This window comes from Ischnura elegans, chromosome 9 (assembly GCF_921293095.1).
Source record: "Ischnura elegans chromosome 9, ioIscEleg1.1, whole genome shotgun sequence".
Taxonomy (NCBI): domain Eukaryota; kingdom Metazoa; phylum Arthropoda; class Insecta; order Odonata; family Coenagrionidae; genus Ischnura; species Ischnura elegans.
In genome coordinates this window covers 9,188,450-9,332,628 of record NC_060254.1, presented here as the reverse complement: position 1 = coordinate 9,332,628, position 144,179 = coordinate 9,188,450, and the positions used below count along the sequence as shown (strand labels likewise).

Below are 144,179 nucleotides of genomic sequence, written 5' to 3'. Positions count from 1 at the left end.
GCCATCAATCAAAGGGCGATGGGAGGGAGACCCATATCTTACCCGTTTTGTCGGTGCGAAGAGTCGGGAACTAATTACGTCGTTAATTGGGAAAATGAAATATTGTCCGCCTATGAGCGGACGGTTCTCTACGCCCTTATCTTTTGAGTTATTGTTTTGTTTCCAACCTCGACACCCATCTACTCGAGAATGTATGGTTAAGTTCCTATTTATGCGTGCATAGTTTTAATTTTTTTCGCTACAAAACCAGTTCCACGTCTAATTTTATATTTGCATTTAACCCTTTACCATCACTCTAATTATCCACAGAGCTTTTCCATCTCACCTTTAGCAACCTCAAATTATTTATGCTTCTTCCCATTATCCAGATATTTTGAATCATAGCCGTCCTGTGCGTAATAATTTTCTCAAATGGTGACTTCAGAGGTCTTGTCGTTCCCTTCAACGGGCACGGCACTTATCCTGTAACTTTCCGTCTTACATGGTTGGCTGGTACAAATTCTGTTTGTCTTTTTAGTCTGTCTTCGGAATAGATGGTTATGTGGAGCTTCATTTTCTTCACAATTAACTTCAATGTTTCGTTACTGCGTAGGGTGTTTTGTTTGGCTGCTTCCCATCAACATGTGGGACGGGTTTCCCTGCCAAGAATACTTAACTATTCCTCCTTTGGTTTGCATGATATACAATATTTACGCATCCTGAGTCAGGTACGTAGCGTGAATTTAGGAACTTGGATGGTATTCGGGCTGCCCATAGTCATATTCAATATGTTAGCTCTATATTCATTTCTCATAATGCAGAAAGTTAAATTCATTGTTCTTATTGGTAGGAATAAAGAAATTGACCTGCATGCATCGAAAAACCGAGTGTCAGAGGATAAATTTTCCCCTGGGTTAATGGTCTCTTCAGCAGATGCATCAACGTTAGTCGCCTCAAGGGAAAAATATTCGGGGGGGGTCTGAAGCTCCAAAAGCCCAATTAAATACATTCCTGCCTAGGATATGAGGTGTGTTGGCTTTCACAACTAATAGCGGGACATTGCTACGTTACATTGATTCAACGCAATTGATGGTGAAACTCAGTATTTGAAATCCAGTATCAATTCTTTCTTTTCATTTTATTTTTCACAATATACCGGTGTGAAAGAGGGAGAATATTAGTCAGCCAACAGGGGCGTAATCAGCGAGCTCTCCTATCTCTCTTAAATCCCTCACGTTATTTCATGCATTTATATCTTCCTTTTTTCCGGAGATATGACATCTAATGCGAAGAGTGGAGGAAGAGTTCTCGGGTTTCCAGCCGGGTCCAAGGGTTTTTCAGCACCGACGTTTCCAGGGCGAAGTCTGCCGTCGTCTTCAGGTCGAAACGTCGGTGCTGAAAAACCCTTGGACCCGGCTGAAAACCCGAGAACTCTTCCTACAGTCTATTCGCCGGAAAACCTTAGATCCTTCATTAATGCTAAGAAGTTTTCGGTAAATTGCAGTTTTACAACTTTGTAATATCTAGTAAACCGTTGCATGAATGGCAAAAAGACTTTTCGTTTTGTAATCAAGTGAAGATGATGTGACAAATGCGGTCGTTATCGGTGTCCCAAGGGCCAAACACCTGGTCGAATTTGGGTGGAATGACTCTTATATATTCTCACTCCTCTAAGCACCGCCTCTGTCGCCAGCAGTCAAGGCCCAAGTGGCACTCCACGCCAATGGCCTTCACGTAAGTGTCTCCGAAATTAATGGCTGTCCCGCGATCATTATGTGGACTCCCTCGCTTTCTCTTTTATGTTTTATTTATGTGCGCGTATATATATGTGGACGCAATGAGGAGGTAGCCCTCTCTTGGACACCTGTAGCCTCGGCTCCCGTATCACGCACTCCCGATAGCAGGCATTTATTTGTCTCTCTCTCGAAATAAAAAAAGGTGACAAGGCTCTTATATACGCTCCGATCCCGCTCTTTTGTTTTTTATCGTGTTTTTTTTGTTCTCCTCTCCTATACACACATTTCCGCACTCGGCTTATCACGTTTGACTCCTTCTCTTCCCCTCCACCCTCTGTCCGTCATGAGAGGTCGTTTGTGACCACTCGTCCCAGCAAAACTCCTTGCTCCTATCGAGAACACTTGAAGGCGGTCGGTGGGTCGAATTAATTCCCGAACTCCTCCACGTCCGCCCTTATCTCCCCGGAGTAAATGGCTACGCTTGTTCCCCCACCCCTCTCTCCATACTCCCCCTCCCCTCCTTGGGGATCCCCTTTTACTCCCCCACCCCTCTCTGCCTTCCCATATCAATCCCTCCCCTCTCCTCCCTCCGATATCGAACGATACCCGACCCACTCTCGAGGAAGCATATTGCCTCGTTCACATTACGATGGCCCGAGCGATCGTCCTAACGATAGTTGGCCGAACTAGCCGTGTGAATGCATGTCCTGACAATAGTTGACGTAGTTCCGAACGTTGCCACTTTACGATGGTGGTAGAATTTATAACGTTCTGTAATATTCCACGAGGATTCATTTTAATCGACAAATGGGAGGATGTAGGTATCCTTGAAAATAGTATGCGTTGAAACCACTCGGAGGAACAAATCGTTGTGAAATATCACTTACATCATTCTTTTAGATTCTCCCACCATATTTCATTCCACCAAGTAGAGCAACAGTTGAAATCAACAGTCGGCAGGAGTTTTTGTGGGGAATGAATTCATTTAAATGCGTTGGTTATTAAAATCAATCGTCAACAGTTTAAATAGAGTCATGGTAAATTTAGATTTTTTTTCTTATGTAGGAGAAAGGTCATAGAATTAGAATTCCGAAACGTCGTAACAACCCAGGTCACTGAACCTCGGGAACAATCTTTGTTATACCTAATGGTAAAACTTCTACAATTCCTGAAAACGTAGTAGTATTTGAATTTTGAAATATTGTAACAACCTTGGTCACTGAACATACAGAAAAACCTTTGGCATACCTTGTGGAAAAACCTTCTATAAATCGTGCAATACGCGCGCGAGGGCCTGCCGTTCATATGTTACGCCTAGAGAAGAGCCGTCTTCTTTGTCGGGGTGGGTGTCATGCCTCGTTCACATTACGATTGTCCTAGCGATCGTCCTATCGATAGTCGGCCGAACTAGCAACTGTGAATGCAAGTTCTGTAAATAATTACCGTAGTTCCGAACGTTGCCACTTTCCGATGGTTAGGCGTGGGGAGACCGGATGAGGAAGCTATAAGAGAAAGACGGAAAGTTCGTGAAGCTTTCTTCGCACTATTTTTTCATAAATTTGTCCAAGGAAGGAAGAATATGGGGGAAGAGAAATTATTCGTTAAATATGCGATGAACAAAGTAATATCTTGACCCTGCATACGTTAACAGCTTTGCTAACCGTCAATTTCTCGTTCACTTCAGATGTCTGCACTAGAGGGCAGCACAGGTTTTAACCATCGTCGTGTGAAGTCACGATAGTTCCAACGATTACTGGAACTATCGTAATCTGAACGAGGCACTAGAGTTGAGTGAAACGATTACTTTCCGATATCGAATGCACCTGATCCTGGTAACCTTTTAATTTCTAGTAACAAGTAGCAATTACTTTTTCTCACGATCCCGAGCTGACTTTTATTGGCGGGCCCTTGTTCTTGCGATTCCCATCTGTATCCTCTTCCAGCTTGCGAGTACACTACTCACGATACTTTAGTTTTGAAAAATCTTGGTGCACTTGAACATTCGAGTACCGATTACTTTGTAACGACCAAAAATATTTCTCTACCCTCTCCCGCGTTGCATTGATTAATCGCTGCCTTCCTGAGTAAATTTCTCTCGGGTTATACACCGGATCAATAGCTCCATTTTGGCTGACGTTTAGTTTTAAATACTTATTTGTATAATAAGAATGAGGGCTCAGGGGAGCCCTGCTAGGATACAACACACCTGGGCCGGGACCCAGCAATCGTGCTGATACGCCCGATAACCCGGGGAGGGGGAGGAAAGGAAGGAAAAAGGAAAGAGGCGCCGACGCGATAGGAGCCCGACGACGCTTCTGGGGTGGGATAGGAAAGGAAGGGACGGGAAAAAATACACCTTATCGCTATAGAAGCGAGAAGGGCCCACTAGCTAGCGAAACCAGGCGAAGCCATTACTGTGCCAGCGATTTTAGAGGACTATCCTATGAGGAAGAATAATTGGACGATGAAATCGCTAGATACTTATTTGTATAGTATAAGTATTTCCACTTTTACGGACGAGTCCTTGTACTCGCGATTCCCAACTGACTCTTCCTAAAGCTGGCTAGTACTTTATACGCGATACTTTAGTTTTGAAGCACCTAGGTGCAATTGAGTGCCCCGTTCCCACTCCTCCCTTCGATATCGAACGATTATTAACCCACTCTCGAAGAAGATCCTTCATTCCTCAGCTGGAGGCGGGCTAAACGATCACTTTCCGGTACCGAGAACAACTGATCCAGGTAAAATTTTCATATCTAGTTATAAGTAGCGATTACTTTAAGTCACGATTCCTAGCTGTATAAACTTATAAACCCTGGTTACATGGTACAGTACCTACTGTAATACCCACATGACGTTGTACATATTATATCCAAATTTCAGATCCCTACCACGAATACATCAGTCACAACAACTGTTTAAACGTATTTTACAGTCTGAATACGGAATTCCAATGGAAATGATCAACTTTAACTCCTGAGTTATTCTTTTCACTGCACTGAAGTTCCTACTGTAATACACACATGGCGTTTTACATATTTTATCCAAATTTCAGACCCCTACGACTAATTCATCAATCACAACAACAGTTTAACCTTGTTTTACTTTCTGAAGACGGTATTCCAAGGGAAATGATCGACTATAACTCCTGAGTTATTTTTATACAGGTGCGTAGTACAGTAGGTACCCGTGCCAGTTAATGTCTGCTTGCGTGAACGATTTTTTTGGATCGGAACGGAAAATATAAGAATGAATGAGCCAAGTTAGAACAGGTTCTATTTTCTCTTCATGCATCCGCACAAGTTGCCTGATTTCACGGTGCATTTTCTTGTTCATTCGCGCGTTCATATATTGAGACATTAACGCGCACTTTTTAATGTACCATGTAACGAGACCTTTACTGACGGTTCCTTGTACTCGCGATTCCCGACTGTATCGACTTCCACCGACATTTCCTAGAACTTGCGAGTACTTTATACTCGATACTAGAGTTTTAAAGTAACTTGTTTATCTTGGAAAAGCGAGTACCGATTCCTTTGTAGCGAGTACTGATACTTCTCTACCCTCTCCCATGTTGCACTGCCTAATTACTGCCTTCCTGGGAAAATTCCTTTCTGGTTATACACCGGGTCAATCTCTCCTTCTTGGCAGACGCATAGTTTGGAATACTTAAATAATATTGCATTATCCACTTTTACTGACAATTCCTTGTGCTCGCGATTCCCGACTGAGGATTCCTAGAGCGTGCGATTATTGTGTCCTCGATACTTTAGTTTTGATGTATCTTGGTGAACTTGAAAATTCGAATACCGATACCATTGTACCGGACACAGCTACTTGGTTGCATCTCTACTCTTTCCCACTTCGCACTCATCGCAATTGTCTTCGTTGCCTCCGCTGGCTTCCTGGGTAAATTCCTCTCGGGTTATACACAGGGTCAATTTCTCCATTTCGGCTGATATTTAGTTAAAATACTCGTATAACATTGCAGTATCCACTTTTACAGACGACTCCTTGTACTTGTGATTCCCGGCTGTAACCATTTCCGCTGACGATTCGTGATGCTCGCGAGTTCTTGATACTTGAATTTTGAAGAATCGAGTTACACTCGTGAAAGCGAGTACCGATTCCTTTGTAGCGATTACAGATACGATAAATCCCTCCTTCCCCTAGTGGTGGGCTACTAGAACTAGTTCTAGGTCTAGAAATTATAGATTATCTCTCTAGTATCTATCGTTAGCGGCTACAGGTTTACTAAAGTAAATGTACTTTTTAAAAAATATTAAATATTCTTATATTGTTACAAAAACATACGATATAAACGTTCATGTACATAAGCGTTATGCATTGTTCTTATATTGCTATGGAAAAAACTCGTTTGGCGATAAAAATTCATATGCATGAGCATTATCATCTACCAGAGGCAGTCTCCCGCAGCTGAAAAGAAAGCGTTGGTGAACCCAAAAGAAAACCGCTGAATTGTTAACCTAAGTGTATAATTTAATACCTCACGTTTTTCGCAGAATATTTTATTGAATCAACATTGATATAGCTCATGTATAACCCCTGTTGCTCCCACTTGTTGCAGCGCTCCTCGACACAGTAAATTTTCTGTCTAAATTGGTGTTCTGCGTGGATGGATCGCCGCTCGTGAAAGATACCTACGGAGCGGCTGCGTTCACCCCTTGTCGACCGGGTCACACCAATTACACGGCAATGATTCGCCCTTCTAATCGGCCTGGGGAACCGTGGCGGACCGATTGGGATTGTTACGACTCATTAGCGGCTGAAACCCGTGGTGTTTGTTGGGGAGGAGGAGAGTGTGGGGGGGGGGGAGGCGTCTTTATTGGATTCTTTATTTTCGCGTCTTAATCCTCGCTGGAGGCTGGGGAGGGGAGGCGTGCATTGAAGTCGCCCGTTCGACTGAGGAGTGTGACTAATGGCTTTTATTCAAATGGCCGCCCGTCAAGTCGGCGGCGTTCGTCCATTCAGACGCATCGTGACCTGGGGATTTGCCAGAAACACACAATGGCCGGGGGCCATCGGAAGGAAAAGACGGGATTGAGATTTTTAAGGATGGGGGGGGGGGGGCGGGAATAGTGCGTTCAAAGGTGATGATGCCCCCTTCTTCCCCACCCATTCCCGTAGACCCCACCAGTATTGCGCCCAGGTGCGCATCATCGCCGACTCAACTGTGGCGCCAACGTGCGGTGGGCGGGCCATCTTGCTCGCTCGCGCCCCTCTGTGGTATCTCTCGCGTAACATGTATCATCTTCTAGAGTAAATAAAGGGCGGGAATTGCGTAGTAAAATTTTAACCCTTAATAGCTGATGCCGGTAGTAACCAAAAATACTGATGACTGCAGGAACAAGTGACTTTGTACGCAGTCACGAGCACGGGTGCAAAATTAAAAACACCAAAGGATGAAGTTCGCCATGAAAAAATATTTGACTTAGCCAGGATTCGAACCCGGATTTCCCGATTGCCGGTCAGGCGTGTTAACCAGTTCCACCACGCCATTTTCTCAGAGCGAACTTCGGGATGGGTTTTACCGAACAAGATGTTGACGTCACAATTCCACACTGTGGCACATGTGGCGAAGGTCGTGCTTACTGGTCGTTGCAGACCATCGACAAAATAAGGGTTTTTCACCCCGACAGTGTCTTAGACAGTGTCGTTTCTAATCATTTAACACTAAAAAATTCGTAACGAACAGCGGTTGCGTCGCTCTAGCTTCTTCTGCAATGACCTACCATCTATTTATGGAAGATATACTGTAGTATGCATAGTGTACATCTACACAATGCCCTGCGAGCCACCTCTAGGGTGTTTGGCAGGGGGTGATCAATCACCATCATGCAGCATGCAATTGGATTGGAGTGTAGTGTTTTCCTGAATAAAACACGCGTAACCGTTGCAAACAAAATAGAGTCGCATTAACCCGTCATTTTGACGTCTTTAAAAGTAGACAGGTGGAATAACTATTTCTATGTGAAAAAAATTGAATATTATTTTAAATGAATAACTACCATAAAAATAAACAAGAGTGAGATAAAATTAATGCGATAGAAAAGATTTTTCGAATTCTAACATTTAAATTGATGGGATAAAACAAATGTTTTTCATTTCATTATTAAAATGAACTTCCACCAAGTGTAGCCTAAGACAATGCAAGTGAGTGAGTAGAAGTGTACCGTCGAACTGACGGATCTGGTCCTTCCAGTGTTAATCGACGGAATGAAAGGGTATCAGCCTTTTTAGGAATTAAAGAGGTTAGTTCAATTTGTGAGGTGGAACAGGTTTCCACAAAAAATTACCTTCATAAAACCTTAGCCGGTGTGATACTGTTAGCAATTCGTATCTTTGACTTTTAAGATTAGTAATGTAGGTACTCGATTTTATTCAAACTTCATGATGGTTTGGATTTCTATTGGTAACGTTTCGTCTCGCTTTATGTGGTGAGTGGGATCAGAACGATCGGATGCTTGAGTTACAATAGAGCAGGGACCTTCCCTTCGCGGAGAGGGGGTTTCTTTTGGGTTCCTCACCCACACCTTTAAGCGGCCCTCTTAACGATGAAAGGTCGCCTTTCAGACGGAGAGATTTTGAAGGGAAGACTTGATGATACGGGGCTCGGAGTACTCAAGTGGGCGTCTCGTGTTAAAAGGCCTGCGCGGCTGTGTAAATAATTGGTGGTCCGCCGTGGAGGTGATTGAACGAAGCAGTGATGTCGCCCCTCGATGAAATCGGGGCACGCACAATCAGGGTCTCTCTTTTCTTTGTTTGGTCGGACGGGAATGGTTTTCGGTGGCACGGCCAACTGCGTCGTCGATGACGAGATACGGGTAACAGGGGTGCTGTTGGAATCGCATTTGGTCCAGGATGCTTCGTGACGGGCAGAAAGGACAGCTCTTGCTCGGGCGACGGAACAGTCCACTTCTCTTGTCCGCATGTAATCGGCCATCTTGCGTTCGGAATGCATTTCGACTGGCCCTGCTCGGAAATTGGACTCTGCTCGGATTTTCTGTGTCGCCCATGTTGGTAGGCCTTCGAGAGTGATTGCCACTACAAGTTTGGAGTTCCCTCTTTGTCCCATCGAGCCATCTGTGACGACCTAGTGAGTGTCATTTCAGCCGCCGCATGGCTGAGTGGTCAATGTCGGAATCATTCCACCCTTTCTGGTCGCTTCTAATGGAAGTTCGAAGAGATGCACTATCTTCTGTTGCTTTGAAATATGAGGCTACAAATATTACAATAGAGGGTTCCACAGTCGGCCAGTTGTTGTGCTGTTTCCCTCCGCGCATTTAAATGTATTTGCAAAAGTCGCCACTCTCGACTCTGATGTCAAAACGATTTTAATTCTACGATTGAGTTTTCTCACCTCGGAAGCCGAATTACCAACGATGGACGATGCAAGAAAGAAATAGTCAGTAGAATAGCGCAGGCGAAGACGGCTTTCTACAAAAAGAAGAATCTTCTTACAGCTGAGGATACAAGAATAGAAGTAAGTAAAAATTCTTCAGGTGCTAGATAATATCGAGCATATTTCTCTATGGAAGCGAGGCTTGGACGTTGACAGCAGCAGAGAAGTCAACGAGTGGAAGCATTCGAAATGTGGTGTTACCGAAGGATGAAGAAGATAAAATGGATCGACCGTGTAAGAAATGATGAAGTGTTAAGATGAGTGGTAGAAAAGAGAAGTCCTCTGAAAACCTTAAGCAGAAGACTTAGCCACATAATAAGACATGTAAGCTTGTCGAAAACAATCGCATAAGAACAGGTGAAAGGGTAGAGGGGCAAGTGACGGCCCCGAATGAGTTATGTAGGACAGTTTATGAAGGATGGAAAGGAGAAAAAAATACTTATCTATGAAAAGGTTTGCGGATCGGAGAAAGTAATGGAGAGTGCGTAATACCAATATTTGGATTGTTGACTCATAATGATGATCTTCCTATGACTCTTAGCCCAAATTAATATTCAATTTGGTATGCTCTACTTAATTCATGTCTATACAAAGCTATTCCTCGAAAGTGCTTAAACTCTATTCCAAATTAAGAACGAATGTTATTAAAATAAGACATTGCAATATTTCCACTGAGTTTTATTATTAAACAACGCGTTTCGTCGTTACAAACAACATTATCAAGTGAGATAAGTCTTAAAGAGCTGTTAAATGTTGGTGCACCCTTTAAGCACCAAGATATTTATAAGGAGGAACTCTTTAAGACTTGTCACACTTGATAATGTTGTTTGTAACGACGAAACGCGTTGTTTAATAATAAAACTCAGTGGAAATATTGCAATGTCTTATTTTAATTATATTAAGAACTTCCACCATAACGTGCCCAACATCATACAAGATAAGAACGAATGGCTCGCTCTCCACTCATGGCAGCTCTCCTGACATTCTTGAATTAATATTTGAATGCGCCCCAGTTGGCACAAAATCATAATTCTACAGGGTAGAATTGGATCGCAATATCCACTCGAGATTAGCTAATTGATAGATTTCCTATCTTCCTCGAGAGTGCAAATAGAATATTGCTGGCATTACGAATTAATAGATCGCTCTCTAATCATCACCGCGCTTTTGATATTTTTGAAAAAGGTATACAAAAATCAAGCGAAGTTGCTGAAGAAATACATTTATAATGTAATCTAATTTGTAACTTTATGTTATTTTATTATGAAAAAATTATGTCCAATGTTTACGGAGGGCATGCTGCGTAAAATAATCGACTGGCAATTTGGTCGGACGAAACTGAATGAGTTTGCAACCAGTAAACTCATATTCAGTTTCAGTAAATAGTTTTTCGTGAAACCGTTGAAACCACCTTCACTAGTGGATCTACCCGATTTTTGAGCCAAAACGCTAGCTTTTGCTACCGTAGGAGATCATCTTCACCAGTAGACCAAAAAAAATTCATAATTATATTTTCCTCCGCTGCCTAACGCGTCCTCCCTCGTGTTTGGAGTTTGTTTTCGTCTATGAGCTTGCAGCATGGAAACTGGTAGTTTTTCGCGCTACCGTTGTGTGCACCTTAACCACTTGATGAAACCAAGTCTAGAATGTTAGAAGGAAGGAAGCAGTTACTGTTGCTACTGAGGGAGCTCTTCTCCACCAGTGGACCAAAGCAAATAGTTATATTTCCCTCCGCTGTCTATCGCGACCTTCCTCGTTTTACGAGTTCTCAAGTCGTCGTTAATTCACACTTGTGCCAAAGGTTTTTTTTAAATTTTATTTTCACGAGAAATAAATTAGGCCGCCCCGTTTAAGGGATGGGCGTGTTTTCGAGTCTCATTGGTGGGTGTCCCCCTCTTGTATCCCCCCCTCCAATTTTCTCCCCCAACCACCTACTCACGCACCCCCCCCCACACTCGCTTTTCGTCCGCGTGTAGGGCGACACATATTTGTCTCGCAGGTGTTAACGTTTATTTTATCGAGAACATCTTCCGTAATTTATACGTCCGCGAGGGAGTCCGTGAACGGCGGGGAAAGTTATATTATTTATCTCTTCGGCATTAATTCATTTTCAACGGGTCGGCCCGCCTCGTTTCCGCTTTAATACAGCCGAGGCGAGATGATCAGGGCGCTAAGTGATGGCCGCCATAACTTACCGGATTTTATGGCGTGTTTATACCCCTCCGATTCTGATTAAGGTTCCGTTTGCGGGATTCGAACCTGCTGTGTATAAATTAACCATAACTCTGCTCCTGCAGACTAGGATCTTGGTGATTTTTGATTTGGTGTATAGATAACTTAGTTGAGCGGGTAAATAATGGGCGGCGCTGCGGAGCCGGAGGGCCCGGGAGTTAATGCGGGAACGCGATAAGTGATTTGCCGTGGAAAAAAAAAACTGTGCCTCCCGTCGTATTGCCTTTCGCGGGCCGTTGGCCGTTTGGAAACGTGATAAATTACCTCATTCCGCATGAGAGTATGAACTGTTGATCACCATAATATATAGGGTTTCATTTTTGAGGACGAATTTAAGCATTCGTTCTCATTATTTTCCGCGGTGTTTATCTTGGGCATTATCCCGAGTTAATCTTCCGAGAGCGTGTTGTGAAAAGTTTTTATTGGAGGTCGTTATGGAGATTCAACTTATGTGGCTCAGAAACGTGGAGTAATGTAGAGTAAGGTAGGCTACGTTCCCTGTGATTGTGAGGGTGGAGTAGAGAGGAGAAACTGATGCAGGGGTGGCATTGAAAGAGTTATCCGGAGTTAATCAACCGCGGCCTTGTTGTTAAAAGTTTTTCTTAGAGGTCATTATGGAGCTTAATATTATGTGGCTCAGAAACGTGGAGTGACGGAGAGTAAGGTGGCAGTAGGCCATTGTCACTCTCTGTCGGTCTTTCGATACCTCTCCACGATCTTCTCTTTTTCCAGCCTTTATATCAACTCACCAACCTGTCTGTTTGTCTGTTTGTTTGTCTGTTTGTCTGGTACAAATCTTGTAACTGAAATTTGACTCACTTCCTGTGAAGCAAAAACGCTGAAATTTTGCACACTTCTTCATTTCCGATGACAATACATGAAAATATAACTTTTTCTCTCCAACCCCCCTTTAACCACCCCCCAGTCAACCTATAGCCCCCTAAAACATGTTTTTGATCAAAGAAGTTCCAAATGGTCGATTTTCGTGTTTTGCGACCACAGTAAAAGTTATCCACCATAAAATTTCCCATCTTTTGACACCCATTGTAAGGTTTTGTAAATGTTTGAATATTGTTTTACCGTTACATAAAACGTACGGGGTGGCATTTTTAACATAGGGGGGTGGCATTTTTAACATAGGGGTAGGCATTTAAAAGCATAGGGGTGGCATTTTGAAACATAGGGGGCTTACCATTCACTGAAAATTTAATAAATATAGTGACTTTTTTAATACGTCACTTTTGGTTTTTCGGGGTCACTGAGTTTTTTTTGCTTTGTGTCATATATAAACGTTGCTCATCCCCTGTAATCTAAATATAAAGGCTGGTTTAAAAAAAAAAAATTTTTATAAGAGCTTATTCAATGAAAATTGGTGTACTTAAAACTTAAAAACCACCAGTCTTAGTATTGTCGTGTATACATATAGTATGTACAGACTGGCCCAAAGGTTGTGTGTCATTTTTGACCCCTAATTTTAGTAACTTCACATCGAGCAATATTCTTGAAAATTGGCTTACTTACTCATGGGGAAAAGTCCTAAGTTTTGTTGAGTGCCAGCAAACTTTTACGATTTTGACCTTTTGACCTCACAATGTGGGTCCAAACCAAAATTTTGAATTTGCCTTATGGAGTTTCAATGTTAAAAAAAAATCGACTTAGAAAAAAGTCTGAATTTCATTGACTAAGATTCGTTTTTCTGAAAGAAGGTTTTCTGACACGAGAAAACCGAAAATAACATTTTTATTTACGAAAATTCAACCGTTGATCCAGAAAGGTCACAGTCAAGGTCATCTGCAAAGTCGACATCTGTCATACTAACTTTCTCTGAATACTTCGTTTAATAGCCTTCGGGGTGGATTTAGCGTATAATCCAATTCTGTCCTCATCAATTGCCTAGAATTCAATTTCTATGGTTTTGTAAGACTTTGGACTGATATCATGAGCGTGGAATAAAATGGGAGCTCTATATTCGCCTTTCGCGACTTGTATGTCTATACGATGTATGTATTGTTGGTGTCTCGTAGGTTAACGTATGTCGAGTCATTTCGTGAGTAGGCGTTTCATATTTCCCCATATCTCCTCATCCGCTCCTTAATTTCACGGGATAATGTCCTCACATGCCACGGATATGAAATTTGACGCCGAACGAGGTTTCTGACCCTTTACTCCGTTGACCGTGGGCGATTGGAGATACCGTGCTTCCGGAACTGGCCACTGCTTACGGATGGCGCCCGTGGCCTGCGGAACTAATTCGCCCTTGTGCTACGTTATTTTTTGTCCCCCTCCCTCTTCACTCTCTTATGAATCTATACGCGTCATCCTCGCATTACATTTTCTGTCTGGATAAATGGCGCTTTTGAATCAGCATAACCCTCTCTTATCTGGACCTATAATGTCATCCTTCGTGCAGATTTTGGGGTTCGTTATCGAAGGATACATAGCTCAAGACCCAAACCGCTAACAACGAGTCATGCGTAATATTTTCGAAGTAGAAAAAAAATAGAAAAACGGTATCTACGGAGACCAAGGTTGCAGTTTTGTTAAGTATTTTGAGTTAGGAATGAGAGGCTCAATGGAAAAGTAAGTGGTCACTAACTTGAGGTGGTTGAAATATTAGAAATTTACTTCCATTGATTCTTAGTTAAGCTTGTGCAGCACGTTAGGGGAAAACGGACTAAGCAGTTAGTGACACCAGTTAGAGAATTGTGTTAGAAAAGGGTGCATTCATGAGTAGGAATGAGCTGTAAGAGGATAATTGTGTGTAATAATTAAAATGAAGACGATATTGAAGAGCTATTTGGAGTGTAGATTGAAAGAAGGTTTGATTGTCGCAATTCCTGAGGGGAAAAGGGATGTTTAAAACTTTTTTAAGGGAATAATATTAGATAAGCGAGGAAGTGGAGAGAAGCGCGAAGGTGAGCTTAGATTCGGGGCCTTGCAAACACCTGGAATTTTCAAACCTTGCATACATTCGTCCTATTCATGGACCTTTAGCCACTTGAACTTGCAGGAAAAAAGACTCTTGAATTAAGTCTCTTCAAGAAAAAACATACGACAACTTATCTATACAACCTCTAGCACCAGCCATTTTTACGTAAAAGAAAGCGATCTGAAAAGAGCACCAGAACTAGCGCATAATGCATCTCCTCGTTAGGTGAAATTATTAACGTCTAGTCGCCAGTTTTCCTTGTTGACAACACCGTCTCGCTTTTCTCCCCTCTCACGTATCCTGACCAGCTTCCTGTCCTTAATTATTTTTGGTGTGTAATTAACAACTGTGGTAAGGACATTAGGAAGAGAATTTCACTAGCAAAGGAGGCGTTCATGAACAAAATCACGAGAGGTTCGCTAAGTAAGAATTTAAAGAAAAGGTTAGTGAAGAGTCTGACTGGAGTGAAGTGCTTTACGGTGCAGAAACGCGGACAATTAGGAAGGAGGACGAGGGAATATTGGAGGCATTCGAGATGTGGGTGTGGCGAAGAATGGAGAAGGTGAAGTGGACGGAGAGGAGGAGGAACGACGAAGTGCTGGACATGGTGGGTGAGGAGAGGCAGCTTTTCGATGAGATACGGAGGAGACAGAAGGTATGGATGGAGCCAGTACTTGGAGGGGATGGGATGTTGAAAACAGTGTTAGAGGGAAGAATATTAGGTAGACGAGGGAGGGGAAGGAAAAGAATAGGATTTTTAGATAAAGGAAAGGTAGTAGGTCTTATTGTGCACTGAAGAGGGAAGTGCATGATGTAAGGGGGGGCCTCTCGGAATTCTTCTTAAGCACTCCATGGAAACCTACCTTAATCGGTAGAATACATGAATAATAATTATAATTAACAATTTTGTTACGTTAAGGAGACGATAAACCTCTGCTAAGTATTGCCGAAGACGATTACTTGCAATGTTGCTGTCCCGGATCCAGCCCGGAGCCCGCCGGTAGGCTGGCACACACTATGCGATGACGTCGCCAGTCTGCCATGGATCGCCCTCCGAAGTCCTCACCCCATGATCACAGACGGCGGATGGTGTGGCTGTTGCCCCTTGGGGCCGTTGCTTCCGCCGCCACCGCGAAATCATTTCGGAGGCGATGACATGGGTGCCCTCTTCTTCTGCCGCTACACTTCCTGCCGCCGCCGATGCATGGCCAACCATTTCTTCTTCCTGCTCCCCTCCCCATCCTTTTGCCCATAATTATTTTTTTTTCGAACGATGCACCTGCTCGACATTGTGGACGTGATAGGTTTTTCGTGTAGGTACAACGGCGTACTCGCCAAGCGGTAAACCTTTACAGAGTATGTTGAAATTCAAGGTATTTTCACTTTTCCACAATAGTTATTGTTCATTTTAATATTTCAAACATCAACTTCACAACGCAGTTGAATCAGTTGAACTTTACATATTCTCCCACAAGTATTTTTAATCGTTAACTTGTATTCCATACTACAAATTGTTTCAATTGTGTGTGCAACTGTCCAGCTAGTGATAGAGCGAATGTAATGAAATAATTTGTAGTAATTTTGCACAGTAATCTACGCTGGGGTAAACATTTACTTACTGTGAACAAATGCCTTAGAAGTGCCTTGTCCAAATTTTATTACTTACGAAACAAATATCCACTTCCGATTAAAAAAAACCATTTATCATCCTCTTGTTCATTCCATAATCACTTATGGTATAATCTGCTGGGGCAGTGCATACATGAGCACATTTAAGTGTGCACTCGTTTTGCAAAAAAATAAATAATTCGGGTAATCTTGTCCAAAAATTTTTATGAACACTCATTTCTGTTGTTTGTGGCCGTACAATTGTTGGCACTATGGCATTTGTATTTATTCAAAGACCTAAAATTGTTTTATGTCAGAAGTGGCAATATACTGAGTGGTTGTGATAATTACATATACAATTTAAGGAGTGAGTCATGTGTAGTAACATACAGACAAAGGTAAGCGTTATTTAAACGATGTTATTTTTACATGGGGCCAAAGTTATTTCATTTACTGCCCGCTAAAATAAAAAAAAATCAGTCACCAAATGAAATAATAGGACTAACCAAAGACTGGCTTTCCTCACAAGATATAATTGAACATTTAAAACACTTATTACTGCATTATTATTTTCTTTAATTGGCATACATTTTTGTTATTTGGTGGTTGCTCAATTCTGGTTCTATGACCTCTAAGACCACCTAAAGCTCCTTCTCTTTGTCATCTTGTTAATCAGCTGTAAAATCTAAATCTAGGATTAAATAAACTATTGTTATTATAAATGCAGTTGGGATGCGATTTGTGTGGAGGGTAAAATGCTATGTGGCAATCTCTCTTATGTTTGTCACATTTTGTGTATTTGCGGGTGACTTAATAGTGTAGGAATACCCTCTTAAATAGGGTAGTTTCCTTCATCAAAGAAAACGAAAGGCAGTGATTGCGATTCGTTACCCACTATTAGTGTTTAGAGTCTTTCAATTTGCTATGGATATTGGTCAAGTTGGGTTAGATATTAGTAGCGACTTCTTAGAGCCTCTTTTATAGCGTTTGTTAAATGCTAATCACAAGGTGATACAGCCTTACACTTTACATGGCGTGAAAATTCTGTTACCTTGAAGTCCATTCTTATACAGAAGTTAGCCAGAACTTTCAAACTCCTCAAATTTAAGTTAAAGGCTGTAGATATCGTATGTTTAGCGTCGACCAGACATAAAAACGTACCCCTTCTATTGTTATCATTATTATACAGGTTACTAGTTGGCTATTTGCCAGATGGTAACAGTTTATATTGAATTATAATGCACTAAATGAAAGTACATCACTTAAATGAAACTAGATTAGTGAAATTTTAAAATAGCAATACGAATTATTTTCCGAGATAAATTTTATACACCTCTTCTTGAAAATCTTTTTGTTTCCGGGATAGGGCTGAAACAGTTCAGCAGGGAGTCCATTCCATTCATTGATCGTCCTGTTGAGGTATGAGAACTTTTTTACTTTGGTCCTTTGATGTCGGCATTTCATCTTGTATTGGTGGTCTTTCCTGCCTATATAGCTGGGCTTTTCAATCTTATTTCTTAGTTCCTCCATGCCTTTTCCCTCGTAAGAGTGCGGAAGAGCGCACAGCCTATTTGCAAGTCCTAAGGCCGTTTTTACACGGAGCATGTAATTGCGCAGATTAGCGCTGAAAAAATTTTTGAAATTACGATAATGCGAGCTTGGAATTAGAGTTTTGACATTTCACATGCATGAATTCTTCTGGCATAGGTTCTAACGTCAGATTGCGCCATGGCGTGCCCCGTGTAAAACGGCCTTAACATATAATGCAGTTCTAACCTGCGCAATTACTTGTCCCTCATGAAGCGGCCTTTTAAGGCCGTTTTCACGGTACGCGGAATTTCGCAACCTGACGTACGTGCGAAGGCGCAGTCAAAATTGCGTCGTGTAAAGCGATGAATTGCTAGAACACATGCGAGAATGCGTGGATGCGAGACGGCAAAATAGCCCCCGTTCTAATTTCGTTAATGCATTCGCGGAATTCCACGCCATTTTAGAAATAAATGCAGCTCTAACCTGCGCAATTACTTGCCCCGTATTAAGCGGCCTTTTATAAAAGCGCAACGCAGCCCGACTCCATTTTGATCTTCCATATCAAGCGCCCCCCCTCTGCAGCCGTGCCTCACTTCCTGCATCGACTCATCCAGGCTTACTTTCTTCTTCGCATTTTTTAAATTAATTATGAGTGTCCCCTTCCTTTCCGTTCCCCCTTCACTTACACCCCCTCCAATTTTCCTCGTCCCCGCCCATCCGGTGGTGTCCAAAGTGGAATGACTGAAGCTCTCTCTCGCGTCACCTTGTGCGCGTGGGCAGTTTCGACCAATGCGGTGGCCGCTCGCAGTGCGCACCGCGGGAGCGCGGCCAAGGGGGGGCGCGGGACACCCCAACACCCCTGTCTCTCTTCTCATTGGTCCCCTTCCCTTCAGGGGGGGATTTTTTGGAAAGGGAGGGCGGAAATGGGGAGAAGTGGGGAGCGAGGTAAGAGTTTTAAATTGGCCCCCCTCAACCGTCGCTAATGGAAATGTCTGTTCGCCCACCGAGTGCAGATAAGGCAACACACACTTTCTCTACCCCGGTGGTGGTGGTTGCCGTGTTAATCCTCATGAGAAGTGATAGCTGCCGCTTTTTGTCGCTTTCAAGGGACGGCCGAATATCTGTGACAACGCTTTATGGGCACAAAACATTGTCTTTTCCCTCCATTTTATCCCAAGTGTTGTCATAAATGCCACTTCCACTCATTTATTATTTGTTTAATGTATTTTCTGCCTATATTTTGACATATGACAATGTAATGTAATGCAGCAAATGCTAGTGAGTGTGAAGCTTGTGTCGCGGCACATCTATTCCCATATGGAAAACCGTATCGTCTTGTAGGTAGATCACTATTATTAAATTGATATCTGTTATGTCCGTGTTTTATCGGAGCACTACAATTTGGTTCATTGGATCGAGCTATTAATATGTACATTTTACTTCCAATACTAAAGACGAAAAAATAACTTTCATTAATGACCAAAAACCCGGAAGATTATCCTCTTCAGCTCCCAAGCCTTACCGCGGGAGCCTCCGTACTTTATTTTTTATCCTTTCAGTTTCCACTTTTTCCATTGTGTGGTTGCTGTTGTTGTTTGAGAATTAGCTTTTTCTCTGCAAGGGGTACGGTTTGCAAATTATCGTCTGCCGTACCTAGAATGTAAACGGATAGGAGCAAGTTTTCTAGTTTTAATTAAGCAATGCCAAGAATAGTATGGCAATTTGAGGTTTAAACATTCAAAAATTCCAAAATTATATCATGATAGAAGTGTTCTACGTCTTAAAGAGGGATTACATGGAGCTTTTTCAGAAACACCCCTACTCCTCCGGACCCGAAATTGGACTCCTCTCTTCTACAATTCACCTATTATACGTCTATTCCTTTTCGTTCTATCTATAAATCGCGATCTATTCCTTCCCTTCCTTCCCTTACCCAACATCTTTCCCTCTAACACTGTTTTTATCATTCCCTCCCGGCTCAGTACTCGATCAATTGAAAATATCTGTCTCCACTGCATCACGTCTCTAATCTTCCTTACCTCACCCACCATGTCCAGTCCTTCTTCGTTCCTTCTCATCTCATACCAATTCACGTCCTCCATTGAAAATAACCGGCGAACTTAAAACACCCCTGCCTCCCGCGTGCGTATTAGATGGAAACTCTTAAGGCCGTTTTTCACGGGGCAAGTCATTGCGCAATCTGACTTACGAAGGCGCAGTCAAAATTGCGTCGTGTGAAGCAGTGAATTGCTAGAACACATGCGAGAATGCGTGGACGTGAGATGGCAAAATAGCCCCTGCTCTAATTCCAAGCTCGCATTCACGCAATTTCAAAATGTTTTTAGTCCTAACCCCATGTAAAAGGCCTTTAATTTTATTAATTTCCTCCGTTTACATATCTCTGAGTAATTCGACATTCCACGAAATATTTCAAACGATCCAGCCATTTGTACTTGTTGAATTGTACGCAGGAAATTTTGCATTTCTAAGTTAAGACAATTACTTATACCACTAATTTTTTATCAGAGCGCGACCCGGGTTTCAATGAATTATCATCATCTTCAGGCGCTAATTATGATTTATCTTATTATTGTTACCTAGTTACTTGAGTTACTGTCTGATATCCAGGGAAACTTATAATGCATTTTGCATTTCTTTCTTAAAGCATTTCTCGCTAACCATTCCGGGCATATATTATTCATTTTTGAGCAATCCTATGGCTCTACCTTGTACGGATGTGGTTACTACAATGCAAAGAATGTGTACAGAGATTTTCAGAATGTTGCGTGCAGAATATAAATTCGCGCAAATGAGCTGCGTTAACAATTTATCCCTATAGTGCCGTGAAAACATACTTTAAAACATGACTTGTACCGTTAATCAGTCTTAATACTATTATCCTATCCTAAATTCATACACAGAGTCAGGGATCAGATAAAGATCGTTTTTTGGGGTGGAGGGGCGCTTGATTACATTCCGGCGCACCTTAGTGTTATGCCAAACCTTTCAGCGATAATGTGTCTGGTGTTTGATTTACATAGATATTAATTAATTATTTATAAACGTTGTTTATTATTGTGGCGAAAGAAAAACTTTCATTATAGAGCCTTAAATGACTTATGTCTTAAAAATGACTATGTTTTCAATTTTCCAATCGGCCACTCTCAATAGGGTAGTTTCCTTCATCAAAGAAAACGAAAGGCATTGATTGCGATTCCTTACCCTCCATTAGTGTATTCATAATGTACAAATTATTTGGTTTTAGAAATCCCAGTTTAGACGAATGTTAATGATCAATTTTAACCTCATATGAAAAAGGCCATATTGGCGCCCATGCGATGCCACTACACGTGACGTCACAGGGACCTAGTTTCTATACGAGTAGATAGCAGTTTTACATTGTCTGAGATTACTAATGCATGTATGAGGCACAGAGCTCAGGGAAACATGTCTTAATAATCACCCATTAAAATGACCTAAGGTCGGAAAGTTTCCTTCGTTTGATAAGGTATTAATTTCCTTATTTAAGCCAAGCGCTACCTGCTAGCAGAGTACTCTGCTACCTGCTAGCATCCTGCTTCGTAGCAGCGCACACATCCTCACCCCAAGGTCATCTCACACGGCTACAGCGGGAATCAGAATGACGTCACACGGGGTTTTCCCAGCATTCATACTTAGCCGTCGCGTTTTCGCGCGCTTGAAATTTTTCACTTTTCATTTAATCGCGAAAAATAGATATCGTCATTTAAAAATCTAAAACCGCTAAATAAGTACTCCAGGAGTAATTATGATTCGATTTTGGTAATATAAAAATAATAGGAAACAGCCCTATTCGCCACTGTGCCGATCGATTTTGCGACAAAGGATGAGCATTTGCATTCTTGGGAGTGACGAACCCTTTTCTACTATCAAGAGCGACTCCTAAAAATTTCCTTGGCTTTGTATTTCAGTGCGCGTCTTTCAAGTGTCGACGTCATTTAGTTTTCTTGTTTTCACGCAAAGCACGAACCGAGTGATCTCCGCTGTAAACATGCCACCGATGAATTATTCAGTGTGTTCTTTCTTTTCCACGCTTAAATCGTCCCGAAAACTTACCGTTGAGGATGGCATTTGGAATGTAGCCGGTTGTAATTCCTTCAAAAACCAATTTTTATAGGCCTGGCGTGGTGCGATGTTCCAATAAGCGTTTGGATAGGCCTTGGGAAGAGTTTATGGCTGAGAAAGTGAATCCCAGGGCTGCTAACAGAATTAAGAATACGCAGAGAGAGAGCCTGGACTATGGGGATGACTAATGTGGCTGGACTATCAGAGGATGAACTGTTGTCGAGGAATGAAAACATAATGGCAGTCCTCATACTTAGTTGTCTTGGAGGTGAGGTATTGATAGTTGCTCGTGAAATTTATTAGGTCTGAAGGTGTTAGCGAGGTATTTCGTTGCATGGGATTTTTGTGACGTAAATTTTACGATTCCTGTACGATACTAGTTTCTTGCATATATTCGTCATCTCCTCTTAAAGAGAAGTACTTCATTTTGCCAGTAAATATTACCGTTTTGATAAGTTAATATTTTCCGTCGTGAGGAATGTTAGACTCAAGATAAAGGTGGGTGGTGAAAAACTTGAGCAGGTTGAGCAGTTCAAATATTTAGGCAGTACGTTAGAGGAAAACGGATACAGTAGTAAGAATAATCGGAAGAGAATTGCAATAAAAATAGTAGGCGTTCATGAACAGAAAGGCGCTTCTGGGAGGTTCGCTATGTAAGAATTTAAAGAAAAGATAAGTGAAGAGTCTGATCTGGAGTGTAGCACTTTACGGTGCAGAAACGTGGACACTTAGGAAGGAGGACGAGAGAAGACTGGATGTATTCGAGATGTGGTTGTGGCGAAGAATGGAGAAGGTGAAGTGGACGGAGAGGAGGAGGAACGACGAAGTGCTGGACATGGTGGGTGAGGAAAGGCAGCTTTTAGATGAGATACGGAGGGGACAGAAGGTATGGATGGAGCGAGTACTTAGCGGGGATGGGATGTTGAAAACAGTGTTAGAGGGAAGAATGTTAGGTAAACGAGGGAGGGGTAGGAAAAGAATAGGATTTTTAGATAGAATGAAATGTAATAGGTCTTATTGTGCACTGAAGAGGGAAGTGCATGATGTAAGGGGAAGCTCCCGTAATTATTCTTAAGCACTCCATGGAAACCTACCTTAATCGGTGGAATACTTTAATAATAATATATTTAGAATTCAGGTTATAAACCGTGTCAATCACTCTTTGATTCAACTCGGAGGTTAATTTGGATAGGTGAAGTTCTTTACTGAACCGCAGGCGTGTGAATCCCCGCATTCAGGGGACGGGGACCAGATGCTTTCCCTGGGCCCCCGCGTACTTCAAAGATTTTTGATCGGAGTTACCGAAGGTATTGCTGGGTTCTCTCACCCTTCGGTCAACACCCAAATGATTTACCCAATGTGCCAACATACTCCCAAACAAGTGTTGTGAGCAGGCGATTTTTCAATCCTTTTTTTCGCAAGTGCGAATAAAGAACCACACTTAGGCGAAGTCTTGTTACGAAATAGGTACAATTAATAGTAGCGGGCGTAACTTGGTTGAAATCCACAATCGCAGTAATAGAAGGATCAACAACTTTGCTATTTCCGCATGGTAATTTATTGAGACGGACCATGGTTTCGTCACAGAGTAACATTATCAAGTGAACACTTTTTCCTGCGAAATAGGTACAGTTTTTCATTGGATATAACTCGATTTGCATTGGAATTGCATGAGACATTAACGAATTGATATTAAAATTGCCCAAGTAATTGCATTCTTCACCTGACTTCGGGATCAAGTGCCTTCCCTTCACTTTGATGTCAAAAATATTTGCTTGAAACTACAGTTTTTACCGATTAGATGATAAAATTGGTCATGTGTCGTCATAAAATCGGCAATTCAATCCCAAAACTGCCAATTAATGTGTTGTCACCCTGGTAGGCAGAGCGAGCTAAATTTCGCGAGGCTACAGGCTATAATTAGGGCTGTTAACCAACATTAATATTCATGATGATTCGATCAATAAAAATTTACGAGGGCGGTGTTATTTTTTCAACCTTCGATCGCTCAGCAAAAACACCACACAAGTTACAGGCGGACACTGCGCGGATAGGACAACTTCACATCCTCCGCACCACACTCTTTACCAATCTCATTAGCTACACTGCCTCAATTGATTCTCCCGCCAAGTGTGCACCGCGGAGCGACAGCCAGAAAACTCGCTTCACGAGCATCTTGACATGTTTTGACCTTTATACCCAGTGACGGCGCTAGCAGGTGCGGGGCTGGGGGCGAACCTTCAGTGCGGGGCCCTTCACTTAAAATATTAAACTCTATACCCCATCTACAAACTCGAGCATTTTGAATCCCCACCACTCTCTGGCTAATTATGTGTTCTCCTCCCAAATTCAGACTTCGTAATTACGCCGTTATGATACCATCACGCCTTTGAGATCAAAATAGTATATTACAAATTAAATTTATAATTATATTTATTTATAAAATTATAACGTAAAATGAACATGAAAAGCGCGCTTTTTACTTTAAATTACTGCATTATTATTCCTTTTTCATTATATTATTTTTTGTCTTGCACGGAATTAACAATACAGTAATAGTTTAAATTGCGTTTTCAAACTATCGTATATTTTAATTTTTTTCACGAACGCGGGGACCCCCAAAGCGCGGGGCCCGGGGCAGTCGCCCCGGTCGCCCCGCCCTAAGGCCGGCTCTGTTTATACCGAAAGAGAATTTTTTTAATGCACTGTGACTAGTGTGTTAAACAGTGAGAAACACTATGCCCATTCCCATTCAAAACAAAAGAAGAGAGATGCTGACTTCTGGAAGTATTCTTTACCATGACAACGCCCGTCATCTCAGTGCTGATGCAGCCCAATCGCTCCTTGAGCAATTTCAATGGGACATTTTCGATCACCCGCCGTACAATGCCAACCTAGTGCCGTGTGACTTCCATCTTTACGCTGAATTGAAGTTGTGGCTAGGAGGGAAGCGTTTTCAAACGGACGATGAGCTTCTGGACAAAAGCGAAATTCATTGAAAGTCATTGGCGGCAATATCCTGTGAAGAAGGTATAATAAAGCTAGTCCACAGGCAGGACCAATTCCTCAATCTCCGAGGCGATTATGTCGAAAGGACATCACAATTGTGGTCAATATTTAGCAATGGAATAATTTTTAATTAATCACTTCGTCTTCTGATCATGACTAGAGATGCATAAAATCGCACTTTCATTTTTATTTTATCGTTTTTTCAATAACAGTTTATCGCCTTTTGTAGCGTCTATTTTTTTATTTCCATAATGAGGTAGATGACGATAAAATGTAGAGAAACACAGCTATGTGACAAAATACAGAATATTTTCAATAATCATGTTGTAGAACAATAATAAATTAAGGAATAAGACGTATAGTGGCGGAGGTGTAGCTTGCCCGCTCCCACTTGTATTTCGCGGCCACTTAGAGTACCAGCCAAATAGCAGCTGGCCAGTCGCTCACATGCTTTAAGCGGTGAGTGTCGGCGGAGCATTTAAACTGCGCTCGGCACAAAATGTGAGAATTTGGCCGTCGATAAGGCAAATTTGCGTAAAAATATCTTAAAAGTCCAGCCATCGCATCTATATAGCATTTATCGCATTTGCGATTTTCACGCATCTCTAATCGTGACCCATTGGAGATAGAAAAAAAAACCGCTCTCGTGTAACTTTTAAAAGCTATTCTTTACGATTCAAAATACTATATTGCAAAAATTGAAAATATGCGCTCTGAACTAATCAGTTAAAATGCGACCAAGGTGTTCACATCGTTCTACAAGCTTCTACGAGACAGACTGGGACCCCTTCCATAGTTTCTATGACTGGAGGCTACAATGGGAAGCTCGCGGGTTGCGTCGGCGACCCCCTTTACCCCGACGACAGATTTGACGTCTACACCTCCCTTGATGATTTCCGACGTCCGTGGTAGGATTAATATTCATTCGATCCGTGGAATGACCACCTGCGCCCCGCCCACGGATGCCAGCGGAGGCGGAATACGTCTCCGGAGGCTCACGATGTGTGAGCAGGGCCGTTCTGGCCAGGTCGGCTGATCGGCGATCGACGAGGGCCCCCACAACGATCGCGTCTATCGCACTGACAAATTGAGAGTGTATTAAATGTGAAGAAAAAAGATACTCAGATTACGTGAACCTAAGTTTTTTTTTAGTTTTAAAATTCTACTTTTTCATTAGTTGCTTTACTTACAACACAGTGTAAAAAGCTCATGTAAAAATAAATAAAGGTGCAAGAAGATGAAAGAGAACGTGATGATTTCTTGAAAGGGTTATTGGAAAACATCTACTTCCCTGAAGAAAAATCTTTTGCTGAACTCGGAAACATCTCTCATTACATATGATACGTACAGACAGTGTTACCCAGATGTTAAGCGAATTAGGCTGGGAGCCATTGGAGACTCGGAGGCTGCGTGATAGGCTTAGATTGCTTGAACAATTGAGAATGGATATCTTTAAGAGCGACACAGAGAACATAATATTAAAGCCACACTATATTTCCAGGTCCGATAGAAGCGACAAATTAAGAGAGATGTTTTCCCGGACGGATAGACATGGGAATTCGTTTTACCCCCGTACCATAAAGGACTTCTATAAACGCTTGTCCCAACCTCGTTAGAGCCCTTCATTTTTTTTAGCTGTAAACGGATGGTGTCCTAACCCCCCCTTCCCCACGCCTTTTAGGCGGCTTGCGGGGTATTATATAGTTGTAGATGTAGATAATTTTGCACTTTCCCGACGAACAGAATATTTAAACTTTTCTCGGGTTTCCGCGCGGATAAGATATCCGAAGATCGCCGACGCTCAGGGGGCTAGAATCGAAAAAAGCTGGCCAAAACCTCAAAAACGATGTTTTTGAGCTAGGAAGTTGAAACTTCGCATACATATTCTCAAATAAATTGTGCATAACTTTCCAGATTATTTCTTTCCTGTGTTTTCACGTTAACAATATATATAAGGCCAAAGTTGAACAAATTTAGCGAAAAACGACCACCCTCGATTTTCTCTGAAAGTTGCCAACTTTATCCTCGTGCAGTGGTTTCATGGATAGTTTTATCGACATAATCTTTATACCATCTTAATTGACACTTCCTTTTCTTCCATTTGAAGGGTTTTTAAAGATTTTGTTTCCTCAATAACTATAGATATATAACAAAATGGCGGAGCCTGTTATCAGCCCATTTTTTACATAAACGTAGAGAAACAGTAGATATTACCACGGACTTCCGCCAAGTGACTGATACCACGTCGTTCTATGAAGCTTCTATGTAAATTGTGAATCTAAAGTAAAACCTTGCTCCAACTCGCATCTCCGAATTTGAAATCGTTTTTTCGAGCGTGCGTACTCATTATGTATAGCTTTACTTCCTTAATAAAGAAAATGACAAACGTAATTTTAGGTCTACTAAAGTCTATTTTCTTGAAACTAAATTAGCTACTAAATGTGAAAATAATGTGATCTGTTAATTCTACATCTACGCTTTTGGAATCTTCTGCAAACTGTATAGTGAGAAGCATATCGCTACTTGTGCTCTTGGGTGACTTTGGGATATTACAAACGACATTGTGCAAATTATAAGAACTGATCTAATAGCAGCTTCTCATCTACATATGCTGAGGAGACCACGAGCCCAGGAGCACAAATCCTCTAACTCACCATTGTTTGATGTATGTAGCTACATATTATCTGCCAGTAAATAACATTAAACTTTCAGCACTAAGCAAACGAAGTATGAAGTGACTTAATGAAATTTATGGTTTTCCGAAGCTTCCCCCTTCTGATGATCACAAGTTTTTATAATAGGAACGTTTCAACTTTGGAAGCTCCATGTTGTACCAAGGTGGGCCGCCTTAAGCCTTCCAGCCGTATTTCGTCACCTCCGGTCCAGAACTAAACGCGGACTGTATAGACGGGAGTGCGAGGATGAGAGGGAGTTCCGTGCCGAATAAAGTTAAGTTGCTGTTAAGTGCCGAATAAAGACTTCGCAGAGCGATAAAAAGAGGAGGAATCGTTTGAACGGATAGTTAAAAGGAGGGCCGTGGATCTCATGCACGGCCCTTGCAGGGGTGCGTAAGAGGCGGCACCGTCCGGCTGCCAGCATCCCCCGCAACTCAGGGATTGTTCGTCACCGCCATAAAATCGGGAATGGAATCGCTGCGAAGTGTATAGGCCCCCACTCTCTCCCAATCCGAGCGAAGCCCGAAAGAGACGCTTCTCAACTCAACACGCTGAACGAGCACACGTGTCCGGAGATAGGGAGAGGCAGTGGGAGGGAGGGAGGGAGGTTCCTAAAACGCGTGCATCCCGTGGGAGGAAGGAAAGGGAAGGGAAAGGAGGAGGGAGTAGATTGACTGACGATTGATGCTCGCAATAAAGCGAGAGATCGCAGCCGGGATAAGCGTCGGTGGCGAGAAATTTGTGTGGCGCCCGATGAGCTGTTAGGCGCTACCCCACTTTTTTCCTCCCGTCTTGAACAACCATCCCCTTCCCGCCAATTTAATCCTTCCCCTTCTCGGAAAGGGTGAGAACGCCCCACGCACAGTGGCGGAATTCACGAAATTCCATCTCCCATCCCTCGCATAAATTAGCCTTTATATTTATACGATCCCCAATAAAGTAGGTATCGAGGAGATCCCGGCGGCGAGATATCGGACGGACGGAGAGGTGGACGAAAACGAGAGAAAGAGAGAGTCGAGATGGAGTCGATAATTCGCAACAGGTCGTAACCAGTCGCATCACGCTCGTCATCCACCTGTTCTTCTCCGAATCCGACGCCCTCATCTCGCGTGCAGCGCCACCAAGTGCGACGGCCAACCGGGGCGAATGACCCGATTTTGTGAAGGAAAAAAGGTTGAGGATATGAGTGTACTGCTATAATTAAAGTGCGGTCAATTGTGGAGGATGTTAGTTAATAATGAATTTTCTATGGCTGTGAGGCAGTTAAATATAATAATCCCCCAGGGCCGTATTCTTTAGCGTTTTTATTGGTCCCTGACGTAAGAAAAATGGTCGCAAACCTAAGTGCTTGAGTCCCTGAGTCCGTAGGGTAAACTCGATCCTCAGAGCATTTCCGCAAGGAGTGTGCATGAGCGTGAGTGTGAATTTTCTATTGTACATTTGAATTTTTTTCTGTCACTGGCGTTAGAGGAATCAACACATGCCTAAGTTCGTGCATGAAATATTCAGTGGCTCAAAGAAAAACACGGAAAATGTGTATGGCTTGTTAAGTGTGATCCTGTATAGCAGGGGCGTAGCCAGGAATTTCGTTCGGGAGGGTCCAAAACCAGGGGGGAAAATTATAGAAAAAACGGGGTACTAAGTATTAGGGTTTAAACTAATTTAAACACTTTTCATAATCGAAAAAAATTCATTTGCCAAAGAAATATTTTGTAAATTTATGACTTTTCAATATTTTGTTTTATTTTATGAAGAGAAATTATTGATTTTTTTATATTTCGGGCGAGGGGGGGGGGTCCGGACCCCCTGGACCTCCCCCTTGGCTACGCCACTGCTGTATAGATGTGAAATGTGTGTTTGTATGGTGTCTGGCAGTGGCGGATCTATGGAGGGGGGCCATTCCGACAGGGACCTATAAAAACGCTAAAGAATACGGCCCTGGGGGATGATTATATTTAACTGCACCACGGCCATTGAACATTCATTATTAACTGACATCCTCCACAATGGGGGTGGGGGGGCTTAAGGGGCTATAGCTCACTACTTCTGGGAGGTTACCCCCTACTTAGCCCCCCCTTTGTCCCTATCCTGGATCCGCCACTGGTGTCTGGTCAATTTTCAATAGCAGTACGGAAGAAAAGTCATATACATATATACTATTCATGTTTTGTCGACCAAGTCTATTTTATAATTACTTTATGTCTCGACAATACCAACCAACAACTCAAAAAACGAATCGTTTCAGGCTTGACGTGATGAAAATGCGATATAATATCCATGGTAAAATATAAACATAAATTGGTAATTTCCACTTCTCAGTGCCTATGCTACTACCCTCTGTTACTCCACTCCAATCTGTTATAAATGTATGAGAGTGTGTCTGTTTTATCACCTTAGAGTGTCGAAACCATGGTCGGTAGTGGAGTTATACTTATATCAAAGCGTGGAAATTACTAATTGAGGATCCTGGAAGCCAAGGGTTGCTCTAGGTACAATTTTTATAGCGTTGGAGTTAAGTGCACGTAATGGCTGGTGGGGTACATAATATTGATGCGACTAAAGGCTACAAGTGAATCACTGAGTCTATGTATTTTTTTGTCTTATAAGTGACTCACTGATACAGGTGAATCACTGAGCCTATATTGTTTCTTATCGGTGATTCACTAGTATTCCTTTGCCATATTAATATTGCGTCCCCCACTAACCATAATGTGCACTTTTCTCCAAAATTATAAAAATTGCACTTTAACCCCTTGGCTTCGAAGTTTATCAATTGTTGTTCATATTTTATCATAAAATCAACCAACCCGTTGCTAAGCGACTTAGGCTGGGAGCCGCTAGAAACTTGGAGCTCGCGAGGGTTAGATTGCTGGAACAATGTAGAATGTGTATCTTTAAGTGCGACGCGACGCGGTGGACATAATCTTAGAGCTCCACTACATATCTAGATCCGACAAAAACAAAAAATTAAGAGTAGGGATGGTTGGATCGGATACCTCGGATCCAAATATTCGCGGATATCGCCCCTCAACGGATACATCGGATCCAAAGTCGCGGAAGACAACGGATCTGGATCCGAAGTTACGTGGCAGAATTTCAGCCGTGGAAAATAAAAAAGGCAAAACACGACTGGCACATAGTATGACTCTTCTCAGGAGATTGAACAATCATCGGGGGAATCTCAGCGTCGTAGGATAATAACTACGTCAAAAGTAACTACGTCGCAGATTTCAGAAAACCACCCTTGGCCGTCCATCAGCCCGTGCCTCTGTTGTTTTTTCCGAAATCACACGGACCATAACTCATTGTCTTCGTTAGGGGGGGTCCTAAACCAGGGAGGCAATTTTTAAACAACAGAGTACAATATAGAGAGTTTCAAACTAATTAAAAACCCTTCATAATCGAAAAAAAACTTCATTTTCAAAGAAATCTATTGTAAATTCATAATTTTTCAATATTTTGTCTCCTTTTATGAAGGAAAGTACTTGAATAATTTCTTCGTTTAATAGCAGAAATATGAAAATGCATTTGAATCCGAAAATATCCGATCCGAAAGATCCGGCTCCGAAAATCAAGGTTCCGATCCGAATCCGGATCCGAAAAAATCCTGGATCCGTCCATTCCTAATTGAAGAGGGATATTTTGCTGAACGGATAGATATGGGAATTCGTTTTTCCCCCGAACCATGAAGGATTTTAACAAATGCTAGTCGTAATTTTATCTTATCATTTGCTTTTTATGTGTAAACGTCTGGTCCCCACACACACCCCCTCCCACACGCCTTTTAAGGCGGCTCGCGGAGTAGTATGTAGATGTTGAACCCCACGAAATTCAAAGAAATTATAATTAATATGAACCTAATGCAGATATTATTATTAAAGTATTCCACCGATTGAGGTAGGTTTCCATGGAGTGGTTAAGAAGAATTCCGGGAGCCTCCCTGACATCATTTCCCATGACATCAGCACTTCCCTCTTCAGTGCACAATAAGACCTACTACATTTCATTCTATCTAAAAATCCTATTCTTTTCCTTCCCCTCCCTCTTTTACCTTAAAATTCTTCCTCCTAACACTGTTTTCAACATCCCAATCCCGCTAAGTACTCCCTCCATCCATACAATATAGAAGGTGTAAATTAAGTTCGTGGGTTTCTCACTTCTGAATACGGCCATAATCTCTCCATTCCTTTTCGCAACTGAGGCTGCGTTCGCCCTTCTCCGCTGGACCGTTTTGTGTCCTCTCCCATCCATCCCTCCTCTCCTTTCTCCTCTCCCCCCGCGCCACCCCACCCCGCCCACTCCCCGTATAGTTCCTCCCTTGATGTACGATCCGTCGCGGTGTCGTTATTTCGCTTCCAAAGAAGGTCAAGACCATTGTGGCTCGCTCCTGTGTGAGTTGAGCGGGTGGAAGCGTGGGTTCGTTCAGTTGCCGTGGAGAGGGAGAATGATCACACGCGCATTCCTGCTCCGCTAGCGAGTGTGTAAGTAACCGCACATGCATGTGTGTTTTGTGGTTTCTTCTGCTCCCCACCCCGACCGTCCTGAGGAATGCTCATGTTCCCCAACGTGAACGCTCCTTTTGTAACGTATACAGGTACTCCACGACTTACGATCGTCCGACTTGCGACTATTCGAAGTTGCGACGGAAGATTTTTTCAATACAAGTTTTTTTTAAATCCCCAAAAATTCTTCTTGATAATCATGAATATCGTGGCAAAACATTTGTGTCTTTTGGTCTCGGATTTCGTTAAAAGTTCCTTTATTCTATTTATATATGAGGCATATTCATATGGTAAGGGCGGTTTGGACACAGTAAAAATATACTCATTTGAAACATTTTTTGGCATTTTTAGTTAGCTATAAACCCACTTCACTACCCTATATAATCGCCGTTCAATGATAAGCATTTTTCGTACCGCTGCACCAGCTTCTCTAACCCCTCTGCATAGAAGCTCGCCGCCTGAGAGTTGAACCACCAACGCCGTTTTTGAGTTCCTCTTTGGTTTCGAAACGTTGTCCACCGAGATTCTGCTTCAAGTGTAAGAATTGGAAGTACTCGCTAGGTGCAAGATCAGGACAGTACTTTTAGTTATTTATATCACACCAAAACAGCACTTAGGCCTTAACATTGGTTTTATAAACAAAAAAATTATGTAAACATAATTAATAAACATGTATAAAAATATCATAATTAACAACCATTTTCAACATATACCATACATAAAAAAGGTCGGTGTGAAAAAGATATTCTTTTCAATTAGTTATTAAAATTGGTGCGGGAGGCAAAGATGTCAAGAGAAGAATAAGCATTGGAGATTGAATTGAAAATAGAAGGTAAGCGGTAAAAGAGGGACCTATGGGATATTGCCATACGGAAATTGGGCTGGAGTAGAGCTTCCGTAATGCGGGTTTTGCGAGCCGGAATGCGTAGTGAAAAGAATGTTAGGAGATCTGAAGGATCACTGGGTCATTGGATCTGAAGGACCCATTCATGATGCGGTAAAGGAATTTGATGTCTAATGTCAATCGGCGGTGGTTGGAGTGTAATCATCCTAGTGAATGAAGTATTTCGGCACGTGAAGAGAATCTGAGGTGAGGTATGCGATGTCGAACTATTGCTAAGAAGAAATTGAGTGGACGGTTGATTAATTTTAGCGTGGTGGGAGAAGCAGTTGACCAAATGGGAGAGCAATATACAAGGATGGGTTGCACACATCCAACGAAGACTGATTAATCAAGGCACTCGGTTCGTATATATCGCTCAGACGATATAGGGTCCCAACGAAACGGTGGGTGGTCATACATTTCCCAGCGAAAATCCTTTTGCATTCAAGAATCGTATGACAGAACGCACTTCACAACTGGCGGGATCAACGATTGTCCCGGACATTGTTGCTTGCATGCAAGGCTGAAGCGCCAATATTTAAATATTAGCAATGGCCCTTAATTTATGAATATGGCCTCGTACCTCAACCTATGTGAATACATCGAGACCGCTTTGCCAAAAAAATAAGTTTTTGTGTTTTTTATGCTCATTTAAATTTTTTTCGCATATTTGACTAAAAAAGAGCCTGGAATCATGTTATTACTTCTATTTCACCATTAAATTGTCCCAGAGCCATGATTTATCGCTACTTATTTTAAATGTAAAAAATTGCACAGGACACTGAATGTGTAAAAAATACCCTAAATAAATATATGTTACGTATGGTATGTGGTTAATATTTGTTTGGGTGTAATTTTTAATTGTGTTATTCGTTGTGTATACTTTTTTTTTGGTATTATTAGATTACGTATTTTTGGTTTTACTTTATCTGTGATTGAGTTTTTTTGTCTTCTCAGAAATGAAAATACAAACTTGTGGAGCATTAGAAATGGAACATTTGAAAAATAATCCATGAGGACCCTTAGCACATAATAAAGCCCTGATGAGGGTTATAAATAGGGTAATTCGGGAAGAGACCCCGCATATGAGATATACTGTGCACCCCCCTTAGTATCGGCGTTTCCTGACGGATTGCGGGCAAATGACCAATGCAGAGACGGAGTAGATCCCAGAGAATAAGTGAGGATGTCCCGTTTGTTTTTCGTTGTTTTTACAGATTTTAAAGTGCAAATGCTGAAATAAGTCTGGTATTTTACCTTCAAAAATTTTCGAGCCTTGCACTAAATTCATATCGGACGTTATATTCGTACTGCTATAGTACGATTTTTTAAAGTTTGTTGCGACGGTAAGTTCTCTTCGGAATGTTTTTTGTCTAGTTACGAAATACTGGCCCCATAGGCCGTGTTGCCTCGAGGTGCTGCGTCTCATTAGTAGGGAAAGGGAGAGACGCCGCACTAAACTTTGGTACACATGAGGCATTTCTCTCATGCGGCATGTGTAAATTCTTCATGGCCCATACTCTAAGCCACCAAATCAAAATTTATCAATAAAATTGTTCTAGTAATACTTAGATTAAAGAATTGGCCGTAAAAAAGTACTTGTACTTCACAAAGAAAATCTCGTCAGCTGGCATTCATAGGTTTTTGTATAGATTTTGGCCTGTAGATGATATGATTGCAGTATATGTTATTTCCGACTGACGACCTATCCATAACCTCGAACCTCACGTGGAGAACACATATAAAGAATATTTGCGGCAAAGCCCTGAAGAAATTAGGATTCGTCAAGCGTATTGTGGGAATATTTTCGGATGAGAAAGTAAAAGAAAGGTGCTATTTCGCACTCGTCCGACCGCACCTTGAATATGCAGCGAGCGTATGGGAACCGGTGCAGAAAGACTTAATACGCGAACTGAATAAAATGCAAAGGAAGGCTGCGCGTTTCGTCAAAAACTGCTACGGGCGTACAGACAGTGTTACCCAGATGTTAAGCGAGTTAGGCTGGGAGCCGCTGGAGACTCGGAGGCTGCGCACTAGGCTTAGATTGCTTGAACAATTGAGAATGGATATCTTTAAGAGCGACACAGAGAACATAATATTAGAGCCACACTATATTTCCAGGTCCGATAGAAGCGATAAATTAAGAGAGATGTTTTGCCGAACGGATAGATATGGGAATTCGTTTTTTCCCCGAATCATAAAGGACTTTAATAAACGCTAGTCCCAACTTCGTTGGAGCACTTCATTTTTTTTAGCTGCAAACGGCTCGTGTCCTAGCACCCCCTGCCTCACGCTTTTACGCGGCTTGCGGGGTATTATGTAGATGAACTTACGACCAATCCAACTTACGACCAAGCCTTATGAACGTATCCTTTCGTAAGTCGAGAAGTACCTTTATATTTCTCCGTAGATCCGTTCTCCCTACGCCCGCCCTCCCCTCCGTCTCGCTTTCCGTATTCCAGAACGCTCCTCCGGGGCTCGACTCCCGTCCGCTCCGCTCCGAGGACGAGCACTCCCTCTTCATTTCCATTTCATGGGACGCGCGCGCTATTCATTCGATGTGGCCGAGATTATATTCCAGCGATGGGGTGAGGAGGACGGCCTCTAGGGTGGCGTCGACTCTCTAGGAAAGGCCTTTCCTCCCTACTACTATAATTTTCAAATTCACCGAGAACTTCTGCTAACAGCTGTGAGATCTTTAGTTGACCTTACCATGGTCGTTTTATTTCGTACTACTATAGAACTACTGATTGAAGTAAATCTTCCAGTGATCGTTAAAGTATCGTTTTTTAAATTTTCGTTCGTGCCGCGATAAAGTTGACTTTCAAAACCACTCTTATGGACATGCTTCACAGCGTCCGGCGATATCTGGTGGAAATGTTTTATATCCAGGAGAATAAACTAAAATGGTAAACTTCCACACAATTTTATTTACTAAAGTACCGACCCGGTTTCGACATGTAGTGTCATTATCAAGGTACCAATTTGGCTTTCCCAGTTCTATATGTACCGTCCAGCAAGAGAAGGGTGGGGTGGAAAGGATAGGAAAGGAGGGGGGAGACAGTTTGACTAAAAAGATGGGTAATAGGGAAGGTGTTTGAAGGAGAGTGGGGGGAAAGGGATTACGTAAAGGTAGTGAATGGGGGAGATAGGAAGAGAAGTCATAGCAACCAGGAGAGGAGCGGGTGTAGGTGAAGGTCAGAAATTAAAAACATCTATGTATTCACAGAGCGGGGAGGATAGTTCAGGGTTAAAAGAGGTGATTGGATAGAATACACTTCATCGTTTCAAAGATTATGCGGGCTGTTAACAATTTAAATTTCTCGTAAAAGTCCAGCTTTTGCCCTTTCTCTATGCAATGTAAAATATCAAAATCAAGTTACTAAGATGTTTACAATAGTTCAAATGTTTAGCAAAACATGATTTTTCATAATTATTGATAAAACTGTTCCTGTGTTCAACACTCGATCTTTAAATCTCCTCCCAGTCTGTCCTACATAATGAATATCACAGCTGACGCGTCGTAACAACCCTGGTCCCTGAACTTCGAGAACGACATTTGTTATACCTAATGGTAAAACAATTCCTGGAAACGTAGTAGAATTTAAATCCTGAAATATTGTAACAACCTTGGTCACTGAACATCCAGAAAAAACTTTCGGCATACCTTGTGGAAAAACATTCTATAAATCCTGCAATACGTGCGCGAGGGCCTGTCGTTCATAGGTTACGCCTAGAGAAGAGCCGTCTTCGTTGCCGGGGTGGTTGTCCTAACGATAGTTGGCCGTACTAACCGTGTGAATGCATGTCCTGACAATAGTTGACGTAGTTCTGAACTTTGCCACTTTACGATGGTTAGGCGCTGGGAGACCGGAAGAGGAAGCGACTAGAGAAAGACGAAAAGTTCGTGAAGCTCCCTTCGCACTATTTTTTTTCATAAATTTGTCCAAGGAAGGAAGAATATGGGCGGAAGAAAAATTATTCGTTTAACACACGTTGAACACAGTAATTTCTTGACCCTGCGTATCTCAAGAGCTTTGCTAACCGTCAATTTCCCGTTCACTTATGATGTAAAACCTAGAGGGCAGCACAGGTCATAACAATCGTTGTGTGAATGCACGATAGTTCCAACGATTGTTAGAACTCTCGTTATCTGAACGAGGCACTAGAGTTGAGCTAAATGATTACTTTCCGATAGCGAATGTAAATGACCCTGGTAACCCTTTTAATGTCTAGTTACAAGTAGCAATTACTTTTACTCACGATCTCCAGCTGACTTTAGCTGGCGGGTCCTTGTTCTTACGATTCCCAACTATATCCTCTTCCAGCTTGCGAGTCTTCGCACTTTTTTTTTCATGGATTTGTCCAAGGAAGGAAGAATATGGGCGTAAGAAAAATAATTCGGTAAATACACGTTGAGCAGAGTTATATATTGACCCTGCATATCTCAACAGCTTTGCTAACCGTCAATTTCTCGTTCACTTTAGATGTCAGCACTATAGGGCAGCACAGGTTTTAACCCTTTATAACCCAATGTTGCTTCTAAGCAACTTAAAAAATGTGTAAACTTTCAACTCTACTGAGGACGTATCTAAACTACCCATTATTTTGTAGAGTAAATTTTAATGACGAAATATTTAGCTGCCACGATTCTTGTAATTGAGTGTTAAATTTTCGAGTTTTCAAAATGAAAAATCGTCAAATTTGATTTCTCCCATAATCAGCTCTGGGTTAGAAAGGGTTAACCATCGTCGTGTGAATGCACGATAGTTCCGACAATCGCTGGAACAATCGTAGTGTGAATGAGGCACCAAGCCGCGCGGCGGAGACACGCCCACTGGGATGACGGCATCCGACGCGATGGCTTCATTGATCAAACATTTGAATAACGATCGCGCGGATGCGCGGTGTCACACATCCGCCCAATTACGATAAACGGGACGGGCACTCGATTAATCAGGAGGGGGAAGGCATTTGGAAGCGATCCTCCTCTCTCCGCGGGGTTCCTCCACCGGGGCCCACGCCCACTTCTCCGCCGGTACCGCACACCGGTCTCTCTCTTACCTTCAGATTAATTGGGCGCGCATTTCGTATGCCGACTGCATTCACGGCCCGTTCCCCCACCCCACCCACACTCCTGCCGAAATGAAAGAGTGTAGGATTGATGAAGGGCCCGCAAAGGACGGACGCCCTTGCGTCCTCGCCTCCGCTTGCCACCCATGGCGTCCCGGGCGACGCCTCTCCATAGCTGCCCCGATATCAGACGAGCCGCGTCATTACGTCATCAACCCAAAAACCCCCCAACCTTGCTAGAAATAATCGGGAACTTCACTCGGATTTTCAGTCGCGTCAAAGTGCCCGTTGCCTCCAGTGTTTCGGCTCAAGACGAGGGCATCGCGAAATGATGAATTGTTACGCGTCAACTGTTGAAATATGAGAAATATTTAGCGCATTCCCGACGTAAAAAAGTTCTCATATCTAGACAAGGCGATTGATGATTGGAATAGACTCCCTGCAGAAATGTTTCAGCCCTATCTTAGCGACGTAAATATTTTCAAGAACAGAGGAGAAAAAAATTATCTTTGACCTCTAATGTTTTGTTAATTTCAAATTTTCGATTTCACTGCGAAATAAATCCCTCATTAATATTCCAAAAAAAATTTATTGTTCAGACACTGGGTTTCAACTGCTAAATAGTCAATATCAATGTAGGTGACCTTGATGGAACAATAAAAGTTTTTTATTGAACACAGTAGTAAGGAAATAAGGAAGAGAATTTCATTAGCAAAGGATGCGTTCATGAACAGGAGGGAGCTTCTAAGAGGATCGTTAGGTAAGAGTTTAAAGAAAAGGTTAGTGAAGAGTTTGATCTGGAGTGTAGCTCTCTACGGTGCGGAAACGTGGTCATTGAAGAAAGAAGACGAGAGAAGGTTGGAGGCATTCGAGATGTGGGTATGGAGAAGAATGGAGAGGGTGAAATGGACGGAGAGGAAAAGGAACGACGAAGTGCTGGATATGGTTGGCGAGGAGAGGCAGCTTTTAGATGAGATACGGATGAGACAGAATGTATGGATGGGAGGAGTACTTAGCGGGGAGGGGATGTCGAAAATGGTGTTAGAGGGTAGAATGTTAGGGAAACGAGGGAAAGAAAGGAAAAGAATAGGATTTTTAGATAGAATGAAAGGTAGTAGGTCTTATAGTGCGTTGAAGAGGGAAGTGCATGATGTAAGGGGAGACTCCCAGATCACTTCTTTAATACTCCATGAAAACCTACCTTAATCGGTCGAATACTGTAATAATAATAATTATCACATTTTATTTCTTCCAGATTTATTTCGCATTATAGTTTTATTTTGGTCATGTATTTCCATTTATTCCATATTTATTACATATTTACTATTACCACCTGGCAAATAGCTAACCTGTAACGTATAATAATATTTCTTAATCCTTAGATGCATGGCCTATTGTGTAAGCAGCGTCCTTCGGTGGCATCTTATATCTAACCCCACCACCCTTCTTCCAGCGTCCGCAGTCATTCTTGGTCCCTCTGGGCCTTTTGTCGACCAATTAGCATCCCTCCCGACCCGCCGCGCGCGCCACGGATATTGGGGGTGGCTAACGACACTAACTCAAAGCGCACCACGCCCCTGAAATATCTCTCCTCTCCCTCCAATTTGTCTTCTCCTCGTCCCCACCCCCCCTCTCCACCTTCCCCGTTATCCTCACCCCCTCTCCCCCCCCCCCGGCCCCCCCGCTCCCTCCACGAATCCTCATTATCGCTCTTCGGCTGAGGCGAGGCCTCCACTTCTAAGGACGGCAGAGAGAGCACACATTCGCCTACCCACCAATGTCTTCTATTTAACCTTTCACCTCTTTCCCCCTCCTCTGGAGTGGGCACATCCTCCGTGGTCCATCGTAGCCCCCTCACCCCCTCCTCCTCCCACCCCGATTGCAATTATCCCGGCGAGTGCTTAAAGGGGGAAATGATGATGGCATTTGTTCCTGCCCACATCCACCGCCAGGGAAGAAGCGGCCATTGTTGTGCGGATGTTGGGCCCCGCGCGGTCCGGGATATTTACGAGCGATGCAAGCCGTGAACTTCCTCCGCCTCCGCGTTGATTAGTCCCCTTTCCTCGCCGATATACTCCTTTTTCCTCTCCGGCGCATTACGCGGTTGCGTGTGTGCACTTCCTAAGGTCAGATTATCTCGGTACACTGAACGTTGAGCGGCCCAAGCGTGTGGGTGGAGGGAAGACGAAGAAAAATCCGCCAGGCTGGTCCCTTGTTAACGGCAGTTATTTGTGTGCCCTAATTTTCTCACACCTTTCCTCTTGTCATTAACGCTTTATGCCCTTCTCACGGTTCTCGGCTGCGGCTAATGACAGCCCGAGAAATAGGAGTGTGCGCGCGCACCACCGCCGCTAGTGCCTTTCCAGACATCTCAAATGCCATCGCTCCTTCCTCATGCCTGAAATAAACGATGCTCGACTCGTTCTTGCACAAGTCCCGGGATAATAGCCTCGACTAGACTGGGTACTCGTGGATATAATCCCCGGACGTGTGTTATGTCGAGTACCGTGTGATATAGATCCTGAATGTTGGAAGCCCTGCGCAACATCCCTGGAATTCTATCTGCTTTATAACTGGTGTTGCGCTTGTTTAGTTCTGGCTGCCAGGTGAACTTTGTAGCCGCCTAGTGAACGTTTTTGTTCTTCGTGAACTTGCAGAGCGGTCGTCAGTTGATAGCCTGCGCGGGACGATATCCGCTCGAAGAAAAATTAATTTTCCCCATGGAAATATGAGCATTTTTCAAAGTTCAAGTATCTTGTGGTATTTCCTACGAAATTTTTAAGCTATTCTCATTCGGGATTTGTAATGGAAATCCGGCACTACCTGGAATCTTCGGAAATATAATGATCCGTATATCGAGCTAATATATACCAGTTTAAGGGTGTGCTCTTCTGCTACGTAATTAATGGTAGTTGGAAACTATCTAGTAAATATTTTTTCCCCATTAGATGCGAATTTTTCGCCGTAGTTATTTGCCTGTTTTTCACAGCTCAGAAGAATATCCATTAAATTCATATCCATTATTTGAGCACTTTCTTTTACGCCCGACTTTAAGACTGTCCTCGCCAATTAACTCCATCCAAAGTCGCATTCCGAGTTGAGGTCTTCTCATACGTTATTTTTGCTTCTTCATGGTTGGGGATTTTCTTTATTGCTTCTCTCTCGCAACTGCACACTAGCTCTACTAATGCCAATTACTTCATTATCTCCTCTTTTCACATTCCGGTTTCCTCGCACGTAGCGCGATTGTAATTAATATGGACTATCTGTGCTAATTTTAGTCCAAATCACATCGTTCACTTGCGCGGGAAGATATTTTCATTTATGTTGTGAACTTATATTCTGCCAACGATTTAAATCATTTTGGAACTTAACACATTGCGTGCCATGGGCGTAGTATTACGTCCTGTTAATCTTTCTGAAGATTTCCATGGACGTAACGTTACGTCTTTCTATTTTAATGACTATGTTTGCGTGAAGCTGTAATATTTCGCCCATGGTACTTTTCCAGTTTACTGCTTAGTGGTTCTGTTATTTCAAAAATCAACTGCTCGATGGAAAAAGTTCTTTTAATGTCTTGAGGACGAAAAGTCCTCTGTAGCTACCGGCACCCTTTTCTCAGCCTACATTATATGAAAATCTTTTGGAGGAAAGAACCGTTCGTTGAGGGTGCAGTGACCCTTTTTGTCATCCAGGATTTTGAATGATTTGCTTGGAACAATGCTTTTGTATCATTTCCATGGTTTAAATAGTTCAAATTGAGCGTAATAAAATATGCATTTTATGGCGGTACATCATTTGTTGCAATTTTTTTATTTTTCAAAATCAGTAGGTTTTCATTATTAAAATATATATTTAAAAGCTAGCCATAAATGTTATTCAACTCATTCATAAAGAAGAGCAACGTCCATTTTTATTGAAATACACATCGATACAAATATATTTTTGATGCTAATGTTTAAAAAAATGCGAATTTAGTAGAAAAGGCTGGATTTTTCATTAGGGCTTTAAAATTAGTGGCCGGCACTCAAAGTGTTAAACCAGAGACCAATGGGAAGCGTCGGTTCATGATTTACTTCGGTTGAGGCAGAGTGAGATAGGTAGCTCGAAATAGATTTGCTTTTTTGACATAATCTATATTTTTCACATTTTTAATCAAAACTTGTGTTCAAATGAAGCAATAGCACGTTTTAATTTTTTGTTTAATTTCTGTTGTAACAGAGAAAGCATTCGTCTCCGCAACGTATTGGAAACAAATGCCATGCGAAATATGTGATGATTATGGATGAAGTTCAAGGGGATTTTAATGTTCAGCCGCGAGTGAATTAGGCGATTAACTTAATTAATTTAGTAACCAATCTGAATTCTGCATTGTTCGAAATATTCTCATTGAATTGGTACAAACATCGCGGGATATTTATCAAATTTCTCTGCCACGCAGTTACATCGTTCTTTACTGTCATCGTTACACGGATTGGGGATCTAAAATTGTCGTCGGACATCGTTTTGCAGAACTTTCGTGTAAGCCTTTGTACAATTATACCTTTATATTGTTTTTTTATTCATTTTTGACCATTTTTACGTATTTTATTTCTGTAAACCCATCATCTGCGGTATTTTACCGCTGGCGATCAGTATGTTCAAATTTAAAAGGTAACGTGGGACGTATTTAATTTTTTATAGCAGTATATTTTTATGAGAAAACTACAAGCTAAGTAAATTTTATCAAACAACTCTTAGGTCTAAAACAAATATGGAGGCTGATAGTGACTGCGTGAATTTTGATCGATTGCCACAACTTGCTCGCTGGCTTCTGGCTTTTAACCCCTGCTGTGCAGTGCACACCATTTTAGTCTCTTTCTCTACACTCTGTCTCACTGCATCTTGTTCAATACTTTTCCCTTTCTTATTCCTTTCAATTGCTTCAGTCTTCATGAGCCATCTTATATTCTCCCCGTCTCCCTCTAATTCTATGATAATTTGTTTTCACACTATTTTTGCTGGTTTTTGGCGGGGTACGAGTTACACCAAGCACTCTCGTCTTTTTAGTCTGAGTTTAAAAGTTTCTGACTATTCGACGTGTATTTGAAAGTGCTGCTTTTTGTATGGTAAGGAACAAGTTTTTCGGTTATCCGAAATATTTTTGATGCCTTGATGCGTTGAGTGAGACACTACACCTGTGACAGAGATAATAATATGTGTGATGTGTAGGTACTTTCGTTGATTTCCATTATCTCTTAATTTCCTCCTTAAGTTCTTCATATGTTTCCATTTCAGTGGTATAGGTTTTCGTTATCATTATCATCACTGCTATTATTTGTATTATTGTTGATAAATAAAATATCATGGTGATAATTCGGCCGTGTGGCAACATGGCTTGGTTTTACCCAACTTAATGCAAAAAAATTTGCAATGAAAACAACACACAACGCTTGAAGAATCACATACACTGGTAGTAAAATGTAAAATTTACCGTAAAATGGTAAATATACAAAAATGAAAAAGACCCGTGTTATTTAATATTATAAAACCCGCTGATGAAGTTCCAATCCCCTATCCTTCGATGCAGGAAAGGATATTTCACAGATTTTGAAAGGTGTTTTGGAGACTATTTTGTGCTTGTGATTGTGCTATTGACTAACACCTTTACCTAGTCCTAGTCCCGAAACGGTATCCTACTCGCCATTAGCTATTTAGTAGCCATTGCACCTAGGATCTCGTGTCTTTGATCCATTAATTTCTCTATAATTATCTTTTCAGTTATCGTTCTTATCTTTTCATCTCATCTTACGATATCATTCATCTTCTTTCCCGGGTAACATTTCGTAATCGAGTTTTCGAAACATTTCATTGATTTAGTAAACTTCCGCCTTATCAATCCGCTGCTTTGCTCTTCGTTGAAATTTCATGTACGATACGCCATGCATCTTCATTTGCGCAGCTGTCAATTCTGGACGCCATCCCTTCCTACCTATCAGGCACGAAACCCACTCTTATTGGGTCGAATGTCGTGGTTGACAGAATCGATTTCTTTTGGCGTAGGCATATATACTACATCTTCTCTCCCAGCCAACGCACAGTCCACCTTAAGTAAATGGTTCCAATGTCATTGTTCCACGCCTCATAGCCTCCTTTATTTCCTTCCCGTTTATGCTTGTCCACCCCTGAAAACCTCGTCGCGATTCTTTTGATTTATCTTCATTCCCTGTTTCTCTCGTCGCTTGTTTTTTTCAAACGCGCCTATATGGCCGTGCCCAGCGCCACTCAGCACATGCGTTAAGAGGCGAAGGTGAGAAAAGACAGTACGAACCATAAATTCCGGCTGTAATTGGCGTCTGAAAGGCTGGCCGTTCATCACTCCCCGTGGATGCAATCGTTCGGCCAGGATGCAATGGGTTCAGCGACGCCGGAGAGAGAGAGAGACTGCTGCTGCCATCTCGTGGACGCATTGCAGTGCCCCTCTTTCCGCTGCGCCATTGTCTCTCCCATCCATACGATCCATACCATCCATACACGTACAACTTTGAATAGGGTGGTTTCCTATTATTTTTTTATTGACTAAATCGAAAGGTTATTACTCCTGGAGTACTTATTTCACGCTTTTAGGTTTTTTAATGACGATATCTATTTTTCGCGATTAAATGAAAAGTGAAAAATTTCAAGCGCGCGATTTCAATTTCATTCTGATTCCCGCTGTAGCCGTGTGAGATGACCTTGGGGTGAGGATGTGTGCGCTGCTACGAAGCAGGATGCTAGCAGGTAGCAGAGTACTCTGCTAGCAGGTAGCGCTTGGCTTAAATAAGGATTATTAATACCCTATCATACGAAGGAAACTTTCCGACCTCGGGCAGTTTTAATAATTATTAAGAAATGTTTCCCTGAGCTGTGCACCTCATGCATGCATTGGCAATCTCAGGCGATGTACTCCTATCTACTCCTTCGTTAAAACTTTCGCGGGTGCTCGTCATGTTGAATTAAAACTTTTGGGCTATGTCGCCGCGTCAGATTTTGGGTGGCCCCAACGTTTTGGGTGGTCCTATCTACTCGTATAGAAACTAGGTCCCTGTGACGTCACGTGGAGTGGCATCGCCTGGGCGCCAATCTGGCCTTTTTCGAATGCGGTTAAAATTGACCATTGCCATTCGTCTAAACTGGGATCTCTAAAACCAAATAATTTGTATATTATGAATACACTAATGGTGGGTAAGGAATCGCAATCAATGCCTTTCGTTTTCTTTGATGAAGGAAACTACCCTATTCGCAATATTAATGTACAGGAGAGTTAGAATCCCTGCGTAAGCTTTTACAGTTCACATGAAAGAGTGGTTATTGAATTTAAAATAACCAGATTTGGCCTTATTTCTCTGGAATCCAACATATTCTCCACAGATTTTCCCCTAATTTGCACGGTATCCAATGCCATAACATCGTCTGCCTGGGCGAAGTGTAGGTGCTGCCACTTAGTTCGGACTTTCACCGCGGCCTCAAAAACAAGCCTCTTTTTCTCGGGAGTAACATCGGTGTGATCCATACCATTCATACACATACCACTTTGAATTCCACCTCTTTTGGGTGCACCTTCGAACCACCCTCACTCCATTAAACTCCCGCTATCTCTCGTTCACTCCCTCTCGCCTCTCTTGCTTGTCGTCTTCTCAGTGTCATCTCCCTCGCTGTCCTCTCTTAATCGTCAATTTATCTCCCAACGCAAATTCAATATTAATGTTGCCTCGGCTTACTTTGGGATTCTATGAATGCCAACTTTGATTTATTATCATAAGAATAATTACCACACTCCTTTTGCCTTCATGAAGCATATTCCTAGTTGCGCATTCTTATATAAATTTTAAAAATCTAATTAGATGCAAAATTATGGTCTTGGTGCGATGGGCTGGCGCTAAAACACGTAACTATTCTACGTGAAAGACAGGTTAAGGAAATTAATTTTCATCCCTAACTGTTTTATAGCGAGACTTTTGATTGTATATTTATATGGTATATGTGGGGAATAGTGCTTGGTGTGTAGTGTTGGAAATACTACTTCATTCCTTCTAAAGGCTTCATTTTCCACCGAGACCTAAAAGGAGTACAGTTATACATAGTTGTAAGATCATAAAAATGGCTGTCAATGCTTAAAGCTGAAGTGAGTACAAAAACCATTGGTAAATAGGGTAGTTTTCTTCGGGTTACTCCAGCTAGGTCATGTTTCATCACCATAATCAAGGACCCTGTGGTCAGCTAAAATTTGTTAAAATGCTGCCCTTTTAGTCTGCATTTTGTTTCGCTTATTATCATCTAAAGAACCAGAGTACAGGTACATGTACCAATAATTTTACAACTTCGCCTTGTCTACGCTTCGCCAATACTGGCAGTAGTTCCCTGTGGCTATTCATCGCATCACCACATTGGGTAATTTGCTACTACGTTCTCTAAAAAACCGCTAAATTATTAAATTACTTTTTACCGCTAAATGATAAAAATTGTTGTCTGTTTAGAATTTTTTATCGGAAATATTATATTTTTCTTGTAGGTGCGATACACTTCTTGGTGTGGGAAATTCGTATTAACACGTACTGGTACGTAAGAGACTGCTGAAAAATCGTGATAAATGGTAGATTGCCGGGAGAAATAGCAAGGGAGGGGAAGATAACGGAGTTCATGTGCATGACGTAGAGATATGAGACTTTATACTGAGAAGAAAATGGATTTTTAAAAATGGAAATGGAAATGTTAGCTTGGTTGAAATAGGTATATCATCTCTATTTAAACCTACCTTAACTGACATATAGTTGTGTCCATTTTCAATATTGTGTTCCGGGCACATCTGTGTTTTTAGTATAGAACTTCATTCTATGATATAAAGAAAGAAATACCTGATTTTACATGCTTAAGCATACGTTCTCTTCAGCGCATGATCCGAAATAATTGATGCATAATTTTCTTGACTACACACTATCATTCTACTTTTTACTCCATTTGGTTGCAGTTATATTGGTGCCATTTTGTCGTGCCGTCCCCCGATTGTGAGTCAAATGCCGCGGATGCTTGCCCCTTTTGACACCCGAGTCAAAAGGGGCAAATCAAAAAAGTTTCCTTTTCACTCCCCTTCCTCCTGAGCGAGTTATTAAAAATGCGTACTCTTCAGGGCATTCTCCGAAATTATTGATAAATAATTTTGTCACTCACACACTGTCATTCTTGTTACTAGTAATCAGTAGTACTCCACGTGGTCGCTTCACTGCAGTGCATTTGGAGCCATTTTGTCGTGCCGTCTCCTGATTGTCAGTCAAATGCCGTACATGCTTGCCCCTTTTGACGCCACCCGAGTCTTTTGTCTTCCTCTCCCCTTCCTCCTGAGCGAGTTATTCTTACCTTACAACGTCCAATCTCCCAATCTTTCGCCAATCTTTCTCCGGCCCTCTGCTTAGGTTTCAATTCCTCCGCCAGAGAGCGGCGGAGAATAGGCGATTGTCTTCTCTGCTCCGTCTTCTCCGAGTCATCAGTCATCACCTATTATCATCAGCAAGCGGTCCCTCCTCCACCTCCTCCAGATCCCATCGCGTTTTCCTCTTTCTCCTTGCCACCATTAGTCATCCCGATGTTCATTCGGCGAGAAGACGCGGGTACAAGGCTTCTGTCACTGCAGCTCCCTCGCGGATATTAGCATCCGACGATACCATCCCGGCCTAGGATGTGTGTGTGTTCGCCTGGACTGCGCTCAGGACTCGTTCCGCGCACGCATCTATTCGAAACTGGTCCGCTCCGGAGGGATGGACCGTTCTCTCCGTCCTTGTTCTTGTTTATCTCGTCTTTGCATTCGAAGGAAGCGGCGAAAGGGTGAACTAACACGGTCAATAATGAAATAAGAGGTTGGTGTGTGTTTGTCTCCTTCGTCGCTGGTTGTTCGTTCGTATTTTCCGGTTGTATTATTCCCGTTCCTTTCTTTTGTCGTCTTAATCTCATTCGCGGTCGGGGGTGGCAAGTGAAACGAAACGAAAATGTCTCGTTACGATCCGGAGGGATACGAAAATACGAGGCCTAGGTTCAGTTTCGTTCCCGCACGAATTTAAAATGACCAAGGAGTTTAGATTCGACCCGGGACGAAACTCTGATCTTAGGAACTAAACTTAATTAATCGAAACTCCTGGGGATCGGGTTGGTGTGGAGTTAGAGTGCTGACTTTTTACCCGACGAGCTCGGGTTCAAATCCCGCCCGAGGCAGAGAATTTTCAGATATTGCCCGATCTCTGCTTGAATGTTGTGTGGAGGACATTTCAAGCGCAACACTCCTTCCGTCGGATGGGACGTTAAGCCGTGGTCCCCTTGGCGCCTTTCGTTAAGAGTAGGCTAATGCCGACGCCGGGTTTCTCTTCACCCTTCCTTAATATCCCTCATGGCGCAAATGACCGCAGCTGCCGGTCGCCTCCTCCATACCATCGAAACTCCGTTGCTCATAGTTAAGTTTCGATCCCAGAAGTTGAGTGGAGGAGGATAATTGGGAATGGTAGGCCTAACCTCTACTTCATTAAACCATACTTCATACTCGGTGTGCGGATCGAAACTAAACTGTTCGAAGGTGGAGCACGTGGTCCCTCCGGTGCGAAACATTATCTACGTTTCGTTTAGTCCCAGAGTTTTAGTTGAGTTTCGACCCGAAGTAGTTTTGACTCCGGTTTCGTTTCGGCCCTGAGTTAAGCTCCCTGGGTTTAAATCCATTTCCTTTCGTTTCCAGAATTCGTTCCTGGGAACAAAACTATTGAAATTTTACTGCTTTTGACTTTCGCTTCGTTTCTTTTGCCATCCCTGTTCGCGGCGTTCCCATGGTGACGCGCGGTAGGCCAATGGCCGGGATGTCGAGTTGGACGCCGTCTGATCCTCGAGTTGTTGAAAATACTCGAGGGCAACATATTTTTTCTGCCCACATAATTTTAAATCTTTCATCACTTCTCGTTTGATGAAACTCCTATTACCAACGTAATTCCCGCCTTTCTGGCGGCCTTCGCCTTCCAAACAAGAGGTCGCGGGTTCGAATCGTGTCTGGGTAGGTTGCGCATATCCTTGGCATCTATCCTGTATCCCCTATCCTGCGAAATACCTTTTAGGCGGCTTGCGGGGTAGGATGTAGATGTAGATGTTTGTTCGTGCGGGTGTATTTGTTAAATATGTTGAACACCTCGATGTAAATGGCCAATGTGTGCTGCATTCGGTGGTTAATATGGGTGATTAGTATGGGAATAAATAACTAAATAATCGTAGATGATTTGTAGCATCTTCCAATTCTTACAGCAGTCTCTTTGTTTTTATTGGTGCCTCTTTATTTTCTTTCTGTTTCCACCATATTGAATATCATCAACCAATTTCCTCGTGTCTTTTTTCCACTTTTTCGTACCATCTCGTTCTTGTTCTTCGTAGTTGGCGCTTTCATTCCAGATATCTTCTCAATATTCTGTGACTAGCCGTATTTTTTTCTCTCTTGTACACTTGCCCTACCCATCAAATCTCTCTGGCGTCTGACTTACCTGTAAAACTTTCTTAGTTCTTTTCCACATTTGAATGTATATTTCTTTTTAAAATAGGCCGTTGCGTTTTCCTTTAATTTAACTTATTTTCAACAATTTCCTTTCTTGGAAAGTATATTTCTTAAATTGGAGCTGAAATTAGAGCTGAAAGGTGTCGCCAGAAGCAATTTGTGACCCGTGATATCAGGAAAAGCTTAACTTCCTTTTTCATTTGGTTATAATTGCCAAACTAATTGTTTTAAAGAGGCAAATATCAATATTTTTGCGATTGAAATTACTTTTGATATGAAATGTTTGCGCTCTATCACAAATCCAGTAAAGTAAAATATTTTTATTAACATTTCTGTATATGAATGGGAGAAAGAGCTACTGGGATCTTTTTCTCTTCTACAGTTGAAAATGTTACTTTCTCCATCCCTATACTCTTAAATTAAGTACAGTTATTGCGTATAAAATTCAAAATTTCGTTTATTATTATTGGAAACCTCTTTCTTATTCGAAATTCGTAAAATTTTTGTTGCATATTCCTATCGGTATCATGGAATGTGTACGCTCTTAGACTTATCCTGCGGATGTATGAGAAGAGACTCATGCCACCACGGTCCATCCGACCTCTTGAATGTGGCGGCCCGTCGTCATCCTCTCGCGGGAGATCTCTCCCGTTCGGAGCATGATGGATGGATGGATGGACTGAGCGCGGTGTGTCCCGAAATCTCTTACGGAGAAGGCGTAAGACGGAGGAGGGTCCCCGTGAAAAATGATGTCCGGCGAATGCGCATGCTAATTACTCACGGCGACGTGTGGGGGCGTCTGCGCGACGGTGACGCATACGCCACCGCGCCTGGCGAGCCATCCGAGAGGTGCCACACACGAAACGCAAGAGAGGGGTTCAGAAAATCTCTCTCCTCATAGCGAGTATCTTGTTCCATACCGACTCTCCCCCCCAACAAAGCCTCCCTTCGCTTAGAATTAATTCGTCTCTCCGCCGTTTGGTGAAGAATGGCGACGCTTTACGACGCATTCAATCCCCGAGGCGACTCGGTTTCAATGATAAAAAAAAAGATCAGCGGAGAAACTCCACGGGTGCTTATATTACGCGCCCAAGTCACCGGTGTTCTCCGGGCCGGCGGCCATGTTGGATCACGCGCCCGCTCTGTGACTGCGAGCGCCTCCGCCGGCGAAAGGATGCGACGCTAACGAGGCCCGTCAACTGACAAATGAGCGTTTTATTGCGCCTCGGAGACCCCGTCCCGCTCATTCCTCTTTATCTCGTGGCCCTGCAGCATTTAATCCTTAATTAAGGTGGGGCGGGAAGGGTCTTTCTCTCTTGTGTCACGAGGCAGACTCCCTCGTCTTCGTCAGGTGCGTTTGGGTCTCTCGCTCCAATCCGCCGGACGATTCTACTCGTGATTATTCGGCTTTTTGATCCGCTTTTGAGACTAGCAGCACGAATGTTGCAGATGAAAAGTCACGAGCCTGTCACTATGTGAGCCATTATCCACCAAAATATATCTGGGAATTCATTTGTGCCTTGAACATTCTTGTGTATTAGGAATGATGGTTACTCTAGGGGTTACGAGACTATCTTCATTAATACTCCATTATCCACCAGGGTTATCTAGTAACTGTACTCTTTAAGTTTGACAAAATATTTGGCCTCGTACATCTTTGGTTAACTTGATTTGACATCACGTTGATCTACGAGTGAAATATTCCCCCAATCATGTCACTGACCGTGCATCCAGCATAACGTCTATCCCAGACAAACTTCCGACAGTTCTTATGAGTGGAGAGAAGCATTACTTTGCTCCATGCTACGGGATACTTCTGAGAGAAATGTTTGCTTTTTCTACTAATGACTGTTCCAAGTCAAGTTACGCCATTTTTTGTTGTGAATCAGTAGACACACTTATAAAGTGTTCAATGTATAAATTATGCCTGGTTAATTCTGAAGTGGACGGAGAGAAGGAGGAGCGACGAAGTGTTGGACATGGTGGGTGAAGAGAGGCAGCTTTTAGATGAAATACGGAGGAGACAGAAGGTATGGATTGAGGGGGTACTTAGCGGGGATGGGATGTTGAAAACAGTTTTAGAGGCAAGAATGTTAGGTAAACGAGGGAGGGGAAGGAAAAGAATAGGATTTTTAGATAGAATGAAAGGGAGCAGGCCTTATTGTGAATTGAAGAGGGAAGTAGTGGATAGGGAGAGAGGATCCTAGAATCCTTCTAAAGTACTCCATGGTAACCTACCTTAATCGGTAGAGTTTTTTAATAAATAAATTCAAGTTAAGCTGGTGGTTAAGGTAGGTGGTGAACGAGTCCTCATTTCGGATCGCTAGCGATTTCGCTCCTGTCCTATCGTGTTCCACATTCCCAAGTTTCGAACGGGCGCCATGCCGTCCTGTTTCCCGAGTCTTTCCGTACGTGGAGTTTCTCTCCTCCCAAAAAAGAAATTGCAACCCTGAAAAGCCGCTGCGGCCCGCTTGTGTCACCTGCGATGTGTCAAAGAGCTCCCGGGCCAGTGGTGCCCGCTCGGAACCCACGCCGGCTCCCATTTCAAAGTGGAAGCAACCAGCCTCTCTCTCCTCTTCCCTCGTCCACCTTCCCTTTCTCTCTCTCCCCGGGATCGGACGTGCTGTTTTTACGACCTCCCCCGTTAAACGGGCTGCCACGGCCTCCTCGAATTAATTCGTCCAATTCATACGCGAAACCTCTCCTTGCGTCTCCCGGGACGAGATGAGGAGGAAGGCGAGAAGAAATAATGTTCATGGCATCGTTAACCGCTTCCCGTCCACTCCTGTCTTGCGCTGGACTCCCTCTCCTCTTTCTCGCCATGGGCACTAAGAAGGCGGGGGCTAAGCGGGGAGCGGCCCCCGGGTGCCAATCTGCGACACTGCGGGCGTTTGACACCACCTAACCGGCCCCTCCTCCCCCTTCGTGCACGGATAAAAAAAGATTTGATTAAAACTATCAAACTGGTGTGATAGAAATAGAATAGAAAACAAATTTATTGTTCAAGGCAAAGCCTATGGGACATGCATCCAATACATAGAGAAAAAGAACAAGCTCTGTGGTATTACAAGAGATATATGCGAGTCACCTTCCTATAACAAAAGGATCATTGAAACACAAACATAATATAAAATCAAATACAATGACAGAATTTACCAAGAAAATATCAAGCCAATTCAATAGAATAAACAAAAAAAACGTACAAAAATCGTTAATGAAATTAACGTAGATTCTTTGAAAGGAAGAAAAAAAAAATCAATAAATGATTGAACGGGATAGATGTACACGCTCAATCACCGTAACATTCATTAATCAGGTACGCAAACATTTTTATTTTGAATTGATTTATAGTTTTAGCTTTCGATATGTAGTCAGGAATGTCATTCCCTTATACATGAATAAATGATGGACAATTGGTGTACAGTTGTTCTACATTTAGGATCTTTGAATCGTGTTTTGACTCTAATAGATCCATTTAATACATGTGATAGGGGGTATTTTTGTTAAATATACTCAAACCTTGATGTAAATTATCAAGCACTTGATTTATTTAACCAAACGCTCTTGATATATTTCATCAAACATTTTGATATTTCATAATTTGGTCGATTGTACGAAAGAGTTTGGTAAAAAATAACTGAATTAATTCAATACGATTCAGAGTTTGTCAACTTTTATCGAAGTTATGATTAATTTTACGAAGGTGCTTGCTTGTTTGGTAAAAATTATCAAACTCTAAATTGTTTTGCAAATTTGGTTTGATAGAATTTACTAAGTGTTTCGTAATCTATCGAACGGTCTATCGTTCCTCTTTTGTTTATACCAATACACATTTGCAGCTGAAAGATTCTTAAACAGGCCGTACATAAAAGGTAGGTTGGTAGAAATGATTTTTTTTGTTATTTGTGATGGCGATAACGTTTTAATTTTGTTTACGTTCATTTTTCTGTTCATTTATGCTTTAAATTGATGGAGTGGAGGAAACAAAAAAACGTTTTTTACTGTGGCAGGAACAACGTGTTAATGAAAATAGGATTAGGATAGGAAGGCAGCAGATCTTATGTGAATTTCGGTTAGCAGCACTCATAGGAGCTTATTTCCTCGTAATATATAGAGCGCTCTGCTGTCAGCGGCGCGGGTGGCGACTTTTGTAAACCAATTAAAATGCGCGATGGGTGGCAGCACATCTCGTAACCAACTGAAGAATTAATTCTCTTCTGTTATATTGCTGGTACTAACTCAGCAGAGTATGGAAAACATAGCGCTTTTACGGCAGGAAGATTTCTCGGTTTTTTAACTTTTTTTCATTGATGCATGACTAATTAAGTTTCGAAGGCTAACACCCGTTCACAATAATTCGACTTATTTTGACCTAGACTGATACCCTATATATTCCACCAAGCACAACTCGGACCGTGCATTTCTTGTGTTCGATATTCATAGTAATTTTCCTTTCTATTGGTCAGTCTTTTGTTAGATATTTGACCTTTTCTCAAATAATGATCACGATTAAGTGTTCAACTTCATAGTGAAGCCAAGTTGAATTAGGTTCAGTTGTTTTTAATGAGGCCTAAGTTTGCCGTCGTCATCGCTGAGGTTATGTCCGTTTTTATATACCCTAGTCCTCAGCTTATGAAAAACCTGATAGGTGGTGTCGCTCTATGGTGTGTTGTCGTTTTCGTCCTTTAACCTATTTCCAAAATGCATTGCTTGACTGCACACAGAGCACCGATTTTTCGACTGTTAACTGTAATACGATGTTAGTTTAATAAGTAATACATTTTTCAATTTTGCCAATTTCGGTTGAAAAAACTTGGCAATTCTTGTCAGGGGCGAAGCTAGGAATTAAGGCTAGGGGGGGGGGGTTTCAAGCGCCAAACACTGGGGTGTCTGAGGGTGTGGAACACCCCCCAGGGAAAGCGGGAGGTGCGGGGGCCCTCCCCTAGAAAATTTTTCAGATGAATGGTTCGAAATGGTGAGTTTTACGGCCTTCTGAGGGATATTTTATTAATATGTACACTATTATATAAGTAGTATTAATCCAATTAAGTGAAATGGATAAAACTTAAACATTTCTCTGAGCTCTGTGGGGGGCGGGGGGGTTTATTCCCCCCCTCGCTGCGCCACTGATTCTTGTGGAACATTCTCGAACATTCCTACCTCGCCTCCTATAACTTAATTGCATTGACTACCAAGAGGTGACAGCGCTTTACGGAGCTGTTAAAATGGCGTCTGTAACCGAGGTGCGTTCCAAATCAAGTGGCAGTGATTGAGTTCCTTTTGGCGGAAAACCAGGGTAGTTCGCACATTCATAGGCGCTTACAGTATGTCTAAAGTGCATTGGCAGTGAAAGAAAGCACGGTGAGATAGGGGAATAGCATAGTGCAGGGGTCTCTAATTTACTAGGCCACGAGGGCCACATTCCAAGTTCCGAATCGCCCCACGGGCCGGATAGAAAATTTGCCGATGACTGAAGTATTCGATACCAACGTCTACTGAAGTATCCGGTGGCGTATTTCTTATTTGCGAACACTTGAAGGCGACTTTGACGTGCAGTACAGCGCTGCAATTTAGCGGCGTCTCAAAAATTAAACGAGCGAGAATCGCGCGCTACTTGAAACGAGTGCGCGGGCCGGATGAAAGTCCTCCCCGGGACGGATCCGGTCCGCTGGCCGTATTTTCGAGACCCCTGGCGAAGTGTATTTGAATGATAAATTAAACTTCCCAGGTTTCAGAAAAAAAACTGCTGCATTAATTATTGAAATCCCCTCTTATTTATCTGATGAGAGCGGAGGAGTAGTCTTTGCCTTACACTAATGTGGAAGACTTTCATTATTTTCGGGGGTTGATGGGAAATGTGGGCTAAAAACTCCATAACTACGTGCCATTCCCCATCTCTCCACCGTTCCGTTATAGAAAAGATCGCTTTTAGACTTAATCTGCCGATAGAATAGGTAGTTTTAAATATTGTGTTGAGTTTATTTAGAGTAAAAATTTTATTTCAATTAATAATGGGGCTCACGTTGGAGAAAATACAGGCTATAATTTCACTCCTTATGTTTTCCTGTTTCTTGTTTTATCCAATTGCCATTGTGATATTGGTATTTCTCTTACTACTACTAGTCGATGTGACTCCAATGTTGACCTCAGATTTCGGTAAATGTGCAGCCAAGTTGAGCACGATTGTTATAGTTGCTCTGTATGTGTCACTTACTCGGGTAGGACGTAGCGAATGTCATATACCACGTAACTCCGCGCATGACGCTAACTGTACTAATCCATTTCTGACGGGCAACTTACCTCCATCGCAGGAATACTACTTTTTGAGGTTGTTTTTCCATTCTTTACTTGATTAGGTCCATGTAATATTTTGTATTCTTGTGTTACTTTTCTAGAGTAATTACTTGTTCATTGATTTTTTGAGGAGGTAAATAAAATTCAAATTGATGCATGGTCATAATCTTATCAAACTTCGAAATTTGAAATGTGTTTTATGTGAAAATCATATTTTAATCGCCACCTTCGATTAAATAGGGTAATTAATTAATTAATTTCTTTTTGATTTCAGGTAAGCGTGATCCACGAGCCTTCACTGATGGTTTAGAATCGGCTATGCTTTGGAGTATGAAAAATATGTGAGTAAAAACCAGACATCCGCCGATGATGGGGTGGCAGGAAGATTGTGCACAGTGAAAAAATACAAAAACTTACGCTTCTCGCTAAAATTTACGTGTGGACGCGTAAATCGTGCACTCGTATTCACTTCTTTCTTGACAATATTGTCTTGTGTATATTATTTTGCTTGCCGCCGGTCATGTTGCGTCATTATTGATTACAACTAAATGGTAATGGGCATCACCAATTGCAGATATGTACGTAATGTTTAAAAGAAAGTGCGTAGGAATTTCGTTTGATTCGAGTGATTCTATATAGGTCTTACTGCCCTGATTGCATATATCCCATGGGTAGAATATTTACTTATTAGAGTTAATTGTTGATGATTTTCACAAAAAAAGATACCGTAGTAAGAAAGATTTAATATATGGAAATGGAACTGGAAATGAGTTCTATATGGCTTCCGGTGCGGCGCGTGCGGAAGCTAATTGGGGTAAAACTTTTATTTTACTCCTAAATATTTTGACTCGTTCACGTTGACGAACGAAGATTGGAGGCATTCGAGATGTGGGTGTGGCGAAGAATGGAGAGGGTGAAGTGGACGGAGAGGAGGAGGAACTACGAAGTGTTTGGCATGGTGGATGAGGAGATGCAGCTTTTGGATGAGATACGGAGGAGACAGAAGGTATGGATGCAGCGAGTATTTTAGCGGGGATGGGACGTTGAAAACAGTGTTAGAGGGAAGAATGTTAGGAAGACGAGGGAGGGGAAGGAAAAGAATAGGATTTTTAGATAGATTGAAAGGGATGAGGCCATATTTTGAATGGAAGGGGGAAGTGCATGAGGGTGGGGGAGACTGCCGGAATTCTTCTTAAGCACTCCATCGAAACCTACCTTAATCGGTAGAATGTTGGGTAAACGAGGGATAGGAAGGGAAAAATGTAGGATTTTTAAATAGAATGGAGGGGGGTAGGACTTACTGTCAATTGAAGAGGGAAGTACATGAGGGAAGAGGAAGCGACCAGATTACTTCTGATGTATTCCATGGAGGCCTGTCTTAATCGGTAGAGCACTTTAGTAATAGTCATGATATCCCCGGGCACATGCCTATTGAAATGGCTCTGGGGTAGTCGGTAGATGTAACCTGGAATTATCAGGGATTTTTTTTTACTTCAAGTACTTGCCTTACAGTGCCTTACAGTGAATTGAAGAGGGAAGTGTTTGAAATAAAGGGAGGCTCCCAGAATGCTTCTTATGTACTCCATGGAAACTTACCTTAATCGGTGGAACACATTAAAAATAACAATAAAAACACGTTATTTGTAGTGTATGTAATTGTAATGAAAGAGGTGTTGAGCGCGAAGTGGATGCTAAAAACCGTGCTAAAGGAGGAATGATTGGTGAGTGGGGTAAGGAAGTGAATAGATTTTACAGATGTGATGTAAGGGTATTGGAGTTACTGGGAAAGTGTGGAGATGAGTCAATGATAGGAGACAGCGGTGATAATTCTCAAATTCTCCATGCAAACCTATTTTAACCGGTAAAATGCTCTCACAATGACATATCAGCTGTGGCATAATCAAAAATAAACTTTGTTATAGTCCACCCAGTATTTATTTAAAATTCCACCGGTTTGGACCTTTTCGGGTAATTATCAAGGGGTAAAAATTATCAAGAGGTAGAAGGTCCAAAGTGATAGTTTTTTAAATAAATGCTGACTGGAATATGACAAAGTTTATCTTTGATTCTAACATGTCACAATTCCACGAATTGAACTCGAGAACAATTGATTTGATTTCAGATTTTTTTCAACGACTGCTAGGTGTAAAATCGCTCATTTGCCCATAACGCTCTAAACACTGTTTTCTAAACATCATTCTATTCCCATGCCACTATCGCTAAGCACATGGCTTCACCCCGTTGAGCGTTGCGCCTCATAACAGAATCTTTGCTTGCCTTTAGTCACAACTCTCCCAACGATCCTCCCATCAGCTCTAAACAAATGCATGAGTAGGGGACTATTTTAATCTGTTGAACTACTTCCTTATAGCACATGTTTCCATCCTTTTAAGCATTACGCATCATAACAAATTCATAGCTAGCATTTTCTTCACAGTATCTCCAAACGATCCTCTCATTAACTCTAAACAAATGTTGTATTACGGGTCTTTATTTTATCTATTGAACTTTAAGGCTACTTGATTTCTAAGCACGGCTTGTTAAGCGTTTTGACTCATAACGAACGATCCTCTTTCATCAACTCTAAAACAAACGCTGGAATTGCGGTCTTTTTTAAAAGTCTAGTGGATTCCACAGTAAAAAAATTTAGCGAACATTCCAGCTCCCTTAGTTTTTGAGCGCTATTCACCCCCATCCATCCCCCCTCTTCTCTCCTTTGTTGAATCTTTTACCCGTCTCCTCTTAATAGTTATTTCTCCTCTTTGTGGAGACTTGACGCGGCAATGGTCCTTTCTCTCCTCCTCCTGGGATCGTCTCACCGGGGGAGTTCGTCGAGAGGCGACTCGTTGAGGTGGAAAGGGTGAATCTACCCCTCTGTTTATTTATATTCTACCCCTCCCCACCTCCATCCCTCCCCCAACCCTCCCCCCCGGATGCCACCGCGTGAAAAACGGTCCAGCCCAAAAATCCGTTCCCGTCGCCATAAGGACGAGGCGAGCGGCCGGTTTGCCCCGCAATGGCCATCCACGAAGGAAAGGAGAGAGTGGAGAGTATATAAATTTGTCCCCCAACTCCCTCTGCTGCTCACCTCCCCTCTTCTTCATTCTCCCCCTCTCCAACGTTCCTCATTCCGTATCGTATTCTTTTTGGGGACTTCCAGGCGAACGATTAATTCCGACTCCTACCCCACCTTCCTCTCCTCCTCTTTCCCGGAGACCAACATGGTCGGAGAACTCTTCGTTCTGTGGCCCAACCCCCTTTTTCTCTTCTTCCCCCAACCCCTCCCGCAAAACACACCCCACGCACATTCCCACATACTCTTCCCCCCCACCATCCAACCCCCCCTCGGGTCCCCCCACTCGGTATGGTTTGGGAGAGAACGGTAGCACCAAGATGGCTGGTCCCCAACCCTTCTCACTTTTACCGTGGCTCATGCGTTCTTGCTCTTGCGAAAGTTAGTTTGGCACATAGTTGTCTCAGGGTGTCCGCTCAATAGGGTAGTTTCCTTCATCAAAGAAAACGATTGCGATTCGCTGCCCACCATTAGTGTATTCATAATACACAAATTATTTGTTTTACAAATCCCAGTTTAGACGAATGTTAATGGTCAATTTTAACCTCGTTCGAAAGAGGCCAGATTGGCGCCCATGCGATGCCACTCCACGTTACGTCACAGGGACCTAGATGCTATACGAGTAGATAGGAGTTTTACTTCGTCAGAGATTACCAATACATGCATGAGGCACAGAGCTCAGGGTTCTAAAACCTAATACTGGTTCTAAAACGGCTGCACGTGAGCGACTGAATCCACAGACTCCCAGTCCCCGTGGACGTCTCCAAGGTTCTCGTAGCCTTTCATCGCTAATAAGCGCATGTATTAATATGCTATTATATTACAGTATTCTACCTATTAAAGTAGGTTTCCTTGGAGAACTTGAGAAGCATTCTTGGAAAATCCCTTGCTTCAAGCACTTTCCTCTTCAATTCAGAATAGGGTGGTTTCCTTCATCTAAGAAAACGAAATGCATTGATTGCGATTCGTTACCCACCATTAGTGTATTCATAAAATTATTTAGTTTTAGAAATCCCAGTTTATACGAATGGCAATGGTCAATTTTAATCTCATTTAAAAAAAGGCCAGATTGGCGCCAATGCGATGCCACTCCACGTGACGTCACAGGGACATAGTTTCTATACGAGTAGTCAGGAGTTTTACATCGTCTGAGATTACCAATGCATGCATAAGGCACAGAGCTCAGGGAAACATGTCTTAATAATCACCTATTAAAACTGCCTATGGTTGGAAAGTTGCCTTCGTTTGATAAGATATTAATAATCCTTATTTAATCCAAGCGCTACCTGCTAGAAGGATACTCTACGCTAAAGCCATGCTCGGCAGCAAGCAGCCTGCATCGTAGTGGCGTTCATAGCCTCGCACCAAGGTGGTCTCACACAGCGGTAGCCAGACGTCACACGGGCTTTTCCCAGCATTTAAACTTAGCTGTTGCGTTTTCGCGCGCTTGAAAATTTTTACTTTTCACTTAATCGCGAAAAATAGATATCGTCATTTAAAAATCTAAATGCGTGAAATACGTACTCTAGGAGTAATAATCTTTCGATATAGGCAATAAAAAATAATAGGAAACCACCCCATTGAGGAAGATATTTTGTCGAACGGTTTGTTAGATATAGGATTCGTTTTCTCCGTAGCATTTAAGGACTCAAATAAATTCTGGGTGGATACTGAAGAGTCTGATCTTGAGTGTGGCGCTTTACGGTGCGGAAACGTGGACACTTAGGAAATAGGACGAGAGAAGACTGGAGGCGTTCGAGATGTGGGTGTGGCGAAGAATGGAGAAGGTGAAGTGGACGGAGAAGAGGAGGAACGACGAAGTGCTGGACATGGTGGGTGAGGATAGGCAGCTTTTAGATGAGATACGGAGTTGGCAGAAGGTATGGATGGAGCGAGTACTTAGCGGAGGAGGGGATGTAGAAAATAGTGTTAGAGGGAAGAATGTTTAGAAAACGAGGGATAGGAAGGAAAAAAAGGAGTTTTTTTTTAGATAGAATGGAAGGCAGTAGGACTTACGGTCAATTGAAGAGGGAAGTACAATGAAGGAAGAGGAAGCGACCAGATTACTTCTGATGTACTCCATGGAGGCCTGTGTGTTAATCGGTGGAGTACTTTAGTAATAGTCATGAAATCCCCGGGCACACGCATATTGAAATGGCTTTGGGGCTGTTGGTAGATGTAACCTGGAATTATCAGGGAATTTTTTTACTTCTAGTACTTGAAAAAACTGAGAATTTGACGAGTGTCCTTGTGAATTCGCTTTCTTCGCATGTAATATCCTGCGATAACTAGCCCAATGCGTTAAATTCTTTATGCGCACCCGAGGCAAAGCTGAGAATATTAAAAATTTTGTAATATTTTTGTTCTCTTTTCTCCTGAAATCTTTATCTGTAAGGGTGTTTTCTTACATGACATTCTAAATTATTAGCATTCTAACAGCTCACATTTGGGTACTAGATAGCCGAGCTTATTTTGTGCTGGAATTCAATTATAGGTCTATCTATTGTACTTTATGGACTCAAGAAAAATCGATAAAAGCAGCAAAATTATAAACAATTGGTGAATAAAAGGTGGAAACACTCCCTATCTATTTTCCACTATACATTGGTACTAGCTAACAATGTGCTAACGCCATGTACTGAGGTTTTCCCCTTGCCTATAAAGGTTTTGCTAAGTTTTACAAATTTCTATTGCGGTTAAGAAAAGCAGGTGTACTAAGCGGTGAGGGAAAGGTGATAATGCCCTTTTTCGTGTAATCATATAAAAATACCATATAATCTTACCTACACCGGTAAAATAACTTCCATAGTATGAATAATTAAACGAAACAGCTTTTAGTACTACGCTACTAAAAATTATACGTGGCTGCGTACTCAATTCCGGTATGCACGTCCTTTCTTATGTTTTCGTATTTTTTTGTCCTGGATTTTTGATCATCGAACTTATTCACTGAGCCATTCAGTGGCTAAACTTAATAATGTCAATAGTTGCAGCGTTAGGGAAGAGGGAATATTCTACGGATGGTGGGAGAGTACCACTACTGTCTGTAAAAAACAAAGGCAAGGCATCCGGTTTTGACGAGCTCAATTGTTTAAAGGCTGCTACAGATTTCCTTACAACGAAAAGAATAATAGAAACCGAAAAGAGTAAGGGAAAAAGGAAAATTTATTTCTACGCTGAAACATAAAATCAAAATTATCCTCTTTCCGGTAGTATTTATTTTACTTGTTTTTTTCAAGGAAGTACCCGTTTTTTTCGCGTAATATCGCGTCGCCCAGCTTCTCATTTGCTTGGTATGTACTGCGTTCACAAGCAACTTTCAAAGAAGACGTATCTATTCCTGTTTAAAAAAAAAAAATTTTATACCACTTAAATTAAGGAAGTTGTTGTAAACAGCGCAAACGTCTGCTGAGGTCACAATCAATGGCTCAATTGAAAATTGATTGGTGCTGTCGTTGAATTTTTTCAATCCAGTTTCCCCTCCATACGCCGCGGTGGTTTTCCCATCCGTAGACTAAGATTTGAAGTGACCTTAGCGTTTATAATAGGGTAGTTTCCTTCTACAAAGAAAACGAAAGACATTGATTGCGGTTCATTACCCACCATTCATAATATACAAATTATTTGGTTTTAGAAATCCCAGTTTAGACGAATGTTAATGGTCAATTTTAACCGCATTTGAAAAATGCCAGATTGGCGCCCATGCGATGCCACTCCACGTGACGTCACAGGGAGGAGTTTCTTTACGAGTGGATAGGAGTTTTACGTTTTACCAATGCATGCATGAGGCACAGAGCTCAGGGAAACATCTCTTAATAATCACCTATTAAAACTGGCTAAGGTCGGAAAGTTTCCTTCGTTTGATAGGGTAATAATAATCCTTATTTAAGCGCTACCTGCTAGCAGGTTACTCTGCTACCTGCTATCAGGTTACTCTGCTACCTGCCAGCAGCCTTCATCGCAGCGGCGCACATATTCTCGCCCCAAGGTCATCTCACACGGAGACAGCGGGAACCAGAATGACGTCACACGAGCTTTTCCCAGCATTCTTACTTAGCCGTCATGTTTTCGCGCGCTTGAAAATTTTCACTTTTCCTTTAATCGCGAAAAATAGATATCGTTATTTAAAAATCTAAGAGCGTTAAATGCGTACTCCAGAAGTAATAATCTTTCGATTTAGACGATAAGAAAATAATAGGAAACCACCCTATTGCCGCCGCTACGGAAACGACAGGAATCCATCTCGAAAAAAAATTAAGTGGTCCGGTTTTGAGTTTTTGTAATGAGGAGACTCAGGACCAAAGCGGTCAGCTCATGAAAACCAATTGTCCGGATTTTTTCCTAGCGTTTTTTCCTCCTCCGTCCGTATGGGAATAAGGCCTCAGCGATAATTTTCTCGGAACGGCTGGTTTGACGCTAAGCCGTTGGAACGGCTGGCCGCAGCGGCACCAACACTGCGATGTGGATTTGGGCCCGACTCGTGCCCAATGAAATACGCCTTAAGTGGTTTACTTTACGGAAATAATTTACCGTTCGCTGTGATACCTCGCCGCCCCGTTATCGGCCTTATTCCTGCCGTAAATCCTCGGCTCGTTATTTTTATGGCCCGGCATATAAATGGAGCCATTATGTTTCCCATCAGTGTCAACCGTGTAGCTTATTCCTCGATAGAGTTAGCAATTTTCGTCCTCTTGATTTCGTTGACTTTTGAAACTTTGATGTCGGGTCCTCCTCGTAAATTCAAAGCTTCTGCGCTTTGTTCAAATACGTGTTCTTTTATCAGAAACATTTAAGTTTGAGTCAAATAATTATTGTAGTCACGGGGAACTTGTCTTTAAGATAAGGTTGTCCACATACTATAAGAAATTTTGTGCGTAGGTGATACGGAGACATTAACTTCTGTATTGAAATATTTATTTTTTTTACCTATGTGGGGGGGAACTTCAGAAGCCTTTAAATAGCTCACATCTTTATTTTGTAGACCCTTTTTATTTAGAATTGAAGTATAGTTTAACCATGAAAACAACAGATGAAATATTTAGTTATTTTTTGTGACTATGGTTGGTTTTAGTAGTTAGATGCCGTTTTGATCTTTATTTTAATTTTCTTGTTATTGCTCTCGAAGTTTATGACAAGATTTTTCCTTAGTTGTGCTTTCAAATCACAATCACAAAGGCGTTCTCTGATAACATTTAAAAAAGTATTAATGTTGCACTTTCCCGGCGAATTTTATGCGTGAATTCCTCTTGTGGTTATTATAAGATAAGAAAAATACAGGCAGCCTACGTTTCGGGCTCTTACTCGTTGTCTTTCTTGAGGACCAACGTAAAACGCGCCAATAATCAAGTTAACTTGATTTTGAGTTTACTTGATGACGAAAGGCAAAAATATCGTGTTGCACTTTACGAACTACTTCCAATGGAGGCATCTAGCGGTAATCGACGCAGTAATGTCTACAGGTACGGTCTAAGGGCAGTGTTGGAATTTCGATGCTCAGTTTTTTTTCACTGCCATGACCGCTATATGCCTCTAATTAATCCTAAATTGTAATGTGATATCATTGTTCTTCGACATCAGGTAAACCCGGAATGAAATTCAGACTCATCCTCCTCCTTTACAAATTTTCCTATAAAAATGATTCGTCGAACTTTCCACGCATTTTAAATGTTGCCGAAAATTGTTTATGATCTCTTTTTTCATGATCACGGTAAACCGTTTTGAAATTGATTGAAATTTAATACTAAAATGTCATTTATTTATTTAATACGGTGTTTACTATCTTCTTGGATACTCGTTTGTAATTTTTAAGGGCCTAGCAACGCTGTCGATATGAATAGTCTGAGCAAAATGGTGGAAACAGGTTAGGAGAACATACTGTGAAGTATTGAATTTGTTTCTATGTACGGATCTAAACGTAAGGTAATATTTATGGAAATATATATAATAATCGATTTAAATTGATAATGACTCAAGGTTCCCAATAATTGCTTTGGGAAATTTTCCCATCGCAATTATTGTGAATTTCAACGCCGTTATCACCGCAGATTAGAAATATATCACACTTACCGCCATGTACAGCTTTATTGCAGGTAGTGGCTTCTTTGCAGCCCTTATATCCCTTGTGCTGGTATCCTTGATTTAAATTTAGATCAATATTATCTATCAACTCTCAATTTTGAAGTGCGAATTTTCAAAGTGCACTTGTAACGCAACCAAGGTGATTATCTACATAAATCTATCCATCAAATATCGGACTGAATCGCTCAATATTTATTATAAAAGCCGGTGTATGGTCAATACATGTTCCCGAAGTATGCGAACCTCCCCCACAGCACAATTTTTTGTGTATTATAAAATATTGTTATATACTATACACCTGATGATAACGTCCTGATATGAAAACCACGGTAAAGAAATAAGTTTTATGTAGAATATACCAACTTTATAGTTATTCAAGATGCACGTAGGTTGATGAGGCTATCCCTTCCTTCCTCCGCGTGCATATTAATGCGCAGTGGGTGATGCACGCGCACGTTGCCATGCGGATCATGCGCCGCCGATTGAGCAGTCTCCCGCCCACACATATTACTATTCTAGGGCTGTCGCCGCCTCGGATTCCGAAAAACTGCCTTTCGCCCCTACCCTCCGCCCCCGGCCGTGACTTCGTGAGAATAGGCGGTCACCCACGCTCTTACCCCTCAACCACCCTCCTGTGGTACCTACGACAGTCTCTGAGTGTCACGCAATCACGCCCGATGAATTTCAAACTAAGTCGTGAAATTGCGCCTTGCTTCCTCAGTCATAAATGGGAATGGATACGTAGATGGCGATTGCTAACGAATGGGAGATGATAATATTTGGAAATTCCCAGGCAGTTAAAGCCCGCTGGTATTGATGTGGGATCGGAATGTGGTGTTGGAAGAGGGGAGTGCCGAGAAGACCTCAGTTACTGATGAAGGCTTGCTTGCAGTGGATTAGAAACGGAAACGTGCTGTAACATGGTAGTAATGTAGGTTCTACTGATGCCGATGGGTATGGTTTATTTTCATGGTGGCTTTGCTATAACTATACCACTCATTTTTTTCAAGAAAGACTTCAATTCTCCTTTTAATCATCATTCTCTCTAGAGTTATCGCCAAAATATGCCTCAGAAATTAGAAATATTACGACTCCTAATTACGGTTTCCATGAAAGATTAAGCTATGCGTTCTAAGGGTTTGTATGGAAATTGAGTAACGAAATTGAATATTTTGAAGAAAGATTTTCATTATCTTTGGTCGATGGTGGAATCTCCTGCGTGAGTTCACAGCCTCGCCGGTTGGCGCTGCTGCGGACCATTCCAATAACAATTCCCTTCCACCTGGAGACGATGGAAGTAATGCCAGCGAAGCTGTTTTCTTCGCCTCAGCCACGAACGTGGTAGTAACCGAAAATGAATGATTTCTTCGCAAACCGCGGAAATCTCCGTTTTCGCAAACATCTGATCTCTTCTCAGTTTTTATCCATGAATTAGATTCAGAAGACCTCAGTTACAACAAACATCCATGTTGAAACAAACTATTTCAATTTTCACGATTGTAAAGTTTTATTCCGACCTAGGTTCCGATGTGACAACATCATCTTCAAGGAACAAAATTGTGTGTGGTGCATTCTATTTATACATTTTTGTTGACTGCAGTGGGGGCCATTACTATGTAGACTAATTTTTAATAAAATTTTTCTACGTTTTTGACGTTCAGAATAACGTCTAAGCGAAGAGTTTGACAAAAATGAAACAAAAACACAATGTGGCCCAAATATTTTTCTTTGGTCTAGCAGTTTCAAAATTTTACTGCGCTTTCTTATTGGATTTCGTAACATTCATTGATTGATCCGTTGGCCAGCACATAGCTTGTAATCCTACTTACACTCGACAGTTAGGAGTCATGGCGCCATGAAACGAAAACTGTTGTCTCCCGATTCAAATTTCCTCCACGAGGCAGATTTACGCTAAAAGGAATATCCTTCATTGCTCTAAAAGGAATATCCTTCATTTTTCGCATTTATGTTTGCTGCGAAAGCGCGCTGTCTCAGTCCTAGAATTTCTAAAAGTGGCTTCTGTATTTCTGTTGTAGGTTCCGGCCTTGAGGAATTGCGCTTTCAAATAAACATGCAATTTGATAAAAATTAAGCTTTTGATTATAGTGCATTGATAACATCTGATTAGTTATTAACGTTTAACTCGAGTCTACCTGATATCTACGTAGGCAACACATTCAAGAAATCCAAACACTTAGTAAAAAATGGTTCACAATAAAATGAATAAACTCTGCTTAATATGAATAGTAATGCTAAACCACCCACTCACACGTTCAGCGGTTGATAACCTCCCGAGGAATCTGGAAGCATTTCACAAAAGGCAAACAAAGCACCGCACAGTCGGATAATCATTTATTCACAACTGAATGCAGATAACTGCAACTGTAATCGAGTGACAGTAATATACATAATACCGGTAACATCAGGAAACATGTTGCAGGCGGACATCTTGTATCGTTGGTAATCGATTTTCGTCGAAATCGATTTTAGTCGATAGATCGATATTTCTAAATCACGGGCGGTAGTTGTACAAAATCTACGAATTTGAAAGAATGCCCCACCTGTATTATTAATAAAACCAAAAGTTTGGCTAAGATACTTAAGTCATGAAAAAATTCTCTACTCCCATATCGAAAACTCAGTGTCTCTTGCACATGTTAACAATGTGGGTATTGCTCTTCATTTGTTCAAATCATTCCGCATTTCTCTTGGTTTGCATTGGCCTAGTGCTCAGCAGATGGCAGCACCTGCGTAAGGATTCCCATTTCATGCTCCCTCCAGGTTGGCTGACCATAATCTGGCTGCCCAAATACAAGGTGCCCAGTGGCTTAGCAGTTGGGACACGGCTTAAAATTATTGTCTTGTTTTGACATATGATAACTGCATCTGCTTAATGTTAAATATTTAGTGCCAAAATGATGTAAAACGTATTTCAAGGTTTCATTTTTCAAAAAAAATGTCCGTTGCGTGGGGGGGGGAAGGGTCGCCACCCCATCCCCCCAAAGCATATTCCTTGTTACGCCACTGCTTTACGATATAATGATTACATCGTCATCGGGGCATATCAGGGCATCAGAGAATTGTACCCTGATGGCGATGGACTGCTCGTTCATCGAAACGTCGGCCGTGATGGAGAACCTGACCCGGTGGAAATCCCGAGTAAACTTCCACGACACAGTACGCCGGAAAGAAAATATGCAATCAACCTTAATTTTGGGCGTTTTAAAATTCTTATCTACCGCAGTAATCACGTAAGGATTACCTGGAATTTTAAACTTTCCCAAGAAACATGGTATTATGCATGAATTTTTCTGCTTTGACTGGAAGACAACCTGTCTAAATGCCGGCCTCGGTGGCGGTGGGGTAAAGTCCTCGCCTGCCAATCCGCAGGTCGCGGGTTCGAATCGCGCCTGGGTTGGTGGTCCCCAGCAAGGGCATGGATGTTTGTGATGTTCTATTGTTAATGTTGCAACCCCCGCTGCAAAGGCGATTCTGTGCTGTTTGCGGGGAAGTGAGAAATAAATAAATAAATTTGAAACCTAGATGAAATATCTTACAAAACCGAGGCTTTAATACAGGGGTATGCGATTCCGAAGAGGCGAGGTGAGGGGAGAATACCTTGGTGCGGTATGTGTGGTGTGACCGCATGCACAATGGCCATCGCATCCTCTTCGCCCACGCACCCTTTCATAGGAATACCCCTCACCCCCCCAATTCCCTCCCCCAACCCCCCTTTTGAACGCATCCTTTTGAATGCGGACAAGTAGCCGGTCTCTCTCTCTCTCTGCTATCTTTCCTCCGCCAACTCTTCGATCGCCTGCGATATCCTCTCTCTCCCCCCCAGCAAGATGCTTCTTCTTCTTCTCCATACGGCTTTGTGTGCGGAGGTGGGCACGTACGGCAGCAAAAGGCAGCCTTCCCTTTCGCCGGGCACACTCTGTCTCTGCCCTGCCTCCACGCCGCGGGGATTTATTTTATTTCCGCCTTTTGTTATTCACGTCAGTTTTTCCTTTATTATTCAATCCCAAGGGTCCGCCACCGCTTACGGATATTGTTATACACTCCCTTGCCTCCTCCGTGCCTATCTCTCAATCTCTCGACTCGAGCCTTGCCTTCCCACTCGACTCTCCTCCCATCCCCTCTCAACCCTGCTCACCTTACCCTACCCCCGTGTCGCCTTACGGCTCCCACTGTGAGGGTGACTCTTTCGATGTGGTCGCGCACAGCGCCGACACCATCGGAGGAAATTCCTCGAGGGATCACCCTCTCAGAATCAATGCTCAGTGCCACCTACTTGGAGTGGCAAAGGGCGAGAAATGCCAAAAGTATTTTAGTGAAATGTAAAATCTTACAGAAAAAATTGTGTTATGTCATTTTTTGGTGTATAAATTCTTTATTTTAATTTTACTGGTATTGTTTTCGTTTTTAAAAGCCTCATCAATCCTGTTTTTTTAATTCAAGAGTTTAGCTGCCTCATAATTATTAATTTGAACAATTAACTACTTCAACGCCGATATTTTAGCTTGTTGCACTTTTCGGTTGAGATGCAAAAGCCGATATTCAAAAGCCGATATTCAAAAGCCGATATGCAAAGGCCAAATTTATTTAAGTTAAATGTGGCATCTTCGAGAAAAAAAATATGTTATGCCATTTTTGCTCTATCAACCTACTGTTTTTTATTTTGCTCTTACTGTATTAATTTTTAGCTGCGTAATTGATTGTGATTGTTTAGTCGTTGCATAAATATTAATCTGATCAATTAACGACCTCAAAGCCCATATTTCGGCTGGTGGTACTTCTCGATTTTACGCAAATAATAGTAATAATTTTTGTAATTATCACAGGTGCCTCTATTTACAATAATTTTAATCTATTTGGACAACAATATAAAATTACCCATGCCCAGGCGAGACTCCAACCCGCGACCACCGGTTTGGCAGGCGAGAGATTAACCCCGTCGCCACCGAGGCCGGCAAATATGCCGATATATAGGCCCTCGGCACTGTTAGGGTTAATGTTTACAGAAAATATAAGCGATAAATTATCCGTATGTAGGGAGAACTTAGCGTGAGAATCTAGCACCCGATCATCAACTACTCTTTAAACAAAATTCAGAAAGATTTTTCGCTCTTATTTTTTTTAATATATCAACCACCGGCATTAAAAGAAACATTTTGGCTTTAAAAAAATGCAGCCCTCTCTACAATAAGCCTCATCATCCATTTATTACCCTCAGTACATTCTAGGAGCACTGAAACTGACATCCTAGTTCAAACTGGGTAAATTTATCCGGCGAATGGTATAATCTCCTCTCATTCATATAGGCAATGCGAAGCCTGGCGATGTAAGCGTGGGGATTGATTTTTGAGTTGACTGTACGAAGCAGGAATGCGCCGTGTCGTAATTAATTATTTAAGAGTTTCATTCACTCGTCACCCGTTATTTGCTAATTCAAACCGTGATACATGAAATAAGACATATTGGGAGGAAAATATCATGGGAAATGATATGGAGTAGGGGAGTAAACTGTTTAAAAGCCACTGAGGCTGCTACGAAACCATTCAACTTAATTTCAATACAGTGCGTCGGGAAATTTCTTGTTAGTCTTGTATAAGAATGATAAATGGCATCCAGTGGAGACTATTTTTTTTTCTTAATATGCCCAAAGCTGTGGTGCTAATTCTTTTAAGTGTTAATTTAAATTTATCGCCAATTTTTGTATAAACTGGTATGCACTTGGTGGACACTAGGGGCCGCTAGATAAACCTTTTCTCCACCCCTTAAAAATCACATATAACTACTATTTAAACAAAATTCAGAAAGATTTTTCGCTCTTATTTTTTTAATATATCAACCACCGGTATTAAAAGAAACATTTAAGCTTTTTTATAATACATCCCTCTCTGCAATAAGCCTCATCATCCAATTAATACTCTCAATACATTCCAGGATCTCTGGAACTGACATCCTAGTTCAAACTGGGTAAATTTCTCGGGCGAATGGTGTAATCTCTGCTCAGTTTGCCAAACAAGAGATCGCGGTCTCGTGTCCCGCGTGGGTAGGTTACCCCTATCCGCGGTATGGTTGTTCGTGCTCGTGTAATTGTTAACTTCTTGAAGAACTCTGCTGTAAAAGGCCAATATGCGCTTTTTCGGTGGTATGGGAATAAAAAATGAGACACGCACAAATTGTATTCCGGCGATCAAATGGAAAATAGTTAATTTTCAGGTACCTATCTACAATTCGGACTATAGCAAGGTTGTGTTGAAAATTTCTTTGCATCTTCAGCAAGGATTTGAAGGCAATAAATAAATTAATTTATTTATATATATATATTTTTTTTATATCACGAGATGTGGGTCAGTCTCGATTTTACGCAAATAATAGTAATAATTTTTGTAATTATCACAGGTGCCTCTATTTACAATAATTTTAATATATTTGGACAACAATATAAAATCACCCATGCCCAGGCGAGACTCAAACCCGCGACCACCGGTTTGGCAGGCGAGAGATTAACCCCGTAAGCAATTGTCTGATATCCAGGAAAACTTCAATTAACTCAGTTGACAATAGAGTTAAGGGTAACAAAATGCAATGGCCCAGTTTGTATTTGCCTCCGTTCCACGGGGCAACATCAAAAGCCCTCGAGTTTGCTTCTGCTTTCTACTTCGCTCCAACCTCATCCGACGGCCTCCATCCATCGCACCGCCCGACCATCCATCAGCCAGACCGTCCACCTCCCGCATGCTCAGCCTGCTTTGATCGTTCCCACGCGCCCATCTCTTCCCACACCCGTCAGCCGCAGACCTCGGCCCGTGGACACTTTGTCTCCTCCATCCACATGATCCAGCCCTCCAGTTCAACTCCCTGCGTGATCTTTTCGTTTTGAAGCGGCGCGTAACGTCCTGGGCCCTTAGTATGTCCTCCGAAAACTCTCCCTTGCTGTCATACCGAACACAGCAGAAGCAACTGAGCTCTCTGGTTGGTAGAGAATGTTAGCAATGCACTGACACTCAGCACTTAACGGGCAATTAGCTTCGCAGCCGTTAATAGAAAAAATAGCGTGGATTGATCGCAATATATCATTCTTCTGCAGAACTATTCAAGGTTGTGATAATAGGGTAGTTTCCTCCATCAAAGAAATTGAAAGGCATTGATTGCGATTCGTTACCCACCATTAGTGTATTCATATTATACAAATTATTTGGTTTCAGAAATCCCAGTTTAGACGAATGGCATTGGTCAATGGTTTTTCTCCACTCTGTTTAAGCAAAGAGCTGGAGACTAGCTAATTAAACGGTATAGAGTTGTTTCTTGACCACATCCAGTGGCAAATCCAGAGGGGTTAGAGTGGGCTGTAGCCATTATCCTGATGAATCCAATTTTTATTAGATGAAATGGAGATTTAGTATAAATATTTGTTTTAAAAACTTAATTCATTGGAAAATTAATAATAAGACGACCTTACAGTGTTGTTTAAAGCCTCGAAATTTTCGCAACTTCCCTGACTTAACTACTGCTGGGAGGTTATCCGCGACCTAGCCACTCACTGCCCCTATCCGGCGTCCGCCACTGGTCGCATCGCTATCTATTTCTGAGTAGAAGTCTCAATTATTTTTATTTCCACATAATTTTTATGGGGAGTTCTAATTCCACAATTCACCGTTCGAAATTAGAAAATCATGGATTCATTATTATTATAGTATTCTACCGATTAATGTAAGTTTAAATGAAGTACTTGAGAAGCATTCTAGGAGCCTTCCTTGCCTTCAAGCACTTCTTTCCTCAATTCTTGTTAGGCCTACTCCCTTTCATTCTATCTAAAAATCCTATTCTCTTCCTCCCTCTCCCTCGTTTTCCTTAAATTCTTCTCTCTAACACTGTTTTCAACATCCCCTCCCCGCTAAGTACTACCTCCATCCATGCCTTCTGTCTCCTCCGTATCTCATTTAAAAGCTGCCTGTCCTCACCCACCATGTCCAGCACTTCGCCATTCCTCCTCCTCTCCGTCCACTTCACCTTCTCCATTCTTCGCCACACCCACATCTCGAATGCCTCGAGTCTTCTCTCTTCCTCCTTCCATAGTGTCCTCGTTCCCGCACCGTAAAGAGCTACTCTCCAGATCAAACTCTTATCTAACCATTTCTTTAAACTCTTGCATAACGATCCTCTCATAAGCTCCTTCCTGTTCATGAACGCCTCCTTTGCTATTGCAGTTCTCTTCCTGATGTCATGGATTCATAGAGCATGAAAAATACTACTTAGACTCTGTGCGTTCGATATTTTAATGCGACTTTTCCCGAAAAATTCAAAACCGGCCAATTATCGATCAGTGGGTAACACTTTGTTGTCTTTTAGTCAACGTTTTCGACAAATGTCTATGGATATAAAGGCCGATTTACTCGGGGCACGTCAGAGCGCAATCTGACATATGTACGAAGGCGCTGTCAAAATTGAGTCGTTCAAAGCTAGACCGCATGCGAGATGGCAAAATAGCTCCTGCTCTAATGCCGAGCTCGCATTCTCTCAATTTCAACAAATGTTTTCAGTGCTAACCGTGCGCCATGATGTACCCCGTGTAAAACGGCCTTAACACAGGCATATTCCACGAAGCAACTCACATTGGTCGCTTAATTTGGTATTCCTGGCGCGCTTCTTGTGAACGCCTCGAATAACGCCGAAATCCGTGGCCTGCTCTATCGATTGTGCTCTGCCAGGTGATATCTTGCGATCCGTTTGGCTCTCCCTTTCTTCGGCGCCTTGACGTGGGAACCGCTTTTGCCATTTGCTTTCGGGGACTCCCAACCCCACCCGTACTCCTTTTTCTCCTTTCGAGACGCGCCGACATTCGGCGATTCGGACTGACGTTTTCCGCGTCGCATATCCGGACGAAAGCTGCCCGGCCAATCCTTCATTTTCACTTGCCCGCACTCCGTTTGCTCCGCTGAGTTCTCTTCGCGTGTCCATCTCTCTCTCTTTCTCTTTCGTTTATTTGATGCAGAAAGAATGTTGCGGTTGGAGAGTGAGGGGTCCAGTGGTCCGACTCGTTTGCACCCGCCTCAATCTCTTCACTGCCCTCCCATTTCTTCGGTATCTCTAGTTGTGCCTAGATAAATCAGGGCTGCGGCCCCCCACCCATGGTGAGGATGTTTCTACGAACGCCGTTATTAACCAATGAGTATTTCTTCTATTTTTCCCCTCTTTTTAGATGAGACACGGAGGAGACAGAAGGTATGGATTGAGGGAGTACTTAGCGGGGATGGGATGTTGAAAACAGTGTTAGAGGGAAGAATGTTAGGTAAACGAGGGAGGGGAAGAAAAAGAATAGGATTTTTAGATAGAATGAAAGGTAGTAGATATAATTGTGCACTGAAGAGGGAAGTGCATGATGTAAGGGGAGGCTCCCGGAATTCTTCCTAAGCACTCCATGGAAACCTTCCTTAATCGGTAGAAGACTTTAATAATGATATGGTCTCGTTTTTAATGGACGCAAGGTTTCATGAAGTCAGGAATGAGGTGGGGGGAGCGAAAGTTCTTCATAAATTTTTTCCGAAAACACTCCCAGGAAATCCCTCTCCCAACATTTGTTGGGTCCTTGTGTGCTCTTCGGCGTTTGCCCTTTCAGAGGTGTTCTTCGTTTTCAGTCGCCCGCACTCTGATTTTTGCTCCGCTGAATTCTCTTCGCGTGTCCGTCTCCGTCTCTCTCCCTCACGGTTCTTTGATGCCAAAAAACATTGCGGTCGAATAGCTAGAGGTCGAGCGGTCTCCCGACAGACCCGTCTTCACCCCTCCCATGCTCTTCGACGCCTTCTCACTTTCTCGGGATGTTTGCAAGAAGTCTAATTTGAATTTAGGATTCGAATGAAGGCCCTACGATATTGAAAGTTGAATGATCGGATTAAAGCTTTCTTGAAATTTTACGGGATGATGCGAGATTGTACATGAGTCATAGTTTGAAATAACAAAATATTTATCCGAATAAGTTCAACAGATTCAGGCTTCAATTGGCGGAAGCTAGACATATTTAAATAAATGAAAGATCGTAGCAATTTTCCACAAAATTTAATTTCCACATTTAATTTTGTGGATAAGTGCCACTATGTTTTATTTATTTAAAAATGTTTATCATTTTCGAATAAATGAAGATTATATCCACGCTCACTCAGTCATCTTCAGATACATAAATCTCCAATATCTCCTTTCAGTTTTATTCCAAAGCTCTCCCGGGGACGGGATCTGTGAATAAATTATGTGAATTTATTTGTTACCATAAGCTCCAATAGTCAGTTTGATTGCGCTTAATGCCTATTGTCGATCGGCAATTTTTTTGTCGGCTGCATCCGCACACTTATATGGCACCACTCTAACTTCTCTTTATTTTAAAATCACATTTTATTTTCTTTTGAAACTTTAGGTGCATTTTTTATTCTCATTTCCGTCGTATCTTTTAGATTTTTTATAGTCATTCAACTATGACAAAGTACTGTAATTTAATTATGTTTTATAGCGCTAAAATTAATGTTTTTGTTTAAACTTCAATTTAATTCACTAACCTGTTGCAAAGTTTGTCACTCAGTTATAAAAATACTACCAGTATAAATTTATTGTTTCAACCAAATGTGTTAGAAACGGTAACTCTATATTTCACTCGTTGTGAAGGGATTTAGTCATTCCATTAACCGCGATAATACGACTGATAGCATATAATAAAAAAGGCAGCACCTAGATAAGAAGACTGTTTTCCTAATCGCATTGATACAGTGGTGTAACGAGGGTGAGGTCCGGGGGGTCCGGACCCCCCCTCGAAATGTAAAAACACAATTAATATCCCTCCTAAAAGAAAGCAAAACCATGAATTTGCGAAAGATTTCTATGACAAATGAAGTTTTTTCGATTATGAAAAGTGTTAAAATTAGTTTAAAGCCTTCTACTTACAGTTAGTACCCTGTTTTTCAAAAACTTTCCTTACTGGTTTTGGAACCCCTCCAACGAAATTCCTGGCCACCCCACTGCATTGAGACACAACGATATTCTACAGTAGTATAATATTTCAAGTTTGACATTTAAATAATTGACCCGATGTTCTCGTTGCATATGATGCTATTGAGGTCTTCTAGTTATTGACGAAGGAAATCGTTGAGGCACAAGTGGATGGCAAGAGCGGAGAAGAAAGACCTCGAAAAAAACATGTGGAACACTTAAAGGAGGATGTGAAAGGGAAGAAATGCGTAGGTGTGAATTGATTAGCTGATAGGAGAATTGAGTGGAGGTCAAACCATTCTTGGGATTGTTGATCAGTGATGATGATGTCGTCTACCCGGTGGATAACCCGTGAAGACTTCATCAGCTTTCTTAATGGCACCGGGAGGTGATGATTTTTGGGTGCAGATCTGGGCTCTCGGGCCGAAATTCCCCTTTGGCGTTTAACTAATGTCCACATGGATTAGCACGTCGCATGTGAGTCCTTCGCACTCGTGTGGAGTGGCATTGGCCGATGCAGGGCACGGCTGCCGGTTTCGTATCGATGACGCCGATAGGAGCGTGCCATAACTTAAGTGCTAAGGTCGCTTGACGGGGTCGTCCCTCTGCGTGCTGACTGCCTTTGCCAAGAGTTTTGTTCGTCAATGATTTGTTATCTACTCTCCTAGTTTATGTGCATTCCTCGCCAAGAAGATTCTCTCTGCATCCTAATCGGGTTGTTTTGCAGCCCAACTTTCCCAGTGCTTTGCGACCTTGCCCGATGGGAAAATAAGTTACTGTGACGCATCGGATTTTATGGAGAATAGTTTCCATTGTCCTCGGTGTATTCCAAATACGGTGGTGACGTAAGCATTACGAATCATCTGTAACCAGTCGTTACAGTCCTTCGCTTCCGGGGTTGAGAATGACGGAATGCCAGATGAGGAGATCGAGGTGCTTTCATCTACGTCTACGAGGTACAGTGCAAGCCACCACCAGGGTGTGTGGCGCGGGGTGATTCCATATCAGTAGAGATGCGTGAAAATCGCAAATGCGATAAAGCGATATAGATGCGATGTGCGCAAATAATTGCGACAAAGATGAGATGACTGGACCTTTATGATATTTTTACGCAAATTTGCCTTTTCTACGCCAAAATTCGTACATTTTGGCAGATCGCAGTTTTAATGCTCCACCGACACTCACCGCTTAAAGAATTTGAGCGACTGGCCAGCTGCTAGTTGGCTAGTTGGCTGGCTGCTACGTGGCCGCGAACTACAAGTGGGCGCGGGCAAGCTACACCTCCGCCACTGTATGTCTTATTCCTTAATTCATTATTGTTCTACAACATGATTATTTAAAATATATTCTGTATTTTGTCATATAACTGTGTTTTACTACATTTTATCGTCATCTACCTAATTATGAAAATAAAAATAGACGCCACAAAATGCGATAAACTATTACTGAAAGGGCGAAGTCACGTATCTCTACATATCAGACATGTAGCCCTCAACCAAGCCATAATCAGACACGCGCTCGCTTGCTGGGCACAGGACAGCGAGATTCGAATTCGGATTGTCTTTTCTCCCACTCTTCTTAGCACTTCCTCGGTATACTTACGCGGACTATCCATTCTATCTTCATGATTCTTTGGTAGCGTCACATTTCGAATATAAATTTATGGAGAATATAATTTCCATTGTCCTCGGTGTATTCCGAAGACGGTGGTGACGTAAGAATTACGAATCATCTGTAACCAGTCGTTACAGTCCTTCGCTTCGCTTCGTAGAAATGCTTTGGCGTATTACAGAAGTGATGTCCTTTTAGGAGGCCGGTTTATAGGAATAAAAATAGCAATAAAATAATTGTGGGAGCCCGTAGCATGATACTCCGGAATATGGTGAAAATAACGCAAAAAATTAGCGCAGTTTTTGGTGGATTTACAATCTATGGTAAATTTTGCGTGAACTTTACGGAACGCTTAGGGTCGTATTAGTTTTTTTCATGCGCTATCCATCCGTGTTTAGTTGACTACAAACCAAGAATGCGGTAAGAAGACATGTAGGGATGTAAAGCAACTGAGTATGTATAGGAGTGGAGACATAAGCTCCGAAAAAAGACGTATCGATGTAGCTAATAAACAGCTTTTCTTTACCAGCTCAACTGGCAACCCCTGGTAACTTCAGTGCTGTTTAAATTTTTCCTTCGATGTTGTTGCTCTTTTTATGTTTAACTGATGAGGTCTATTTTTGAAGTCACTACTATAGTGTGTTAAAATCATGGATGCAATCCTTGGAAGGCACACTTCTCAGGCCATGTAGCCACTTCTTAGTTTCTTAGTGTAGTATCTTGGTACCTTTTGATGGGAAAATATCATGAATAACTGTATTGAAAATGCTGTTGTAATAAAGGCCATTCATGAAAGTTTTTCGTCTTATAGCTACGTATTTACTGCAGATTTTAAAACTTTTGTAATTTACTTATCCAAGAAAGTAGCATATACTTTTAAGCAGTTAGTTTTTTCGATATCTTTCCCAACTCGGGCAGCGAGGCGAGGATACGTGATCGCTGGTCGCGGGGCCTTGGGTCCGATGGAAGTGCCAGGGTGGCCGAGGGCGGAATTTGCTGAGAGGTGGATGAGGGTGGACTCCGTGTTTGTGGTTGGCCGTCGCTTCTGTGGCGACATCTCTTATTTCCTCGCTGGATTTGAAATGCGGAAATCATGTCCATGAGCGCCTTGCCGGTTCTCTAGGCCTCCCGCCATTTATTGTTTGGTTTTTATCTTTTTTGGGCCATTTTTTATTCATATTTTAATATTTATATTTATTTCTTGTACTTTTAACGCCGATATCTGTGACAGCATTTCTTATTTTCTTTCTGGCGGAAATGGTTTCCATAAGCGACTCTTTTCGATTTTGTTGGCCTCCCGTCATCTATAGCTTGGGTTCTATCTTTTGTGACCTATGAGTTTAATTCATGTTTATTATTATATTCAATTATATTATTATTATATTCAATTACACATGTCAATTATTTATATTTGTTTTTTGTTATCATTAGCGCCGATATCTGTGGCGACATTTCTCATTTCCTTGCAGTATTTGAAAAGCGGGAATCGTTTCCATAAGCGACTCTTGAAAATTAATGTTAATATTTTTTCTTCATATTTTTATCGCCAATTTGGAAGAGTTTCAATATCTTCCAAAGGTATTTTTTCAAAAAGTCCAGTCCTGTACGTTCTGAGGTTAATTTATATAATAAGAAACTGCTGTTAACGTTAAATGCCTGTTCTTCATAAAAATATGAATGGCCTGTTCTTTCCCGACCTCGATGGTGACGGGCCAGGGTAGGTAGCCCCTATCCAGGGCGTGGTTGTTTGTGCACGTGTAATTTTATCTATTGACGAAACGCTGATATAAAAGGCCATTATGAGCTTTTTTCGGTGGAATGGGAATGAAGAAATGAGTAAAAATATAATAATAAAACAGATATTGGTTGACGTCTCCATGTACTTGCCACATACCATAGCTATCACTGTATCGCAAGTCTTAATGCTGAAAGTTACATCATTACAGCTCAATTAGTCTTCAATGCCTTAATGCTGTCGTGCTGTTTTTGGTTGCTTTATCTTCCATCGCACGCGGAGTAGTCGAGAGTGTGTGCAAGGGATCAAGTTTGGTTTTTCGCGCGAAGTACGACTCATAATTTCCAAAGCATCACTAGCAGTCGGAGAGCGGAGCGTGTTCTAATGGCTCCATTACGTGAAAGCGATATACCTTATCTGTAGCGCACACTGTTTTCGTATTATCCCTCCCCTATCTCTTCGAAGGGAAATCTCTGCTCCTCTTTTCCCATCTCCAACCGCCAGCGGACCCTCATTCCTAATCTTCGTGAGACATATTTTACTAAAGTATTCTACCGATTAAGGTAGGTTTCCATGGAGTGCTTAAGAAGAATTCCGTGAGCCTTCCCTTACATAACGCACTTCCCTCTTCAGTGCACAATAAGACCTACTACCTTTCATTCTATCTAAAAATTCCATTCTTTTCCTTCCCCTCCCTCGTTTACCTAACATTCTTCCCTCTAGCATTGTTTTCAACATCCCATCCCCGCTAAGTACTCGCTCCTTCCATACCTTCTGTCTCCTCCGTGTCTCATCTAAAAGCTGCCTCTCCTCACCCACCATGTCCAGCACTTCGTCGTTCCTCCTCCTCTCCATCCACTTCACCTTCTCCATTCTTCGCCACACCCACATCTCGAATGCCCCAGTCTTCTATCGTCCTCCTTCCTAAGTGTCCACGTCAAAAAATTCCACAAAAATATCTTATATATATAAGTTTCGACGTGGCACATCATCATCTGGTACAAATGCATAGAAGGCAGAGAATAAATAGTCACAAACAAAATTCTTTAATTATTTCAAAAACTTACAGAAACTCAACGGTCTGAGGTAAGAGCTAAGGAGTGGAAGTCTCAGGGTTCGGAGCTTGGCCAAAGGGATGAGATTCCGCCCCTGGGAATTCCACCCCTTAATCTTCACCTGAGATCATTATGTTTTTGAAATGCTTTGAAATAACTTTGCGTATTACTGTTTATTCTCTGCCTTCTATGCATATTTGTTACATTTTCATATTTTTATGTATTTTCCAGATGTAGACGTGCCACGTCGAACATTAAATTAAACGTACATTTAATATTTACGTGGAATTACAAAGTTTTCTTTACTCTTCATTATGTTAAGTGGATTCCAAAAAGTCACTCCTGAAACAACTAATTATTTCATGACGCACTTGAAACATCATCACTCAGTGGATTGAGGTGGACGGACGCGGATGTGGAGGGGGCGACAACACATTTTTTTTACGAAAATATGAATCATTAACGTGGCTTGCGACGCAATTTTTGTGCCTATACAAATGAGTGACTGTACAAATCCTTTGTGTTTCATGGATTTTTACTTTTCAAAGGAAAATCCCCGCTTTCATATCCCCATGATTCGTAGAAAGGTGGTAAATCGCCCAAAATTACGAATTTTATCAGTTCCAGTCTTGCAAGCGTTATGTTATCGATTTTCCCATATTTTTAATGAATTTAACGCGTGTTTTAATCAAATTTCTAAGAGTGGAAAATTTTTAATCCTAAAAATGTGGTGAACAGCCAACTAACTGCAGAAAAAATCAGTTTGATCACATTGCATTTTACCCTTCTGAATCGCGTTTGAAAATACCCTGTGAACTGTATCTTAAACTACCTACTTCATAGTGACGAAGTCTCGTAAATGAAAAGGAAACTTCGTTGATTTGCCTAATACCATTGAACGAACGAAGTCTCGGGTCTTTCTTATTTCTGCGGTGGACATTTTGGCTGACAGGAACAAAATAATTGTCGATAAATGTGATCTTTGCCATTGAGAGTCATGATTTTGAATGGCTTAAAACTATTCATATTAACTTTACCCCACATGGAACTCATTTTTCCATGGATATATTTATCACATAAGCGTTTTTTTAGTTTAATGGATAAATGATATTAAAAGAGGTATAGTAACGAATCGCTTGTAGTGTTTTTTTATTTAATATCCTTTACTTTTGTCTTTTAAATTTATTGCGTGATTTTCAGTAGCAAAGTATTATCTATTGACAACAGTTTTCTCTCAGACCGTTATAAAGCTCATGAAAAAGAGCTTATTAAGAATAATAATAATTCAACTCCTTTTCCTCCTTAATTTCATTTAATAGAGAAAATATAAATAAAAAAATTCATCCGCACATTCGAAAACAAATTTTCGGCCGCCCTAACTTGAGTGTCGCCCATGCTGTGTGCTTTCGACAGTTGGAGCCGGTGGTGTCCCCAAGTTATTTCCAGAAAACAATTCGAGGAGGCATTTATTCTTCGGGTCCTTTTCTTTTCACGCCTTCGCTGTGGGAGTTGTCCCTCACCGAATGTTTAAGCGCCGTTCAGCGTTTTTCCCTTATTTATGAGTGGGCCGCTGTTTCGGGAAACGATATTTGGGCGGACGGCAGCCGTTCCTCGCGACACCTCTTCCCTGTCCGACGATCCTAATCTGCGTTTTGTTTCGGGAATAAATTCTGTGGGCCCCCGCCCTTGCTTCTCTTCCCCTCCTAGCCCTTTCTCTCCACGCACTGCACGCACTTCATATGAGTAGTTCATTGTAGTGGATCGTCATCTACTCATTCACTCTTATGAGCCGAATCATCATCGTCATTCACTCTTATGAGCCGAATGAATTGAGTGAAGGTATTCGATGCAAGTATTTATCAAGGCCGTTTTATACGGGGCACATCGTTGCGCCAGCTGACATCTATTTCCCTCTACATAATACCCTGCGAGCCACCTCTAGGGTGTTTGGCAGGGGGTGATCAATCACCAGCATGCAGCATGAAATTAGAACATGCACACCACACAGTACAAAATACGTCACGCATATCAGGTAGCTGAGTGCTCTGCTAGCAGGTAGCGCTTGGCTTAAATAAGGATTATTAATACCCTATCAAACGAAGAAAACTTTTCGACCATAGGCAATTTTAATAGGTGATTATTAAGACATGTTTCCCTGAGCTCTGTGCCTCATGCATGCATTGGTAATCTCAGACGATGTAAAACTCCTATTTACTCGTATAGAAACTAGGTCCCTGTGACGTCACATTGAGTGGCATCGCATGGGCGGCAATCTGGCCTTTTTCAAATGAGGTTAAAATTGACCATTGCCATTCGTCTAAACTGGGATTTCTAAAACCAAATAATTTGTGTACTATGAATACACTAATGGTGGGTAACGAATCGCAATCAATGCATTTCGTTTTCTTAGATGAAGGAAACTACCCTATTTCCACTTCATTTAGTTCATTGGTTATTTTATTTTTATTTGCAGTATTCTGCATCTACATAATACCCTGCGAGTCACCTCTAGGGTATTTGGCTGGGGGCGTTCAATCACCAGCATGCAGCATGCGATTGGATTCCCACATGCACACCACACGGACCAAAAACGTTACGCATGCATACAAATAGTACTACCACTTTCAACCAAAAGTAGTGCTTGCCAACTAATCATAAAGGTTCTCTGCCAATGAAGCTAGAACACACAAAACATGCTGTTAGAAATAATTATAAAATTCAGAAAGATGCATTAAGGTATACATAAGTTATAGGCTACAATACGAGTCATCTATTTGTTAGTTCTAACGCTGCCGTTATAGTCTCTTATTGATCGTGGGAAAAAGACTTTCTGAATCTGTCTGTTCTGCAGTCTATCTCTCTTATTTTATTTATATGATTTGATCTTCTGTAGTATATTAGCGTTCCTAAGATATGGCTAGACTTAGTCAGAAAATACACTGCTCTGGAATTTATTTAATAGTTTTAGTCTATTCTTCAGTCTACGGCGTGACAGATATTCCCATCTGAGGTTATCTAAGAGGTCAGTTACACTAAAAAGACATTATTATCGACTTTTATGTAACAAGCAGCTCTTTGCACGCGTTCTAGCTCTTTTTTTAATAAAAATTTAGTCCTCATAGTAAATGTGAACTAGAGGAATTATTTATCTCTGCGCAAGCGACCAAGATTAAGTTTCAAAAATTCGAGGTCACGTGCTGGGTCGGATAATTATTATGTGCCGATTCCGATTTAAAATTTTGCAGTCATTAACTGTAGTCCTCTCAAAGATATAAGTGCATATTAGGATTTCTATAAAGCTCTCTTTGTAAGTCATTTCTTTGCTCATTGTTTCATCCCCCGCCTTTCTGTCTCTAAACGTTCTTTTCTATCCAGACTTCCTTCTTCCATTAACTCCTATGCCAAATGTGTTCCAAATTTTGATCCTTTTTTTCATCCCTCATCCATCTTGCACCATCACTATCGTAATTTCCCCCCTATTCCTCGCACCACCCAATGAAATTTACTATTATTTGTTGTTTATTTGTAAATACTGTTGAATATTTTTGTTCATTATTGGTTACGTTGCTTAATATTATTGAATTGTTTCTCCTGTTATTGTAGTCCTCCGTAACTGGCCTCGTGCTGTTTTTGGACTGGATTAAATACATAAATAAATAAATTAATTGACCATTTTGTGGGTTTCAATGCTTGCCTGAGCTTTTGCTGAATGAGATTTGGTACGCGTGGTTCATTGAGTCCACTTGGCGCGTATTTTTCATTGCATGCATTGGGCTAGCGCGGTTTACCTATTGTGCTCATTTTGAGCGATTTTAGTGAACGATTCTCGGCGAGAAGCGAATCGCATGAACCGAGTCACCAAAATGAATTGAAAAACCCCACCTAGAGCTCGCATCCACTGCCTCCTCCCGCCGCTATGCATTATGGGTCCCTTTCGTGCCAACTCTTCCCTGCAGTCATGGCTACCCATGTACCGCGACGCCTCCCGCGTGTTGCCCTTCCCCTACCTCTTGTTTGCCCTCGGCGGACTTTATGGCTCTCCGCGATATGAAATACGGCCGTTTTAATTCCTAATGCTGTCGTACTCCTCGGGACGGCCACGCGCGCACCCTTCGCCTGTCGTGCCCTGGCCTTTGGGGGGGGGGGGGGGGTTCAAGTTGAGGCCCCTCTGGGGCTTTACAACAGTTTAATCAGGCTAACATTCCTTTATGGCTGAGAGTTATTGCTCCATTTTTAAACAATACGAAAAAGACTGGACATATTTGAAAACAAATCCCTCTTTAGGCTCATATTGAAATAAATATTTGCAATTTTTCACGAGTATAAAATTTATTACGGCCTAGGTTTCAATGTTACTACATCATTTACATCTTGAGGATGATGTAGTAACATTAAAAACTTGGTCGTAATGAAATATATAGGCATGAAAATTTTCAAGTGCAGTACACTCCCGATTATCCGGGCTAATGATGGGGAGAGACGGCACGAATAATAGGAAAACACAGATAACCCAAACTTTTACTTAAATGTCTTGTAATGTTCATAATTTACGTGAAACATTCAATAAAATATTATTTATGCCGTTATTCTGTCATTTTAGAGTGCTTCCCGGACTCGTTGAGAGCTTTCTTCGCCAGTTCGCGATCTTTTTAGCGGCGATAACATGGTTGTAATCGTATTATTAATGCTCTATGTAAGGCCTGGTTTCGAAAACCACACATCCCAAGCTGTGTGATCACGGATACGGGAAACTGGTGCAAAAAAACATTTGAAACTACACTGTCCGGCACCATACCACGCAGTCGCGTCTCGCACAAGTTGCCCGGTTTGCAACTGCTGAGGGACGTGTATCCGTGATCACGGAGCGCGGTCGCGCCTGTGGACCGCTTCAGTAGAGGTAGAACATTTAATTGAAAATAATTCTTAGCAGTAAAAAAGTAATAAGTTTATCATTAAATTTAATTATTTAAATAAAAAAGTTCATATGAAATGCACAAAATAATTTTTTAAACAATATTAACCATATAGTCAATTGACAGATGAACTTTATCTCAACATTATTTCGCCGCGGCGCATATATTTATTTACTCGCTTAGCTCGCTGGGGGGGCTCTGCCCCCCCTAGGCCCCCCCGAAAAAGGCCTTCGGCCTGTTATGCTCACTGTGGGAGGTCTTACACTTTTTGTTTGCTACTTGTTACTTAAGGATCGTTTACTTTTAAGCTGGCTAACTTAGGTATAAGCAATATTTCCACTTTCACGTAAAACGAGCGCATGGTACGTAGGCTACAATGTGAATGTAAATATTTATAAAGAGAAACGTTTTTCTGAGGGGCTAAAAAAGTAAAATAAATTTCTACGAGTTTCTCTAACTTATTCAATTCAAATACAAAAAACGTTGAGACCACGTTCCACTGTAACACCCAATGCATACGTAATATCATAACATAACGACTTTACGAATTACAATGAAAAACACGTTTATTAATTATTTTCCACAAAACAACCAAATTCTTGATATACGAATAAGATGTAACAGCTGTTCCCTTCGTAAGCGAATTACGTTGGGACTGAATATCAATATCTAGAAACAAATGCGCCTTAGCATGAATTGGGGCTAGTATAACGAATTTTATCGAAATATTATTTATCGTGATCGTGAATGATTTCACTTCAGAAATGCCTCTATTTAAAGTTTTAATGAATCGGGATACACAAATATCTCAGCTTTAATATCCAAAACGCAATGCGCAATAACTCTGGTGAGAACGGAGTGAGTAACGGATCACAGCCTTTGGTGTACAAGACATTGTGAATGTCAAGATTTCGATAATTTTCACAGTTGAATAACTTAGTCACTCAAGGAAACGTGATTTTCGCAAGACAAATAATTGAATAAGAAATACCTTTATTTGCACTTATCTTCCATATTGTATTATTCACTGCCTATTCACTCCTGCAGCTCACGGATAACATTGTACATTAAAAAGGAAATTAACGGAAAAAAGAACGTAAACAAAAATAAAAAGTTATCACCATCACAAAACACGATAATAAAATCATTTTTACCAACCTATATTATGTAAGACTTGTTTAAAAGTCTTTCTACTACAATCGTGTATCGCCAACAAGATACGAACTATAGTCAACAGCACGAATCATATTTCAAATATGGCATTTAGAGCACTTGTTAACTTTGAAATTAATAACCACCACACTCTCGATGTAATATACCAAAAACAACAACTAATTTCTTACCTTACATTTCTCCGCTTTTCATTTGAATGCGCTTTGATTTAAACAGGTGTTTGTTCTTGCGGAAAGAAGACGCAAAGAAATAGACACTTCAATTATTACTTTCTTAATTTCCTACCTTATATTTATCAGTTTTTCGTTTCATTTCCTTTATCTTCTTTCCCAGTTTAGCTCCTCTTGTTTGCATAAACAAATATGTTGCTATGATTGTTAGCTTGTATGACTGCCGCGCCGCCATTGGAATTTGGTGGCCATTTTTTGAACTAATCCCCATACACTCAATTTTATATGAATAGACTGATAAATAATTGTAAATTTAGTGTTTTCATAATTTTTCCTGGGGTTTCAGACAATTTAAGAGGGGGTCTTCATTAGACTTTTTGCCGTATCTCGTCTCGTTCACCCCAAACATTTGTATACGTGAATGAATGAATGAATGAATGAATGAGTGGTCGTTAAGGGGCTTCATGTTATATAGATACGTATATAAGGGAATAGTTTACTGGTAGAAATTTGCTACCATACTTAATATAATATGACAGAATGTTTGCTTTTTTTGTCGCTAAAACGTGCTCACCTTAATGTGTTCACCTACTTTTTTTGAGGGGGAAAATTCCCGTTGGAGCACATTTACCACGTTGCCGCCGAGCCCCTTGGGCAACCAGACAGCTCCAGGGTGTATCACGCTTGTGTGCAAATCCTATGCTTTCTCTCACGCGCACGCCCACCGCTTGCCGCGTTTTATCGGTGCGAAACTATCGCCACGAAATATTTCCTGACTGACTTTCTTTGATTAAAGTGTGAAGGGTGCCTCGAAAACTTTGGCCATTTGTACCACCTATAATTTACCCAGTGATTTCCCATTGCAATGAGAGCGTAGATCGAAGTTTAGGCTAAATTTACCTAGTAAATTCGAAGAAGATATTTTCTCAGACGGCGTGAATCATATTCTTCATTTACCGTCGTACTGTGGTAGACGTGATCGTGAGAATAAAACAAAAGAAATAGACTGCAAAACAGAGAGGTTTAAAATGTCATTCTTCCCTCATGCTATAAAGGATAGCAACGGTGTCTCAATTAACAGAATTAATGGCGTCACTCGCTAGGACGACTCTTTGCACGTTTTTTTGTCCTTCCATAGTTCTAACCTTGTATGGATTTGCAATACGAATTACTTACCACTTGTAAGTTTTGTCTTTGCATGAATGTGCATTTATATTTTGCTAGTGTGCGTAATATTTCTATGATCGTGCGGTGTGCATGAGGCGCTTCTCTTGCATGCTGCATGTTGGTGATTGGTCATCCCCTGCCAAACACCCTAGAGGTGGCTCCCAGGGTATTCTGTAGATGTAGAGTAAATTGCATGCTCACTCTTCTTTTTTCGAAAATTTTGGTATCTCTTGCGTATTTCAATCACCAAAATTAAAAAAATAATGCACAAAGCACCGTGTTTTCAAAATATATTGCACAAATATTGAGCACACGGAAATATTGCAAACAAGAAAAGCAAGGGCTCGGCCGTAGCGGCGGAGAAAGCACAGAATCAATTCATGTTTTTTAAAATGTTATTTCCTGTAGAATCTAGTCCCTAAGCGGAGATTTTATTTGTTCACGATTTAAAACTTCATTCTTCTTCAGCATGGTACATGCTTCATGTATAGTCAGTATATGCAAATCTGTGTATGATGACATTTGTTACGAATCAATAGTATATTAATATTTAAATGGATTTATAGGCTTCATCGTCATTTACGTGGAAAGTCATTCCTTATTAGGTGACGTATCTCATATGTATTAGTTTTCCACGATGTTCTAAGAGCAGCTGGTGCTTATGTCGCCTGAGACATGCAGAAATTCACCTCAATGTCTCTTTCTTCCCTAGTCTTCTTGTGGTTTCAGATGTATTCGTTAAAATCGAGTCCCAATTCGCCAGTTGAGTACCTAAATCCTAGGATTTGGGCAGGACGCCATCTTAAAAGGGTATCCCAATTCGTTATGCAGCATAGAGGAGTGAATTTAGGCACCCATTTTGGTCGACAGATTTGGTAATCGATGAGTGCTCCATTTCCCACGATTCAAAGTGTGGGAAGCGTCGTTAGGATCAGAGAAAGTGCAACAAGGCTGCCAATGTTGGGAAGTACTTCGTACTTTCGAAACAAAATGAGCTACTCCCTACTAAAGAAACGTGAAAAACTAATATTTAACCAAAGGTACGAATTTAAAAAAATACCCCTACTTCACTACTACTAAAAGAAAAAGGTTTCCTAAGATACTAAAACGATGAGAAAATGCTCTTCTGCAACATCAAAAACTCTAAATCACTTGCACGAGACACGCAATCGTACTTGAACGTTAAAAATGTGGGATGTGAATGGTTTCGTTCTTCATTTGTTTAAATCATTCCAAATTTACCTTGTTTTTCATTTGGTCCATGCCCAACAGATGGCAACACCTTCGTTAGGATGTCCCAATATTCTCTTCTCTCTCTCTTTTGTCTCTTTTGGATTGGCTATCCAAAATTTGGCCGCCCAAATCCATGATTACTAATGCCTAAAGAGTTGGGACACGGATTAAGTTATTTGTCACGTTAGTGAGAAGTTCTTCTCGTTTTCTTCTTCTTCTTCTTTTTTATAAGCCCCTCTTTTTCTCTGTGATACAGTACGCGTGACAGGAAATCGTCTTTTGAGTCTACGAATTCTTTCTCTGAGGTGTCTCCGTGGAGAAGATTTGGGCTCAGTGAAGTGGGGATGGATGGGTTGAGAGGGCGAGGTAAGAAGGAATTGTGTTACACTCACGAGCGTCGCCATTAATCTTGAATACCTGGACGACACCGTGACATATCTGATTGCCCCTTTTCCAGTGTGTAGGTACCTATTTGCTTTTGGATGCGTTTTATGGGAGCGTTTGTTTATTTTAAAAAGAGAGTCCTGTGTTTCCGGTTCTTGGCGCGGCAATGGCCATTTAAATCTCGTGGCTAGGCATCTATTAATCGCTGTCACCAGCTGTGAGATAGCGGTTAGATTAATGGTTTTGCCTTCGGAGCTGAGAAAATACGCCCGGGATCATTGTGATATCACCCGTCCAAATTTATGAAAATATGTGCCATGTCTATTCCCTACTTTATTTTTCATTCAGTGGCTGGGGTTGTATCTTCTACATATGCCTGTATTCAATCTTTGCATTAGAAAGACCGTTCACCTTGAAGTTTGCGAAGTGACCTCAACCGTGTAGGTCGTAAGATTAACCTAACCATAAAATATTTTTCTTTGTTTCGATGACCGTATTTTTCGATCAACTTGACACTCAAATGCTACCGTTCTATTCATATTATTGCGGTATGTTAATTTCATTCTATTTTTAGGCGTAATCTTTCAGTTAAGGTAGGTTTTGTGGGAAAGCGAAATGTCATTCCTAATATTTTACTTTTAGAGATACATCATTGTGAGAATTTGGGTGGGCAGTTCAGATGAATTTTGTCTTTTAGCTGTACAAGCCTCTGGGGTTTCAAATGATTTGTCATCTCCTTTTCGCGTCGCTTTGTATTCCTCCCGACTTTCGCCATAGTAGCCTCTCTTTTGTTTGATGCCCATGGGGTTTCACCTCTCATACCATCCACTTTGTTTCTTCTGGATTCCTTCCAGCAATGTGCTGATGGCGATCGCAGGAAGATACTACCATATTTTGGCGGTGTTCAGAGTTATCTGGTGGCGAACTTGAATCAAACAAATGAATAAAAGCGAACAGACTATGTATAAATCCACCAATTTATTTATGTGGTACTACTAGTTTCGACGCAGCGGCGTGAACCTCCACGAAGTTGAGCCTGTTACGATAGAGATGAGTCAAACAGTTAAATTGTTAAAACGATTTTAATTTCTCCTGGTGAATACAATTGATGAGTTTCTCGGGTTCTCAGCCAGTTTAATTCTGTCGTATAAGCCGACGTTTCGAGAGACGACTTGTCTCCCATCCTCAAGGCCGTGTTACTTTTTGAAAGTCCAATTTCACACTGAAACGATACGACCGTTTACCGAGGACAATAATACGGCTCAGGTGTCGTCTGATTGGCTGTAGGTCTTTTGAAAATTTTCATGTTCTCCCCATTTGTTTTTTATACTGCTGATTACAGTTATTCATGTATTGCTAAAGGCCTGGTTACACGGTTCATTAACACGTACAAGTTGATGTAAGTTTGCGTGAATGATTTTGGTGGACCGGAACGGAAACAGTACGAATGCATGAACCAAGTTAGAACAGGTTCTATTTTCCGTTCATGCATTCGCACAAGTTGGGTGGTCACACGGTACATTTTCGTGTTCATTCACGCGTTCATACATGGAGACATTAATCCGTACGTGTTAATGTATCGTGTAACCAGGCCTTAAGATGAAAGCCGGAATGAAGACTTTCGAAAGAAAGAAAGAAATGAAAAAAATTGTTAAATTGTTTATTTATTTGTTTACTGATAGTATGTTGTGTTCATATTTCGAACATTAGGGTTGCTCGGAGAAAAGTTGAACATAGTCGACTTAGAAAAAAATAAAGTGAATGTGGTAGACATGGGGGGTGAGGAGGTGAAACGTTTATTGGAGGAAACAGAAGGTTTGGATTTAGCGAGTATTTAGCGGTAGGGATGCTGTAAAAGTTAAAGTGAAGAATGTAACGTGGCGAAGGAGGAGGGAGATGGTAGAATTCATTGATAGAATGAAAGGGTTATTGTGTTACGTGTACTAAAGGAAATATTCCTTGTACAAAACATATTGTGCGCGATCCAGTTAATGTTAATCTTAATTTTATTGTTGGTAGTGGAAAAATATATAGAAAAAACATTTTTTTAATCAGCCAGCCATTTTATCAGCCTCAAGGTGTTCGCTATTCACGTATCCTCTCGAAAGGTAGAAAATGATCAATGGAAATGACCTCGTAGCATGAGCATGCCTATAAAGTTTAAAATTCTTTTGCACGTTTAAACGGATTAATATCGCCCGAAGTTTTGATGAAGAAGATATATCTCCTTGCTTTCTTAAATATGAGCTGAAAACGGCTGGATTTGTGGAATGGACGATAAAGAGCAGAGTTTCGTCTTTGATTTATTTTTGACGCTACGTTTTTGATGCTACACAAATTGTACCATTGCCAAAAAATTGGTGTCAATAAAAAATACCTATAAATAATCATTTTTAAATGCAAATTACAATTTTATCTGAAGTTATAAGAATTAGTTCCGCATAGTACCCCTATTTTCCTCCTATCTTTTTAAAGAACATTCCCTACCTGATAGCGAAAAGTATAAATTTGTACTTACTCTCATCAAATAAGTATGCACAGTTTAACGTTAATGGTCGCGGTCGATCCAATCTGAATCCAATCGATGCTTCGATGAAAGAAATCTTTGCTGCTCTAAAATTTGAATTCTTTTTTTTTAATTTTTTGGTCTTCAAGTGGCAATAAACAATGAATCGTTTATTGCAGAAACTCCACAACCAACAAGTTGTAAATTTTATGGAAATCAAGAAAAAATTTACTTGCTCGTGTAATTTAGAGGTTTCGGCACTAAACTGCTGCTAAAATAATTTGAGGCTTTGTCTAAAGCCTTAAGAATAGTCGCAGTTGTGTAGTTTCATCTACATCTCATCTACATAATACCCTGCGAGCCACCTCTAGGGTATTTGGCAGGGGGTGATCAATCACCAGCATGCAGCATGCATTTGGACTCCCACATGCACACCACACCGTCCAAGAAACGTCCCGTATAATAACAAACTATACTACTATATGCTGTTAGAAATAGAATATAGAATAGAAATTCAGAAACATGCATTAAGTTTTACATAGGTTAGTAGGCTACACTACAAGTCATGCAATCTATTTACGAGTTCTATTGCTGCCGTTATAATCTCTTATTGATCGTGGAAAAAATGACATTCGGAATCTGTCTGTTCTACAATCTATCTCTCTTATTTTATTTATATGATCTGATCTTCCGTAGTACGTTGGCGTCCGCAAGATATGGTTAACTTCGTCAGAAAAGACACTGCTCTTCAATTTATCTAAAAGGTTTAGTCTATTTTTCAATCTACGGTCCGACAGAGATTCCCATTCGAGTTTATCTAAGAGGTCAGTTACACTAACAAGACTATCGTAACGACCTTTCACATACCTGGCAGCTCTTCTTTGCACGCGTTCTCACTCTGTTATTAAGCCTTTTTCATGAGGGTCCCAAACACTGGCAGCGTATTCCAAATGTGGTCTAACGAGGGAAAAGTAGCTAATTTCTCTCACTTTGTCGTCGCACCTTCCCAACATTCCTCCAACAAAACCCATTTCACGACTAGCCTGACCTGTTATTTCTCGAATATGTTCATTCCACGAACCACCATCCACGAACCACCACGACCATGTCCATCCATTTCTGCACCGAACAATGGATATAAAGTTGTAGATTCATAGTGTACTGAAAAAGTCAAAATAAAATAAAAATGTCTGTTATGAGGTTTCAGTTAGAAACTTTTCAATTGATTCCTTCATTAGTTGGGCAGATTTGGCACCTGTTAGATTTAAAGTAATTTAGTAAATACATAAAATGCCTTATGTAAATATTTGTTTCATATCTAGTGACTAGGTATATGTGGCCTGGTTGTAACCACGTGACCGTAAAATTTTACGCACAAGCCCTTGAAATTACGTCATATGGAATTGCAGTTACTACAATAATAGCGATTTTTAAGACCAAATGAATGTGAATCACTCTGTGTGAAAATATGCGTCCTCTTCAATAAACTGTGGCCTCTAGAATTGCTGTTGCCCTACAGTCGTCCTTGGGAGAGAGCTAGGGAAGGGGGCAGTGGCGGCTCGTGAGTCAAATGCCTGGGGGGGCGCACTCCACCGGGCACCACTCCACTTTTTTAATATTTCGTGTATTTTATTAAGTTTTTACGGCAATCTAGGAATAAAATTTAGTAATGCCATATGTTCCGTTTTTTTCAACAAAAATACCTAGTTTTCCTAATAAAGCTTGATTAATAAATACTAAATGCGGTAGACTCTCGTTCATGCGGATCCGCTTAGTCCGGACTCTCGATTATACTGATCAATGATCTTGAAGAATAAAAATATAATTGCTGCGATATTTTGCAAATACAAACGAAAATACGTAACTTTAGGTTTTAGCGCCTACATTCTTCGTGCGGATATGCCCGCAATACACTTATGTTGTTCGTTTTGCAATCATAATGCGTTATTTGTCAAATCTATTCGACATTTGCAAAGATTTAGGTAGCAATGACACTTGTAACACCTGAGGAGGGAGGGGAGTGTCACTGACTTCCACTAGGCAACAAACACTACTAGAATGCGCGCGCTTTGCTATTGTAGATGTAAACTTTGATTGCGGTGTTCGCGTTGCTTCTTGAATACAGTATGATTTAAAATCAATAATTAAATATTTCTCACACATTTTTAACAAAATCTGAAATACTCACATGCCTTTAGTTATATTGCACAAGTCCATCCTTCTTTCCTTTTGTCCAGCAAAGTGATCAATTACACGTTCGTTGAAATCAGCGCCGGACAACAATTTCTTTCCGATTGAACACATAGCAAGGGCACTAGTCTATAAATAAACAAGGGACGACACAAAATGAGCCGACGAAAAATACGACCAAAAAGAACAAGGTGCCAGGACACAGATTTGGGGACAATTTTTCCCTATATTTCCCTAAAACAAAAACGAGCACTGTTGATTAATTCAAAATTGTCTTCTTGAATGTACACTTAGCACTAAGAAACTTCTTAATCGGCAATTAAGCACAGTTAACTCCTCAAAAATGATGTCTGAACTCATTTCACTCCGTTCTTAAGGAGAGTCTTGCGTTACTATAAGGAAGACTCAAGGGAGATAGAAGTCGTGGTCCACAAATGATGATTCAGCTGAGGGACGAATTTAAGGTCAGCAAAGGCACTCAAACAAAAGACGTCACGCACCATCTCCTTGAGTCTAAGATTCATATGTGGCAAACACACGAAACGCCAACGGGTCGCACTTGGAATAACCATGTCTTCGAAATCATTGCCATGATATAATAGAAAATAAATTCTAGATCGTAAAAGAAGACGGCTCTGAACCACAAATAGGAGCTGTAAGGATCTCCGCACTGATATGAACTCTTCGAAGCCACTTAAATCAGACCCAAGTGGACATTTTCCGTCAGACAGCTACCGCTCTGCCACTGAGGAATTAGGTGAACATGAACTAATACAACAAGGACGGCTAGAAAAATGATGAACCTACACACAAAAGGTGCATTGTACGCGAAACTTCTTGACATTCATTGAATGACTCTATTTAAAGTCACGTTTTACGGGTTAAATCATGTTTAATCCTTCACCCTATCACGCACGCACCTATTTCTTAAATTATAAATCAGTGGGGAATGTTAACTGATTTTTCCTAATACTGCAGGTCTTTTGATAAATTTATCTGAAAAATAGGTACCGCATTTCTAATCATCGGGAAGATATGAATACATTGTTCAGGCCTAAACATTATAACATTAGTTTCCCCAAGGTTCTTGAAATTCGTAATCATAACAGAACTGTGGCAAATACTCGAGAATAGTTTTCCTACGTCAATACGGCCTTTAACTGGTTGGATTTTATGTGTTCCGGAATTCAAACACCCAAAAACGCAAGCATAATGAGATAATTTATTTTCTGTAGCAATATCTACCAGTAATTAAAAATTAAAATCGTATAACTACACCCAGTACAGTGACCATTCTGATTCCGTACGTCCCTTTTCTGTGGCAGCACCAAGTAGACGCCAGTTTATACGCCCGCCGGCCTGCGCAGCGATGTCAACTCACACGTCGCTCAGCGCATTCTCGGACGACGTCCCAAGACCTCCATAAGACACAACGTTAGACGCGTCATAGCACCAGCGGCCCCCACCACTACCACTCTCCATATAACTGCATGGGGATGGATTGGGACGTTCTGGCCAGCGCCCCACGGCTACAAATACGAACTTCTCGCGCCATTTCTTTTCGTGTTTTTCCAATACTTTCGATGTATGGGACTGAAAAAACACTTTGATTAATTAGATGTTTAATTATAAATTAATGGATATTTATTCTTTTTACTTTTTCAAATATTTGGGAGGGGCGGCGTCCGAGAGTCCTTATGGGCAAGCCGCCACTGGAAGGGGGAAAGAATTGTCTTTTGGCGTGCCAATAGCTGCGTGCGCGCGCGTGAAAGAGCCGATTTACAGCTGGGAGAGAGTGGACAAGATGCGGCCAAAGACAGTCAATTGTTCCTTCGGAGGGTGTTGGTGTAGTGAAAAATCCCGGTCCGGGCAGTGTCAAGTCCAGTATATATCCGCCTTAAGTTATGCGAGGCCGCGGGGGCGGGGTAGGGAAAATTCTATGTTCTGCTTTGATGTTCGAGGGGACGGGGGGATAGAAGTACTGCGAAAGAGGGGTGTTCAGGAATGCCGTGATTGTCTCTCTCGCCTGTGCTTTTGTGTGCGAGGGAGGATGCGGGTTGGGATACGTTGCACTGTCTCGGTCACATTGCAGGTCCCAAATATAAAAAAAATAGATCAGTACTCGCTGCAGTGAGTGAAATAGAGCGCATTTTCTCTTGAATAGATCAGTATTTTTTACTGCTATTGGTGTATTAAACAGCGATTAGTTTATTACGCTACAATAGGTATACTTAATGCTTTAATTAACCGAAAAAAGTGGATTGCGAAGGAAACTCTAAATACGATTTTTTTTGTGCTGCAATCAGTGCGTTATACTGCTGCTAGTAAAAAAAACTAGAAGTCATAGAAGATGCTTTGTTAATTTCGAGATTTTTTCGTCCAAGGTCGGAGAATGGAAACCTTTTTACTCAAGTTTTACTAAAACAACGTAAGTTAAAGTATTAAATACTGATTTATCTAAAGAAAACTGAACATTTTGGACCTTTCGAGGAATTAGATCATTTGACTAACGCACAGTTCATTATAGGCCCGAGGAATGTAAAAAAAGCGGTTAAGGAATGTTAAGGATATTAGCAGCAGATAAATTACGCAATTACTGCAATCAGGACTTAAATTATTATTGCATTTTGAGTTTATTGCGACGCTAAGAAGACGTAAAAATGAATTGCTTCAGAAAGAAGGGCGTTTCGAGTCGATTAGTGTGAAGGCATCTTAGGAATGAGGCGATTGCTACATTTCCGATTATTAAGTTAATTAGTTTCTTGAATATAAGGCTTTATAAGTTTATAGCATTACTTCAAGGTGAAATCGGGAAAGAAAGTGAACAGGGTACGTGCTGGAGTGAAGAAAAAGGCCATGGAGGAAGTTAGACATAATACCAGGCCTAGGGGGGTATTTTTTATTTATCAAAGTATTCCATTGATTAAGGTAGGTTTCTATGAAGTATTTGAGAAATATTCTGGCAGCCTCCCATCCCTTCATGGTCTTTTCTTTTAAATTCACAATGAGGTCTACTCCCTTTCATTTTATCTTAAAATCCTATTCTATCCCTTCCTCTCCCTCGTTTGCCCATCATTCTACCCTCCAGCACTGTTTTCAACATGGGCGAAATTATCTTAATTCTGAGGTTTCTGGGCTTTAGGTGAGGGGTGAAGTAGAGGACTGTGTGGATCCATTGAAGAGGGCTGAGGTATGAAACAAGCTGCAAAAACAAATCGTGGTGTTCAGGTAACACTGTAGCGTATTACTATTTTAGAGGACGTATATCCCCCACTCGAACGTTCTTATATTCTTTTGATTGCCTTATATTATTTGATTGGCTCATTCCTTCATGTACAGCTCACGCTACCATCAAGAAATATCCAAAGTATATAGAGTAGCCAAGATTTAACTGCATTAAATGTTGGAAAGATTATGTTTCAGATACTCAGTTCAGGTGTAGGTTAGATGATGACGCTAGTGCTAAACAAGTGACACGTCAAGAGATCATGAAAAAATTACCACCTTTTTATTTTCAATGATATTCTTCTTAAGTACTCCTTGAAAACTTACCTTAAGCTGCAGAATACTGTAATCATAATAATGTTATCTTAAAGCAGAGTGTCCTCTGCCCCCTGAACCGTCCTAATCTCTTACGTAACTCTCAGTAATTCTGTTTGGTTCCAAATGATCAAAACTATGGTATGATTCCAAAATCTGTACTTTGCCACAGCATATCGCCATATTCTGACGGTGTGATGATGTCTATCTTCTGCTCCCTGCCCTGAGTAAACTGATCTTTAGTGAATGAAGTGGAATATACCTCACTTAATCTTCGGTGCGACTTCTGTTTGCCCAAATGGCCCTTTTCTCCTCAACTATCTGATCTAGAGGCAGTTAAAGAGTACGTGAAGCGTTCACAGACCATCTTGCGTGCTTAGGGCCCCTTTAGATTATGCTTTCCCAGGAAACCTAAATTATAAGGACAATGATTATAGTTCTCGCTTACCGTTTCTCTGGGATGGAGGGAAGAAACAATGACAGGACGATTTAATCCCAGTCACCGCGATCCGGGCTCTTTTCACTTCGCCCCACGCAGACGGAACAAAGTCGAGATCTCATGGTCTTAATTCGCCCTCATAACGCCCTGGCCTCTATACTTAGGCCCTTCTTATCTGTTGAGATATGGTCGCGCTGCCACATACGAATGCTCGGGAGATAGGTTAACGCTTCCGCCGACGAATGGTTTCATTCACGTCGCCCTCTTCCGTTTCCTCCACTTCTGACCTGGGAGACGGTGAATGAGAAGACCTCGCTAATAGCTCTGGTGTCAGATGCGACGGGCCTTTTCCCCTAGGAGGCGTCGGAGATGAACTAGGACGATAAGGGGTCGTGGCAGGGGCCATTTCAGTGCACTCCAAGTTCGTTATCCGGCTCGTATTCAGTTCCTCGGTGCTTCTGCTGAGCTCGTTAATCACGCCGTTGGCGACGTTCAGATATTGCGCACGCTGCGAGGGTGAGTTGCCGATGCCCGCGAAGTGTTACCCTCCGAATTAGAAAACCGAATGAAGGTGGAAAGGTTCGAATGAACCTTCCCACCGAGATTGCAGTTTTTTCATATTCCAATCCGTTTCCTTCTTTAATGAACTTGACCGGTGGTGGCGTGAGAAATCTTTACTTCGAGGGTCGCCTTTTTTGACACATTCCACGCGTGGATGTTCTCAAGTCTTGACATTTACATCGAGGAAATCGTTGAATAGAATGGTTCGCCTGAGGTGAGCAATGATGACGTTTAATCAGTGTGGAAGTATTGCAAAAGTTCTCTTTAATATTAAGGTATTGGGCGCACCGATCCTTGCTGCCGATTAGATTGAATGAATCTGTGCACAAAATCTGAAAAGACGGGGAAAGTGTTTGTAATAGGACAAGTAGTGCGGAGGAGTGAAAATACTCCTGCGAGGCAAAAGAACTATGAATAATATGAGTACTCAATAATTATTATCAATGCCGTTTATTTGAAAACAATGTACTTATAAAATTCTCATTTTTGAACGATATGTGTTTTCCTCTCTAGAATCGAGGAAAATTACCTTTGTGAGATAGTTTAAAAAAATATGTTTCATGCTTACGTTACAAAATTGGGATGCAGAACTGATAGAGGTGGATGAATTCGGTTATTTGGGAGGCAGGATCACTAACGACGGTAGAAGCAAGAGAGAAATTATTAGCGGAATAGTCCAAGCGAAGAGAGAATTCCACCAAAACAGAGAGCTGCTTACAACTGGAAACTTAAATCTGGAATCAAAGAAACAATTTATGAGAACCTACATTTGGAGTATGTTCCTATACAAAAGGGAGGCATGGGCAATGACAGCAGCAGAGAAAGCAAGGATAGAGGCCTTTGAAATGTGGTGCTACAGAAGAACGATGAGGATCAAATGAATCGACCGAGTTAATAATGAGGAAGTCCTAAGAAGAGTAGGAGAGAAGAGAAGCTTCGTGAAAAACTTAATAAGAAGACGGAATTGCCTTATAGGCCACATCTTGAGACATGATAGCCTGATGAAGACAATCGTCGAGAGGCAAGTGGAAGGCAAGAACGAAAAAGGAAGACCTCGAACAAAATGTAAGGAACAGGTAAAGAAAGAAGTGAAAGAGAAGAAATGCGTAGGTGTGAAAAGATTAGCTGATTTGGAGAATTGAGTGGAGAGCTGAGCTGCGTCAAACCAATCCTAGGATTGTTGACCAGTGATGATGAACATGCAACGGATCGATGAACCGCGTTGTGCGAGCTAAAACGAATTTCTTCGGAAAATGAAACGCTTTGTGTCCTATCACGAAATGCTTAAGATTTTATGGAAATAAAAGCATGTTAAAAAGATTATTTATTACATTTATCGCTGTTAAACGACGCAATCAATCGGATTTGAAAATTGTAAAGTTTAATTTTGTGGGATATATCTGCCAGATTGTTTCAATCTTTCATGAACACGGCGGTAAGATACCTATGAAACGATTTCTTGAATTCCGTTCACTTAGGTATTTCATTTATGTACAAATATTTTGATCATAAGATTCATGGCGATAAAACCATGCTCACATTGCTTAAAAAAATAAATTCTAAAATGATAATTTATTCCTACTGATGTAAAGTTTCCGCTGAATCCTTTCGATAAGTAGTACTACAAAATGTAAATTTATAAACGACTGGGAATTCGTGATATAGCTTCGTTGGAAGAATGATAGTCAGCCTCTATTGGAAAGACGTATTGCGTGATACAGAAACACAAATAATGGTGGATTAAGGATGGGAGTATAAAATGCATGCCTTCCATTCCTTCTGATTTCCCCGAAAGGGCCCAAAATTTTGGAACTTGATCGCTACAAACTATTTCTATTATCCTTAGGCCTTCCAGACGTACCTCTGTATTGTACTGAGGACAACTGAGAAAAAATAGACGAGGCAAAAGAATTAGGAACTCGTCGAGAAAAATGGTGAAATTACAAGTAGCATTCTTCAAGTTGAGAAAAACTGCTGTCAGTGTTATGTTTTTTAAGCTTAAGTCCAAGCTTGAAATTTTCTGAGGTGATTTTTGAAATTATAGGATGGGCAATAGATGAGCGGGGGAGGCTCGAGTATAGACTGCATAGATGAGATGAAACGAAGTAGGACTGAGGAGGAGTCGAGGAATAGGATGGAGTAGGATATAAGGAGGCGAATATTAATTATTACGTGAGATGGTTTTAGCAATTTTTGGATCTCTCCTTGGTGGAACCCTCCCTCTAATCTCACGTGTGATTGTATGATCTTAGGTTTTCCCGGCGTATCAGTTGCAGAAAAGTTTCTCGGGTTTTCCACCGGTTGATGTCGTCCATGTCTCCCGACGTTTCGATCAGCGACTTGCTTATCATCCTCAGGGGATCTTCCGAATGCACATGCGCCCATTCGGAAGATCCCCTGAGGATGAACAGCAAGTCGCTGATCGAAACGTCGGGAGACATGGACGACATCAACCGGTGGAAAACCCGAAAAACTTCGCTCACATGTTATTGTTTAAAATGCATATTTTCATTGTAAATACGTTAATCTATGAAGAAAGATTTGATGCTTTTCCGTCGAATAGACTTGGTGAAATGTTCTCGGGGTCGCAACCGGGTCAGGAACTGCATAACTGCCGACGTTTCGATTTCCGAATCGGCCATCGTCCTCTGGGCTGTGAGTCATTGGTATCTGTCATTTTGGATTAGTCGGACGTCGAAACGTCGGCAGTAATGCAGTTCCTGACCCGGCTTCGATACCGAAAACATTTCACGACGTTAATCTATGATTCATTGTATTGGATTTATTAAAAAAACAAACATTTTTTTAAAATTACTTTTATTTTAGGTTAGTCAAGGCTAGTATTTAAAATGACTAATATCTTGGTCGAGAATCACATTGAAAAAATGAGCAATACAATGCTTGAACGGGAATTAGTGAAACTGCCAAACGATTATTCATTCCAATTTAGTCCACTTGGACTCATGTAAATTTTACACTGTTTCTCGCGGAAAAAATAAGTGATACTTGCCAGGACACCCCCCGTTCCTCCACGTGAGAATGGCTGAGAATCGGCTTGTCCCCTTCCCCCACTAAACATATCTCGTTAATGGGGACTGGATGAAATCAATATTAGTGAATATATTTCTGTATCATTAAAACCTGTTCTACCAGGTGTATCTCAAGTTGTAGTAATGATTCCTTTGATGGTCCGCTTTTTCCGTGTCCATAACCTTCTCACCAACCAGCTTCAGTCTTTTACTTGTGTTATTAACAGTTCCTTACCTTCAAGAAATAGCGTTTTCTTAATGTACCCCATTGGTTAAGGTAGGTTTACATGCATTTTCCTGATTACCCCGGTCTCTCTTCACTCCCAAATTCGACGATCTCCTTTAAATTCTCAATAGGATAGGATCTACCCTTAGCCTTCTCACCAACCAGGCTCAATCTTTTACTCATGTTATCGGCGCATGTTCAATTACCGCTTTGCGCCTTACCTTCCTTGAAGATAATAGTTCGCTTCCATCGATGAATAGTAACCGCCTCCCCATTCCTTATTTTTCCTTATTCAGCAAATGCCTCCATCCTTCCCTTAAGTCTTCCTCGTTTGCGTCCGACAACGAGCAGTAAATTACGGAAAGAGGAGGACGTGAAAAACTTTGGGTAAAGCGCCGAGTGTGCTAGTGGCATTGGTCAGCCGTTATTTCCCTGTTCTCTCGGCGCCTGCGCGAGGCATTCTATTCCGTACCGTCATCGCCACGTACCGCGAGAGGCGCTGTGGTCGCGCTACCTGCAGATTATTCTCCGACCCGCGGAACAATTACGTTTTCTAATCGCTTTTCATCCCTCGCTTGTTTTTTTTTCCTCATAGGTTTCGTTTTTCCCTCCGCAGCGCGGTAGCCGCTGGGAAGGTGAAACCTCTATCCGGAGATATCCTCTCGTCTGCTATGTTTATTTGATGACGGTCTCGGCGCCCGTTTAATTCAACTGGAGAATGGATGAGTATATCAAGGCATAAGATGATAGCCTCGTGAGCGCGCCTTACGCGGGAATAGATTTTTGTGTCGTGGGCCCTTTTGCCATGATTGAATTTCCGTTTTCAATTTTCTCGAATGCACTTCAATGAAAGACGATCCATTTGCGAGTTACTGGAAGTGAATGATTCACGATTTTTTTGCTAACATTTGTATATGGTTTCATTGCTCCCCTTAAGTGCATGGGGGAAGATTTGAAAAAGGAGCCTTGATTTATGGCATGGAAACGTCTCGGGACGGTCGTGTAATCTCAATCGAAATTATTCAAAGACTCGGAACTCACGAGTGAATTTAAATTTTGGTTGCTATTCTTCTTGAGATGCAATTTTAAGGCCGGTCGGACTCACGAACAGGAACAGCTGCCACTTGAGTTGTCTCTAATGAATATATAAAGCACAAGGTTAATCTTTTTTTTAGGACTTATTGTTACCATTCTTAAAATATGAGTGCTTGAACCTAAACACTTCACTCTATGGATCTGTATATTCTTAGAGCTATAGCTTTTGTAGATCCACGTTTTCACTTAAGGCCGCTATACGCAGTGAATGATCATGCGAATGATCATGCTGAATGATCATTCGCATAACCATTCATCATTACATTCACGGGGTTATATTCACATGCCATCATTCACGGGATCATGCGAGCAAAATAGAACATGTTCTAATTTTCACTAATGATCATGAGCACGACGGTTCATTCGTGAAATTTTCTGCTGTACACGGAATGATTTCATTCGCATGATCATTCAGCATGATCATTCACCTGTGTAGAGGCCTTTATACTTAATCTATAGATCCTATAGATCAAGAGTAAGTTGCATCCCTTTCTCATTCGCAGTGGGATTCCATTTTTGTTGCTATCGTTTGCTCTCTCGCTGCTTCAACTATTAAAGGCTAGATGCGTAGCTCTATGAAAATATCCATCCCGACATCACACCCATAAGGAACTCTGCCGAGTGGTTATCGGCGCATCATTGCGACGTCACTGGGGCACACGTATTCCTTCTATGTGCTATACAGAACGCTGCCAGGCATGAAATCCGTAAATTTATTGCAAAATGTTTTCGTTTTCTTTCTCATTGAGCTATTACGACAATGACGCTGGAATGGAAATGTTTACATAACCCATCCTCCCTCTGGGTGACAAATTCTGTGATTTTAAACGAAGTTCGTTCCTGATGTATGGCCTATTTTTTGGAAATAAATTCATAGCATTATCTAATTATGACTCATTGTTCCAAAGTTTGGGATGATGGGCCTCAGCAAATCCATTACTGAATTTAAGGACAAACAAATAAGCAAATTTGCACTCGGAGGAGGGGTGTTAGGCTCTATTCTCTCTTTCATGGCGTATTTTTTTATTCTTTAGCGTCTGAAATTCTCCAGTTTAAATTTTCACGTGTAAAAATAAATTTCAATGGGGCCGAAAACAGTGAAAATCTGGAATTACGCTTTTGCCATTTTAGTCAAAATAAGATTTTTGACGTTTTCAGCCCGAGGGTAAGGATAATTTCGTGTACTGACTGTATTATTTGGTAGCATCAACGCAACAGAGGTACATACGGGAAGAAATCAAGAGGAGAGACGTAGGCATAATGCTATGCATACATCGATGATAAAAATAAAATCCGAAAATTCAAGCGTGATGAATTGGAATTTTTTTCCATATTGAAATAAACACTCGCATTTTTCCATGATTATAAAATTTATTATGACTTAAGTTTCAGTGTTTCAACATATCATCTTCAATGGTGGTCCACCATTTGTATCTTGAGAATGATGTAATAACATGGAAGCCTAGGTCGTGATATATCTTATAATCACGGAAAGTTGCGAGTATTTATTTAAATATGGTGGTAAAAAGTTATAGTTCCAATGGATGATTAATTCTGTGTCGCAACAATTTTTTTGTTTTTCATTTGTTTCTCGTGTAGGGCACTTAAAGTATGTAGTTCTTTGTTATCCCTATGGTAGGGCCCTATTTTGGGAGCTTTGTTGGCGCGTCCTCGATAGATAACAGATAGATCGTCCTCGTCCTCCGCGCCTCGTTGTTTCAAAAAAGAAATTTTCAACCTTAGTCAAATAAATGAAGAATGGAGATGGTGAAGTGGAAGGAGAGGAGGAGGAACGACGAAGTGCTGGACATGGTGGGTGAGCAGAGGTAGCTTTTAGATGAGATACGGAGGAGACAGAAGGTATGGATGGAGCGAGTAGTTAGCGGGGATGGGATGTTGAAAACAGTGTTAGAGGGATGAATGTTAGGTAAACGATGGAGGGGAAGGAAGAAAATAGGATTTTTTGATAGAATGAAAGGGAGTAGGTGTTATAGTGAATTGAAGAGGGAAGTGCATGGTGTAAAGGGAGGCTCCCGGAATTCTTCTTAAGCACTCCATGGAAACCTACCTTAATCGGTAGAATACTTTAATAATTCAAATAAATACGTCTCTTGGATTTTGTTGGAGAGATGGGGGGGGAGTATTACTTTATTCCCTGTATATCCGTCACTACTCCGCTAATAGTGGAATTGGAGGTATTCACGCATTTGCATATGAATTTCCGCCAAAATTGGAAATGCCAAATCCTGAGTCTCTTTTTGCACACAGCCTGACGCTTGTCTCTCTCCTCCCCAACCCACGACAGAGCTCGTTATCCTCGCCTCGACAACGACTTCCCCCGCGGACATGCGCTTCCCCCCTCCACCGCCACCCGCCTATCGTTAAGCGTATTGCTGTTTTATATTTATGGCGGGAGGGTGAGGGGGAGGAGGAGGTTTGGGGGGAGGGAGAGAAAAGGGCGTGCTTAGCACGTCCAGCCCACTTCCTCGCTTATTTTCCCGTGTCCGAAGATTGTGCTGCCCCGCCTCGGCTGTTTTATGTACCTACCTTCCATTTTGTTTCTTTTTATTTTATTATTATTATGTACACCCGGCACTCATTTAAATGCACGTAGCAGTCACCTCCTCCTCCCCCTCCCCTACCCCCACCTTCCCCTCGGCTCAAACTCTCTTGTTGTCCTTGCCTCGACCCTCACCCCTCCTCCTCCGTCTTCCCGCGCACCCCGATTCTCTTTTTTATATTTTTTTCGTTTCAATTTTCTCCCACGCGGCGGCGCGCAATCCGATTCGGCACCTTCTCGCCTCAATTGCTTCTCTGAACGTTCAACCTATCTCCTCTTATGCTCCCCTCATGTGTGTCCACCTATCTTTGAGCCGGTTGCGTAGGCGGGCTTGAAGTGGCTGGCATTTTGCGGATTGTGGGTGCGTTTATTTAGAACATCTCGTTGCCATACCTCCATACCTTCTCGTTGCCATACCTCCCTGTATAATCCCGCTCTCTTTTCTCCATTTACCTAACTCCAGTTTCCTCATATCGCCGTGCCGGCCATGTAGTGTACCCTCATGTTTTGTGATGGAAAAACGTCAGTCTAAATCGATTTTTAATCAGAATGAAGAGCTCGATTTTTCCGCGAAAAGCGAAATTTGAATCGAAAAATCGATAAATAGAAAAAATCGAAGGTTCTATTTTTAAAATACATTTTGTACAAAAACATGTCTGTAATACATTCTAAAATAACTCGAAATACACATTTGAGGTCTATGACGAGAAAAAATCACAAATAATCTACTTAGAATACGTGCGTGAATTATTAACAGTGGTGATTTACAAATGCACGCATATTTAAGTTTTGGGAACACTGTTTTGAGCCATTTGGCTTCAATAAGTATTTTAGAAAGATCAACTGCTTGCAATGGCTACTTGATGATCGAGGGGGTGCTTTCAAATTTTAATGGCCTTTGATAAAAGTCTTTCACTCGGGACAGCAGAGGCTATAATAGGCCGATGGCGATGAGGCTGAGATAAAATGAAATGGTCATGATCGAAGTCTGAAAATCGAGTATCGATCGAACCTCGGAAATCAAGGCTCGACCTCGATTTCCTCGATATTTGGCATTTAAAACTCGATTTTCGATTTCATTCGAAACCCGAGTTTATATTTTATTAACGAGAGTTTATTTTTTATAAACCAGCCTTGTTTGTCGTCTTTCCCGGGTCAAATCTTGCAACTCAATTTTAACCCACTTTCCGATTATCAATCAAGCTGAAACTTTCAGGATAACAAAGAACCACATGACAATGCAATGTTCTAAAACTTTCATGTATTGTGATTTTAACTGCATCTCGATTGTTATTCAGATTTTAAAATTACATATGGAAATTAGTTCAAAAATGGCCACCAAAATTCGATGACATTGCTGCGATCATTTTGAAGAAATGAGAATGATAGGGTTATAGTAACATATTTGTTTACGCCAAAGTTTCCTTGCAAAAAATCGATTGAACAAAAATTCGCTGGCAAAAGAGGTAGAAGGATCTAGAGCGAAAAGAGGAGACTGATAAGGTAGGAATTTTACCCTGCTAGCAGGTAGCGCTTGGCTTAAATAAGGATTATTATTCCCCTATCAAACGAAGAAAACTTTCCGACCTTAGGCAGTTTTAATAGGTGATTTTTAAGGCATGTTTTCCTGAGCTCTGTGCCTCATGCATGCATTGGTAATCTCAGACGATGTAAAACTCCTATCTACTCGCACATTAACTAGGTCCCTGTGACGTCACGTGGAGTGGCATCGCGTCTGGCCTTTTTCAAATGAGGTTAAAATTGATCGTTGCCATTCGTCTAAACTGGGATTTATAAAACCAAATAATTTGTATATTATGAATACACTAATGGTGGGTAACGAATCGCAATGAGTGCCTTTCGTTTTCTTTGATGAAGTAAACTACCCTATTGCGCGTTTCTGCTACATACTTTCGACCGGTGACCCTCGCAAATGAGTCACTCTCGCCCGGTGAGCACACCGCGCCCACAATTTCTCTGCATTCTCTCCCGCTGCACTCCTACGTTGAGTCGATTAGCCATGTCGTCCCAACGGAGGGATGTTCGAGGAAGGACTGCCGTGAGCCTACTCCACGTGTGAAATTTTTCGAGCACTTCTGATGCGGATGTGTTTGTGTGGGAGGAAATGCTTAAGCCCTTGTAACGCTCTCGTGGGATCCCTGGTACTCGCTGCTGCTCAGCTACACCCACCCCTTGTCTTTAGCCCAGCGGTGACTCGCGTTTCTTGTTAGCCTGCTCATCTTTCGCGTTTTTTTTTTTATAATCTCTATTCTGGAAATGGTTCGTCGCTAGCTTACCGGTTGCCGTACATATTTTCTCGTCTTTACGTACATCTTGCCCTTTGTCTCTTCAATTTGTCATCCACTGGTTCGGCGAAGAGTTTCAATGCTTCGTTAAAATTAGATGCTTGGTTATTCACAGCCTAATCTACATCTACATAATACCCTGCGAGCCACCTCTTGGGTGTTTGGCAGGGGGTGATCTATCACCAGCATGCAGCATACAATTGGACTCCCACATGCACACCACACTGTCCAAAAACGTCACGTATACTAACAAATTATACTACCATATGATGTTAGAAATAAAAATAAAGTTTAGAAACATGCATTAAGTTTTACATAGGTTAGTAGGCTACACCACAAGTCATGCAATATATTTATGAGTTCTATCGCTGCCGTTATAATCTCTTATTGATCGTGGAAAAAAAGACATTCTGAATCTGTCTGTTCTACAATCTATCTCTCTTATTTTATTTATATGATCTGATCTTCCGTAGTATGTTGGCGTCCGTAAGATATGGTTAACTTCGTTAGAAAAGACACTGCTCTTGAATTTATCTAAAAGGTTTGGTCTACTTTTCAATCTACGGTCCGACAGAGATTCCCATCCGAGTTTATCTAAGAGGTCAGTTACACTAACAAGATCATCGTAACGACCTTTCACATACCTGGCAGCTCTTCTTTGCACGCGTTCTAAGTCTGTTATTAAGCCTTTTTCATGAGGGTCCCAAACACTGGCTGCGTATTAAACACCTAATCATGGGATTCTTGCTTCAATCCGTGTTCTGTCTCTCTTTGCTGTGGCTATATTCGAAAAACGCGTTTGTTGTTCATTTTATCTGTGCTCAATCATGAAACATGACTAGCACAGCCCTATAACATTCTAATGTTGAGATTTTTTCTTGTGATTCGGTGGGAATCAAATGACAAGTGCTTATCCAATGCTAAATATCTCTTTATTCTCCTTAGCCTCGCCGTCTTGGGGGAATTTACTTTTCATTCATCACGACGATTGTCATTGGTTAATGATTTGGAATAGTAGCCGGAGATTCATAGAATTAATATAACCAAGAAGAATATTGTTGTGATGATTGTAAATTAACTTCCTTCTGGTGATTATGCATTCATTCCCTGGTCACTTAAAATTTTTGTTGTTTTTTGATAGTGGGAGAAATTAGATGCTTTTGGGTCTTGCAGATCAATTCTGATTCTGAATACTGATTCTCCACCATGTTGATTAGATTATCAGAAAATTCGGTTTTTACCAACGCATTGAAATAACCCGTTGCAACCGATAGATTCATCTCCATTAATCGTCAGTAATGTGCGACTCATATGTATATTATGTGGACCTCTCAATCCTGAATTCTGTGTACTATCTCTGCAGTAGAATAGTTTTTCGCTTGATTGCCGGTGCCCATAAATATTTTTTTCATGTCTTTAAGACATTTTGACCTTCCTGCCTTCAATTTGCCATCAACTGATTCCATTGATGAGTTTTTTGCTTCGATAAATTGGTATACATATTTTTATATATTCAGTCTAATCATGGGATTTATATAGGACACGGTCTCAGGCGTTATTTTGTGGAATCCCTTTATTATAGGATACAAAATAACTTGGTGTTATAAATAACTTTGCTTTAAAATAAAGTGTAGAATAAAACAAAGTTATTTTATCTTATTCGATAATGGGATTTATGCTTAAAATGCCTTTTCTAAGTCTCTAGTCTGTTACTTTATTCGACCTGGTTCAATTTTTGCTTTTCATTTTATCTGCGCCCTATCATGACACATGGCTGGTAAAGCACTTGCACATTGCTATAATGAGCTTTTTTTATTGCTATGAGCTGCAAATAAAATAATAAATCGCACATCCGAATGCCGTCATTTCTCTGTTTTCTCCTTTCAAATCGTCTCTTAGGGTAGCTCTCTATCAGGAATTGGTTTGGAAATCATTACTACGCTTACAAACTTTGGTTGCTGATTTAGAAAAGTGGTGCGACTTTTACAGTACAGTATTATTATCTTCATTGTAATTTTGGTGATTGTTTTAATACAACTTCTTTCTGATTATAATGCATTAATCCACTTTGATGTACGAGTTTTATTGATGGACTGTCATATTGAGACAGTTGAAAGTACTGTGAGGACATTGACAGGTGTACTATCCAGCAGCCATTGTTACGCGTGAGTCGGCACGTAGGCATTTTAGTCCAAAGTGCAAGTCTACGAGAGGACCCGCTCGTGATCGGCGGATGTCGGTCCAGGGGTGGATAAGAGGGTTTTTTGGACCTTCCCGTGGGGAAGATTAAAAGGGTATGCCTAGCTTGGCTCGGGGCTGAGTTGTGGCGTGGCTTCTCGCTGTGGTGGTCACACGGCCAAGAGGCCGGGGATATATTTGTTCATTCTTTTAGGGAATAAAGTCACTGCTTTTTATTCAGAGTGACTCCTTTTTATTTCCGCCACCTGATCCTTCCATTCGAGAGACCTTCGTATTGTCGCTAATATCTCGTTCGAAGACGAGCGGGATACGACACAGGTGGTGTGACTAACATTAAGATAGTAAATTTTTTGTCCGCAGTACTGAATACAAGAAAAGTAGCGTTTTACAAAACCTTGAAATGACCCGTTACGATCCGATTGGTTTATTTCCATAAATTGCTTTTCAACACACATTATTTGTCATAAAATAAAAATACTTTGCTCTATTCCACACCTCATTTGAATCCACACACCACAATTCCACACCACACATCATCAGGTGACCTATGATCTGATGATAGCATGATATGCAGAAACCCGGGTCGTACTATTTAAAATAAAGTGTGGAATAGAACAAAGTATTTTTATTTCAAGATGAAGCAGTTCCACGAAGTAACGCCGGAGACCGTGTCTAACATATGATATGTTTCTTATTCCAAGCTAACGCTCTAATTGCAACTGTTCCATCTCTGATAACATGATCACCTTCATCCCTATAGCTCTTCTACAGCTGTTTCCTCCGAAGTTCTCGTCGACATGTGTCGGTTGGCACCACTGACTCCCTGCCCATCGTCCTTATCGCTTCGACTATCCGGTTACCTGAACCTGATACGCTCGTGGTCTTCCTCTACCTTCACTCGAACTGTCTGATTCAATCGCAGATTTGCATCATGACGTCTTTCTCCTCTCTCGAGAACTCTCCTAATTTCCCCGAAAATTATATCGGTCAATCTTCTCTGTCGAAGTCAGCGAGCCGTACGGAAGCATCTCTCCCTTGGCTTCTTTCGGAATCATGCGTTTCCCATTAAAAACTAACATTTTGCCTACATCCATAAATCTAAGATATTTTTTAAATGCTAAAGTTGACGTTAATTACAGCAGAATTTCATAATTGCAGGTTTGGTTTGCTCAACTACGTTGTACAAACCAAATAATTCAGCCACTGAGTTTAACTTGTACTCTTTGTCTCTACGTCGAAAATGTTACCATAAAGGCATCATGCCGGTTAAGTTGAGGCTACATAATGTGCACATTAAGATCGTATTTGGGAGTGTTCTTTGACGGACTTTCTGTGACGCCTTGGTGGTATACATTTCAGCTATTATTGATCCGTAATATAATTGACAAGTGACTTTTAGATATTTATTAATTATTAAAAAAAACATAAGTTTATTAACCGGGAAAAATAAAAACTTTCATTGGTGATGACGCACCACGGTGCGAGGAATCCGGTTGTGTAAAATTAAGCATGTGAAATTATTAAAGTTACTTTATTAAATCTAACTGAATTAACACCCGTAAACTATTGATTATACTTTTTGTAAGGTAACATATCCTGCTACTCCCCTCTCAGGCGTTAAGTTAAGGCGGTGTGAACGGGGCTTAATGTTGCGACGTTGCATTCAATGGAATGAACATAGTTGAAGTATCATATTCACTTTTTTTCTCACCCCGTCTTTTTTCGTGACTTATAGGTTACGCTGATGTTCAAATCAGTGAGATTCGCTGATGATCAGGCGTTGATTAGCCAGTCAGCGAGGGGGCTTCAGGCTCTAGTGGATGCGTTACACGACCATTGCGAGGAATATGGGATGAGTATTAATAACAAGAAGACTAAGGTTATGCGGTTTTGTAAAGCATCACGAGTGAGGAATGTGAGACTTAAGATAAAAGTGGGTGGTGAAAAACTTGAGCAGGTTGAGCAGTTCAACTATTTAGGCAGTACGTTAGAGGAAAACGGATACAGTAGGAAGGACATTGAGAAGAGAATTGCAATAAAAAAGGAGGCGTTCATGAACAGAAAGGAGCTTCTGGGACGTTCGCTACGTAAGAATTTAAAGAAAAGGTTAGTGAAGAGTCTGATCTGGAGTGCAGCGCTTTACGGTGCAGAAACGTGGACACTTAGGAAGGAGGACGAGAGAAGACTCGAGGCATTCGAGATGTGGGTGTGGCGAAGAATGGAGAAGGTGAAGTGGACGGAGAGGAGGAGAAACGACGAAGTGCTGGACATGGTGGGTGAGGATAGGCAGCTTTTAGATGAGATACGGAGGAGACAGAAGGTATGGATGGAGCGAGCGAGCGGGATGTTGAAAACAGTGTTAGAGGGCAGAATGTTACGTAAACGAGGGAGGGCAAGGAAAAGAATAGGATTTTTTGATAGAATGAAAGGTAGGTTGCGGGAAACTCACTCTATCGTTTTGAAGATTTTAGGGTATATTCACCGAGTTTTACTCAGTAGAACCTTCCTAATATTTTGCCTGTACATATTTATGAAACCTTTCAATTTTTTCTTTGAAATTTTGTCTTTGTGGTGCAACATGCATGTGGGTTATCGTAAAAAATGGTGCGGTCTTGAGCATGGTTCAAATCAAAACAGAATTACTTGTATTGTAAGTTTTTTTCGTATTTTTCGTCGCTAACAGTTTTTTTTAACAATTAATAAATTTAAATATGTACGGCCTTAGTTTCTCGACTAGATAAAAAAACCCGTCGTCGATATTAGCCGTCTCCTAGAAAGGCTACAAGGAGACCACGGCTTAACGTCCTATCCGGACGGACGGAGTACTGTACTTGAAGTGCCCTCTTAAGCTCAAGCAGGGATAGGGCAGCCTTTAAAAAACCTATTCCACCCTTTTCCTATCATCTTCCTATGAATTACTGAAACCGCACCATTCTGTTATGATAACTCTGTTTTTGCTTGAAATTGCATCATACTTCGGGGCGTGTTGTGCGTGGGTTATTTTCACGCTCCCATGTCCCCTTCCTCCCATTAGCGGATACAGAAAAAACTCAAGGGGGGGGGGCGCAAAATATATCTTGAGTTGTCTATACTTTTATCGTAATAAAAAATTATCAAGTAGAGTATAAGATACTAATACCCTAAAATCTTCAAGACGATAGAGTAAGTTTCCCGCAACCTACCTTTCATTCTATCAAAAAATCCTATTCTTTTCATTCCCCGCCCTCGTTTACGTAACATTCTGCCCTCTAACACTGTTTTCAACAGGCAGAGTATAAGAAAATTTTATTAAAATTGATTATACACATGTAAAAGAGAGTGGATACGAAACCCTAGGTTCGCGGGGTATCACTCCTGGGCCGACGTCTGAAGCCTAACCTTTTCACCTCTGCACCGCAGAAGGGGGAGGACAGGAAGGAATAGGACGGAGGCGCCGCGCCGCCGCGATAGGAGCCCGACGACGCCTCCTGGGACGGGATAGGGAAGGAAGGGATGGGACGAGGGATCCCGCACCGTCACAAAGGCGGGCGGGTCCTACCACTAGCTAAACCTGGAAACATGTAAAAGACAATGCCATCTTAATATATAAAAAAGTTACAATAATGGTTTAGCAATGTTCGGCAATACGGGCGGAACCGCGCGTCCCCCATCTGTATCCGCCACTGCTTTCTCCGCTGTATAGAATGCAAACTATTGCCACATCTTCTTGTCGCCGCGTGACTCCGCTACCCGTAATTATATTTGGGCCTGCTGTTTTTTTCTCGCTTCGCGCCACAACCCGTATTCCCCGTTCCCGCCCCCTTCGATTGACGGTCCAAATATCATGTCATCAGTTTAATTTAGGACCTATTGGGGGTGGGGGGGAGGGGTTGGAATAGCCATCCGTTCAGTTAATTGAAACGTCATTTCCCAGGTCCCCCGGGAACGAGGGCTACTTTATTTTATTGTGATAGAGAAATTTTGCTGAGAGTTTGCTGGTTTCAAGAGATGAGGAGGGTAAGGTTTCAGGTGCGGAGCGAAAAAACATTGGATGTCGTGCCGCTGTATGAAATGGGAGTCGTCTCAGCCAGGCTCTTTGCCTGGGGAGGGGTTGACTTTGGGGTCTTCGGCCCCTCGAAAATTTTTCCTTGCGGCTACAGCCCGCGATACATCCGCTGAGGAGACTGGGCACCTACCGTCTGACTTTCAATGTTTCGATATAGTTGGATTTTCTTATGCCTGTCATGCTCCGAATAGACAAAGTCCATAATTCTATCTCCTTTGCGATTGGATTTGGTTTAGTACGTTATTTACTTCATTATTGATGCATTTCAATATGGAAATAATTATTAGACTATCCATACTTTATTTTTGAAACACAATTTTAAATGATTAGCGGGACGTCAAAATGAGCAAGTTTGGTACGTAAGGCCTTTACATGTGGGCAATATGTAAATAAACATTTACATATTGCACTCATTACTACATTTATATACCAAATCAACTAATATGATCATACGCTTTGCCCGAACTCAATCTCAAATTTGCTCAGTAAAGGCAAAGCAGTCATTATACCTGATGAGGTCTCCGGCGCAGGAGAGGAAACGTTGGCCATTTTATTTAACGTGCCCAAAATACATTAATATTGAGGTTTGCGCAGTTTTTAGCATCCTTGCGTTTTATGTTTATTGCTGGGATGTGTTCAATATTAGACTTAGCTATTGTTTGCGCGGAGGTATGGTTCTGCACTTTCTTGATTTCGTCCAGATTGGCCGTTAACAAGAGTTTTGTTGACAGCACTCAAAGAGAAGAGCCCTCTAATAGGTTTATCGAAACGTTAGCTAGTGTGTGGGGTAAATTTTGTACTTAGCCCGGTAATAAGGCGCAAAAATTTCGAGAGGAATTCATTTATTTCTGCTAGTGCAACTCAAGGCGTTCATTAATTGATGCGATAAGATTTCACGTCAAGAACCGTTTACCAATCTTACGTACCTACCGTTTACCGACAAATAGATAACGTACGGCACCGTAGGTTGACGCTAAAACTTTATGTAAATCTGATAGCACACCGTTGGGCCACAATTTCTCGGTTTGTCGAAGTACAGTTGCCGGGTAATAATGGACGGGCCAGTTAACTCTGAATCCCATCGGCGTTCCACGGAGCTGACTGCAACTTGGCTCCCGGACCCCCCCTATTCTTTACGACGCGGCGAGTCTTGTGGGATAAGTTATGTACTTTGCCCGAAAATAAACACTCGTGCACTTTCGTGGCTGGGAAAACCAACACGTGGGGGTCATTGGCGATAATTTGGAGGGCCGTTTCGGGATAGGCGGAGTGCCGACGAGCGAATGGAAGGGGTCGGAAATTATGGATGTCCCGCTTGTCACTTTCGGCGCTTTCCCTTATTTATTTGATATTATTCCCTCTCTCCGCCCAATATTCCCGCCTTAAGGACTCGCCGTATGTCATGTCGTATTCCTCGGCGTGTACGCGTTTCAAATATATATTACTTTCGACTGTCGCGGCCAGGATTTTAATTAAAAGACGCGCATTCGAAAGGTTCCTTTTGTGCGAAAGACGCCATGTTGTATCGTTGGGCCCCTCGGTGTTATCGCGTAATTTGGCGGGGTTGGAAAATCTTTCTTACAAACCTTGGGTGGGTATGATTTGTTTACTTCTCCTCCCGGGGCTTTCGTAGTGCAGGATTACAGTTCCCTCCATGGTTTTCCGCTTAGCTGCGTCGAAGTTGTTCTCAAGATGACGACGACCCTCAACTTTGATCCAGAATAATTTTATTATATACACTGGCTCTTATTTTATTTTATACTGATGACGTTCTGAGAATATGGAGGAGAATTATGTATCACCAGGCATAGGATTGGGACCATCTCAATAACTAAATACTGACTGTTTGCTGACGATCAGGTTATAATACAAGATAAAGAGAACAAACTCCAGATGGCAGTACACAGACTACACCAGTTGAGCAAACTATACAACCTGAGAATTTCAAAAACCAAAACAAAGACTATGACATTTTTAGGAAGCAATCCGATATGAACAAAAATTATTATTGAGGATCAAGTCCTGGAGCAAGTGGCGCAGTTCTGGTACTTAGGATACGATATAATATATGACAAGGGAAAAGATATTATAAATAAGGTCAACACTTTCCAGAAAATATGTGTCACAATTAAAAGAACTCTAAAAAACAAAATAAGAAAAAAAAACACAAATAAAATTTTATATAGTGATGGCAGTCCATACTGTACTCCACGGATCAGAATGTTGAGTCCCAAAAAAGAATGAATTAAGGCAGATAGAATCATCGGAAATGACATTTATAAGATCATTGAAAGGCTACAGAAGATTGGATAAAATAAGAAACACTCAAAGAGAGAGATGAACTGGGTGTCCAGGCAGTCACTGACAAACTGCAAGACTACAAACATAGATGGAAGGAACATTTACTTCGAATGCCAAATGAGATAATTCCAAAACAAGCAATGGCATATCAACCATTTGGAAAGAGAAGTATAGGAAGACCAAGAAAAAGATGGTAATGTGGAGCCCGAACAGGCTTAGTAGCCTAATCCTGGGAGGAAGAAGAAGAAGACACTGTCTAGGGGCGAGGTGGCGGTGAGTTCCTATACCACCTCTTCAGCGTGGTTGTCTCCTATGGTCCTCTATATACAGGGTGTCCCATTTATCTTGACCACGCGAAATAACTTTTTGTCCAGATGCAAATTCAAAAAGATGTCAAGCAAATGTTCATTAGCCGTCATGGGGACATTAATCAGCATGATTGCCTTCCTTGTGTCTTTGTTATTTACGAAGATATGAGCATCGGTAATCTTTTTCAAAGGGGACCCTAAATTTTTTATTCGGCAATTCATTACCTCTCCTAAAGACTTATTCAAAAATGTTGCACAGTGGACCATTAACATAAACACGGTGTTTGGAAAAATGACTGACTTTCTAGCGCTTAGTGCAGGCACGCGGCTATTGGAATTACTCCACTTGCTGACGTTGACGGTGAACAAATGAAAACATAGTAAAATGCACACCAGTCATAAGAAACTCGTCCACCGTAAGTGGGCGTCAATTAACACATGTATATTTTTTTGACCAACTTGCAATAATGGTTGGACCAATTCCTTGAAACGCAAGAAACTAGATTTTTTGCTTGATTTTTTGGCTATCTAGGAATTTTCATGCGACGAAACAATTCCGAGGAATAAACTATTTCGATTTTACATTGTCGAGGCGGGCGAATTTTCAATCTCTGATTTCGGCCTTGAGACTTGGCATGTGAAAATTGGAATCTTCGAGATTATTAGGTATGTTTGGTAAATTTTAAGTTATTTTCAGTGTGAGTGTCGAGAGATGTGCCTACCCAACAGGAAACCACCACTGGCCCGCTTTATATAAAAAAAAACTGCTTCTGAAGTCCACTAGGAATCCTTGTGTAGCTAAGCGTTCACGGGGGGTGATATTGAAAGATGAAGACTGAGATAATTTCGGAGAGCCCGTTGCACCGAATTGACGAATTCAGGAAATGACCCAATCGAGTCGACGTAAAGTGAATCGTTCTTCTTTTTTTTAATCTCATCGGCGTGGGAAATGAGTGCATAGCTTTCGCTTCCACGATGAGCACGCCTTGTCCAAACGAAGACTGACGCGGCGGTAATTGCATCGCGATAAGGAACTGCCCCTCTGGAAGTTCAGCCCACTCCGCCGGGAGACGTTCGGAAGAGGAGGCGTCAAAACCCCGCGTCAACGTTCAGCCTCGCGGAAAGTCCTGAGTCATGTGGCGACCTCTCGCCCCTGGGAAGTGGGGAGAAAATGAATATTTCCCTTTTATCTGCCGGGTCCATCGAAGGGTTCAGCGCCACTCCAAGGTTTCGCAGCGGGTGGCGCACCCTATTGGTGGCCGGCGGATTAAGGGGGGCTGCACCATGACTGTGCGAGTCAAAGCAAACACTTTCTTGTCTTGTTTCCAAATTTTTAGCGTGTAAGATTTTAACATCCCCTCCCCGCTTAGTATTCCCTCCATCCAAACATCCATCTCTTCTGTATCTCATTCTAGAATGTTCTTCTTAAGATAATATTGACTCCCATTCCCAAAATACTGGGGTTTATTCTGTAGAATATTCACTTAACTTTTAGTTTGTCATGATTCCTTTGGTTTAACGAACATCATATCAGCTTTTTGCGTAAATATATTTTCTGTGCTTCGTCGAAATATCTATTTTAGCAGCGTTCAATTTGTATCGTGTGCTAAGACAAGTAAGTTAGAGTCTGTATAAAATGTTTGCTTTCGAATGCAATTCCAGGTAAATATAGCTCAGAATACCTATATTTTATGCACACCAGTCGATGGAGCACGTTTAGAAGAAATTCGTTGAAATTATCACTAAAATGTTGTGCTTCGCTTCTCGAACCTGTAATAGGCTGTAAATAGGCCAATAGGTAAATGGAAATCTGGTATGTACCCTGTTTTAGCTGACTTAGCTCCGGGGTGTGCTCTTATTTTCGGTATCCAATCAATTGGATCAATGATCGTTCATATTGTCTCAATATCGACGTGCAGTATAGTCGAGGGTTCGTGAATTGCTAGTCCTATATACCTCTCGATCGATAGATCGATATATCGCCGTAAGTTTCCCCATTCGTCGCTACGAAAAGAAGGGATGGCCGAATGCTGTAGGTAAGATGGGCATCTCGTCGATGGGCCTGTCACGCGTGACGGCTTTTCCATAAGCGTCACGTCTCCCTTGAAGAGGATTAGCGGTGGAGGGAACGTTGTTAGTACAAGGAAGCAATCAAGAGTCGTCCAGCCGCGCGTCGGAGAGATTTCAGGGGTGCGGGAACTGTGATAGAACTTTCCCATCTCTTTGAAGTACATCAATACGAATCGCTGCTTGCCCAGAGGAAGGATTGCTAAGCAGTTTTCGATGAATCATCCATTCAATTATTATTTTTAGGGACGTCCTCTCCGGAACGAGGAAAATTTTATCCTGTTCATACGCATGCAACTCTTTTTAGCACCGCCACATTTTTGCCACCAAGCAGTGGCGTAACTATGATGAGCGGATTGATCCCTCCCTAATGCTTCGGAGAAATTTCAAAATATTTTAAACTATTGTTTAGTTTTGAAATTTAATAACTGCATCTGCTAAAAGTTAAATTTTTAGTGTTAAAATGTAGCAAAATGTTTTTCCAGGAATGTCATTTTTCAAAAATTTTCCCGGGCCCCGTTGCCTGGCAGGGTGGTCGCCAACCCAGACCATCTCATCCCCCCCCTCCCCACTAAGGCATATTTCTAGTTACGCCACCGCCACCAAGCATGTGATTAAGAGTGTCCAGCGACCGGGAAAATCGGGAATTATGCGTGAATTTTCCATGATTTTTTATTCCAAGCGGGAAAATCTTTTATTTCAAATTCATTTCACACATACTTTTGTCTGTTCAACACCCGTTTTGTGGCATCAAATGTGTTTGTCGTAATTTCAAGTGCAGTAGCTTAGAAGAATTATTACAGCCGCATCGAAACATGGAATGTTAGACAAGACAACGGAATTTAAATGTCTAGTACTCGTGACTGAAGTAGAATCCAAAAACACTAAGAATAGAATGCCAGGTGACGCCAACATCAACTTAAAAGTGGTTGAAGCAGCGCACAGTGGACTGTAACCGAAAAAAGCAGGCAAAAACCTCAAAAACGCTATCAACTATCACTATTACATCTATTATTCAGATATAAAAGTGAATGTGGTTATATCGCATCCACAAGCTTGCCGCGTCGCCGTACTCTCCGCCGCCAGCGGCCAGGACCAGAGTCGACAGCACGCTCGGAAAAACGATGTAAAATTCGGGGTTGCAAGTTGGTGCGAGATTTTCTTCAGATTCACAATTCAAAAGCTTCGTAGAACGACGTGGTATAAGTCACTTGGCGGAAGTATCTCCTTTTTTTCTACGTTTATGTAAAATTAAGATGGTATAACAGTTTTGTAAATAAAACCATTCATGAAACCACTGAACCAGGATACCAGGATAAAGTTGGCTATTTTCAGAAAAAAATCGAGGGCGGTCGTTTTTCGCTTAATTTTTTCATCTTTAACCTCAAATATATTTTTAACGCGAAGACACAGGAGATAAATAATCTTGCTATGCGAAGTTTCAACTTCATAACTAAAAGAAAATCGTTTTTGAGGTTTTGTGCGGCTTTTTTCGATTCTAGCCCACCGTGCAGCGTCTTGAATTCAGAGGCCTGTATTGAATAAATTTAAATTTTGAATACAATTTGTGTGAACTAATATATTCCTTGTCCTTGTTAATTAATAAGTATAATATAATTTAAAATTATTGGAGTAAATTTGGATGTTTTAACATTCTTTGTCTATCTCTGTAATCACGTAAGATGAACCTGGAATTTTGTAAAATTTCCCTGGAAAACCGGGAATTATGCCGGATATTTTCTGCTCTGATTGGCTGGACACTGTGATTCATGGTGACTTCAACAACCGAATATATGTCCAATGTGTCCCGTGGTGCTTATATAAAAAAAATATTTGAGGCGTACATTTTTTGCCTATTAGATTTTTTCTACAAGTTGACCGTTTCTGTATAGATAGGGTATTTTTATATTCCATGATTTTACTGCGCCCAATTTTATTTTTAACGGAAGTTTCACTGAAAAATTTGTTTCTGAGCACTAAGAATTTCCGACCTGAATATGGAGATAAATTTCCATCCCGTTGATTATTATTGTGAAATATTTATCTCGCTAAAAACATACAGCTTCCATAATTTTACTACTAGTCAATAATGTAGGCATAGAGGGAGTCGTAATTCTTTAGTTTGATGTAAAAACGTTGTGTGACTCTTTAATGAAAAATCAATTTTTTCCCGATAACCAAAAGATTTTGAAAGGTACGAATACACTTAGTCTGATAGAGGAAGATGCCCATTTCGCGTTCAAATTCATGATCGATGAATATTTGACGTGAATCATCTAATAGTTGCGCAAAAATGGCTTTTGTATTCTGACACATTCTGCCCAGGGATGCGCACTCAAATGCTTTCTGTGGATGAAAGGACGGCTTCAGAGAACTTCGTGACTCAACTGTGTGAATAATTCTCACCCTCGGGGAAGCTGAGAGTTTCGGCCCGTGGCCAGGGATGGCAATCGAAACAAAACGAATGTCAAAAGCAGTAAAATTTCAATGTTTCGCTCCCAGGAACGAAATCTGGAAACGAAACGGATTTAAACCCGGGGAGCTTAACTCAGGGTCGAAACGAAATCGGAGTCAAAACTACTTCGGGTCGAAACTAAACTAAAACTCTGGGACGAAACGAAGCCCAGATAATATTTCGTTTGTTGACGTTGCAATGTTATTTGCTTGAAAAAATAATTATTTTTACTTTTAGTTCCATGCCTTATACTAATATCATTTTTCTTCAAAAGGAAAATTTGTTAATAACTTTGTTTTGGACTAAATTTATTTTCGCCTCTAGAGGGGGCAGTTGCTTCCCTGCCCCCCTCTGGGTACGCCCATGGTAGTACCTGCTTAGCGTGGAGGGGATGTTGAAAACGGTGGTAGAGGTTAGAATGTTAGGGAAACGAGGGAGAGGAAAGAAAAGAATAGGATTATTTAGATATAATGAAAGGGTGTAGGTCTTAAGGGAAGTGCTTAAAGGAAATCGAGGCTCCTGGAATGCTTCTGAAGTACTCCATGGAAACCTTCCTTAATCGTTAGAATACTTAATAATAAGTGAACTGCTGCGATGAGTCTTTCTCGGGCTGCCGACCGGGTAATACTCTCCATTTTTGCCAACATCTCGATGGAATACTTCACCAGCATAAGCTTTACGCAAACAATGCATCACAAAGGAGACAGCTCCAGCAGGAGGTATGCTTCCTCATAAGAAATGAGTTTTATTGGGGCAGTCGGGAAATGTCAAAAATCATTTTCATATTGCCAAGATTCACGACGGATTAATGTCATTATTTTTCGGGTTTGTAGCACAGCTACTGAGAGTACGCTGAGTGTAGACAAGGGGCTTTTGTATATTCATGAATAATTTTAAATATATTTTTTAATCTCGTGAAATAAGAACTCTCTCTGGAGAACCACCTAAAATATTCTTCTTCTCGATTATTATTGGGAATATTATAATGAAACTCAGTACTGTATCACGTTAGACCTCATATACAAAGAAAAACAGGAAAGGATTGTAAAAAAATGTGGAAAATTAAAATACCCTTGAAGGCCTGTTTACACGATACATGTTTGCATGAATGATTTTGGTGGACCGGAACGGAACATTTACGAATGCATGAACCAAATTAGAGCAGGTTCTATTTTCTGTGCATCCATTCGCATAAGTTGGGTGGTTACACGGTGCATTTTGGCATTCTCGCGTTCATACATTTAGACATTAACCCGTACGTGTTAATGTACCGAATAAAGAGGCCTTTAAAAAGTTCGCTCTCAAATTTTCACTTTTAGAAAAATTCAAGATGACCTTCTCGATTTTCCGGAAGGGGGCGACCATCCCTCCCGTGATCCAGGGGTCTCCAAAATACGGCCCGCGCAGGGCTTTCATCCGGCCCGCGCACTCGTTTCAAGTAGCGCGCGATTCTCGCTCGTTTAACTCTGTGAGACGCCGCTCTAAGCATTGCAGCGCTGTACTGTACATCAAAGTCGCCTTCAACTGTTCGTAAATAATGCCTCATTCACTTTACGATTGTTCCAGCGATTGTCGTAACTATCGTGCATTCACTCGACGATTGTTAAAATCTGTGCTTCCCTCTAGTACTGACATATAAAACGAACGTGAAATTGTTGGTTAGCGAAGCTGTTGAGGTATGTAGGTTCAATATATAACTGTGCTCAACGTGTATTTACCGAATAATTTTTCTTCCGCCCATATTCTTCCTTCCTATGTCAAATCCATGAAAAAAATAGAGCGAAGAGAGCTTCACGAGCCCTTCGTCTTTCTCTTGTCGCTTCCTTTTCCGGTCTCCCAGCGCCTAACCATCGTAAAGTGGCAACGTTCGGAACCACGTGAACTATTGTCAGGACCATGGTCAGAACATGCATTCACAGTTGCTAGTTCGGCCAAGTATCGTTAGGACAATCGCTCCGACAATCGTAATGTGAACGAGGCAAAGAAATACGCCACCGGATACTTCAGTACACTTTGGTATCGCACGCTTCAGTCATCGGCAAATTTGCTATCCGGCCCGCGGGGCGATGGGGAACTTGGGACGTGGCCCTCGTGGCCTAGTATATTGGAGACCCCTGCCGTTAATCTGCCACTGCTTGGATGCCCCCCCTAAGTCGAGTTAGGCGGAAACGAGGCATCACGCCAACCAGTCCTGGTCTCTCTCCTTCGTGTGCTCACTCGTTCTTTCAGTCCGTCGTGATGAGGGAAATCGGGAAGGAGGCCTTGTCTGTTCCGTGAGTGAGCGCGCAGTCCCGAAGCTCCGTGGGTCGCGGCGGGATGATGGATGAGACGCCCGAGAGAGTGCTCGCATACATTTGTAAAGTCGATCGGTTCCCTCTTCTTCTTCACGTCTTTCATTTCGTCACTCGATCCACCGTTATTTCGCTCTCCTCACGAGCGCAGACGGATTTGGGACAGGAGATATAGAGAGAGAGAGATAGCGAATTTAAAATTAAAAAAACTTTGTAAATTTCACATGTGATTTAAGTAACAACCAGTTTCGTAGCTGTGATTTAGGTGACGATGTCGCATAGCTACGAAGCTGGTTGTTACTATTAATCACATGTGAAATTTACAAAGTTTTTTTTAAAATTTAAAACGAAGCAATTTCACCAAGTCACGCCTAAAGCCATCAATAATAATAATAATAATAAATTTATTAACCTTCAATTTTACAAGGCAAGTCAATAGTAATGATCAAGTACATAAAACGTAATAGTCAAGTACATAAAGTCAGTAAAGGATATATACAAGTCAGTACACTATGGTGTACACCAAGGCACAATATACATTATAATCAAAATACAATATTACATTATAAAATTGACATCCTAAAAATATTTGGATTCGAAATCCTGTGGTTTACAATTATACCTATAATGTGAAGGCATTTTTGTCATTTATGAATTCATTTAGTGAATAAAAAGCCTTTTTACAAAGAATTTGTTTAATCACAGAAGAGAATTTCTTATTACCTTTCATTGTGTCTGGTACCTTATTGAAATACTGAATTTCTGTGTAAAGTACACTTTCACAATTTTAGGAATGGCGAAGTTGGGTACTTAACGAAAAGTTATTGGTAAGTCTACGGGCAATTCCGACTGATTCAGGCGTATATATAGTTGAAGTTCGACGTATTGAATTGAAAAGTAACTGCACCAGTGGCGTAAGTAGGAATATGCTTTGGGGGTGGGGGGGATGAGAGGGGATGGGGAAGGGCGATCTCCCACCCACGGAAACTTTTAGGAAAATTTTGGAAAAATGACCTGCCTGCAAATAAATTTTACATAATTTTAGCACTTAAAATTTGGGTTTCATTAAAAGGTTAGGTTAAAATTTACTATAATTAAAAACTGGACAGTAGCTTTGGATATTATTTCTATTTCTCTTAGGCTTTGGGGGGGGGGGATCCATCCCCCTCGTCACCCCCCACCCCCCATAGTTACGCCACTGAAATGCACTTTTCCACAATAATGTAATGCTTACGACGCGTTTCGGTTCACAGAGGCATCGTCTGGTACCAGATGAAATAAATTTGAAATTAATTTCATCTGATTGTGAAAAGACTGGAATAATGTCATATAAATGTCTTCCTCCAACTTCAGAAGTAATGTTTAAAATCCGGAAATCCGTATGTTTGCATTGTCTTAGACGTATATACCGCCTAATGCCATGCAATAAAAATTACCTCTTTGCACGGTTTGAGTAAATTTTCTATGAAATATATAATCAATATTTGTGCTTGGAGTATCTGTCTAATATTTGCCTTCATTTCAAATGTGAAAATATTCAATCGAAGATAATAATTTGAAGATGCCAAAGTTTTGAGAACGGTCTATTTTATATACCTTGAAAATTTCAGGATGATAGCGTTAAGTCCGTCAGGAAAAAAGACCGGAGCCAACGCAGACGTCAATATTTGCTCGTTGGATTCAGCAATTATATTCGCACGCGTCACTCCGGTGTGAGGTCTTTGATTTGGGAGGGCAGTTTCCGTTAATCAGTGTTCCCAGTTGCTCTCATCAGCGTCCAATCGCTGTCCTCTCTCTCTCTCTTAAGGTGTAACAACCTATCTGTCCGGACGACCTCTCAGACGCCGACCATTTCGTCGTCAGAGATGTCCGCCGACTGGTTTGATGTGACTCATTGAATGCTTCATTATTTTGGCTCCCTCGTGTTCTCGGAGTAATGAAAGAGAGAAGAACTGATAGTAAACGACCGTTTGATTGCCATTGCATTGACATTTCTAAATTTATCATGTGAAATTAAATCATATAAAGCTCTAAAAAGGTTTTCAAAAATGTTGTTTCTGTTTTTAGAATTCATTTTTTAGTAACCATCCAACTAGAAATTTATGGTTACGAATTTCTGCAAAACATTCTCAGGAATTTTCTAGAAATTTGTAGAAACTGTGAAGGAATTCGGTCGAACTCTATTCTGAAGGAATTTTATAGCTTAATTATTTATTATGTAATTCTTCTCTGAAGAGACTCCCAAGGATTTTTGTGGAACTCAACAGCAGCTGTTGAGAAATTACATTGAATTGAATATCCTCAGTAACCGTAAGAAATCCTGTGAAAATTCCTTCAAAAAGATTTCAAAAATTATATAGAACTCTACAGAAATTCTAAAAAAAAAAGGCTGGAGAATACTTTGGAAAAATTTAGAATTTCTACAGAATTTTCTGGTAGTATTAGATTTTAAGAGGACGCGTTGACTCTTGGCCGCTCTTATTTAGTGACGGAATGACCGCGTAAAACGTTCGCTACCGTCTTGAATATTTAAAGGTGAGCAGAGCAGACCCTGTTCAACATTGGTCTGCATCTCAAATATTAAAAAATTATATCGCAGGAAATAATTAAAAAGTGAAATTATCGTATTTGAAATACAGGCAAATTTTTATAACTGTCTAATTGATTTTGAAAATGTTAACCATGATTAAAGCACAAATGGTAATATCCACACTATTTATTTATCACTTAACCCTATACACTATTTATTTATCACTTATTTTCAAGAGAAATGACACCAAATGTCGAAACCATAGTCGGTTAAGTGATAAATAAACAGTGTGGATATTACCATTTGTGCTTTAATCATGGATATATATTATTCCACAAAATTAAGCCGGAAACGATTTTATACGTGAACATTTTAAGATGATAGCATAATTTTAAGCTAGTTATCCGTCTCCAAAATGTATGGAATGTATGAAGAAGTATTGAGCTCTTCGTGGAGTTATAAGATGTGCATAATTATCCTGATGGCGTAAAGCGGGTCGCATTTCGATGCATCGGTTAAAATGAATTAACTAATGGGATTGCAAACGCGAGAGCAATACATGGAGTTTGCGACCTTGCATGGAGAATGGCAGAATTTCTAAGTGCAATTAGAACTTATATTCTGACAAATAGAGAAATTATTAATAAAATATGTGCTATTGGTGAATATGGTTCCTAGAATATGAGGACACGTTGGAAGTCCTTTAGGTCCAAAATCCAATACGACTGTTTTTCAGAGACATTGTAATGCTGCTGCTGAGGAACGTCTTCCATTTATTCACCGTGGTATACACAATAGTATCGAGGCATTTTGGACGTCCTCCCGTTTGATAACGTCATTGATTTTCGATGTTTTTTTTTCTTCTCCCGCAGTTCGCAACGGTTACTCGTGCGTGCCGGTCGCCCTCTCCGAAGGCCTGGACATCAAGTTGAACACGGCCGTGCGCCAGATCCGCTACGGGACTCACGGCGTGGAAATTCTCACGTCCAATTCACGCAACCACTCCAACCCAGTCACGTACAAAGGTAAGCGAGGCCATTCCGCAGAGTAAATATAAACAAGAGCTATTTTCGGCTCGAGCGTATGCTGCAAAGATTAAAATAGAAAAGAGCCCTGTTAAAATCCCTGATTGGCTGATTCCGATGTTTATTTTATTGTCGTTTAATTATAAAAAATTAAAAAATACAATCAATATTTTCAATGAAAATTTTCTTATCATCAAATCTAGCTCACACGAAGGAGATTTTCCAAAATTGTTATAAATCTATTAATAAGTAATGAATTCACTGAGTAATTTTTCTCAGCATGAAGGATGAGCCGTTTAATACTATCTTAAAATGAAACTAGTGGACTTTGAGTATTTGGAATGTTATTTTATGATCACAAAAGTAAAAAAATATGTATTTCAGGATTAAATTTTGCATTTATGGAAAAAATGTTCATGAATAGAAAAGACGCGTTAAAAATACTTTTGATGTGTAGTAGTTTACCTGTATAAATTCTGCTTAATTTGGCAGCATTATTTCTATAAGGGTATGAAATTACAAAATAAGTTATTAAGACCTGGTAACACGTTGCATTAACACGTACACGTTGATTTTTAAATGTATGAACGCGTGAATGAACACGAAAATGCACCATGTAACCACCCAACTTGTGAAAACTCATGAACGGGAAATAGAACCTCTTCCTATTTTGTACATGCATTCGTGCGTGTTGCGTTCCGGTACGCAAAAGTCATTCTTGAAAACCAACATTTACTCATACTTGTTTATGTACCGTGTCACCAGGCCTTTAGGCTCATCAAATATTCATGGATATGAAACATGTGCGAACCCAGCGATGGGTAGGAGGGGGCAGCTGACCCTCCCCCCGTAGAAGCAGAAATCATGAAAGTCTTCAAGGAAAATCAGGACTGGATTAAAACGAAAGGTTTCAACAAATTTTCTTTATACCCACGGAAAATGATATTAGTATAAGGCATGTAATTATATAATATTTTTTCAAGGAATAATTTTAAAAACTAATATGGCGCTGATATAGTTTTCTTAAAATGTTGGTTTCATTCACATTTTCCATGCTTAAAAGTTCCAACTTAGACAACCATGAATTGAACCCCCCCCCCCCCCCCCCGCCTACTTTTGATCCTGGGTCGGCCCTTGCAATGAAACTCAGCAGGCAGGGGCGGATCCAGGATTTTTTTTCTGGGGGAACACAAGGGTCTGATAGGTCATCTCATATTTGAGATTAAAAACAAAATGCAACAAGTACTGTAGAAAATATTCTCTTTATTTTTATATTGTCGCATCCCTACGTCGACCAGGACCCTAAAAATTGGGATCTGGGCTACAACCGGAGGAGCTCGGGAGAAATCAGAGTCATATTAAATTAAATGATTGAGGCTCCGTAATACACAAAATACAACAAACGCATAGATAGCCATATTAAAAATCTTGTGTATTTTTTAAGTGTCAGCAGGTGTTGATTTTTGGGAAATTTTCCCCCACATTAGTCCCATATTCCCCCCATTCCCCCATATTATATCCCTTGGATATTAGCTATATCCAAGGGATTATCCAATTGAACATGTGGTATGTTTCAAGCCTGCGACATGAATGGCGTGGAAATTCACATAGGGTAGTTTCCTTCATCAAAGAAAATGAAATTCATTGATTGCGATTTGTTACCCACCATTAGTGTATTCATAATATACAAATTATTTAGTTTTAGAATTCCAGGTTAGACGAATTTTAACGGTCAATTCTAACATATAACTATTATAACTACTGGTTACATCATTTTAACTTTCATTTCACTCCCGCAGGAGATGTTGTCCTTTGCACCTTGCCCTTGGGTGTTCTAAAACAGTCGACTGGCATCAGCACTGGTGTTCCTAATGCATCATCTGGCGGAGGCCCCACTGGCACTAACAGTGGATCTTCCAGTGCAGCTGGAGGCTCTGGTGCTGGCATGTCTGGGATGGGTGGAGGCTCCACTCAGGGTCCTTCCCCAGCCCCCCCTGCCAATGCCGTGCAGTTCGTGCCACCCCTGCCCGAGTGGAAGGTGGCCGCCATCCAGCGCTTGGGGTTCGGGAACCTCAACAAAGTCGTCCTCTGCTTCGAGAGGACTTTCTGGGATCCCAATGCCAATCTCTTTGGCCACGTCGGGAGCACCACTGCCAGTCGCGGTACGTGTGTATTAATTTTTTATTTTAGTGTTCAGTTTTTACCAAAACCTCTGTTTTTAAGGTTCAAGTGTTCAGTTAGTATGTTTTTATGAGAATTACATATTAAAGTATTCTACCAATTAAGGTAGGTTTCCATTGAGTGCTTAAAAAGAATTCCGGGAGCCTCCCCTTACATCATGCAAATCCCTCTTCAGTGCACAATAAGACCTACTACCTTTCATTCTATCTAAAATCCTATTCTTTTCCTTCCCCTCACTCATTTTCCTAACATTCTTCCCTCTAACACTGTTTTCAACATCCCATCCCCACTAAGTACTCGCTCCATCCATACCCTCTGTCTCCTACGTATCTCATCTAAAAGCTGCCTATCCTCACCCACCATGTCCAGCACATCGTCGTTCCTCCTCCTCTCCGCCCACTTCACCTTCTCCATTCTTCGCCACACCCACATCTCGAATGCCTTGAGTCTTCTCTCGTCCTCCTTCCTAAGTGTCCACGTTTCTGCACCGTAAAGCGCTGCACTCCAGATCAGACTCTTCACTAACCTTTTCTTTAAATTCTTACGTAGCGAACCTCCCAAGAGCTCCTTTCTGTTCATGAACGCCTCCTTTGCTAATGCAATTCTCTTCCTAATATCCTTACTACTGTATGGGTTTTCCTCTAACGTACTGCCTAAATAGTTGAACTGCTCAACCTGCGCAAGGTTTTCACCACCCAAATTTATCTTAAGTCTAACATTCCTCGCTTGTGAGGCTTTACAAAACGGCATAACCTTGGTCTTCTTGTGATTAATCCTCATAGAGTATAAAATTAAAACAAAGTTCAATCTGTGATGTACCTCGCCGACATAAGGAGAATTTTCAGTTTTTATTTGAAAGAAGGACATTATTTTAACAACTGAATTTATATGCTACTATTGCTTATTGTTTTGGTGTGGGTGTGTGTGTGTGTGGTTTTGTGAAATTTGAATGGATCCAATGCATGTAGCATGTATGCATTTATTTAGTCTTTGTCATAATGATTACAGAATGGATTTTTATAGTCGGGACTGTAATGAATGCATTGAAACTACGTGTGTTAAGCATGTATTCCATTCATTAGAATGATAATACTGTATTTAATTAGTCTTGGCCCTTGGGGAACTTGCTCATTTGGTTTCCAGATGCCCCATCGTCTTTTTCAGAATATTTTGCTATGTTGCAGTATCTAATCTAAATACTTTAACATTAAAATATACTAGCTATATCCAAGGGATTATCCAATTGATCATGTGGTATGTTTCAAGCCTGCGGCATAAATGGTGTGGAAACTCACATTATTCCCATGGGATTATTAGGTTAGTTTCCTTCATCAAAGAAAATGAAATTCATTGATTGCGATTTGTTACCCACCATTAGTTTTTTCATAATATACAAATTATTTGGTTATAGAAATCCCAGTTAAGACGAATGTTAATGGTCAATTTTAACCTCATTTGGAAAAGGCTAGATTGGCACCCATGCGATGCCACTCCACGTGACGTCACAGGGACCTTGGTGCTATACGAGTAGTCAGGATTTTTACATCGTCTGAGATTACCAATGCATGTATGAGGCACAGAACTCAGGGAAACATGTCTTAATAATCACCTATTAAAACTTGCTGGCTAGGAAAGTTTCATTTGTTTGATAAGGTATTAATAATCCTTATTTAAGTCAAGCGCTACCTGCGAGCAGCCTGCATCGCAGCGACGCACATATCATCGCCCCAAGGTTTACTCACACTGCAGCAGCGGGAACTATAATGACGTCACATGGGCTTTTCCCAGCATTCATACTTAGCTGTCGCCTTTTCGCATGCTTAAAAATATTCACTTTTCATTTAATCATGAAAAATAGATATTGTCGTTTAAAAATCTAAAAGCGTGAAATACATACTCCAGGAGAAATAATCTTTCGATTTAGACAATAAAAAATTATAGGAGACCACCCTATTTCCTCTGGACCAAATATTCAACCATGGACCTTTGGCTTTCTGAGCTACTGCATACAACACTATGCTCTCCAGGCTCCTTGATTCCCATGGCAATTTTACCAAAGGTTGACGGTGCTAGATGTCAGACTCATGGGTCCACCCAAGGGAATAAAAATTGCTGTAATCCGTAAGGAACCTGGATTTCATAGTGGTCTGTGCAATGTCACAGGAAGCCTAAGGTCCATGGTTGGATTCCCAGGGTAGGGAAATTTTTCCATGGCAAAAATGTGAATCCACTTGGATCACTGTTCAACTAATGCAAGAATAGTGGCAAGGAATACTCTACCACGACCCTCAATGTTTTAGAAAAACCTTAGATAGTGCCCTGGAAATGGAAAAAATCATTCTAGAAAGAGCGCTGAGCATTGACACAAAGACAGAAATTCTCTTCAGAAATTTATTGCCTGTAAAACCTCTTCATCAATGTGGAGGTATGGAGATTTCCTATACTGATGCATATTTGTTTTCAATTGGCACACATTGGAAAACCATACATTTCAATAGGTCACTTATATATTTCTCTTGCATTGTGCTTAAAGTTAAATTCATCGTCCATTATTGCTTGAAATAATGAGATATGACTACATTAAAAGATGCAGTGTTTGACGATGGCTGCCTCTGGGCTACTGGTATCCTCAGCAGATTTATAGCGGGTATTCAGTACCAGGGAAAATGTATCAGGGAGTGCTTAAGCCCCCTGGATCCTGTGTAAGACTCTTGTGACTTGCATGAACTCTTCTTGGGATTTCCACTGTTTTGATTGTTTATCACCAATGATGACTACAGATAACTCTTCCAATGTCATTTGGGCGAAAGAATAATTTTGACTGAACAAAAAACATTGAGATTGAAACGTTTATGTTCCATCAAAATTATTCTTTCATCCTGTTGATGATGGATGAATCATACATTGTAACATTGGTGATGTACAACAAATTAATCCGGTGGAAATCACGAGAAGACTTCATGCAATTAATTCGCCGGGAAAGAATTACATCATAGGGCTTTGACTTCTTTAGCTATGCTTTGCCTTATCACTGCACCAATAAAGCTCTATTTTCTGCAATTTTCTTGAAACACCAATGATTATCAGCTTGCATCAGGTCTTGTGCTGTGTTCATGTACTGAATCTTTGATCTCCCACTTCCTTCTTTCCAGAACACCTTTGCCTTCACTATGTTCACAAAAAATCCTACTGTGCCTTGTAATATTTCCTAAAAATTTTATATTTCCCTATCTTCATAATATCTTCATTCCCAAACTTATATAATATGGCCCTGAAAATATATGAAAAATTCCATGGAAATATAAAAAAATAGCTAAATTGAATCAGTATGAGAAGTGTGGCGATGAATATTTATTGAACTTATACTTTTATGCCAATGAATTTTTTTACTGCATCTTTGAGATTGTGATTGAAAAAATGTACCACGTATTATGTTATTATGATGTTATTGCATTGTAGTTTTTGAGTTGCCCATTGTATTATCTTAAATCAATGGGGCATATATATATATATATTATTTTTATTTTATATGTATTACCTAATGAATCAACCAGTGTCTATACCCCTGCATTAATTAATTTGTCATTTCCACAGGTGAACTGTTCCTTTTCTGGAACCTGTACCGAGCCCCTGTTCTGTTGGCTCTTGTCGCTGGTGAGGCAGCTGCAATTATGGAAAATGTCAGCGATGATGTCATAGTTGGTCGCTGCATTGCAGTCCTTAAAGGCATATTTGGAAACAGTGCAGTTCCCCAGGTAAGTAACATTCAATGCTTGTCCTGTTATTGCTAATATTGCTAATTGCTTGTACTGTAACTTCCTGTTATACTCAACCGCACAATTCAATGTAGTCCAAATCCCTACATCTGCATAATTTAAACCCGTCATAATACAAATGGAACACCTCAAATCACCTTACTTCACACATTTAAAAATGATCACCTACATCTGCGTAAATTTTATTTATCTTAAGTTAATTTGGGCTTAGTTTTAGACAAGGTGATTGTTTTGTGGGAAGGGTTCATTACTTGCCGTGATATGAAATACCTCTCTGCAACAATGCAACTGAGGTCTGATATGCATAGACAAGTGGCTTTTATGTATTATTCAATTATTTTACCCACTCTTTGTTAAGCTGATGAAAACTTTCATTAGAGAGCTTCCTAAAATTTAATCATGTTTTCAATTTATACTGAAATTAACCCATAGTGCATAGCAGCCGATATATCAGACACGCATATTTAATCTTTTTTTCTGGGATCCAGTTCACAAGCGCTACATTTTGATACTATATTAAGTTCAAATGGTTGTCTGTCTTCATCGCTCCGCTAGTATTTTAGTTAACTCCTTGAATTGAATAACAACTTGAGAAACATTTATGTGAGACATGGCATAGAAAGAATTTTCAGCCACCCGCACGAAGTAAGTAAATTATTTTTTATTGAAGTATTTTGCCCGATACGATTCTGATAATTTTAATCTCATTTTTGATGCATAGGTTGATCTTATTATTTTCTATTTTCTCAAGTTTTTTTGTATTATTTTGCATCTGTTATCAACACTGACAGGTCTGATATATTGGACGCCAAGCACGGGGGTCAGTTCTCGTAGCTAATCTAAAGATATCTGCTCTTACATTTTAACCACAAATTTTTATTTTAGCATTGTATTTTAATATTAATTTAAGTTAACAAGTTAATATTATTTAATGGTGGAATACAAGCATATTGTAAGTAACTATCCATAAAAAGATTGTTGGCCTTGGCAATAAATACTGTATATGTCTGAATATAGTCCCCCCTTTTTTTCCAAAAATGCCCTAGGTAAATGTAAAAGGGGGGGGACATTATTCAAATGCATTTTTTTAACTTTTCCCGAAACTGAAGCCTCAAAATTTGGGAGGGACTATATTCGGAGAAGTACTGTAAATATAAACACCCAATGGCACCTCTGAAGGTGACTAATGATTAGAGATACATGAAAATCGCACTTTCATTTTTAATTTATTGCACTTTCAAAAACAGTTTATCGCATTTTGTTGCGTCAATTTTTAATTTTCACAATGAGTAGAGATGCGTGAAAATCGCACTTTCATTTTTATTTTATCGCACTTTCAATAACAGTTTATCACATTTTGTAGCATCTATTTTTTTATTTCCATGATGAGGTAGATGACGATAAAATGTAGTGAAACACAGTTATATGACAAAATACAGAATATTTTAAATGATTATGTTGTAGAACAATGATAAATTAAGGAATAAGACATATATTGGTGGAGGTGTAGCTTGCCCGCACCCACTTGTAGTTCGCGGCCACGTAGAGTCCCAGCCAACTAGCAGCTGGCCAGTCGCTCACATGCTTTAAGCGGTGAGTGTCGGCGGAGCATTTAAACTGCGCTGGGCACAAAATGTACGACTTTTGCCGTCGAAAAGGCAGATTTTTGTAAAAATATCATTACAGTCAAGTCATCGCATCTATATTGCATTTATCGCATTTGCAATTTTCACGCATCTCTACTAATGATGCAAGCGTACCCTCAAATGTAACAGCATATAAATTATGTGGGTGGAGAAAGGGGAATCCTCTATTTAACCTGAAATGTATTTCTTCATTCTGAAAAGGTAATGAAATGTGAAGGTCACCTGGTCTTTTTCTTTATTATTTTCAGATAAACTGTTAAATTACATTTGCAGACAAAGTGGCATATTTGCTAACTATAAAAAAAGTGAACCTAGCTTTGGAGAAGGAGGAACTTATGGCATTCCTTAGTGATATGATATTGTCAGGCTACGCTAAATCTTTTCTTATATATAAAAGATTGTCTTTTGTCTGTCCGCTGTGCATTTCGATATGGCTGCCTGGATTGCGGCCAAAGATTGTACATAGGTGCATCTCGTGCTTGTGAACCCCGTAACTTTTTGTTGCGTCCCATGTTTCCTTAGCATTATTTTCTCATTACCAAACCCTGCAAGTGCACTTGGCACCACCTAGCACACATTCCTCACCCTCTGCTTCCTCTTCCGATTACATCTCCGTTCACTCTGCCATGCTTGTAAATCTTCTAGTTCCAATACTGCCTTTTCTAGCAACTTCACCGTTCTAAGATTAATTTCCCACGATTTTCCATGCTGTCCTTTTAATTAGGGATGGACGGATCCAAGATTTTTTTCGGATCCAGATTTGGATTGGATCCTTGATTTTCAGAGCCAGATCTGTCGGATCAATTATTTTTAGTTCCAAATGCATTTTCTAATTCCTGCTATTAAGCGAAGTAATTATTCAAGTTTATTCTGGGTAGGTACATACATTCAAAGGAATGCTTTCTAGATTTTCATACACATTTTAATATTTTTATAAACTAAAAATCATTTTTATAGGCTGTGTGATTTCAAAAATGAAAAAAAAACAACAGAGGCACAGGTTGATGGACGGCCGAGGGTGATTTTCTGAAATCTGCGACGTTGTTATTTTTCAGGTCATTATTATCCTATGACACTGAGATTCCCTTGTTAATTGTTCAATCTCTTGGGAAGAGTCACACTATGTGCCAGTCGTATTTTGCTTTTTTTATTTTCCATGGCTGAAATTCTGCTACGTAACCTCTGCACGACCTTTCTAACAAAACGGTTCATGAGTAGGACAAGAATCGCATGCGACGGCACATTCGAAGAGAGAATCGGAACTCTTTCCACCCTTATGAGGCGTTACATTCACTGAAGCTATTATTTAAAGTTTCGGATCCAGATCCAATGTCTCCCGTGACTTTGGATCCAATGTATGCGATGGAGGGATGTATCTGCTGATATTTGGATCCAAGGTATCCGATCCGACCATCCTTACTTTTAATCATTCATTCTGATAAATCATGTTTCTTCATACTTTCTTTCATATTTTCCTATTGAGAGGTCAATGTGACCTTGAATTCCAACTTTTAGGTTTCGCCTTCTGTGGGTGCTATCCTTCCCGAGCAATGCCACCGGCTGGCTAGTGTCCTAATAAATGTTTGTTTTGGTCCAAAGAGAATGATGTGCCCGTGCACTTATCGAAAGCGTTTGCTGTGACCGATTTGAATCTATATTACGATATTCACTCCTAAATGAGAGCTCACAAAGTGAAGGATGTTACTGTGTGCTCAAAATCAGACCATTTGGACGATACTTGAAATTGCCATCAAATTTTTTGGCAGCCTTGAAGAAAACTAATCGATTGTTGAGAGCATGATACCTTCCCCTATGAAATAATTGTATAAACCTGTATAAAATTTGTGTACATTCTTATACATTGCCATGAAAATTGTATAAGAATGTATACAAATTCTATACAGGTTTATACAATTTTTTCTTAGGGGTTATTATGGGAAGCATTATGCGAAACAATATATCAGGGGAAAGCCTGTTCATTTAGGCTTTAAAAATTGGGCATCATATATACCAGTGCTTGCTTTAAGGTCTCATTTCAACTGTGAAATCAGTGAAGATGCTCACAGACCTCAGCAATTTGGCTTAAGTGCAGAATTCTTATTACTTAGAAACTTCCAATACAGTAGTGTGTTGACACTGTTTTATTTTTTTTCCTCATATAAAACTTGCGTCATTTTTAAAAAAGTTTACCAATAATTCCCTCCCTTCAATCCACCACTGTACCTATCCAAAACAAAACATACGTGAAGGTTGAATTGCTGAGTGAGTAAAAGTTTTATTTTATTGTCCCGTGTGTCACAATAAAAACACTGGTGTTAATTTCTTTTCAAATGAAATAAACATAAAGAAATCAATTTTTTAAATGAAACATAAAGACTTTCTATCTTGTCATTGATGCAGTTATGTGTGCTTAACTAAGTTATTTATGTTTAGATTTTGTCACGCATTTCAATGTTGCAGAATGACTTCAATCTACTTGAGCCTTTTCTGTGCCTACTGTATACGTAACTTGTGATTGAATGCAATTCCAGCCAAAGGAAACTGTGGTGACACGCTGGAGAGCAGATCCTTGGTCCCGGGGGTCGTATTCATTTGTGGCCGTTGGAGCGTCAGGGAGTGATTATGACATCTTGGCAGCTCCGGTCACTCCTCCACCGCCTAATGCGGCTCCTGGTCAGCCTGGGACATTGCCTGGAGCGCAGCCTCCCAGCCCAACTAATCCACCACGGCTGTTCTTTGCAGGTATGTACTGCTTTTATTATGGTTATTATTATTATTAACCCTTTCCTCTTCAATTTATGCACCTGCTTTCTGAATATCGTGCTTCTATCCCCTATTTATTTTTTCTGTGGTTCTTTTGAAATGGAATGGTAGGTAATGAAATGATATTTTGTAGTTTTTAATCAACGTAGAACAGTGAAATTAAAAGTGATTATTTATTTATTTAATCCAGTCCAAAAACAGCATGAGGCCAATTACAGAGTATTACAATAACAGGAGAAACAATTTAATAATATTAAGCAACATAACCAATAATTTACAAAAAATATTCAACAGTATATACAAATAAATAACAAAGAATAGTAAATTTCATCGGGTGGTGCGAGGAATAGGGGGAAAATTACGATGGTGATGGTGCAAGATGGATGAGGGATGAAAAAAAAGGATCAAAATTTGGAACACATTTGGCATAGGAGTTAATGGAAGAAGGAAGTCTGAATAGAAAAGAATGTTTAGAGACAGAAAGGCGGGTACAAATGAAATAGGTCACTAGGAAACAATGATATAGGTCACTCGACCTCGTCGTGCACGAAGGAACACGAAGCGGAAAAAAAGAAAGAAGGTCAGATGATCCGTATTTGCCATCAATGATATTTAAGAATAGTCTCCAGTCATTGAGGACATGGCGTTCAGCTAAAGTAGCAATGCCAAGAGAGGATCTAATCTTATCGAGGGAGAAGTTACGAAAAGGCAAGTGGCGGTAGCGGACAATGGAAAGGAAAAAATTCAAAGGGCGTTCCAGGAGCTTTAATGAAGAAGGTGGGGCCGTAGACCAGATTTGGCTGCAGTATTCTAGGACCGGAGAGACACAGGAAAGGAAGAAGATGTGTGGAGCAATTAAATCCAACACCTCACCGTGGCGATACATCATACCCACCAAAGACAGTGCGGGTGGAAATGGATTTAATGTGCTCACGGAAGAGCAGCTTAGAGTCAAAAATAACCCCTAAATCCTTCTGAGAGGTGACTGAAGGAATATGATGTCCAGATAATTGGTACATAATATTTACTCAGGATAGACTGTGTAGGGTGAAAGGTAGGATGGAACACTTGGCTGGATTAATTTTCAGACTCCAAATCTCAGACCATTGGTCCATGGCCTCGAGAGCCTTCTGCAGAGCAAGGCAGTTTCTCGGGTAATCAATCTGTTTAAAAATTTTGCAGTCATCTGCGTATAGTAATATTTTACAATTGGTGGAGGAGATAATATGCCTTTATTCGGGCGAGGTTGAGACTAAGAAGTCCCCTCTTCCACCTAACCCCTTGATAGCGTCAATGCAGACGTATTAAAAAAAGGTAGATAAACGTTTACAAATACAAAATATATACAATATACACTATTTGTCAAATATCAAAAATATAAACAAGTGTATGTGAAAATTTTGTGAAAAAAGATTTCTGTTTGTGGGAAAAAACATGAGGATAAGGGTGTAATATCCTTCTGCAAAAAAACCCACTGCAGGAAAACGCCCACATGCTATTAAGGAGGTTTGTGGGGTAGCATCTAGACCTGTGAAAAAGTTCTTTTGTTGAATGGTGATTGATGAACTAGAGTTGCATCTTGGCTGAGCACATGATATTTTGCTTTACAGGGGAGCACACGATTCGTAATTACCCAGCCACCGTGCATGGGGCCTTCCTCAGCGGTCTCCGAGAGGGTGGTCGCATCTGTGACCAGTTCATTGGATGCCCATATGCTCCGCCTCCGTCAACTCCTGCGACTCAGCCAACGGTCCCGCCTCAGCCTGTCCCTGGCAACACAACACCAGGAGGATCTAGTGCTTCCGCCACTATTCCTCCAAATGCTAGGCCTGGCACTAATGCTGGAGTGACTTCCATTCCTCACAGTGGAAACGTTGCACAAACCAACTCCATCTGATGAACATTCCACAAGAAATTACAATGATTTATTTTTAGTGGTTAACCACTTGGAATATTGTTTTTATGTCTCTCTTTTTGTGTGTGTTTATTGATCTCTGTTTTTCAAGCCTTGAATGCACAAGGACGCAGCAACATTAGATGTGAATGAATCACAAAAGTGATATGGTAACAATTTTGTCCCATGTTTTATCTTTTAAGTGATCGATGGAAGTAGGTTGATGTGTAGGTTAGAAATCAGTAGAGTTTGAACTTAAGCATAATGTAATGAATAAATAATGATTCAGTGGAATTATTATGGAATAGTTTTAAGTCATCATTAATGTTTGTATTTTGATATTCATCATTACGGTTAGAATGTAAAGGCTCACTTCAATTTTCATTTAACTATGTACTTGTTTGCTTGCTAGCTGGTTTTGGTGGACTATTGACACTTATGTCACTGCCAAGTTTGATTTTATTTTCTGTCATCGAGTTCATGATATTCATCTGAGGAGATATATATGGAATTGGTTACCCAAAGTTTTTAAAAAATGCTTTTTAGACTTCTCTGGCAACAATCTTTCTCATAGAGGAAGTGATGTATGGTTCATGAGGTGGCATCCATCGTTGTCACAACTTTGAAATAAGGGAGGGGAATGTTTCATAACCCTCAGTATTATGCATTTTCCATTCCTCTATGAGCCCTGGTAACCTTGACAAACCCATTTAAAATCATGATTTCTCAGAGCTTATGCCAGCAAACATGTTTTTTTTTAATAAGAAGCAATGGAGGCATTGGCATACTATGTATCTGACATAAATGTTAGTTTTAATTTTTCCCAGTCTACTTTCTAATTGTGCTAGGCTGTTGGATTCATTTGTGTTTGTGCTAATAAAAACAGTAAAAAACTAAGCAAAACTGACAAAGATTTAATTTTGTACTGCCTCTTCTTCTCTTAACCCTTAAACAGCGGAGTTTTTTTTCGGAGCTTTATTTTGTTTTTCCGTTAAAAACTAATTGATTACCTCCTAAGGATTCAGATAAACACTTAGTTTTAAAATTCTGTTGATTCGTTCTTGCTAGAGGGGGTGTGCCCATATGGGCACGCTAGCCGTTCCGGCCACCGGTCTGCATTCTGCAGAAGAATCGCTCGAACCATCATAATTCTTATTTTTACTGCGTGATACGCCATATATTTTCGCATTTACCTATAGTACTTCTTTTATTTAGCAATTTGAAGTAATTTCAAGTCATTATACTATATTTTTTTCGATTTAAACATTTTTTTGGCTGTCCAAAGATCTTAACAGTATATAACACAGATTTGAAAACAGTTATTGAATAAAAAAACACGTTATCGATGAGTTTATTATCAGAATTAGTCCTTTATTGCTGGTAGAGTTTTTGAATACTATATATTGGGTTTTCAATTGCCGAGTATTATAGTTAGAATTTCATTGAAGGCAAACACCTGGGCACTTAGCACAGTCTGAGCGCGCGCGGGAAGAATATTCTTCATAAGAACATCGGCGTCTATGAAACGGGACAAATTGGTTATCCCTGCCATCATACCTTATATCATCAGACTTTCTATGATTAGTTGCACTTGATAGGGAATATTAAATACGACCACCAGCTCTGGAAACGGTACATTTTCATTACAGAAACACTTGTGCAATCTCTCGCCTAAAGGTTTACTGCGGTATATTTGAACCAGAATTTTCCATACTGATCCAGGCATTTACAATGACAGCATCAAGGAAATAGCTTCATGTGGACCATCACCATTTTTTCCTCTGATAGCATTCCTGTACCTGTTGATATTTTGATCCGTGAGATCAGTTCCGCCTATCTAAATATTGTATATAGAGCTGCTCTGCCACTGCTGGCTGCTTAACTTGTACCATTTTTGAGGTAACACGCGGGAATCTCGTGACCTTTGTGATTGGGTGTACACATTGGCAAGGTGACTTGACAGTCACTACCAAAAAATCATTCTATCTAACAACAACAATATTCCCTTTTTTCTCCCGTGCGAAAGCATGGAAGGAGCGGGGCCGCTTAGCTAGCTGTTTTTTCGACCTTTGAGTATCCTTTTTCTCACAATTGTTCCAGTAGCCTCACATCCTTGAGATTTTAACTGACTTATAAGAGGAAAGCTAGTAAACCTATTGTCAAAATAAATGGAAAAGATTTATCGCTTGCTCTAGTAAATTGTCCAACATGATAAGCAAATACGAAAAGCATTTACCTACGAATTTATGGTAGTTATTTTTTTCTTCAGCACTCAGTCCCTGCTATATGCTAAAGTCCACCAAGTAATCTTGAGGAGCATTCAAGAACTATATTTTAAAGCCGAAACTTATAGTTTCACCCCGTCTGAACTGTTTGTAGCCATGATTGCCAAAATATTTTATCATGGATTCATCATGTTTTAGCTTTCTCATCCTTAACCCTTCCACCATGCACTTGATTGTTGGGTATGTCTACCAGTGGTAGAAAATAGCCCTATCATTCTTCATACTGAGCAAAGTATAACGCAAGCACCATGAATAAAAGTGTTGAATAGTATAAAATGTATTTTTGTACTAAAAATTAATGGAAATATTACAAAAAAATACAGCAAAAAATATTGAAGTCGTTAAAATCGAGTGATATAAGAAAAAAATGAAAGATTGACAAAAACTTAGCGTTTTACATCGAAATTATTTGATAACAGTCCCAATAATGACGTTTGTAGCAAAGGAAACCAGCCAAAAAAGACACCCCCGGCTACCGGCTAGCGTGCCCATATGGGATCACCCAAAAAAAAATTCAAATTCCTTGTTTCATACGAAAGATATCACAATGCTGGCAAAAGGAACCGAAGTTGACATCATTCATTATGAGGATAAGATTAAATACTCAGCCGAGTATAAAAAATAAAAAAATCGCATTTACTGAAGACACTTCGCCATTTTTCCTCTTTTGCCACCTCGAACAGAGTGAGTAAGAATACCCATCATGCCACAGTCAACTGCTGGTACAAATGCTGGCCGTAAGCACACGAACCGAATAAAGTGATACATTGTAATCATTTTTGGAGAAAACAGCATGCTCTATAATGTTTGGGTCGGAATTTATACGAAATTATTTAGACCACTGCAGCTGTGCCCATATGGGCACGCTAGCCATTCAAGGGTTAATTTAACCTGTAGCCACCAAATTCGAATTCCCAGTGATCACCCTTCAATGCTGAATTTAATTCTAATTAGCCCTTTCATGTGCTTTAAATGGCATCGATGTACATGCTCACTGCCTTGTGGAGTTGTTTCCCTTTGTAAATACAAGCATGCTTAGCTTTAAAAGGTGTGTGAATGAATCAAAAAAGTGATATGGTAACAATGTTGTCACATGTTTTATCTTTTAAGTGACAGATGGAAGTAGGTTGTCACGTTGTCATTACAGATGGATATTTTGACAACATAACATAGATATCCTATTTGTAGCATCCACGGCAAAACAATGTACCATGTTAATACTACATGGATGATATTTTCTAATCATAATTTGTTGCTGTGGTTTCAGCATTGTTATTTTTGTGATTTACTGGTTTTGTTCAAGTGCCCTACATGTCATGTAGTGGAGTTTGGGTCGGAAAGGATAAATGTATCTGCTGACTCAGCCTGTTTCTACGGAATAATTGAAAGATTTTCCTTCTCCATAGAAAAATCTGTCCCATCCGTAGACACATCAAAGCATAGTTTCACCAGTAGTGTTCCATGCTGCCCTAATGGCAGTGTTGGGATTGCCCTATCCTCTCCCTTCAAACCCTGCTCAAGCAGCAGACGATATCCATCAGATATCTAAATAAGGTTGATATATCCAGAACACATTGTATTACAGATGGATATTTTGACAACGTTACATAGATATCCTATTTGTAACATCCATGACTACTTGCAGAACCAAAAAGTATCCATAAGCGGCGTATGTTCTGTTTAAAAATGAAGAGCACAAAATTTTTGTTTGTGTGTTTGGGGATTGGTAAAAACCACGGTAAGCACTCCCATTATCTACTCATTAGATGTTGTGAAGATATCTAACAGATGTTGTAATACCGCTATTGGATATTGCTGCAATATTGTTTGGTGGGTCCGAGGGATATTTGACAGATACATAAAACGTTAATTGGATCAACATGGATATTGTGTATGGATGTCATGTAGTAATGCCGACAATGTTGTATGGAAGTTGTTGGGATATTGATTGCTGCATGGGTATCCCAACCCTGGAGGAGTCCGCGAGCTCCTAATTGCCGCAACGCCTTTTTCCTTTTTCCATTCCAACCAAACCTCCTCTCTTGTCGGTGATCCCCGAGGGCCCCTACAACGCTCGCATCTACCGTGAAGCATATATGGAATATGCATTTTTTTAAATCTCAGAGTACTTGAACCAAAGTTTTTTTGCAATCACAAAAATGTAAGCCTTCATTAATGTTTTTTTTGCTTACAACATACTTAGTTTAAAAATTCCATGTCAAGATAAATAATATAAAGGAATCAGAAGAATGAAGGAAACCTGATGCTTTTTTAAAAAAGGTTATTCAAAAGGGTTATTTTAGAGTTTTTTTTTTAGATTTGTATTTTTGCATTTAGTAACATTTTTAATATTTTCACTTTGAGTGGTGAATTCGCCTTTGCAACAAGAATATTCATTTCTAAGTTACATTTTTAATATTTTAACTTTCAGTGGTGAATTCGCGTTTGCAACAAGAATATTCATTTCTGAGTAACATTTTTTAATTTTTTCACTTTGAGTGGTGAATTCTCGTTTGCAACAAGAATATTTATTTCTGAGTAACATTTTTAATATTTTCACTGTAAGTGGTGAATTCGCGTTTCCAACAAAAATATTCATTTCTGAGTAACATTTTCACTTTGTGTGGTAAATTTGCGTTTGCAACAAGAATATTCATATCTGAGTAACTTTTTAAATTTCTTCACTTTGAGTGGTGAATTCGCGTTTGCAACAAGAATATTCATTTCTAAGTAACATTTTTAATTTTTTCACTTTGAGTGGCGAATTTGCAATTGCAACAAGAATATTCATATCTGAGTAACTTTTTTAATTTTTTCACTTTGAGTGGTGAATTCGCGTTTGCAACAAGAATATTCATTTCTAAGTAACATTTTTCATT

At 40.9% G+C, this 144,179-nt stretch overlaps 1 protein-coding gene across 1 annotated transcript; it reads left to right on the top strand.

Moving 5' to 3' along the window:
• The first annotated feature begins 76,553 nt into the window (after nucleotides 1-76,553).
• On the top strand, nucleotides 76,554-139,922 carry LOC124165881 (lysine-specific histone demethylase 1A-like). Its single transcript, XM_046543422.1, has 6 exons — nucleotides 76,554-76,620; nucleotides 126,603-126,755; nucleotides 128,555-128,917; nucleotides 132,531-132,691; nucleotides 136,890-137,100; nucleotides 138,732-139,922. Exons 1-6 carry the CDS (start codon nucleotides 76,554-76,556, stop codon nucleotides 139,016-139,018), a joined length of 1,242 nt encoding a protein of 413 aa, XP_046399378.1. The 3' UTR covers nucleotides 139,019-139,922.
• The last annotated feature ends 4,257 nt before the right edge of the window (nucleotides 139,923-144,179 follow it).

Bases quoted from the DNA above. Each gene is read 5' to 3' on its own strand.
- LOC124165881 (XM_046543422.1), top strand. From the start codon at position 76,554: ATGCCAGATGAGGAGATCGAGGTGCTTTCATCTACGTCTACGAGGTAC. The intron at 132,692-136,889 runs GTAAGTAACATT...ATGCAATTCCAG, and splicing joins GAAACAGTGCAGTTCCCCAG to CCAAAGGAAACTGTGGTGAC. The intron at 137,101-138,731 runs GTATGTACTGCT...TTTGCTTTACAG, and splicing joins ACCACGGCTGTTCTTTGCAG to GGGAGCACACGATTCGTAAT.